This window comes from Magnolia sinica, chromosome 5, assembly GCF_029962835.1.
Source record: "Magnolia sinica isolate HGM2019 chromosome 5, MsV1, whole genome shotgun sequence".
NCBI classification, from domain to species: domain Eukaryota; kingdom Viridiplantae; phylum Streptophyta; class Magnoliopsida; order Magnoliales; family Magnoliaceae; genus Magnolia; species Magnolia sinica.
This window is the reverse complement of record NC_080577.1, coordinates 114,819,178-114,963,356: the sequence shown is the minus strand read 5'-3', so window position 1 is coordinate 114,963,356 and position 144,179 is coordinate 114,819,178. Positions and strand designations below refer to the sequence as shown.

Here is a 144,179-nt window from a genome sequence, read left to right as displayed (position 1 = left end):
ATGGTCAATAACCACTGTTTTGTATGGTATGGTCCACCTGAGATTTTGGATGGCTCATTCCCTAAAATGATCTAATGACGTGGATATTGAATACAAACATCAAGGTGGGCCCCATGGCAAGGGCTGCACCGTAATCCAAAAACAAACTTATATTAGGCATCCTATCTCTATTATTCCCTGTGGTGTGACCCACCTGACTTTTGGATCAGGCTGATTTTTTGTTTCAAGGCTTATCGTTGAGGATCTAACAAAATGAACGGAGTGGATGTCCCACATACAACATGGCGTTGTTTTACCCACTGTGAAAAATAGTGCTATAGATGATTTGTGACCTCCCAATCCCTAACTCCATCTCACGGCTGTCCAAGTCCATTGTGTACGTTGATTTGGAGAATATTTAATATAAATGGCCTGATTAGGCTGATGTGAGAAAGCAATAGTTTCATTGGCCCAAAATTTAAAAATAATGGTTAAATTAGGCAAATAAACATTACTCATATTAAAGATAAACCGTCCAAAATAACCAGTATGGAGATCAATGTTCCATTTAAGCCAATGTCAAAAATGAAAAGCCGTAGTTGTGGACAACTAAATATTAATAATCGACCAATCAAGCTATCATTTTACTAATAAATTCTAAGTAAGCTAAAATTACAATATTTGGGTTTGAGTTATCATGCATTGTGTTATAATGTTATGGTATTGAACGGAACTTTTCCATGTTTTGTTGGATCCAAGGAAGCTATATTATAAAGACTATATTTCAAACCCTTTTTTTTTGGGGACATTTTTGTATTAGATGGATCTCCATTGGAGCACAAGTGAACTGTATGGGACACTTACAATCCGAAACAATAATCACGACCGTCCATCTCTTCCTGGACCGTCTTGTTGAAGTGAGGCTAATCAGATAATCATAAATATCAAAAGCATAATCAATGCCATTCATCCACTTTTATGTATGTGTAGTACATCAATGCCATTCACCCACTTTTAGTACATCAATGCCATTCATCCACTTTTCTAGCTCATTTTAGGGCATGAGCCTAACAATCAAGTAGATTCAAATCTTGGGTCCTTACTCTTACTCCGGTGGTAGACTCTTAGGAGTTTCAACACCAGTTGAGGGTTCGAGTACCCATAGGTGGTGAAATTCCACTACGGCGTGAGTGTGTGGTGGTGTGTGTGCGTGTGTAATTTTATTATTATTATTATTTTTTTTAAAGTAGATTCAAATCTTAGAATTGAATGCCCACCGTTGAAAATTCCTAGGGCCCATCATTAGGTAGTATAGACATGGATGAAGGGAGAACATAAATCTCAACTTGATGAGAAAACTTCCCGAAGAAGTTTTCAATGGTAGGCATTCAATCCCCATGTTTTCTGTAGTGTGGTCCACTCAAGCTTTGACTCTGCCTCATTCTTAAGCTCATGCCCTAAAATGATATGAAAAAAGAATGGATGACATGGATAAGACATATATATCATGTTTTGGTTTAGATAGAATAGACCTAAAGACTATACTTAAGATTTAGATGATCAGACTAATTCGATAGGTTTCTAAGGGTGTCTAATTAACTTTGTATAATTTTTTATTTTTTATTTTTAAATGCAACATCCACATTTTCGTGTCCAATTCCATATAGGTCCCTTTAATTAGGTTGATATTGGACATAAACAGCCTAGGCCCATATGAATATTATAGTAGAATGGTCTGATTAGATAGATTTTAAAGAAGATCCACATTTTTGTTAGGAACGCGAATTGAAAATCACTAGGTAATAGATTAAAATAGTTCTAACAAGAAATTTCACAAGGACTTTTGAAATCCCAAGTGGCAAAAAATACGGGTTGTTACAAAATCAGTTAAAGTAGGTTGAAAATTGTTAAAGCATATTGATGCATGTTGAAGTCTGCTGAAGTCCATCTACATCTGCTGAAGTGTCTCCAAGTCCATGTAAGTCTCTTTAATTAGGTTGATATTGGATATAATTAGCTTAGGCCTATAAACATATTAGAGTAGAATGATCTGATTAGATATATTTTAAATAAGAATAATATAATTCCATTGATTTTTTTAACACACACACCGCATCACATTGATACTTGAACCCATGATCTCAATGTTGAAATATATTTGGCTACCATTGAGCCATGAAGTTGGACCCATTGATATTGTAAATGAACTGTCCAAACCAATTCTGTTAAAGATTGACGGTACATTTGAGGGTAGATTGCATGTGATTTTTGAAGTGGCATGTTCAATGTCCATTTATTCTATTGGGTATATGTTTTAGTCTCTCTATCATGTGCAATCACTTGTGTTTTTCTTAACACTTAATCTAATTATTTATCACAATATCAATCTAACGATACATTTATATTCGATATTAACGAAACCATAAAGTTATTTTTTAAAAAAATTAGGCCAATTAAATTGTGGGTCTTTATTATGAGTTGTTCACGCTCATCATCTTTATCAGAAGTGGAATAAAATCCTTGATTTTTAATACCAACCTCATCTAACTATTTATCTAAATATCAATTGAATTCAACCATTCAAATTTAGTATCAACCTAATGGCACATTCATCTTCAATATCACTCTTATTAAGGACTTTGTTGAACTTTAATAAGATTTATAATCATTTAAGTAAAAGTTAATGGACTTGAACACACTTCTACCATCTTCGACGAAAAGTCTACCAAAATTCTTCAAAGTATAATGAATTCTCATTCTTTTTAGACCTTCGAGTCCTGCATAAGTAGAAGACAAATGAGACCCTAGCTAAAGTAGGTGACCCTCCGATGTTAAAGTTAAGCTGGAAATTTGGGTCTACTAGTAATAAGGGGTTTTAGGTGAGAGATTTTGTATACCTTTCACTGTAGATGGAGTACTTATTTATAACATTTTGGGGGCGCTGACGTATATGACAATGACTTTTGGATGATAATTGTGTATTATGGAAGATATCTTCCTACGGACGTAAAGTTGGTGCTAAGGCCAAGGTCAATATCCAAAGCCGACTTCTAAAGTTGGTAACCGAGGCGGCCGAGTTCTTTGGTCAAGGTTGATACCAAGGTCGAAGTCGGAGTCATTTTTCAGCCCCCAAGCAATCTAGAGCCTTCGAGTCTATTCATGTAGTCAGTCCATTTTTACCTGTAACAAAATCCATCCATGTCCTTTAATTTCATCAAAGTCAAAGTTTATTGAAGTGAGTTGAAGTCCCTCTAAGCTTAATAAAGTGTGTCCATGTCTATCGATAAAGATAGATTTCTATCAAACTTTGTCGAAGTCCATTTAAATACAGTTAATTAGGTGAATATTTTAATTTGAATGGCTTGATTAGACTAATATAATAAAATAATGGTTTGATTAAGGAACACAATTTGATTAGGTAAATATTAAAGATCCATGGTCTAATCTACTCAGATTAAAGATAAACTATCTAAATGGCCTGGTCTTGAAATTGACAAGTCCATTTAAGCCAATATCAAAGATGAAAAGTTATAATTATTGTTGATCAGATATTAATAATCCTCCAATCAAGCCATCATTTTACCATTAAGCTCTATATAAGCCACATGTACAACTTTATAATGCATGTGTTATTATGGCATGTAATCAGAGCTGGCCTCACCCATGATGGTGTGGCCCACCTTGATGTATTTATTCTATATCCATGTAATCAGAGCTGGCCTCACCCATGATGGTGGTGTGGCCCACCTTTATTCATCTGTTTTGTCACATTATTTTAGGACATGAGCCAAAAAAATAAACAACATCCAAATCTCAGTGGACCGTTGTATAGGAAATAGTGGTGATTGAATGCCTTACCATTAAATACTTACTATGGCCCATTGTAATGTTTCCCTAATGTTTATTTTCCATCCAGGCTGAAACCAATTATCAGCTTGATCTAAAACTTTTGTGGCCCATTAATGGTCAATCACCACTGTTTCCTATGGTATGGTCCACCTGAGAATTGGATCTGCTTCATTTTTTGGCTCATGATCTAAAACGGATGGATGGTGGGTGTGGATATAGAATAAATAAATCAAAGTGGGCCCCACGGCAAGGGCCGCGACTAATCCGCTCCAATCTTTTCCAAGTTTTGTAAGAGTATATTCCAATTTTTGTTAGTGGGAGTTGCATGTACAAGCTTTGTACTGGATGGTTCTCAATTGCAGCACAAATGAGTTGTATGGTACACTGACAATCCCAAACATCAATCACGACCGCCCATCTGGCATACCCATCTCTTCGTGGGCTTTCTTGTCGAAGTGAGCCTAATCATGTAATCGTAAATGTCAAAATGACAACAGTCCATTTTTCAACCACCGATCTGACTTTTGGGTTGGTTGACAAGTAGCGAATGGTGGGGTCTGCTTGATGTATTGTCCAGTTGATGATTGGAGTTGTGGGATGGCTGATATGGACCGTCTTCAGAAGCCATTTATAAATCAACGGTTCAAATTTACCTGACATGTAGTATTTTTGAGTTGGCAGACCATGAAGAGTGGGATGGACATCATGAACGGTTCGGATCTAACACTGGATTCCCACGTGTCAAATACAATTCGCTTGCATGAGGTCCTTGCAAGGGGTATATGGGGGTCCTTGCACTATATACTCGGGTCTTCCCTCCTGAAATGATGGGCCCATGGATTCGTAATCCAGACCATGGGCTTGTTGCATCCCACCGCAGAAGGGCGACGTCCTAAACATGTCATAGATAGACCTGGGACTTTTCTCTGTTGAATTTGGACCATTGGTACTGTGTATTTGTAGGCCAAAACATGAAAGGTGAGGATGGTTGGGTAAGGAGACTTTGGGGGCGAGGTCCACCCATCAAGTAATTTAAACCGTACGATTAATGTGGATATATTCCTTTAGGCATCCAAACTGTCCATCTACTGGCTGCCAAAACGGATGGTCAGGATTGTGCGATTGATATGCTCTTTTCTGCATGACCATCCACACCATAAGGCATTGTAAGAATCACTAACGAGAGGGCCCACCTACTACTGCTGGTCTGAGGAAAAAAAAGATAACTTTTCCGCTCAATGAAAGGCGTGGGCCCACTCTTTCCTGAAAGTGTTGCCATCCATCCGACGTACAGAATGTCCTCACGACACTTTTAATCTTTCATGTGCCTCTGATTGAGTGGTGACCCAAACACCACCTAGCTACGTGGCGTCAGGACACTGTGGGATCCAGCGTAATGTATATGTTTTATCCAAGCCGTCCATCCGTTTAACAGGATCATTTTAGACTATAAGAAAAAATTTGAAGCATATCCCAGACTCAATGGGACCACACCACAGGAAAAAGTGGGGATTGAATGCCTACCGTTGAAAACTTCCTGGTGGCCATGAAAGTTTTGGATCGAGCTGATTTTTTTTCCCTTCATCCATGTCTGTGTGATCTTACGAACAGGTTAGATGAAAAATAAACATCATTTTGGGGCCTAGGAAGATTTCAACGGTGGACTCCACTATCTCAACTTTTTCCTGTTTGGTGGTCCACTTGAGCTTTGGACATGCTTCAATTTTGGGTGCTTATTCTAAAATGAGCTGCAAATACGGATGGACGGCATGGATATGACATATACATCATGGTGGGCTCAACAGATTCCTCATCACTTAGCTACGTGGCGTCAGGGTCACCACACAATCCACGTCCGGTCTTACCAGTGCTACGTGGCACATTTGATATGCACCGAATTTCCGGAGATAGACGCGGAAAAAGTAACACTATCTTCCTATAGTACACGTGGCAGAATCATAGATAGTCTATCCGATGGGCCCTTACGTGTATGGCATATTTTTCAAGATATCATATTAGATGATCCTAGCCATCTTAACAGTGGCCTTCAAATTCAAAGGTTGCAATGAAAAATAATTAACGGTCAACATTAATTGTTGGAGAGCAAAGAAAAATAATGTATATGAGTGTAACATCCCGTCCAATCGGTACAGTGTTCTGGGGCGTCCACGTTGGATTCTCCGCAGGACCGAGCGTTTAAAACATTCGTGGCGGGGGTACCATAGGCTAATTAACCTAGGATTAGCTCGTTTGAATAAACCGGACAGGCCATTGCAAGACCAAGTGCAGGCCGCCAAGCTAGATGGCCATTTACACTGAGCAAAAGTCTGTGTGGGCTGTACCGCGACGCCGAAAGGTCAGAAAAATCTAAAAATTTAGGGAACCATAGGGCTCACTGGGCTTGTGGACCATCGCGGACCGCGGACCCAGCAAACACTCAAAAGTGGGATCTGGCACTGGCTAAATGCACCCCACCCATGCCAGGACCAAATCTGGAGCTTGCAAATGGAACCAAGATTCCAAGTTATCCGACCATTGGATCTCTTCCATATTTACCGTGGAGGTCTAGTGGATTTTCCTACACCCGTCCACCAACTCTGGGACCCAATCGTGGGTCGGTGACCGTCGATCACAAATCGGACCCGTACGATCAAACCCCTGGTCCGATCGTCCTCAAATTTTGCATGGCCCTTCATCGGGCCATGAAACACCCATCCTAGAAATTTCATAGCCTGAGGACCACCAGAATTACTCAAATCACTAGAATGGACCCCACAGGGCCGTTTAAAGATCAAAACCGTTGACTCAAACTCCACAATCATTCATCCGTTTGTTCCCAAATTTTACGCGGGCCCTAATCAGGCCATAGGGCACCTACCCACCGAATTTGGTGGCTAAAGGAGTGTTAGGGCCACTTCAACTCTAAAAGGGGGACCTTGTAGGCTATTTTGGGAATTTGAGGGGACTTAAGGCCAAAGGACCCAAGTCTAGGGAATAAACCCTTATCTCTCATAACTTTCTCCCATTTACTACAACCACCAAGAGAGAAGGAGAGTAAAGGAGAGTAAAGAAGAGAAATAGAGAAAAAGGAAATTCAAGGTGGACCCTAGATCAAGGTGGGGCCCCAAGTGAGCAAGCCCTTCCAACTCCCTACCTCTCTTGCAAGGAGAAAACTCCTTTCCTTAGCTTCAACAACCGTCTGTGGGTTGCCTAGGTGAGGTTTTCACCCATCCTTCTTGAAATTCATGTAGTAATGTGGATTTGGCTTGGAATTCTAACATGCAATAGCTTGATTTAGGTATTCCTACCGATCTACCAGAAAGCCCTCTTTCCTAGGGCGTTTTTCGAATCTCCAACGAGCCATAGGTGCGGACTATTACTCCTAGGTGGCCTAGCACCAATTTTAATATGAGTTTAATGATTATGATTGCTTGGTTGATGCATTTAGAGAGTGTAGAGGAAACCTAGAAATTTATGTCTATTTTAATGGTATGGATTAGTATGTTTTATTTGATTTCCTCACATGATGCTATTCTTGCTTCTCACATGATTTGTTGAAACTTGATTATCGCTTGTGGATGACATGTTGGATTGCTCATATGATGATGCCTTATAGTGTATGTGCCTTATCAATTTTCATATTGTTATTTCTATGAGTTGTAGGAAGTGAGCAACTTTCTCACCAACACACATAACACATGCATCATTGCTCATAAACTGGGTTAGCTTACTTATTAGATGAATCTGAATTATATGATTGAGGTGTGAGAACATGATTATGATTTTTGCTAATTGATAGTTCTGTCCGTTGACGTGTTGTGAACTACCATCCAAACCCTAGGGTTGGTCAAGAAAACAAGGAGAGTTAAGGCGGTCTCGTTGGTAGGAATGCCTTGAGGCTAATCCCATGGATCTGTGCAAGAGCGTGTGGGTGACTGTAGTTAGACTACATGGGTTGTTTATACCCGATGTCGTTCCGCCATGCCCTTGCCTGGGCTCGTGCGGTCTAGCCTACTATCTAACCAACCTTGATTGTTATCCCTATTTGCTCACACCTGTATGGAACTTGGGACACCTTACAACCGTTGTAGCTCATCGATAACCCACTTGAAATCGGTCCACAGCCTCGTGAGCCGGGCATGGTGGAATGAGACACCGTGTCCGAGTTGTCGGCCTACGCTGGGGTACCGCGCCTCCCCGTAGTGACCGCGAGCGATCCCTTTTCTCTTGGCACTCCTCATGTGCTTGAAGTTGAGGATGAGGAACCTGACGGGATCACGGACCGCGGGGCCTCGGCCTCACGCATTGGGGGGTCTTGGTCTCGCAACCAGTTTAGGGCGTTGATACGTAGGGTGTACCAGAATCCCCAATTTGCTGGATGAATGGACCTAACTAATAACTCGGCTAACACGAGCGCATTTCATCGCATTAGTTAGTTTGCGACTCGGCAGTCGAGGTCGCACTGAGGGAGTGTTGGCATTGGCGATCGTTAGATGTTGTCGCACGAGGGAGCGTTGTGGTGAGGGCATGCATCATATCATCCTGCATGCATGCACATTAACAAGACTAGATAGATGTTTATGATTGATTGCTTTTCATTAAATTCTTATTATAATTGATGCTTATTACAACTTATGGCTAATAGCACCCACTGAGTTGATTACTCACTCTCACTCTGGGACGGTGTTTTAAAACACCAACCAGACCCTTTCGTAGATGCAGGTGACTTGGGATTGGAGGAGCCTAGCGAGGCGTGCCTGGACGAGAAGGTAGAGCTGTCATACTTCCACCTGATGGAGGGTTCGCCGCCTGCTTGAGGGGAGGGATAGGATGGCTGGGCAATGGGCTCAGTCTCATGCTTTTGGACATCATATTATTTTGTTGTTTTGATTGGGCAACGCCTTGTGCGACCCATTTATTTTTGGACTTATATATATATATATATATATATATATATCGACCTCTTTCATTTCAGCAGACTTGCATGTTCATGTTCATGTTCAGAGAATTTCAGGCTGCGCAACTTAAACAGACTAAATGCAAATTAATGAAAATCTGTTAATAGTGACTCTCAGAAACTCAGGAATCGAGCGGATGCGCGACCCCCGATTTCCAGGGCGTTACAATGATCATCTAATAGGCTCGACTCTATTAAAAAAGCCATCCACAGTGGGGTACATCAGTCAACGTGCCACACGTGTCGAGAGATGACCCTACCATATTCAAAATTTCTCCCCTAGTTTTGTCTCAATCATGAATTTTTTCGGTGCCGGCCGTGAAACATCTGGTACCATACTTGCCTTTTTCGTCACGTGGGATCTCCGGTTAGTCGATCCAGACCGTCCATGAACTTCAACCCCATTGTTCATGTGGTAAGATACTAAAAACATACCGATTGAGACGATCCTATCAACACAATTAATGTCCTGTAGAACGTACGGTCGTGATCAGCACGTAAGAAATTGAATTGATCGGCCCCACCTTTAGGTGCGTCCAATTCATGTTTCTGTGGCATGGGGACATGACACGACCTTTGGTTTTCTCAATCAATCAGAAATCCTTTGCGAATCTAACCCTACCTTATTTGCATGGCGATGCTCTCTCGTTCAACCTCCAAATACTGTAGGTTCACATGCACAGATGGAATATGATCCTGACCTGAGTATATGTGCAAGTGGGACTCATGTTTTCATGATCCGAACCGTTTTTCTGATGGGTCCCACCGTGGATGGACCATGCCCTAAGATCTTCTCAATGCAATTATCCTACCCTTTCATTTCAGGTCTGAAAATGGACGATTAAGAAGAGAAATAGAGAAAAGTTCGGGACCCATGATTTGATGCAACAGATTGCGTAGGATGTGGTCCATGCATTTAGAGTGGGTTACATCACATCAACGGTCTTGATCACTAGACCATGGGCCCCACTTGTGCAAACTGAAAACCTGAGTGTACTGCGCATATGCGACGGTCGAGGATCATATAATTCCTAAACCCGAGGTTATGCAAAGAACCCTCGGGATACGGTTCGAACAACTAGTCCCACTCCGAGTAATCCAAGCCGTTAATGTAGTGGGCCCAAATTTGGACAGGCTGTCCTCAAAATCCTTAAAGACCAGAACGTCTCATCCATCCAATCTATATCATTTTTTACTCAGTTGAATGTCGACAATTGCTGAATTCCCTTGCTTAACCGTTACCTTTATTTAAATATATCCCATCAGAGAAGATTTTTGCTCCATAATCCATCCAATCAACAGTCTTGATCATAGGCCCACCTGAAAAACTGAGGACCAAATGAAACAAAAAAGTATCCTCGGGCCGAGGTTCATGTACCGCTATTGTATGGTGTGCACTGTTTTATGGTCATGAACATGAAGAGACATGTCTCATTCCTTTGTCCCCACGTAAATTGAAAATTTCAGTCTTTAAATGAAATTTTGTCTCGATTGACTCTCAGTCGTCCAATCTCTAGCCAGACCACTGCACATGCCCTTTCACTAAATGTCGACACCTAAGCTTTGCAAATCCCACACGCCTGTACAACAAAGCTCACGTACACACCACACATGTGCCAGAATGGTATGATAGGTCTGCGATCCAACCCATCCATCCGAACCACACCACTACATTGATGCACTAGCCAAAGAATCAGTTTGATCTACGGTTCATACGGGCCACAGATTGCAAAAAAAAATGTACGGCTATTAAAAACTCCGCTGAAGTTTTCTAACCCAATATTGGGCCCACATGCTGATTAAACAGCATTGTGGCGTTTACAAGAGCTTTAATTGTTTTAATTTACGTAAAAATCCAAGCTTTTGGGGTCCACTGTGTATGTAAAGTCCACTCCGTACATCAGTTTCTACCCTTGATTGTAGTGTCTGGGGAAAAGTTCAACGAGATCCACGGCTCAGGTGGGCCACACCACAGGACAAAATGGTGATGGAATGACAACCATAGGTTTGCTTGTGGGACAAGCATGGTTTGTATTTAAGCATTATTCAACTGTTTTACGTGGTGTAAAAATCCAAGTTTTTGGGGTCCGCTGCGTATGTAATGTCCACTCCGTACATCAGTTTTTATCCTTGATTGTAGTGTCTGGGAAAAAAAATCAGCGACATCCACAGCTCAGGTGGGCCACACAGGAAAAAAATGGGGATGGAATGCCAACCAAGTTTTATATTGTTTTCATTTTCATGACCCACAAGAGATTTGTATCCCTCTGATATTTGTACGTAAGGTTAAAATGATGGACCTCACATGATAGACGGAGTAGATTTATATATAAACACGGTGGGCCCACATAGGTTGGCTGCCTAACGCAGCTGCGTAAAACAGTCGATGTACCTGATTCCGGTCGCCTCCGTCGTGCCACGGTATCTAGAATCCCACCCCATAAGAAACTTCTCACATATAAATGGTTGTAGATAGGAAAACCGTACAACTAGCTGCCTCTGGGGTCCACCTTATTGTGTGCATGGAATCCAACCCGTCCATCATGTTTTCCCTACCCTGACAATGGGATTCACCTAAAGTCAGGTCGATCCAACCATTGGTGTCACATGCCCTGATGGACGGATTAGAATTGGACCATTCATTGGATGTCCATTTTTTATGATGGAGCGACTCGGATGAACGGGCTAGATTCAATAAACAAACCATCGTAGGTCCCACATGCAACTAATTGCATGGTTTTCACTACTTACTATCATATCCTTACCAAGGAATACTAACTGAAGATAGGGATGGATCGTCCAGTGGGCCCCACATGTACAATTCATGGTACGAGAGTCAGCCCTTAGAGTTGGAATCAGACTCTCAAAGTCGACAGCGTACACGCATGTGGTCGCGTATGACCAGTAGCATTTGGAGTCTTGAATATGATAGATGTACTGACGTTGTAGTTTTGTTCCAATCGGTGTTCTTAACCGTTGGATAGGAACAGGCCAGAAGATGGGCGGTGGTCCTTTCCTACTCAAATTATGCGGTTCTGATTATCTTACCGAGAAAAAGTCCTTCCAAACCGGACTGCCCGCATGTCCGTGATTTTAAGACTGGGACTGTCCCATTCAACTCGTCAAAGTTGACTCGGACTCAGTAGCCCGTGATCTGGTTTGATACGCTGAGTCTCCTCTAACTCGGGCGAGTCAGGCCGATTCAGCACCTGCTCGGACTTAGGAGTTGGTCCGAATCTTTTGAAAAAAACAAACCAAAAAAAAAAATCCTTGTGGATTTTACCTTAACCATGCAGGGCACACCTTGATGGATTTGTTGTATATCCTTGCCGTACATCTTTTTTCTTTTTTTTTTTCAATCTCAATTTAAGATGAGACACCAAACCTTAAGAAGATCCAAATCTCAAGTGGGCCACACCATTAGAAAAAGTGATGAATGACCATTAAAAACTTTTTCTGGGCCACAAAAGTTATGGATCAAGCTGATCTTTGTATTTTCCTTCATCCAGTTCTTCTTGAGATTACCAACAGTTGGATGGCAAATAAACATTATGAAAACCTTATAATGGGCCTTTTGAAATTTTTAACAGTTAGGCACTCAATCACTACTGTTTCCTGTGGTGTGGTTCACCTGAGATCTAGAGCTGCTTAATTCTTGAGACCACATCTAAAATGGGCTGGAGAAATGGGTGTTGCCCGGGTAACACCTAATCCTCTTCCATAGACTTTTAGCCGCAGCTAAAACGCATGGCTTTGTCAGACCCAATCCAGTTTTACACCACCGAGTGGCCCCTTACTAGGATAGACTCTGGCTGCTTCAACCCGAACTTGGATGAGTCATGAATTGACTCGAGGTTAGATGAGTTCGTGGTAGGGCTGCTAAGCTTAATTTAACTTATCCGTACTCTTCTCAAACGTACCATGGGAGCTTGGATTGTTTATTGATCCTTTGAAAGCGAGCTTGTGGATCAAGTTGAGGTGAGCTTACCTTAAGTGGAGATGAGCTTGCTCCTAATCCAACCTAACCCCAGTTGGCTCAATCCAGCCCCAATCCTCAAATATAAAATTTGAAATCTCAAATCTCAAATTTAGAATTTTTTTAAAAAAATATACTTTTAAACAATTACATTTTAAAAAATAATCAAAGAGTAAATTTAAATAAAGGCACAGTTGGAGAGAAAAAGAGGGAGAGCTCACTTGAGTGGCCAAGTGCGAGGTGTATGGGATGTAAACTCGAGCTTTAAGTCGAGCCAAGTTCGAATCAAGCCGAGTCAAGCTTCACTCCGCTTGACCTCAACTCAACTCGTTTTCAAAATTAGTAGGTCATATAAGGCTGTATTCAATCAAGCCCAGTCAAACCAAGCTATATAAGTCGGTGAATCCATGCTTTTCTATTGGCGAGCCTTAGTTTTGATAATCCCAATCAAAAAATACTATATCACCCAAATTGGCCGTTAGATCCTTTTTATTTTCACCATTCATTTGAACGACACAGGTCAATGGCTAGATTTGCGGGTCCAGAGTGCTTTTTTCTTCTGTGGATATTATCCACGGTGGGACAGACCGGATGGACGGTGTAATATCACTGTTGGTACAACCCCATGTGCCTGATGGAGTGAGGGTGAACCATGTTTTGTTCGTCGCGCGACGGATCAGAGGGGCACGAGGAAATGGGACCTGGAAAATGCTCCACCCCTGAAAGCTTGCACTTTTACGTCCATCATGCGCCTACTAAAGGCATCAAAATGCATGAAAGCATCTTCATCTCTTAAACCTTTTTGTACGGCGCGAATTTATATGTGGGGCCCACCCATGATTAAGATATATGGATCGATGGAGGGGAACAGTTCCCATGTACTGCACGTGGATGATCACAGCCAATTAGATATCGGTCTGCAAGATGGATGGCACGATCATTTCCTTCTCGCCGTCCATTTTGCATGCTGCTAATTGCATGGCTGTGATTGTCTAATCTTAGTTAATTTTTGGGCCATACGTGGATGCAATCTACGGTGGATTCCTCTTATCCAACGGTCTTTGTTGCTCGTAGATGGACCCAATTAGATCCCACGTAGAATTCATGCTGTGCATCGTGTGGTCCGCGTCGCATAGATGATCAGTCTGCCCAGACCTACATGTTCAATCTGGACGGTTGAAAACCATCCATTGTATTGGTAAATACAGGGCCTGCCTGATGGACGGCTAGGATGTCTCAAACAAATGCTTGTGGGCTTAGCAAAGCTCTTATCTCGTATGGTCCTCTTGGTGAATGCACCGGATTATTCGTGTATGGTAAAATGCCGTCTATCAGATCACGGTGGTCCCCAAAATGTGTTGGACCTGACCTGAAATTGTTTACTGTCAAATCCAAACTCGACATGGATTGAATGATGAGGCGCCCTCGTGTCATGGAAGTGGTGGACCCCACCATTCAAAATTCATACTTCTATCTTATTGTGGGCCATACCATCCAATCATAGTCAGATAAGAACTTAATGGGGATCATTCGACTTACTTCGACTCACTTCCTCACCAAGCACTCAATAAGAGTAAACATGGCGTACGTGTAATGATCTGAACCGTTCCTCTACAGCATTCTAGCGTGGATAAGCCATAGTTTGAAACCGCAACAGTCAGATGATCGTAGCCGTCCATGGGAGTATTTATTCCCTTTTGACATCAACCGTTGGTTGGACTTCTTTTCTTTCTTTCTTTCTTTCTTTTTTTTTTCCCTCCATGTGCGGTCCTCAATAGTCTTCCAATCAGCTGCTAGGATAATCAGACCAGTGTATTTTTTGAATCATACCCTATCCATGATATGGCCCAAGTAATGAAAGGTCAGGATCACAGGAGATTTCGTGACAATGTATACCAACTGTCAAGTGCGTATGGATCGCCGCCAACCAAGAACGGACATCTGGGGCTCATTTCTCCACAAACTCCTTCTATTCCCATACAGTACACTGCTATCAGAATTATCAATTTACACTGGCGGAGTATGGCCATCCATACTCTTTCACAAGTCAATGTTCACATGGCATGAATGAACCTTCCATCTAACTTGTCCAAATCATAAGACCCACTTCAGATAAGGTAAACAACGAATCTGATTAAATGGAAAAAATCCAAACATCCACTTAAAGGGCATATTTTATCCGAAGTATGTGGACCGTTGAACTTCAATTTGAAGACTGCAAGTTGGGCGATCAGAATGACTAATCCACTGTACCGTCGATTTCGACGGTTTGTATCGACGCGCTTACATATTAAGAGAAAAACTTCAATACTCTGGCTGGGTATATTCATCCATACGCAGGAACACAGCCACTGAGACGTGGTGTGCCGGTACCAATCCAAACCGTTCGCGGTTGAAGTGAAATTACTGAACAGTCAACTAATATGAGGTTAAGATCGCCCAATCGCTTTGATTTTGAAATATTCGGAATATAAAGTGAGGCCATGATTTGGACGGTCTGGATTGTGGTACGCTCTGCTAGGTGGACAGTTGCACGTGCACCGTATGAATGGTTACCACGTCAGCGCAGCCCCAAGAGGCGGAACCTCAATGGGCGGAGCAACCCCAGGCCCGGCCCGTTGACAGCCCTACTCATCTGTCCATAGAACACTTGGAAAGGGTGGTGTAATGACCGTCCATATAATTGCCTCTACTGCAGATAGGAATTTTTTAAAAAATACTCATACATCGGATAACCGTAGCCATCCGATCAGTGGCACTAAAACCAACGGATGAAGATAAAAGATCAGCGGTAACAAATTTAGAACAATAAAGTGGAGGAAAGTAATGGATAGGATTTTCTGATAGATGTGATTCTTGACATATAAGCCGTCCATAATAGAGTAGACTAGATGGACAGTTCCGATGGATGCATCACCGTACAATCCATGATGGATCAAACATCATAGAGGAATTCACGATATGCCCACGTCTCAACCATTCCATCTCCTGAAACTAATTGGAGGGAGAGAAACTTTGATACTCTGGCGGAGTGCAAAGATAGATGATACACGGGCAGTAAGGAATTGCATACGTGGCAAATAAGTAATTGTAATTAAACTGTCCATGTGATGGATTCCACCTTGGATGTATCATGAACTTAGAAACGTACTTATTTGAGTATTTGAATATCGGATTGGTGGGCTTTTGTTGGACGGTTGAAAATAAAAATATCCAACGGCTCTATTTCCATTCAACAAGTTGCCAAGAATCAAAGGTTGGAATTGCTGAACCAATCTGATTTTGGGATTATGACTTATAGACTTTGGGCTACACAATTTACGCAGTAACAAAATGAGTTTAATTTTTGCCACTTTTACAGTCTCTGAGTACCTGAGTATAAAGCGTATTACTCCTTCAGAGTATCAAATAACCTCCTGTCTGGAGCCCTTTCTCCTTCGTACGTGGCGAGGAGCAGTATGTCTCATGGGCCCCACATGAGGAGGGAATCTGGATATTGTCACGAACGAGACCACGTGCATGTGCTTCGCACCAGCCCAACACACATGTGTGGGTGGCGATCTTTTACGACAAAGCCCACGCATTCTCACGGCTCGCATTTATTTCTCGTCATCTTACCGCACGTTGAGCCGTCCATATCTTCAGATTCACCAGAAGGAGAGCTGATAATACAGGCAACTGTACTACAGCTCGTGGTACGGACCATCCTTCGTGCCAGCATTCCACTTGTATAGGAAATCAGTACCATGAAAATAGTAGGCCCTTCCATTAAGATTACTCTTCTAGAGAATCAAGAAGATAATCTCACTAGGTGGGACACATCTATATTGACTTAAACGGTTGGCTGACCATTGATTCCACTTATGTGGTCCTCTTTGATCATGAAGATAGTTGATTTTCATGGTGAGACGTACTGTTTCAATGGTCTACAAGCTATACACGTGTGGCATGTAGGCAGGGAAATATGGTACGTTACAACTACTTGTAGAACCACGCCTGTATTTTTTTTTTTTTTACACACCCACAAGCACCCCCACACACTCGCTGGTGGAATTTCACCACCTATGGGTACTCGAACCCTTGACCGGGAGTTGAAACTCCCGACAGTCTACCACCAGGGCATGAGTAAGGACCCAGAACCATGCCTGTATGCTACAGTAACATTTCCGCATTAGCGGTTTCAGTTTTTAAAGGTGGAGCCCATTGATATATGAGGATGGTCCATACACCAAAAATCTCCCAGATGAAAAAAAATCCAAATGATCAACCCACAAAAATTTTATAGCTGGGACCTTTCAGTCATGAGGACTTTTGGTTCGTAGACTATCCAGAATAGGCGCATCACTTCAACGGTTTAGATCAAATCTCGGAGCCCACTTGGAGAAAATGAAACGCGAATGTATCTTTTAAACAATGATCGGGGCCAAGAGATGATACGTACGTTCTGGTTTCCAGTTTGTATGGGGTCCATGTTTCATTAATCCAAAACGTTGATATGATGGGACCCATCTGTAAATGGCCCATTAAACAAAAGGCCCCCTGGATCGGAGGATCGCACTTATAAAAGCTTTGGCCTTTTATTTATTGAATGGGAACCGTTGCTTTATTTCCTTACGGGAGTTTGTGGTCCATGGACCATTCATAGTGGGTTCCATATTATCAACGGTTCAGATCATTAAACACTGGGCTCACCGACTGAAAATTCCAGCTGTATTCCGTACAATGATAGGCCCGAGCATTGGATAGTACCTCAGCCGAAACGCATCTGCGAATGACGAAGATGCCCTCCGTTAATATACACGCCCTTTGGGCGAGCCAAGGTCATTGTCATCAGGCAGGGGGCATTTTGGTCAAAGTAGCTTAAGTATATTGTAAGACGTGGCCCACTTGGAAGAAGAGTCGTCAACGGTCCAAATTCGACAAAGAAAAAAGTGTGGACTGATTGGGTGGTGAGAGGTGTCTCATCAGCCTGATGTTTGGGGTATGGCCCTTCAAAATCTGGGCCTTCGAACTTGATTGCGTGCTTATCTGCCACGTGTGTCGATGTTGCGTTATCATCTTAAGAGGAATTATGATACTCGAGCCCATAATCCCATGCATGTTTCCTCCGGGGTTGATTTCGTACAAGAGGGGTCCTTTTTTCAGCAATCCAAACATTTGATACGGTGGGCTCTACCGTGGATGGATGACTCCCCAAATTCCGTATTATGAAACAATTTTAGCCCCTGGATCTGTCTTCTGCAAACAGACGGTTAGGAAGAAAACAATGCAATGCTCCGCAGTCAAAGGGAAAAAAAAAAAAAAAACGTTCTTTTCGGTAGTACCCTATTCACCTTGGTTCCTATCAACTGGACTTTCTCGACCATCAATCTGTGGCCCCACATCTACAAACCAAAGGCTTTAGTGTACTCTGAATATAGTCTTCAAACAGACGTGGTGCTGTCAACGGGCCGGGCCTGGAGTAGGACTCAGCCTTGAACTGCTTCGGGCCGGCTGATTTCAAATTCTGAGTTTTCAGGGCCAAGCCCGGCCCATTGACACCCTAGCCCGACGGCCAAAGCACCGTATTTTCCATAGCCTACGCTACCATCTAACTTGCGGACATCGTACAATATTTCATGTCTTATTAAGGAACAAAATAACTGGCCACGTAAGCCCACCATGTTCTTAAATCCACGCCGTCCATCAGGTTCCATCTCGATGATAGATGCTGGAACAGATCAGCCAGATACACGTATCAGGTGGGCCACACCAGATGGAACCATAGGGATGTGGTGCCAACCACAGGTCTGAGTATGAGGTGACCATTGTGTCTAACTTTCATAAAATCCGTTCATCAAGTGAAACTCAGCAGTCCACACCGCACGATTGTTCCCTTATTGTGGCCCATCTAGATTATCATCTAGATGATATTTTTAAATCTACAGTGAAAATTAGAGTTCTCACCTGATGGACGGAGTGGATTTCACATATACGCATGGTGGGATTCACAGAGCTTGGATTCCGGTGTGCTAAATACAACGTTGTTGCCATTCGCGATTCCTACGTAATGGTATATGTTGTCAAAAACGACAAAAATGTCCAAAATACCCCGAATTATAGGGAATTACGACGGACTGCGGCCATAGCTCCATGCCTTCTTGTCAGTTGTGGTGTCTCATCCGCCGTACATGTGGCATTCACATTAGGCATCTAGGACCGTCCAACTCATTACCCCCACGTGTGGATGCATCATAGTTCCGAGGTGGTACCAATAGAACAATCTTAACCATCTCGTTTATCTTTATTTATTTTCGAGCAATGGTTTTCTTTTAATTTATAACCGTCCACTTTGCACCCATTAACGGATGGTTATGATCATAGAATCATTTTCTTTGGTGATTGAAGATTACTATTTACAGTTTAAACGGTCTGGATCGAAGTGAATATGTGCAACATGTACAATAAACGAGACACCACAAGTTAAAAGAATGGTGGTCAAGCTGTCACCGTCGGTTTTCTCACAACTAAAGCTGTCACGGGAGACGCGGATTCCCTGCGAAAGCCTTTCGGAGGAAGTTCCTGCGTTGGGAACTCAGATGGGCCCGCTGTGATGTTTGTGAGAAATCCTCCCCTTCCATTAGTTTTTTGAGTTCATTTAAGCATATGATGCTAAAAATGAACAGTATCTAAAGCTCAAGTGAGCCCTGGGAAAAGAAAATGTGGTTAGGAAAACTCTAACCGTTGAAACCTACCTGGGTTCGACAGTGATGTTTACATGTCATCCATACTGTTAATAACTTCATTCCTACTAGGATGAACTAAATAACAAATACTAGCATCATTCAATACTTCTGTGGCCCACGAATATTTCAACTGTGGACGTTCAATTATCACGTTTTCGGCACACTTGAGCTTTGAAAACAGTTAATTTTTGGCAACATGTCTTAAAATAAACTCAAAAAACGGATGGACGGGTAGGATTTCTTACAAACATCACAGTGGGCCCCACCTGGGTTGCCAGCGCAGGAACTTTCTGCAAAGTCTTTCGTAGGAAATCCGCGTCGGTCACGGGATTTCGTTTTCCAGATTCATCTTTTCCTTTCTAATACGACAGAATCAATAGTTCCCGAAGTCGATCCAACGTATTCGCAGTTCTGAAGTCCAACACGTTGGACCACATGTTAAGGTCTATCCAGCTAATAATTTCTACCTGTTCAGTATATGTGAGATCCAAGCCTTTTAATAGTTTGGCCTCACAATGAGGATCACCTATCGAAAAAATCAGCCATATTTACTAATCAGGTGGAACACATTATACAAAATAATATATAGCCATTGATAAATACAAAAATTCAACTCTGGTGCATTGGATGAGTGGTTATGCCTTATTTTTGCATAAGGTGATCCTCGTGATGAAGTTAACCTATAGACGGGTTGGATGCTGGCCCACCGTTATGTATAAATAGTATCCAATCCGTCCAATAGTGTCTCTATAGCATAGATATTGGATGCCCAAAAAATCAGGCTAATCCAATGATCAGGTGGGCCACAACACTAAAAAAAAATCTTAAAATTTATGTGATGGGCGACCTGATGGTTGGATTGATTTGATTTTTCAAGTTTACCATTTTGAAATTGGAATGACTGTGTTGAACGGGGTAGATAACAGATACGGATTATGGTAATCTTACTCATTTGCAACTTGCTACTTATGAGATAAGGTCAATTTCTATAAGATAGAAGTGCTAATATAACATATGCGGGAATTTGCAACTCATTGATAAACTAGAGGGAGGCGCATACAATAATCACATAAGAGAGGAGGTATTTACAATTGTTAGAAACTTGAGGGGAGCCATTTACAATTAGCTCTTTTTAAAAGTCTTCAACACATGGCGTGTAAACCGCTCCCTTCTCTGCTACATTTGTTGCGTGTAGAATTCAAGTGGAATAGAAGAAATAAGATCATTTGTAAGATATTACCATTTGTAAGAGATTGAAAAGGATGTTGCCTTTATGATTAAAGCGACTTGAAAGGAATGGAGATAGGCCTTTGGAATTTTGCGCCACTGTACCTCTTTAATTGAAAGGAAAAATTTATAAGACCAACCATGCTTACGTGACATTGTTGAAAAATTTAGGAATTATATATATATATATATATATAGAGAGAGAGAGAGAGAGAGAGTACAATAGAAATAAATATGTTGAGATGGATGATTGGAAATACAAGGATAGAACTATAAGGCGTGTTTGATTTTCTGGCGTAGTGGTAAATAGTGTAGAAAAGTAATAATTATCCCCATACATTTATAACGTACCTGATTTGGCGGCTTACTTTTTGACACAAAGACCAAGAATAATCCAAAATATGTGTGGGTCCCACTGTGATGCATTTCGCTTATCCACACCGTTCATCCATTGTTCCAATTGAATTTATAGTATGAGTAAAAAATTGAGGCATATCCAATACTCAAGTGGACCACGTCATACAAAAAAGGGAATCGAATACTTATCGTTAAAAACTTTGTAGGGCCCCTGTTTCTTTTGGCGTGAGCCAGTTGAGTGTTGGATCTGCTTTATTTTTTGTCTCATGCTTCAAAATATTATAATAAAATAGATAGATGGAATAGATACATCATATGCATTACCTTGCAGTTCAAAATTTAAAATTATCTCTTTTCAACTAATTTGAAACTTACAAATTCTCGTGAATTTTAAAACACGGTGAAATTGTAATAATTACTACTTACCGTGTACTTCCCATTGCTTTGAGAAAACAAACGGGCCCTAAAAATAAATGCACTTGAGGTAATTGGAAACTTAGGAAAAGAACCAATAGGTAATTAGATGAGAGAAAGTAAAGTTACATGGTTTGTTCATGTGCAACGGTGTGGGTTAAAAGGAGTGGGGAAGTACAAGTTAAAGGCTCTAAAGAGATAATATATAAGAATGTCAAAAGAATATAGATGGCAGTAAGAAAAGACCTTAGATGACTTATGATCCATTGAAGTCATAGCTCTTTATAGAGGAGAATGGTATAATAGGATTAATTCATGTAACCAACCTCAATTAATTGGGAATAGGCTTAAATGATAATGATCCTATTTGTTTCTAAGATTCATTTTGCATTACTCATTGCCAGGATTCAATACTGCAATCATTAAGCAAGGAAGAAATCAAAAGTGGAAATGAAAAAATCCCATGGAGTTCTAAAAGCATTGCAAAGGAAAAGAAAACATGTGAAAACGGTTTTTGTGCTAGGTGATTCTTTGGTAGGCCAGTTTGCCACAAAGGACACTTTTCTATATCATCCCCCTCTTAATTTTACTGCATTTTCAATCAGAAAAGCTTCTTTCAAAAGGGCTTCTACTCGTACAGTAAATGTCCGGTAGAAGATATGATTTCTTGGAATTGAGGTTTATTTGTTTTTAAGTAGATATGTTACGAAAAACCAAAATAAAAGGTTTAATAAAAGGTTAGGATTATTTTAGAGAGGTTATTGTAATGGATGATTACCTCTTTAGTGCAATACCTGGGTGCACCTTATGAAAGTAGGCAACAATGCATAGATTTCCACCACAAAGAGGAAATATATATAGAAATTCACTTATTTTAAAGAAATTAAGGGTCCATTTGGATACCACCAAATTAGTTACTTTTTCTACTTATAACAGTAGATAAGTAACTTATTTGAGATAAGTTTGGTTTATGATCAATTATAAATAACTTTTTCACTTAAAGTTACTTAAGCACTTCAACTTAATAAGTAGAAACCAAGATAAGCTAGCTTTAGGTGTAAGTAGCTTATGTTAACTTATACGATCCAAATGCCCCCTAAATGTTATAATTGCTTATGAAATGGTCCAAAAAAGAAAATGTTTTTGTTCATGCAATTAGCACATGTGCAGTGGGTCTAAATTTTACTATTAGCATATATATGCTTGGTAGCATTGGAAGTATAGTCTTAGCCAAGCTTATCTAATCAAGACTTTGTTCATGCAAAATTTTTTTTTTTTTTTTTTTTAAAAAAAATTATAGATTTTTTATTTTTTATTTTTACTCATACACCCACGGACATAGTAGTGGGATTTCACCACTTACGGGTATCCAACCCAAGACCTTATATTGAAACTTCACCACCTATGGGTATCAAACCCAAGAGCTTAGTGTTGAAACTCCTCAGAGTCTACCACTGAGGTAAGGACTCGAACTTGACTTTGCTTATGCATTTGTCACATGCTAGGACTTACATTATAGAAGAAAAACAAAGGCACCTTAGCCTTTGTTTATTTTATTTTAGGAGAGGTCTTCTTTCTATCTAGCAATATGCTATAATGCAACTATAATATGATAGTGTATACATTTACCGTGCCACATCTGATTATGCACCACAAGTGTTGCTATTCATCTTTAATTAGCATTGTCACATTTAATCTTCAAATGCTCTGCATGCCGTATGTGCCACATATGCCATGTTTTACATGTGCCAAATGTGCCATACATACTACTATACATTAAAATTCCTACACATGCCACATGTGCCATTGTAAATTCTGAGTACTCCAAATGTATCACATATGCTATCTTATATTTTCAAACACTATATATGTTTCATGTGTACCAAGTTAGAAGTATGCCCTTGCATCACATGTGGAGTACATTCTTCCTTATCCCCTGTGCTTAACACACAACGACAATTTGAGTTAACCCAATTTAATTAACATATTCATCTTAATTTGTCCCAATAAGCTTGACAGAGTTAGCTTGACCATACGAGAAATTTTCTTGCTTTGATGCCGGCCCTTAGAGAGCTTTTTTGCTACTCTAAGTTCGACTTTATTTTTTTTAGTATTTGTCCTAATTATTTAGAATCCAATTTAAAAAGAATATACATAGTTATTAGGAAATGTAAGACTTCTCTCAGGTCAATAGTTTGGATTATCTAATTGTTGAATTATTTAAATTGCTCGCTTCCATAGTAATTGTAATTGGTTCATATATGTAAGGGATTGTATACTTGGACCATGCTACTATATATAATATTTCAAACATGGACTCTTGCAACATGGAGACTTACGGAGGATGAGTAATTGTGACGGGATTCATGTACTCCAGTTCTCATTATCATAAATATAGGTATTGGTTCACTCACCTTTACATAACAAATAAATTATTTTTCCATCTTAGATTTCTAAGGTGTAAGGTCGTGGAAGATTCAAGTACAATGTCGTCACTAACGCAAGATAGAAAAGTAGCTTTCCATTCTGACATGCATATTAAATTTAGTTCCGAAATCTTCATTATTGACGTATAGATCAATTCAATATTCTACGGTTCTAATTTTACAAGAAGATCCACTTAACTAATATAATTATGCAAGTTTTATAAGGTCAAATATTAATTTTTGCTACTCAATATTTTCAACAATCTATTGGGTGTTGTATCATTTACCATTTATCACTAATACCGCCCAAATCGCACCTTATTGAACCGCTTTGGACTGATACATGTATATTTTTCATGGAAGACACTAGCATATGTATTAGGCAATATGTACCCGCTTTAGATGATACTTTAAAACTATTCCAATACATTAGTGGATATTGCATGTGCATTGCATGTGTAGAGAGGAAGTCGTTTGCAAGGCATGGGTTGTGAAAAGGTATCTTTGATATGGCGTATGCTACAGTACTTGACCCTTCGAGTAAAGATTAAATTATTTCAACCCTTTAATCACGAGTCATTTCTTTTGAAATGAAACCATCTCCTTCAAATGTTCTTTTGTGACAATCTATAAGATCCTCCAATCTTGAAGATTGTTTTGATTATCAGCCATACACTATGTGGCCCACCATATAAACAAGGTAGATCTTTCCAAATTGGTCCAAATCCGCAGGATATAAAGTAGAAGATAACAATATGTTAGGTTGTATCTATAAAAATCAACTCCTTAGATTATTTTAAGCTGAGTGTGTAATATCTCTGCCATCCTACTCATGAAATAAGAGGATCTGGCAAGATCTCAACCGTAGATGAAAAGAATGTGGCTGAGTCCCCGTTAAATACATAAATAACCTTTCATTTAGCTGAAAAATGCGTCCTTTTGTCCTCAAATAATGCAAAGTTCTGGCCATATAGAAACTAGCCGGACACAAGGCACCTTGGTCCACGTTTGGTAACCTGCACACGTGCCAGACATTTGAGCCGTACAAAAGGTGGGCATTGCTGTCGAAGATGCCCCACTGAAAATTCCCACCCGTCCGCTCTGAACGTGGAGACATTCATAAGTTTTCTTAAACTGTCCATCCATTTCTTTCGTACAGTGTGGCCCACCTGATGAACGGATGGGCTTGAATTTTGTGCCAGTTCAACTTCATACTGATACCCAACTTAGGAACGGCTCAGATCTCCAACGCAAGTGCTGAATTGGAACGTGTTCCGGGTGTAAAGGTGCGCGTGGGCAGACTGCATGTGGGGCCAGGAAATCTCCACTGAGGTGCGTCTGTCCCCTCTTTCCGTCAGTTAGTTTTTTCGTATTCGTTATTCCAATATTGCCCTTTATTCCATATTCCAATATTCTCCCCTTTATTTTTAAGCAAGGGCATTTTTGGAACTTCTGGGTCTAAATGTCAAAAAGTGTTACAACTTACAAGTGATCGGATCCAGTGCCTTTGGATGCATGGTAGCTACTGCGCCTCCATGTCATTATTGCACACATGGCGTATATAAAGTAGATCTAAACCGTTCATTTGACAGGTCAAATAGTATATGTATCAGAAACCAAAAATCACACTAATTTTACTATCCTGAAGCTATATTGACAAAATTAATCTATGGTTAACATTCAATGAGAAAATATCCATTTATTTGATGGCTAGGATAGTCCAACCAATCCAAATTTTTTATTATTGACCATTCATGGGTGGGGCCCACTGGTTTCCTGGTTCGGATCATTATATAAAAGTGCTAATCATTTGGTTCGGATCGTTAGATCATGCTATAGACAATCCTACTGCGTGTTAATTCAAGGTATAGTAGTGCTGCTGGTTGCACTGGGACATTTAGATATCCAGTCAGCTGATCTGGACCGTCCACTTGGTGCAGTAAAAAATTCACTGGCTACCATGTAAAAAGGACACTGATGAGAGGTACATCCGGAAGTCGGCCTTCATTCTCCTGACCGCCTACTTTCCAAGACATGGATGGGATGGATACTGTCTGCTAGAAGTAATTCGTTGGAACCATCATCAATCCACAATGGGGCCCAACAAACTGACGGCTCAAATTGTTGATTGGACCTATTTTTCCGTAGATTTAACCGTTCATTTAATGAGCTATTAATCGGACGGTCAGAATGGTTCAATTGGTGTGATTCTTGCATAGTAGTTTCAATGGGCCCCAATTCAGGTAACCTTTCTTCTTTCAAAATAACTCCCATCACCACCACACGGGGATCCATTGGATGGTCAAGATCATCCATCATGTGGCCCCTGCTGAGATGGGCCCATAGTCCAAAACTCATTCCACTCGGACGATACTAATAACCCTTTGATCAGTGGTCATCAATTGAATGGTCAGGATGATCGAATCCATGTAGTTTTTAGAACGTGGGCCATCCAAGTTGGGGGCATCTTAGACTGTCCTGATGAACCAATGGTGTAGATTTGAAAGTAATGGGCGTCTATGGAGAATGTCTACAAATGACCCCAAAATCAGCCCATTAAAAACAAACCCCACAAAATCACCACGCAGGACCCGAATTTTGGCGATCCAAACCGTTAATATGGTGGGATCCAAGGTAGATGGGAGATACCAACCAAAAAGCAAAAGAAGTCCTCCTTCGAATCATCCTAACCATCTGATCAGCCCCCCATTCAATCTGGATAACCGCTTATAGTCATCCATCATCAAGTTAATGCACAGCCCTTCCAAAGATCAGATCCGCAACAAGAACGGTCTACATTACATTAGGTGGGCCCCACCTGCACCATTGCTTGTTTGATCTCATTAACAGCATTATTAAGTATGAGAGATGCTCCGGTGCTTTCAGACAGCACTACAGTTCTCCCAGTTAGTCCAATCATTTCCTGAATTACAAATGCAAACGACACACCAATAAGACAAATATTAAAATACGTCCAATCAACAATCTGATACATCTATTTGTTAGGGACTATCATGGATTGCTTATGATTCCAAAGAATAAATTCTATCAGACAATCATAACCATCCCATCCATGGCATTGAAAACAGATGGCTTCAGAAAATAAGGCGAAATCAAAGATGGTTTGGACCATCTAATCACTTTGATTTTTTGTCCCACAGCCCATCGAAACTATTCTGGACTTAATGAACAGTTCATATAGTTCAAATATTGTACTAATATGTCAAATATGAACCACATGATCAATGGTATTAATATAAATGGTTAAGATCACTCACACAAAATAGGTCTAATCAACAATTTGATCAATCTATTTGTTAGTTTCCATCATGGATTGCTTATAATTCAAAAAATTCACTTTTATTAGGCAATTGTAACCATTCCATCCATGGCCTAGAAAACAGATGGCTGTAGAAAATAGCACCAAATAAAAATTAGTTTGAACCATCCAATCAGTATAATGTTTATCTAGAAGCCCACGGAATGTACTATAAACTTAATGGACAGTTCAGATTGATCGATTAAACTGTCAAAGTAAATAAATTCAAGTAGGAGCACTATAACTTATAGTGCTCTGAGAGCACTGTAGCATTTCTCTTTAAGTTTCTCAACACCCGTTGGAACTTTTAAAACTTCTTACCATACCCCCTCTCTCTCTCTCTCTCTCTCTCTCTCTCTCCATACAAAATCCAAAATCTCTCCATCACCAAAAACAAACACTCCCCACAATCTCAATTCAGCAAAAGAAGAAAATTCAAAAAAATAAAAGAAAAATGATAAAATTCACAGACCTGTATTGTGTTCTAAGTGCAGTAGTACCACTGTACGTGACCATGTTCTTAGCTTATGCATCTGTGAAATACTGGCATATCTTCACACCAGATCAATGCTCAGGAATCAATCGCTTCGTCGCCATCTTCGCCGTCCCACTCCTCTCCTTCGAGTTCATCTCCCGTATCAACCCATATAAGATGGACCTCCTCTTCATAGCTGCCGACGCCGTCTCCAAGCTCCTTGTCCTGTTCGTCCTGTTCGCGTGGTCTAAGTTCTCCCGCCGAGGGACTATCGATTGGGTGATCACCGCCTTCTCCCTCTCTACTCTCCCCAACACGCTCGTGATGGGAATTCCGCTTCTCAAATCCATGTACGGTGACGACAAGGAAGGACTCATGATCCAAACCGTCGTCATGCAGTGTATAATCTGGTATACTCTGCTTCTGTTCTTGTTTGAGTACAGAGCTGCTCGGATTCTGATAATGCAGAAGTTGGAAAGAAGCGAAGAGAAGGCAGGAATTCAAAAGGTTGTTGGGGGAGAGGAGGAGATGGTGCGTGTGATTGTGACTAGGCCGACGGTGGCAGTGGGGGTGAGTTTGGAGACATCGGATCCGGACTCGCAGAAGCTGCAGAGTGATAGCAAGGTGGGGCCTGGTTCAGCACGATTCAAGCCGGCAGAGGAAGACGGTAAAGAGCTTCACCTGTTCATTTGGCGATGCGGGTGCTGCAATTCCGAAGGCAAGATACGGAATAGAAAAAAAGAAAGAGAGAGAGTAGATTACTGGGTCTTTTTAAGAATGATTGCCGATGAGACGAGATATTTGGATTTTGATCCATTGTTTTTCTGTTTTGCATGAACTTGAGATCTAGGGAGAGAGAGAGAGAGAGGAGCCTTTTCATGGAGAGAGATCTGAAAATTTCCTTCTGTTTTTTGTTGTTTTTGCGTGAATTCGAAAAATGGGTCTTTCATAAAACAGATTTTCACAGAGAGATTTGAATTTAGCTTTGTTCTTTTGCTCTATTTTTCTTGAATTTGAGGTTGGGAGTCTGGAATTTCAGGTCCTCGGGGAGAGAGATGGATTTCGATGTGATCTTTAGTCTTTCTTCAGGAACTGAAAGTAGGTATTTTGAATTATAGTTTTTTTTTTTTTTTTTTCTTCCGACAGATTTGAATTTTAGATGTGTTGCTCTTTCCATGTGAATTTGAAAATGGGTGTTTGGGATTAGGTGCTTTTATGGAAACAGAGTTCAGTTTTGATACGTTCTTTTACTCTTTTTGCACGAAAACAAAGATGGAAGCTTGGAATTACAGGTTCTTCTAGAGGGGGGTTTAAATTTCGATCTGTTCTTTTGCTCTTTCTTCACGAATTTAGACATGGGTGTCTGGAATTACAGGTTTTTGTGGAGAGTGGTTTGAGTTGGGATGCATTCTTTCACTCTCTTCCTATGAATTTTAAAATGGGTGTTTGGAATTACAGGATTTTGTGAGCAGTCAATGCAAGTATGCAGCAGAGAAGAGGATACTGCTGCAGAAAAGGCAGAGAGCAATGAGAAAATAGAAGGCCGGAAGCCAAACGCGAATCCATCTTCAGTTTCATCGAAGATGATGAGGCAGATTCTGAATATGGTCTGGTATAAGCTTGTCAGGAACCCAAATTCATATGCAAGCTTGTTGGGTTTGAGCTGGGCTCTTGTATCTTGCAGGTGATTTTCAAAGGCCTTAAATTTCAAATTTCTTTCAATCTCTATCTCTTGAATCTGATTTTCTTCTAACATCTTTCTTACTGTAGATGGGGTGTTAAGAAGCCCCAAATCATGGAAAATTCCGTCACGATCTTGTCAAATGCAGGTCTTGGGATGGCCATGTTCAGTCTAGGTAAGATCATTGATATGCTCATCATGATTTTCAGTCTATGTTTTTCAAGTGTTTTGAATTAACTTGGACTGCCTTTGAATTTTTTGAATTTTCAGGATTGTTCATGGCCTTGCAGCCAAGAATCATAGCCTGTGGGACTAAACTCGCTGCATACGGAATGGTTGCGAGGTTCCTTGCCGGCCCGGCTGTCATGGCAATCGCATCCGTTGGGGTTGGGCTCAGAGGCACAATCCTTAGAGTGTCCATTGTTCAAGTGGGTCCATTGCATTTTCAGCTCAATCTTCAAAACACACACAAACACATTTTCAGCCTCTTATATATAATATCATAACATGCAATTTCTTCCATTTTCAGGCTGCTCTACCACAAGGGATTGTGCCGTTTGTATTTGCAAGGGAATATAATCTGCATCCAGATGTACTAAGCACAGCGTAAGTCATATAGATCTAACCATTTTTTTAAAAAAAAAAAAAATCCAATTTCGAGTCTTAGAATTCGCCATGAACACAAACTCAATATTTCCCTCTGTTTGTTTAAATCTAAATGTCTAAGGAATTTGCAAATCCTCCCTCCATTAGTGAACTGTGCAAACATTCAATAGATGGGTCAGCTCTTGGATGAACCATAGCCCAAAATCACCCAAGATGGATGGTTTCTAGTGGCCTGATCAGTCCAATTTTGGACACCCATATTTGCATACTTCAGGAGAAATTACATTCATCGATGATGCTTGATTGTATGTTTTTTGTTTGATTTCAACAGCCTCTAATCCCCCATTTTCCTCTATTGATCTTTGCAGTGTTATCTTTGGAATGATTGTGTCATTGCCCATCACAATCATGTATTACATCGTATTGGGTCTCTGATCGAATTGGCCGGCATGACAATGTCCCGATCACGGGCCACCGGAGTTCTGATGGACCCAATGAAGCGTCATGATTTAAGTACAGATGTTAATCTGGGTGGGCCATTAAGACTCTGGTGACATTCTCAAGAGTGCTCATCAAGCTGATTGCAAGAGGGAAGATGGTTGAATGCTGGCATGAGCTGAAATGCCATGGTAGCATGAGATTTTAGTACCAACGTTGATCTAGGTGGGCCATGGCAACTGTTGCTTTTGAGAATTTTGTTCTCTTAAGGAATTTTAACAGCAAAAGATCAATGAAAAGATGAGTATTATTTATATCTCTATATATATTTTTTCTTCTTTTTGGGTTCTCTCTATGTAGACAAAAGAAAGCAGAATGATGATTTGTTCCTTGATGCCATCTTCTTATAATTCGGTTTGAGGTGGATTAGGATTGGAATTGCATGATCTACACCGTTGATCTAATGGTCTTAGCTGTGGATCGACAGCGGTTTTAAAATATCTGATATTGGAGGACCATGGATATCCAATCTCAGGCTCTTCTTTTCCCATTGGAATTTGGATGTGGACTGTTTGTGTATTTTTACCGTAATAGTTGTTTAAAGGTCACTCATTGAACGGCTGGGATTGTCTGGCTAATGAGATATTGAGCTGATGGCCAGTAAATGGTGGGTCCATCAGATCAACGGTCTGAACCATCGAGGCATGGAGGGCCATTTCTGTAGACGAAAAAATCTCCAATCTTGCATACTGCCATCATTGATCAGGACTGTCCATTTCTTTTATACTACTTAGTAGGTCATGATTCACAAATCCAATCAATCAAACAATCCTAACCGTCGATCAATTCCATGTAGAAATGGACAGTTGAGATCAATAAAAGAAAAATAGGTACAACCATCATCTTGAAACATCTACTCGTTAGGCCCATTGTGTATTGCCTGTGAATCCAAACAATCACTCTGGTAAGATGATGCTAACCATCCAATCTATGGCCCATAAAAGCAAGCAATCCTAATAAAACATGGCATCCTAGGCTGAGAATGGCGGCCCAGCGAACCAACGAACGAACGAAGAACAGAGATCATTGAGCCATCAATAATTAGAGTGTCCCAGTTATAATTTAAACCCTGTTAATGGCTTGGTTTTGTTCATCTCCTTTTATGATCTTGTAATCAGTTTTGTAAAGGTGGAATATCTCAATTGTTTCAGTGCAATCTGACTATAAAATGGAAGGAGAAAATGCATGACTAAAAGATGATTGAACTTTAATATTGATTAATGATTTTTATAGCAACATTCATAGCAGTTATTAGTCTTCTCGATCATAAAAAGTAGGTAGTTATTGAAGTATAGATTATATAAAAGTAGGTAGTTATTGAAGTACAGATTATATAAAAATACACTTATAATTACTTCTGATGTCATGTCATCTTACCCACCCGTCGTGTCACTTCCTTAGAACATGTAACATACACAAATAGTAGGCCCTACCATGAAGATCACCTGGCGCAAAAAGATCATGTTGGTCCGTTCATTAGGCAGGTCGCACCAAAGGAACCAATAGACAACTTACTGTATGAGTTAATACATAGGTGTGGCCCACCTAATAAGTGAATCAACCTAATTTCTGAGATGGGTGGCCTTACTAATCAAAACTTACCATCTGCATGGTGAAGATAATAAAAAGAAAATATAGAAAGACGAGAGAAGTAGAACACAGGTATCTCAGATACAAGCAACTAGTTGCATATGAAAGTTGTGCAGCTAGTGGAACGTGGGACCCACATTGAGTATGGTATCTAGCCTATACCAGAAGGGGTTGAATTCAGATGTCTTTGGATGGTTGTCCATTGTTTTTTCCTTCTGTACGAGTTGGATGTCATACACACATTACAGTGGGCCCCACACAAGCAACACATTACAAAAACTTTCCATGGTGTGAGACAGGCTTTTATTATAGTAGAAGAGAAGATGACGGGGTGCTGTAACCGTTGCAACGGCTATCACTGAAACCATAGTCATTCAAAGGTTGTAACTGAGACCAGAAAGATGTGGACAGCTCTCTTTACTCCCAACATCAGAAGACAGAACTGGAAAGAGATGGGACCAGTTGGCTCTGAATTTGGAACTGTTAATTAAGAGTCTGTCTAAAAAAGGTAGATTTTTTTTTTCTTCTTCTTCTTTTCTCTTTTTTCCCAAAATTCACTATATAAACCGTCTCTACCATCGGATCGCTGAAAATAGCAATGACTTTCTGATCCTGACCATTGAATTAATGGACATTTTTACTGAGACCCGAATCAAGCTTTCAATTAATTACCAGACAAAACAAGATACTGATGGAATCAACAGGTAAGCATTGATGAAAGCAGAGACAGGACATTCGAACCAGACCGTCGGCATCGTTTATGCACCATAAACGCGTTTCAGCATATGGTTTAGACATGGGATTATTCCATTCCATGTATGGACTGGGAAACTTTGGAATGCTGGCTTTTCAAAATTCCCCAACATGGGTAGGCCCAGCACCAACAAGTCGGCAAATGAATTACTCGAGTGGGCCGCACCATGTTTGAGAATTCTGAAAAAATATCAGAAGTTTTGTGGTTTAAATGCCTATGCAGAAAAGCTTTAGTTGGACAAATGCATCTAGAATAGCTTATCTGGATAAAACTTTGTAAGATTTTAAAGCCCCTTTGATGGCTCAAATGATAATGACCTTTCTATGATTGAGTACACTTCTAAATGCAGAATTTTGGGCGTGTTTGGTTGCAGATTATGAAATTTTTGCACCAAATTAGACTTACTAATTATGAAATTTCATGATATTTAGTGTTTAAGAAGAAGATTTTTAGATGCAATTCCAGAGAAGGATCCTCTTAGTAGAGTAACTCTTAATATAGGAATAGATCCTACCTTCCATCTGACAACATGTGGCATGTGTGGTATCAGAACCATTCATTGGGAGGACACCAATCCATGGCCAAAAATCAAGCCATCTGATTATTGGACACTACCTTAGGACCATGCAAATGAATGGGCCATATGTTGCACTGTGTCATATGTATGGGGATAGAAGTGGAAGATATCTGCAAAATGGTGATTTCAGTAATTTCATCATGTTGGGGGACAGTGCTTAAGGAAGAAATAAAGGGTCCTGATCATTTGCAGCATGTACAAATGGTACAGAATCCATACAACCATTGTTCAGTGATAAAAACCATTGATGGTATGGGCTCCACATTAACTGTCCATTTGTGGACCACTGATTGAAGGGCTAGAATCCTTCCAGTTTGGAAGATTTTCAAGGCAACCCCTTCAGACACTGGGACCAATCAGATCAACTCCTCAGTCAGATAACCTGGTCCCAAGGACACTACCAAAGGATGATGCGTCCCGAGAAGGATAAGCGGTGCTATAGCCTTCGAAATGGGTCATGTTCGTTGATCCAAACCGTTGATATTGACAAGATACAAAGCTGATGATGGCTGTCTCAAACATCCAACTTTCAACCAATGGCCCATAAAACACAACTGTTAATGACATATTCCATTTTCAATGAAAAAGAGCTAAATGATCAAAGGGTTGAAATATTCCAATCTTGAGTAGTTTTAATTGGCATCTCCCATCCATGGGGAGGCCAATCAATATAAACCGTTTGGATCCTCAAAACATGACCCTGGATTGAGAGCTTCGATTGCAACATATCCTGTAACTATACATTCAGACAACTGTAGAAAACCAATACACATTCATATACAGAGAAAAATATTTTTTTATTATTATTGCCCAGAAAAGAATAATGTAATTACAAGAATTATATTTCAGTATAAGAGAAATCCGAACCTGCTCGCGACCATACAAGCAGATCATCGTATGTCGACCCATGGATGTCCCAAGTTGAGAATTTCAAAGAATCCACCCCATTCAGCTTTCTGCAACATCACGTCCTTTTGTTCCTTGGATGCATGTGATGGGCTTTAAGCCTGGTTTTATCCAATTGTGTGCAAGTTGAGATGATCCTTTGATTGAATTCTAAAACACTAATGACTTCTCGCCTTTGTGGATTGTGAATATGGATCGGTCCAACATTCGTCGTCTCTAACAGCTGCTTCCCATCTTTTCTTGAAAATCTCCTGTTCAACGAAAGACTGCCTCCTTACCTGCACATGAGTTCACTACTAATCACACCATTCATTATTATCATCATCATAGTCTTGTTCCAGCTAAGTGTGGCTCAAGTTGATGCACTTTCTGATCTCAATAACCATCCAAAGTCAGTGGGGCCCACCATAAAATTGACATGGCCCCGTGTTACACTAAATGAATGATCATAACCATTTTCGCTCTTACTGCCCACTTTTCATGCCATTAGTTGAATGGCTGTGATCATTCAATGGTGGTTAATTTTGGGCATGCGCAATCTAGAGTGGACCCCACATCCAACGGACATTGTTGATCAATGGTGGACCCAGCTGGGATCCACAGTCCACATATAATTGACACTGTAATAAGGAAAGTTGGATCAAAACATATGTAACAATTGCAATGGACCAGTACGGTCTTGGCGCATTTACCAACCAGGCCTCGACTTTAAACAGAGCCACAGAACCACGCATTGACTTAAAACAAACCATAGAACTGGGCCTAGGACTCTGGGCATGATCTGGACCTTGGCGGGTCAGGTTCTAGGGACTGATGATCAGCCAGAAGAAAAGAAGGCCGAACTTGAATGATTCCTGGTGGTTTGAAAATAAAAATTTCAAATGTCGGGTCACATTCAACACTTACCGCAAACCTAGCATCTTCTTGGGCCTGCATGTTCAATTACAAAGAAATCAGTTCATGTGATGAATCATGGAAGACAAATCAAGGAAAGCTGGATTTTTTTTTAAAATGTACCGATGCTCGGAAACTGCTTTTTGACCGAGATGGATGGGTGAGCACTTCCGCATTCAACTGTATGGATGAGAAAACAGCACTGGTGAGTAACTCAAATTAATTAGGTGTGTAGATGCTCGAGGACATGTGTCCCACCACAGATGGTCCATGCTAATAGAAAAATCTTCTTGATTGGACAATCACAACCTTTTGATTCATGTCCTACAAATAGATGGTTGAGAAATATGGAAGCAGTCCACACCCCAACTGGAAAAAAAAAAAAAAATGGTCGCTAGGAATAGGATCTACTGATCTGGGAGATTTTTGGGGCATTGCCCGTCCACTGAGGGATGCAACAGATATATGGTCTGTACATACCACCATAAATCCATATAAAAAAACCTGCATATACCATGTAAAGCCTCGGATTGCATTATAACACATACCACCATAAGTCCATATTACTCATCCACATGTAGCAGGTAGCCTGATTTTCCAGCCACAACACATACAAGATGAGACCCACCTGATGAATGGCCAGGAATGTCGAGTACATACGACATTGGCACATGTGGGTTGCCATAGTAGCACTACCAGTCATAAACTCAATGCATACATGAACTTCAGATTTGCTACAAAAACTAGTTTACCTTGTTTTTGTTTGAGCCCCCGAGCGTAGCGATGCCTTTATGAACAATGTATTCACTGTCCACAACTCCGACATTCTTGCTTCGATCACCCTGTCATAGAAGTGCTTAGATATCAGCTTTTTTCCCCTTCTAATTAGTAGATTAAGATGTAGTTGTAGTATGAAATTTCAGGATTGCAGCCTTGCCTGTGCACAGTAACCAAGCCTCATGTCCAGGCCCCATGCATGGATTAAATCATTCTGCCAAACAAATCAGAAAAAAAAGGCTTGCGAGAGTGATGGAACAGAGGGATGATAAATAAAATCAAATCAAACATTTAAGGATGTGTTTGGATGCATGATTGAACATGGTTTTCAATTGAGGTTTTTGAGTGAGACTTCCCTCGAGATGAAAACCAATATGGCTCGCCCCAGACTGTTCTGTTTTAGTCCTGCTTTCAGTTCTATTTCAGTCCAGTGACTAGCTGCCCGGTGAAACCGAATCAACTCAGTTTGGATTATACTTAGAACCATGCTATCGAATCAAATTGCGATCATTGTTCCCAAAAAGTACAAGTGACCGAAATGTAGTTATCGTCCTTAGCATTCATATGGAGTAGAAAAGGAATGAATTTGCAGTTAGAGGGCTTCTTCTCCGTTATGAATACTAGGAACTATTGTTACAATGTGTTCACTGCTTTTCCTCTTGAATGACCTAAATGTTGGCAATTCAATTCAGTTGTGCATCCAAACACAGCCTAATGAAAATTCAGAACTAGGGTCTTATCATATACATAGAAAAGATTTGCATGATATGCCGCACCTGGACCATATACCATGCGCAACGCCAGGCTGCTTTCGAAAACACAGGTGCCATCATTTCTACCCACCTGCACCACGTGTTTTCTTTAGTTTATGCAGATATAACAACTAAGGAGGGTTATTTTTTTTTCTTTCTTTCTTTTTTCTTTTCTTTTTTTTCACCGCCGACAGAAAAGAAACCAAAAAAAAAAGAAGAGGACATCTCCCTTTGGAACAGGACTCATGAGTAGCTCATATCCATGCATCAATGTGCCACAGTCCTGGATGCACAGCCAACACTTGGGTCTGTACAAGTCTGCGAAAAGGGTCATTTTTACAATTTGAAATGGAGAATCTTTGATTCAAGTGTTCGAATTTCCTGATTTGATGTAGTTGATGTGGCAATGCCACATGAAGACTCCAGCCACATGTGTAGCTCACCATGAAATATCATGATATTTGGTAAAACCAAATGCATCCTAAAGGAGGGTCCTTACTCATGGACCAATGGTAGATTCACAAGAGTTTCAACTTAGAAGTCATGGATACAAGAACTTTTTGTGGTGTGGGTGTGAGTGGGTGTGTGTGTGTTTTTTTTAAAGCATCCTAAAGGAGAACCTTTATAATACGCAACATGGATGTAATTTATGGTACATATATTCTTAAACGAGAAACGGTCCAGTGATTCTAGTTGCATAGGTCACTTGGATGGTCCAATTGATAGATCTGAACTGTCTATTAAGTCCAGAACACATCTGATGGACCACCATGTAAAAATCACACTGATCAGATTAACTAATCCTTCCTTGTTTTGGCCTTATTTTCTATAGCCGTCCTTTTTTCCAAGTTATGGATGGGATGGCTACAATTGCCTACAAAAAGTGATTACATTTAGAATCATAACCAATCAATGATAGGCCTTAACAAATAGACAGACCAATTTGTTGATTAACCTATTTTTGTGTTAACAATCTTGACCATCCATATTAAAGGCCTTTGATGAATGGTTAATATTTGTTGGGTTAGTGTGATGTTCGCATGGTGGTCAATGAAATGTGTGTTGGATCTAATGAAAGGTCTGGATTCAATGAATTAGACTGCGTCCCAATGCAACTAGGAGAATTAGAACTTAAAGTGCTTTGAGAGCATCAGAGCATTTCTCTTCTTAAATAATCTCATTAGATTACAAAAAGAAAAGATGGGAAAAATAAGAACAAAATGTGAAAGAACGGACTGACAAATGCAACTAAAATGAAAGAATCAAGAGTGGCTAGTCTTACCCTGTGCATGGAGGAGCCGTACTATTCCCATAACACCTTGCACCTCCACTATACTTGTAAATTCTCCTGTAAATTCAATAGAGAAAATCCTACAATATTAACTCCAGTCTACAAGTAGGTATCTGCAATACATTCGTGTTTATCTTATTTGAGCTTATTATATAAGAGATGTGCTCCAGTGGAGCCAGACCACCTTAAGGTTACAGTGGTACCATGAAGACGTGGGACCCACGTGGTGCATGTATGAAATCCAACCCATCCATTAAATGGTTCCCCTCAGTTTACTCCCAGGGCCTGAAAGTCAGCTTGATCAAAAACTCTAGTGGGTGTTCCCTCTCAACTTGTTCCCTATGGTGCGGCCCACCTGAATTCCTGCTGGGCTGATTTTTGGGGCCTGGGAGTAAGGTGAGGCGACTCATCTAATGGACAAGTCAGATGTTGTGAATACATCACCTGGGCCACCCTTCTGCCCGGTTTGATCATTATAAAACACTTGGTCAAAAGAGAGGACCTTTTTTTTTTTTCTATTTGATGAGGGAATCTACAGGTGTGCCCCACATTTTGGTAACTACGCAATTGATGTAGGGGCCCCTGGCATGATTGGACCAGAACCCAACATCTCCCCATATATGATCCTTGCCATCTGATGAAAATGGACAACCATGACTGATTGTCTTTGTGACTCAATCAAACGCTTAGGATCATGCAAGTAGCGAGACACTTTGGATATCTCTGCCATGAGGCCCACCATATGAACTATTTGGATAACAGAATATGTCGCAAAGGTTCAAGCTCTAACTAAATTCCAGCCACAGTTAATTGAGGCAGAAGTATGTTTGGAATCCTGAAAAGATTTTAAGAGAGAATAACCTGTGCACTCTTGTTCTCCTTGAACAGACAGTGATTTGATGATGCACCCATGATTTAGCAGGTCCAACGCTGGCTGTGATATCTCTAGCCCTTCCTCTTGAACAATTGATATATAACTGCAAGAATTCCAAAAAAAAAAAAAAAGGAAGACTGAGCTTGAATACAGGACCTAACAATGAAATCACCAAACCATAGAAACTTTATTTTATAACTGATTGGATGATCTATCTTGCTCATGGTTTTTGACTCCGTAACCGGGATTGATTCGTTCAGCCTCGAGTCGAGCTGCAACGCACCGGAGTCAGGGTTACTCAGGCATGACTCATGGTATCGAACTGGATCAGGTTTACTGAATCCGAGTCAACTTGGATGTAAGAATAGATAAAGAAAGACTACTTGTGAGAGTACACAGGCCAGGACCATCATAGATTATAAGACATCGAATGGATGGGACCATGGCCTAAACATCAAGGCAATCAACTGTGGTAGCCATCCATTCACTGGCTGAAAATGGAAGGGTAACTCAAATGAACAGCATGCCACATCCAATAGGCAAAACCCACAACGATCAAATAGTCAGAATTGCATGACAACTCTGATATCTAGGCTATGGACCACCAATGTGGGAACCCACCGGATCAAAAGCACTGACACTAGGCATGTTTGTTAGAATGGTGGAGATCACAAATACTTGCAAAGATGCATTGCAGAACATACATACCGTCGTGGATTAAAATTTTCGACTCCAAGATCCTCATCCCATAGGAAAATGTAGTCATATTCCGCAACTATGTCCGGATGTAAGAAACGCTTGGCGAACCACCTGTCTTGTCATAATAATGAATTATAACAAATTCACCCATGCAGGCAGTAAATATACTTGGAAGAATAGCAATTCAAATGCACGAGAGACGCCATTTATGCACCATGGTCCAAAAATCAGGCTGTCTACAAATTCCAACTGCTAGAGCAAAATAGGGCCCAAAAATGGTGGTCATATTTTTTGTTGAATATGTAACTTGGGATTGTCCAACTGGCCTACTTTCGGGACCATGGACTGTACATCATCTAGCCTGTTCAATGAGTGGTCGGATATAAACACCCACCATCTCCTCATGGGAACTCGTGTGTAAAAAGTTGTGCGCGATTAGCATTCATCTTCGATTACAACTGTGTAACAAACAATTTAGGTGAGTTTCTTCCTTGTATAGGCCCTCTAGGGCCGGGGTGCAGTTGCTAGATTGGGAGCCAAATTCATAGAAGGGGTCAGATCCTCTCTTAGCAATGGTAAATGATTTGCTTCTAGGAGGATATGTTTAGGTGAGGGACCACTTCTCGTTGAATTTCCAAGGTTTGCTAGACAAGCTCCGGAAGTGAACATTCCTATTGTTCGTTGCTTCTCTTTTTTAGGTGATGACATGGTTTGGCTTTCACCCTATTGAAGGAATTTATTGGATGACAAAAGTAAATGATTTTATTCAGCTTTTGGCACGTCTTCAGGATATCCGTCCTAATCAAGGTGAGAGGGATGAGATGGTTTGGAAAGAGGATAAGTCAGTTCGCTTCTCTATTTGGTCATTCTATAGGATGGTTAGAAAGCTTCCGGTGGGTGCTTGTTGTGGTCACATATTGTTCATTTAGTCTATGGCTCCCCCACCAAGGTTGTGGTTTTTGCCTAATTGGTGGGTAGGAACAGGGTGCTTACTATCGATAATCTTTAAACGAGGTTGATGGTTATTCTCAACATCTGTGTATTGTGCATTCAAAATGTGGAGTAGGTAAATCATTTGTTCATTCATTGTCCATTTGCTCGAAAGGTGTGGGAGAGATTTTTCTTCCTTTTCAAGGTGTCTTGGGTGATGCCAGGGTCCATAAAGAGCTTTTTTTAAAAGCATGGCATGGAGGAAGGGGCGTCAGGAAAAAAAAGGAAGAGTGGTTTGGAGGTTAGCCATGTTGGCAATTATTGGGTCTTTAGGGAGAATGGAACAATAGGTGCTTCTGGAATCAACGTAGGTCAGCGCTGGATGTCTTTGGAAAGGCAAAACTAGAAACCTTGGATTGGGCTTCTTGTTTAAAGGGTTTCAACATGTGTAATTCTTCTGTTGGGCTTTAGCTTTTGTATCCACTGTTGAGGCCATTTGGAGCTCTTCTTTAATTAAAAATAAAAAAATCATTACCTTTCAAAAGGAAAAAGAAAAAATCTGTTTACCATTTGGTTTGATTGGCTACAGCTCTCACTCCATGGTAGATCGTTCCATTCATCCACAACGCCATCATAATGGAAAAGCATTATGGTGAAATTACTGGAGCAGAACTGCAATTTGGTATGGAAACAAAACAATCAAATGCAAGTTTCTTTAACAGAAGAGACAGATCATAAAAAAATGTAGCTGAACTAAGTATAAGGGCATAATGGTTTGAAGATATGAGCTTTGCCAAGTGCACATGCATGTGTGATAAGGCCCATCTGATCAGTGTATCAACTTGATTCTTAAGCTAGGGTATCAATATAGTGGTTCCATTCGGATGGATGGATGGATAGGATCTTGGGCCTATTGTGCCATGCTGTCATGTGTGATGTTGTACATGAGCTTTATTGCATATGCTTGTACTCTTAGAGAAAAGCTCTTGAAGCGTTATATACCTTTTCAACAATCTCATTCACATTTTCTTTTTGTTTTATTCCAACTGCAATGGCCAGTAAGTTATTTAAAGCTTTCACATTCCCCTGATTCAAAATATCAGAAATCAATATGAAATGCAGGAAAACTAACATGGTAATACATGTGAGGTGATTTGCCGCATATTTGCTAATGCAGCACATGTGCATGATCCTGGCTCTTCAAGTATGAGGACTGTGAACATGACCTGGCCTAAAAAATCAAGGCCCTTCCTCACATGCATGACACATGTTTGTTGCAAATAGAGGATTTGTTACCTTCTTTTCTAACCATCTTCTCATACATCCATGGCCCACCTGATCAATGGAACTGAAATCTGTAATCTAATTAGGATTTTGCCTAATTGGTATACTTTTGGCTGAATGCCCATTCAAGGTGGGGCGCACCAGAAGAGCAGTCAGGATTTTGTACATGTGTACTGTATATGCCAATGGAGGTTGTTTGTGACAACTGCACGTGATGACTAACTGCTCGAAGAGTCCATTTAACAAGACATTAGCAGACCATTTCTTTCTTTTTTTTAATGCCATCCATAGATGACAAAAAGCAACACAGGTATCTAATAATCCGTATCTAACAATGAAGGAAATTCAATTTTGCTTGCATCGCCAATTGAAATTTGCATTTGTTTCACATACCTTTTTCTTTGGGAAACCCCATAATGGTCGCATCTCTAAGTTGGAGGTCTCACGGATGATACCTTTTGGTAACGAATCAGTCCCATGAGGCCGACATCGGTCCTGAAACAACAGATGAATGCGAACTATAGTAAACAATACTAACATTTCATTCATGAGAAAATGCAACAAAATTGAGCCCCTACGAAAGTGCTGTACCTTGCATCTATTATCAGATTGAGGAATTGGCAACGGATCAACCTCGATCATTTCCCATTTTGATATTCTCTGCACGATGGATCCTAAAACGCTTTGAATGTGAGATGTGTTTCCAAGATATTGAAATACTAGGAATATTAATTACTTAAATAAAGGACAACATCATGTGTGCCAAGTTGCGAATTTGCATCCAGACAAGTCTCTGATTGTTGGATGGCCAAAATGTAATAGAGTGTCTCCCGATTGTTTCATAGAAACATAGACAGTAAGGCTTAGATGTGAGAGAATGGTTTTAAGACTTGACAATTCAGTCCAACGCACTCACTCCTGACACGAGTCGTGACTTGGCAGGGCCTCCAATTTTTTCAATGCTGATTCATGGTGCCGAACTATATTGGACTCGACCGAGTCTGCGTCGACTTGGATGAGTTGAATCCAAATCAGACTAGTCATAAACCAATTGTAATAACTAATATGTAGAGCGAGTGCTGAGAAAACACTATCCATTAAAACAAGTACATTGCTTAGGAAGCATTCGTTCATTTCAAAAGCCAATTTCCAGCAACCTATGTAAGAAGGTTTGCTTTCGATAATTTCTTGTACCTTATTATAATGCAAATTCTTATCTAGGGCACAAGCGAGTCAATCCATTATCAACAAAACCATCGGATAAGAGAAATCCACCGTTGGTTAGACATGACTTCAAAATAACCACAATTGAAAAATGACTAGTAAACAAATAAGGGCATGCAAACAGACATACCATCCACTTTTTTCAGGCACTTATTTTAACAGCTATGATCATCAAATGAGAGTGAAATTGGGGCCATGTGCATTCCATGGTGGACCACCTCTCCCATCTAATGGTTAACCATGATCATAGATGACCCACATAAATTTGCATCGTAATCTAATATGAAGAAATTCAAATTAGACCATAGCTCCAGAGCAGTATGAAAATGCCAACATTTTGGATCTTCTAAGTTCCCCAATTGTGACATCCTTTGTCCATTTCTGACAAACATGTTATGTCCATGATTTGCAGTCATGAACCTTTAAATCCACCAAATGCAGAAAGTGAAAATCCTCATAATAATGGAAATGAGATATAGAATCCCACTCAAAAAGTACAATTCAACAGTAAAATGGTAAGCTATGATAGCAAGACACATACATAACAGATACTAACCAACTAGAAATTAATACCTCATTATAGTCGGTTGCAACGAAAGTGTTCCCAATGAAGAAAACTAGACCAAGTAAAACAGCGGCTGGAAGAACATTGCAGAGGCATGATTTCTTGTTTGTCGAATCCGCCATTGTTGGAAACTGTGAGGGGAATCAAGAAAATGTAGGTCTGAGTGGACTAAATATCTATAAAATCTTTTGGCATGGGAATGCAATCACATCCATACCAAACAATAAACCCGGCCAAATCGTTCTTGATAGCATATCTTGATAGGTCAGTGTGCTTAAAAAAATCAAAACTTGGGTGAACATATGTAATGTGTGGAGTGTGGACATTGCATATGTTATGCGTTTGAGAAGTGTGCATATGAATATGGTGACTGGACCCCGTGAGTGAGATGCAAAGGGGCCTTTGCAGCACATACACCAAACATGCAAACGTGTGCTAGATCCATGCCACTGATCATGTACGTACACGCGAGTTTGAAGATGTGCAAATGCATCTAAAAGCACATTAGCCTAAGAAAATTGAGTATGGTGAGTTCATCTCTGATGTAGAGCGGGTCACAGACAATTTCATGGCCAAGATGGACCAGAGGAGGCCCGATCGGAGGGGGAAGTGATCCGGACCGTCAGAACCTTAAAACAGGCATATCTTGCAAGCTGGAATGAGTTATTCAACATACCATATATGATTTTGAGGTAGGAGAAGCTACTTTAGGCCATCAGCCCTGCTACGCCGGGTTGCCCATGCCGAATTTGCGAAATTCCATCAGATCGACGGTCAAAAATCCTTTTTATTTCCGTTTTTACTATTTATAGTAATTTTTAGTTTGATCATAACTTTTGATCCATTGAGTTTTAGGAGTCGTGCCCAACATGAAAAGGGCTTAGAAAAATTGGGGGAAATAACGTGGTTAGGCCAAATTGGACGCTTACTATTTTTGGCCCAAAACCATGAAGTCTAATAGAAATCATGACCATCTATAAAATAGTAAGTTTACTATTTATAGTCAGTCACAATTTTTGAGAGTTTGAGTTGGAGTTTATTCTGAAACTTCTTCCTAGGTTTGATATCACTATTTAAAGGATTGTAAATTTGTTTTTATCATCAATCAAGTTATTTTCAATTTTTATTAGAATTTATTTCTTTCCCTCGTGGATTCGAGGGAGTCCAGAGAAACTCCATGGATTCAAAGTAGTTATCATTGAGGGAGACTGTGCTCGACCTCTTCACATCCATCCTTGTGTTGATCTCAAGCCAAAATGAAGCACTAGAGAATGTTGCATTTGGATGCACAAAAGAATTAGACTTTGAACAGTCTTTCTAAAGAAGGGTAACAACCGCATTTTAGTGAGGCTTGCTATAATTTATACAAAGGAAGAGCCCTCAAATTGCTGTTACATTTTATTTTTTTCAAGCTGACATTAATGCTAATGAAGCTGATAAAATTTTATTATTTCGCCCTACTAGACTGATTATTGCAATTCAATTGGATGGTGAATCCAAACATGCCATAAAGAAATAAAGCTATCACTTGAACACCACAATCCATTTCATTTAGGTGTCAATATCAAAGCATCTTCATTGAACTAATAGGATGAATGTTCTCTGTATTGCATGAGAGACAAAAAAACACCCACAAGCAAAGAGGTGCAGTGGAATTCCAACCAACATACTGTTAGAGATGCGCGCTACAAATCTTTGTTACCTGACATATGTAAAGCATGGTTTAAAGATTCAGACTGATTCATTTGGCCCTGAATCAAGTTGAAACTCGGCCGATTCGTGCTGAGCCACCCCTTATTTTCAGTTCTGATCGTACTGTCGAACCGGACCAGGTCCGACTGAATCTGAGTCATCTTGGACGAGTTGCATGGGACTTGTCCGAGTCTTAAAACCTCAGTGGAAAGGGTCTAATTGTTGGCTATATGTTCATTTACCAGTACATGACCCACAACAGAGCAAAAAACAAAAAAAAAACAAAAAAAATTGTTTTGGTCCTTGGCTCTGCCAAGCAATCATAAAATTCCTCATAAATGGTCTGAATCACAGACAGGTGGGCCCCACAACCAAAGAAAAAAAATTGGTTTGCTCTTTCATCTGCCAAGCAATCATAGAACACCTCTGGATCACAGGAAGGTGGGCCCCACAACAGGACTAAAAAAGCTGTTTTGCTCTTTGCTCTGGCAAGCAATCATACAATACTACATATAACTTATTAGAGAAATTGAAATGGACCATGTGCATCAAGAGTCAATATACCTTATTAGAGAAATTGAAATGGGCCATGTGCATCAAGAGTCAATATACCTTATTGGAGAAATTGAAATGGGCCATGTGCATCAAGAGTCAATGGCAAGCAATCATACAAAACTACATACCTTATTAGAGAAATTGAAATGAGCCATATGCATCAAGAGTCAAAACCACATGCATGATCACATGTACATGTGCAAAGATACAAGACACTCATCAGGTGGGCTCCTACCATGCAGGTGCCCTGGCAGAAAAGTCGGGAAACTCCAACAGCCAGAAGAGAACTAAAGAGTGTCCGCCATATTTAGAACATGCTACAGCTCACCTGGTGATTGACTTGCCCAATTCTTATGCTGGGACATCTGACATATGGGCCTGCCCGATGAGCGGCTCGCACCTTGAACATGCAGGCCATGTCGGCACATACGCATGGCGGTCGTGTATAAGAATTCAATTAAAATAAAATTCATCCTTATTGCTATCTTCTCTCAACACAATCAAAATCAGAAACTAAAGCAACCCAGATCAAGCAATTCAATCCCCATCATTGAAGTCAACCACCAATACAAATTCCTTCGAATCAAATAAAAACATATCAAAAAAGAAAAGCCCAAGTAAATATGATTTGATATAAACACTAGAAATCACTATTTAAACACACCCTTTTCCTTGTACTTCTAGTAACACAACAATACAGTAGCATGACAGTATTGACCAAAAGTGGATAAAAGGGGTGTTAGTATCAAACATGGTGGGTGTAAAATCAATTCTCTATGACTTAAACGATTAAAGACTAGAGAGAGAGAGAATAAGATACATACACAATCTGTAATCTTCATCTTCCATGAAATTTCTACAAAATAACCAAAGAAAAAGAAGATTTCTCCCTGTTAATGAAAAACCAACATGAAATGAGAAAGACCCATGAGAGACATGTATATGAAGAGGAGAAAGAAAAAAACAGACATACCTTTGAAATTTTAAGAGGAGAGAGGAAGTCCAAGAGGGTAATTATAGATAACGAGAGAGACAGAAAGATGGCTTTGGTTTTGGAAATTGCTATATGAGTCAAATGAAGAGAGAGAGAGAGAGAGAGAGAGAGAGAGAGAGAGAGAGAGAGAATCCGAATTACAAGCGATCTGGATTCGTGGGAGGGGCCTTTGCTGTCAGGAGTGGGACCGTCTCTGTAATATAATTTCTAAGGAGGGGTGTCTTTGCTATAAGTAGTGGGACCCATCTCTGTAATTTGATACTCTGTCATCGTATCACCCTTGATACGCAGGCACCCAGAAATTGTGTATCTAGCATAAATTAACTCAACGTATGTAGAAGTCACTGTTTTTAAGTCACAGCCTCATAATCAGAATTTTTTGGACAATCCTAACCATTGGTTAGTGGACATTTCTTTGTTGAAAACAGGACTATTGGATGCTTTTCAGTTTCAACCGTCCAATCCATGCTGCGAATCCGATGATCACGTTATCTTATTTTTTTTTGTTCATGAAATATCTATATTGGGGACCCATATATTTAGAGCGTTTAATTGGAATTATTTGTATGCCACGTGTGCAACTTTAGAGTAATTTCCAAGTGCCTGCGTATCATCCATCACACTTTGGCAGAGTATCAACGTTCTTCTCATTTCTAAGAAGATTCTATATGTCGTATAACATCCCGTTCCATACGCGGTTTTCAATTCTGATAGGTGGGGCCAGTGATTCTGTAATCGAGACCGTTGGGTCGTGAATCTCACCCGTGGATGGACTATGACGCGAATACATATTTCATTGCACACCTTAGCCTTTCTATTTCTGTGCTACAAATAGACGGTCGAGAAGAGAAATTAACAACCGTCCAAATTCAAATGAAAGCTCATCTGGGGCTTTTTGGGACATGGCTCACCAATGGATAGATTATTCGCTTGATTAACGGACCGTGTACCCCTCTTTACAGAATTGGTAACCAGATAGATTTTTAGGACAAGGTCCATCAATGGTGGGATGAATTAGACCAACGGTCTGGATTTTCTCAACCAGGGCGCACCTGTCAAAACTTAGAACGCGCGTCAACGGTTAGAAAATCCAAGGTCGCGCGTCTTGTAATCCTCGTAATTTAAAGCGCCACAAGGATACTCGGGGCCTGGAATTTCCCCATTCCCATAATGCCCCTGATTGGTTAATCTGTTGTGTGGTTTGAGATTCATAGTGGGCCCCACAGTGCGTGATCCGGGACGTTCATCAGGTGGGTCCATCTGACCCTTGAAATGGACCAAAAATGAGTCGAGCTAAAACTTAGCTGGGATGGACGTGGATGCTTTTGACATGTAACAAAGGTCATTTATTATGACCATCCATTTCTACTATACACGTGTGGCATGCATGATGAGTAGACCAGCTTGTTCTTTAATCCGGGGCATATCCAAAGTGGTCTCCACCTGATGAATGGCCCTGATCTCACACATATTTCCCACGTTGATACATCTTCCACATACCCCCTCTCAATCTCAACGGCGCGTTGCCATTTTCCAAGTGATCGCGACCCACACTCCGACCGTCTAATTCGTGGAGCGGATGGATGGGTTAGATTCCAATAATAACACTGAACGAAAGATCTTGACCGTTGAATTTGTAACAGTGGGTTGTTTTTTGACTGTCAATTTGATTGCTACCAGTTAGATGGTTGGGATTATCGGGATCAGTATAATCATCAGGATAGCCGTGATTGACTGTGGGTCCTAAATATCTGCACCCCGTGGATTGACGTACACGACTATACGGTGGAAGAGTGACCTTCATCAAGGAAAATGGTGGTGATTCCAACCGTCCAGAAAGAAGAATCATACCGAAGTCGTTAATGGTTTAATGGCCAAGATTCAACTAGCGGAAGTGCAGAAAAATGATGGATATGATCATTTTAATCATTCGATTTCCGAGGCATTATCTTTACATGTACATCCGACTAGTTGGACTGTCCTGATTCATACATCTTCCCACCACATGTATATATAGAAGCGGATTCTTCCACATTACCGTACTCCCACTTCTACCATATCATTTCCGCCAGTAAGAAAGGGTACTTGAGTCGATAACGAATTAACGGGCGAACCCTTCCTCCTCTTCCTTTTCAGAGGTCAGGGGTGTTTTCGTCATTTCACCTGAATGTAGCGTGGCATTTCCGTAATTGCGTACCTACTCGTGGCGAGATTCCTACGCGGCGTCTCCGATTTCCACGCGCTAGTGGGATTTTCCTTGCCACATATAGCGGTAGCGGATTAGGTGTTACCCGGGTGGGTGTTACCCTTACCACGGGGCCCACCTTGATGATTTTTTGTATATCCAAGCCGTCCATCTGTTTCTACAGACCATTTTATTATACCAGCCCAAAAAATAAGTCAGATACATTCTTAGGTGGACCACACCACTGGAAAGGAAACAGTAGTTAGTGATTGCCCCACCACTAAATATTCTAAAGGGCACGTCGTAAGATTTTTATAATGTTTACTTTCCATCCAACCTATTGATAATGTCAATAAGACCTGGATGAAGGTAAAATGCAAATATAAGATTGATCCAAAACTTCTTTGGCCCATAAAAGGCTTTTAATGTTCATTCGTCACTATTTCTAGTGGTGTGGTCCATCTGATATTTTTATCTTTTTAAGGTTTGGTACATTTTCTAAAATGAGATGAAAAAACAGATGTATGGCGTTGATATACAACAAATACATCAATGTGGGCCCCACACGGTTATGGTAACACCCACTAAGCTGTTAGCCGGGTAACAGCTAATCCGCCCCCAGCTGGGGATGGATGAAAGTAGAGCTGACCACAGTGATAGTTCACCACAGTTTTTAAACTTGAGGAATCTTTCCATCATACACGTGGCATACATCTGTTGAAATCTGATCCGTCCAAAACCATAGAAAGCATTGAAATAACTCAAGGACCGCAACTCCTGTGAATTAAGCAATCGTAACCAATAAATTCAGAACCATGACCTTTCATTGTACCTGTCCCACCAATGGGATGGTGTGATTTTGCTCCATCCAAAATGGGACCCACGATTTGATCGACCTGCATGTATGCCAGGTGTACGGTGGATGAAACACCATGACTTCATATATAATGATCAACTTTCCCATCACTTACAGGAAGCGGATTGGCTGGTGTACCACGGACCAGCTACATAACGGGTGTAGGTACGTGTCGTGTGAAGACGATCGCTGACGCTCCTCGAGCTCCGTCAAAGGAGATCAAAGTTACATGGGCCCAAAATTAATGTATTTATTATATCCACACCGTTCATCCATTTTTCGAGATCATTTTAGAGCATTATCAAAAAACCGAATCATATCCGAACATCAAATGGACCACACCACAAATAGCAGCGGAGATAATGATTTTCACCGTTAAAAAATTCTTAGGGCCCACCATAACGTTTATATTCCATCCAATATGTTCATAAGGTCACAGAGACCTGGATGAATAGGAAAAATAAAATAAAATTCTTATTGATCCAAACCTTCTGTTACCCAAAAGGGTTTCAATGGTAGACGTTCAATCCCTCACTGCATTTTACAGTGTTGTCCAATTGATCCTTAGATATGTCTTATTTTTCGTTTTAAACCTTAATACGAGCTCTCAAAATGGGTGGACAGTTTGGATATAACACATAACTCATGATGGGACCCACAGAATTTGCTGACGTCAATACATCAGCTATATATAGCTGGTGTGTGTGGTACACCAGCCAATCCGTTTCCTTACTTACAACACACGCCACCCTTTACGCTTCTCAGTCCTTTTTGGGTGATTGGGTAAGAATGAGTTGTGACGTTTTAAAACCGCTTTTAAATGTGTTTGATATAAGCGCCCTGTCTATCCACAAGCATGTACACGTGCCAATATGTAGCACGTGTGTGGGAACTTAGATGGGCCACAAAGCTCACACATTTTCACTTCTCAGGTGGGCCACAATGTACAGAGTAAACTCACGGCTAAAACAATATTTTCTAGCCTTCCATATGTTTTGTATGCTGTGGCCCACTTGAGCTTGCAATGACTTGATTTTCAAAGATGTACAGTCTAGCCCACCTGTTGGAAAGATCTGATCATACACACGTGTACATTTTGGCACACGTGCATCCTTTGGATATGCAGAGCTGCCACACGCGCGTAGCAAACCTTTATAGGTTTCGTGACTACAACGGAATGATAGGAAACGGATTGGCTATTCCCCCTACCACCAGCCACATGGCTGGTGGTCGGTGCTCTGTGGGCTCCACCATAATGTATGTGTTTCATCCATTCCATTAATCGATTTTTACAGATACTTTTAGGGCTTCGTACAAAAAATTAGAGGGGTATAAATCTCAGGTGGACCACACCACAGGAAAACAAAAGCGATTGGATATTCACCATTAAAATCCTCCTAAGGCCCACTGTACTGTTTATTTGACATCTAATCTGTTGATTATGTCATACAGGCCTAGATGAAGGTAAAAAACAAATATAAGCTTGATCCAAAACTTTTATAATCCCCAAAAGGTTTTTAATGGTTGACACTCATTCAACATTGTTTCTTGTAATGTGGTACGGTTGAGATTTTTATATACCCGATTTTTGGTCTTATACTATAAAATGATCTCGAAAAATAGATGGACGCCATGGATGAAATACATACATCATTGTGGGGCCCACAGAGCACCGACCACAGCCATTGGCTGGTGGCAGGGGAGTAGCCAATCCATTCCCGGAATGATAATGGTCCAACGGATTGCATTTTACAATAAGATTTGGTTGGATAGCGGATTAGGTATTACCCGGTGTTACCCTAACCGTGGGGCCCACCTTAATTAATGTTTTATATATCCATGCTGTCCATCTGTTTTTATAGATCATTTTAAGGCGGTATCCCAAAAATTAAGTAGATATAAATATCTAATAGACCACACTACAGGAAACAGTAGTGATTGAAAGCCACCATTAAAACAATCTAGGGCCTACCGTAATGTTGGCCCACAGTAAGTTTCGAATGGTTAATCACTACCGTTTCCTGTGGTGTGGTCCACCTGAGATTCTTATATGCTTAAGTTTTAGATTAATGTCCTGAAATGAGATTTTAAAAATGATGTACAGCGTGGATATACAAAAAAAATTCATCAAGGTGGGCCCCATACGGTCAGGATAATTGTTGATACACATGCACACTCGAATATTGTACACGTCAGATAGTCGTAACGGAAAATATAATATCTATCTCAACATCTTGAATACAGATATTTACGTACGCGGATTAGATAGTCGCGAGTCGGCTACTGAAGTGACGTCACCAAGTTCTGTGGGCTCCACTATAATGTATGTGTTATATCCACACCGTCCATCCATTTTGAGATATCATTTTAGGGCATGATCTAAAGAATGAGTCAGATAAAAATCTGTAATATACCCCACCATGGAAAACAGTGGGGAGAGTGATTCATACCATTGAAACTATCCTAAAGCCCGCTATAATGCTTATTTGAAATCCAATCTGTTCACAAGTTAAAAAAGACATTAAATAAGGGAAAACACAAATATCAGCTTGATCTAAAACTTTCATGACCTTTAAGAAGTTTTTAGTAGTGGGCGTCATTGTCCCACTGTTTTCTGTGCTAGGTCCGGTGGAGCTTGGGATTTAACTCATTCTTTGGATATTGTCACGAAATGATCCCTACAAATGGGTGGAAGGTGTGGATAAAAAAACATACATCATGTTTGGGCCCACGTAACTTGGTCAGGTCACTTCAGCAGCGAGTCTCGAAAGCTTTGATGCTTTGGCCGTGTATGACCATCCACACAACTGTTACAAGACATGACTTAGCCTGATTTTATGAAAGGACATCTATAAGTTGGGGCCTACTTTCCTACGCATGTTATGTGACGCACGTGTGGTATTTCGGAACACGTGGGATTGTGGAAGAGTGGAGGTGTATGGGGCGGAAGCGGATTGCGTAGTAACTCACTGCGCTTCGCCTAGTGAGTAAACTCTGTGAGGTCCACCATGATTTATGTATTTTATCCTCTCCGTCCATCCATTCTACCATATAATTTTAGATCTTAAAATGGACAATGAGAAATACTAATGTTCAAATGGACCACACCACATGAAACATTTGAATTGAACATCTACCGTTGAAAAATTCTCTGGGGCCACAGAAGTTTTGGATCAAGCTTATATTTGTATATTCCCTTCATCCATGTCTTTGTGATCTCATGAACAGGTTAGATGACAAATAAACATCACTGTGGGGCCTAGAAATGTTTCTACGGTGGAAATCATTATCCTCACTGTTTCCAGTGGTATGATCCACTTGATATTTTTATATGCTTCAATTTTTATCTTAACCCCTTAAATTAGATGTACAAACGGATGGTTGGTATACATTCAAGGTGGGTACAATTGAGTTTACTCAGTACGATAAGAGCCTGCCGAGCCGATTACATACATTCAAGGTGGGCCCAACTGAGTTTACTCAGTACGATAAGAGCCTACTGAGCCGATTTCGTATGGGCGGTGCGAATTAACCATTCTTTTCAAATGGTGGTGATTCAGCCACTTACACGTGAAACATCTCTACAGCTATCCAGACTGTCCAATTTTTGGGCAGACAATGGATGGATCGTATCGAAAAAAAATCACTCCATTCGAGCAATCCTAGCCAACCAATTTTGTGCCTATCAAATAAACGGCTAAAATTGAAATAGAGAATAATCCTCGTCACCAATTTTTTGAATGGTAATAAACTAGCAGTCTAGCCTGTTGCCTCACGTCAAGCACCCTGTTTCCGTACACACAGAACACATATTCGTGATCTGTACAGTTCCTACGTTGAGCTGGTGGGCCATGCCCTAAAATCAATCCGGTTTTAACTACGTAGCCACCTGATTAGAGTACTTTTCAATATTGAATATAGACCGTTGGTCGGACCTTTTTTCTTTTTCTTTTTTTGTAGCTGTCCAGTTGTAAAAGTCAAAACAGAAATCCCCCAATCCCTGACCACTATCATGGGATTGGCATCAGTTTTGTATTACGTGGCATCCATTGCATGGCCCAACAGATGTTCGGTCCAAATTGATAACAAATGTTCCACGTGTATAGAGACAGGGTGGTTCGTAATTAACCTAGATACAAGTGAGCGTACCGGATCTCTCGTCAAATCACACGTGTATACGATCAGACTAGCTATTCAGATTATCGTGACCGTACATATTCCATTCTTCTAAAATCAGATGAATCTGATCATCAGGTGCCTAAAATATATCGACTAAATCTGAACCATTGACCTCGTGTTGATACTCCTGAGAGTCTACCACCGAGGCAAGGACTCGAACGGTTCTGATTTTTTTCGCATGGAATATATGTTTTGTCGGGATCGCCTGATGAACGGTTCTGATTAGAATTTCATAAATGATATTCCCAACCCCACTTTTTTTAATGCGTCCACCCTTTTCTTATGCTGTTTTTACCTCTTCCGGACCCTTCTTTACAAAAGCAGATCCAAAGAAGGAATGGCAGCGTAAGTATGGTGAAATTGGGGTGCAAATATCATCTTAGAAAATCTTAGATACTCTGGTAGGCTACGATGGATGATGCACATGCACATAGAAATTGCATACGTGGCGTTGAATTAATTCAAATTAAATTGCCTAATCTGTGGGTCCCAACTTAGATGTATTGTGAAATTAGAATTACTTCATCTGATTATCTAATTATCGGATTGGTGGATATCTATTGGACCGTTGAAATGAAAATATCCAATGGTTCTATTGCGCCAAACAAGTGTCCACAGGTCAGAAATTAATATTATTCAATCAATTTGATTTTGCAGCTATGATTCACAGACAATAGGTTCTGCAATTTAGACGGTTTAATTTGAGTTTGTATGATGTAACAGATACAATGTCTAAGTGAGTATCAAGAATCTTACTTTGCCAAAGTATCGATTTATGCCGTCATTTCAGAAAAAATGGTTTATTAATGCCATTGAGAGACTATTTGACGTCATCGAGCACTGTTTGAAGGTCAATGGATGTCCAATCCCATTGAGAATTTTTTAATTATTTCCAGTTTGTTGCTGGATATATTGGTTGTTATTTCGATGTCATTGATTAGATCTTAAGTTCAATACCATCAAAAAAAGTTCAATGCAATCAAGAAAATTTTATTTTATATGTTTTGCCTCTAGGCAATTTTAATGTTATTTCTACCTATTTAAGTGTAATCGGAATGAGAGGTATTTAAGGTTTTCTAATTTGTTCTAAAGTATAACTGGGATTTATTCGAGATTGTTTGCATAAAATAATATTCTCTCCTCTAGTATTTTCTACTTTTATAATAATTACTTATCATTTTGTGCTGTAATTTTTTTTTTTTTTTTTTGTAAGTATTTTTTATGTCAAATTCAAAGAGTTTGCGAATTGTTGCTTTAGATTACTTCACTTTATCATACTACGTATGCTTTTGCGGTCTCCCAACATAATATACTTATGTTGTCACATGTATGTGTCCATCCAAACAGTCCCATTAATGGGTCACACTATGAGTTGGCATATTGAAAATTTCATAGTCATAAACTATAAAATATGCCTAGACCATGACTTTTTTTCTTCTTTCTTTCTTTTAAGTCACCCCACACACTCACGCTAGTGGAATATCACCACCAATGGATACTCGAGCCCTTGACCGGGTGTTGAAACTCCTATCCACCACCTGGGCAAGAGTGAGGATCCTAAACCATGACTTGATTGTACAGTCCATGGACGGTCCACATTACGAAATTCTCAAATTGGATGATCCTAGCCATACAATATATCGCCTCCGATCAGTTCAATGTGGACCAATCAAATAAATGAAAATGTCCTGTCGAATTTTTGGGAATGACCCATCGATTTTGAGGCCTATCATATCAATGGTCTAGATCAATAATCAAGCAGTGGGGCCCACTTGTACGAATTGAAAACCCGAGGATAAGGGTGGGCACGTCCTGGCCAGCATAGACCCCAAAACTGCTCCCATCACCATTAGTATTAAAGTATACAAACGTCGTTTACATGAGCAGCCATCAGAAATCATGTACAACTCGCAACATGCTAAGTTTCCATGCTACACTATTTTTTTCCCACTAATACATCACACTTGTAGAATATCCAAGCCATGTAAAAGGTGGGCCCCATTATTAATATTATTTATACAAAAATGGATCTATCCAAACATCATATGGGCCACACCGTTGATTAATGAACGCCTATGATCTGACCCAATCTAATGGTTTCATCCACACGTTGCCACGTGTTGAGTCTTTCAGCCTGGTTTTTTAAACTGATGATCTTCATGATGGGGTCCACTTCTTGAACGGATTGGATGGACTACAAACTTGACATGTAAGAGGAAAAAATGGTGTAACATGGAAGCCGAGCATGGGATGGATTGTATGTGCACATTCCTTCTTCATCTTAGAATCGCGATTTGTCGATTTTATAGGGCCGACTACCTTCGTAACGTCGTCCGCACACCTAATAAAATATCTACTTTTCCATTTTCAGTTTGAAAAATGAGGCACACTCTTAATGATCCAGACCATTGATACGATAGCCCCGTAATTTGTTGGCACTCGGTTTGTTTTTAGTTATGTATGGTATGGGCGATCATATCAAAATTAATAATACGACTCGATTCAAACTGAATAACTTACTCCAGGCATTAAGATAAGTAAAAAATTCTAATGCTATTTAATATGATCAAGACCTAAGAAGATCAACTACCTATTCAGTCATCTACAGTATAGTTATAAAATAACCAGGTGTTTAACGAGAATAGAGTTATACATTAACTTTCATATGTGATGAATTTTCATAAAAGAAAACTGTTAAATAAAAAGAAAATACTTACCTTGGAGATCCAACTAAAAGACATAAAATTGAATTACAACTAAAGATCACCGCTAATCTTATGATAAAGCCTTTTTTTTTTCTCTTATTCTTTTTTTTTTATGCACGCACACACCCCCCACAGACTCAAGCTAGTGGAATTTCACCACTTATAATATAGCTTAGTTATAGCATGGAAATACAAATTTGATTAGTCTATTATGACTTTTCTTCTTTATTTTTTCGGGAAGTTGAATCGTTGTCATATTTGTCTTTTAAATTGTTTCTTAAGTTAATTTTTAGATTCTTTCTTATCCTCTTGACATGCGCCAGCAGTATTTTCGTGAAAAATGCTTCAAAGATTTGAAAGATTTTTTATATATTATATAATGTTTTTTGCAACAACACGTGTCATTTTATAATCACCAATTTCAAAACGATTGCAACACAATTCATAGACTATTCAAAGAAAAAACATTATCATAGCCATTACGATCTTAACTCTTGATTAGGGGCAGAAAAAAAAGGCTTAGATGACTAGGATCATCCAGTCTGAACTTCCCGTGATATGATACATCCACTAAAGGCACAATCAATTCAACGGTCCGGATAACTGAGCCGTGGGCCCCACATCTTTGCCCAAAGCTTCCTAGATTGGCACACGTTTTTACTATTCCGAGAATATTGCAAATGTATTGGGTGGGCTAATATCCACTTAATTCAACTAAGAAAATGATTAAAGTATGGTTTCGAAACGTACGCGCATTCTGTGTGCTTCGATTCTACCCGAGATTTGTTTATTCCACACGCGTGGAACTGTGCCCATCCACACGCAGGCACAAATGTCAATATGGAATACATGTACGAGATCTGATCGTTCTTTATAGTTGGAAATATAGTTTAGATCTTTATTTTCAAAATCAGGTAGTTTATCTTTTCATATGGGCCATAATTTAAAATGTAAATTGACGGTCAAAACTTTTTTCCTGACTGTCAGTTTATTTTGATTGTTGTGGCTCACTAGAGCTGTTAAATACAATGGAATTTTGGATAAAAGATCTAAAGCATATATTCCATCTTCTTGAGAGATATGATTAAGGACAAGTATTAAATTTTGGCACGTGTGACTTCCATGGATGGGTGGGTTCTATACTCCTAAATGTGAGTGTGGTTAGTGGGCAGCTTCGGTGGAGACGTTTGCTCGAATACAACGCGACTTATAACAATAAGAAACGTCAGGACCCTAGCCTTTGGATTTGAGATTTCTTCAAACCATCTGAACCGTTTATTTGAAAGGTCTTTCCTTGTATTTCCAAAAATTCTTAATAGAATTGGATTTAGGGTTTGGATTCTCGAAAAAAATCTTATATTGAAACGCCGTAGCGAGAGTTACCCTGACCGTAGCGAGAGCTACCCTGACCGTGGGCCCACCTTGATATATATTGTATATCCATGCCGTCCATTAGTTTTTAAAACTCATTTTAAAGTATTATCCCAAAATAAAACAGATCCAAATCTCAAGTGGACCATACCACAGGAAACAATGGCGATTGAATGCCCACCATGAAAAGCTTCGAGGGCCCACCATTAATTTTTATTTTCCATCCAACCTGTTGTTAAGGTCACACAGACCTGGATGATGGGAAAACACAAATATTCGCTTGATCCAAAACTTTTATGGCTCCGAGAATTTATTAATTGTGGAAATTCAATATTTTATTTGTGGTCCACTAGAGATTTGGATCTGCTTCATTTTTCGAAAAAATTTCTAAAATAATCTGTAAAAAAATTATGGACGGAATGGATATGAATCACATACATCAATGTGGGCCCCACGGTCACAGAAACACCCACTACGGTTTTTCCCGGGTAACCCAATCCGCTCCCGACGTAACCGTATGTTTAAAGATGATAACATCAGGTGAAGTTTCACATACATTTTCCTGCTGACATGTCACTCGTGCATAACATCAGTGCCGTACAAAAGAAAGGCCACGCCATCAACATTTCCTGAGCCGAAAATCAGGACGGTGCACTCATCAGGCGGGCCGCTACACTATTGAAATCAATGGACATCTTTGGATCAAGATATGAGTGTGGCCTACCAAATGACTGGGGCATTACGGTTTTTGTGATAAAAGATCTTCATAGGGTGGCACACCTTTCATACGGCTTGGATGTTTTACTAAAGGGTAGCGGATTAGCTGGTGTACCACACACCACCAACCTAGCTGATTTGGGTACGTGTCGTGCGACGACGAGCGCTTACGCTCCTCAGAGCCCCGGTTCAAAGGATATCAAAGTTACATGGGCCCCACAATTATGTATTTTTTATATCCACACCGTTCATCCATTTTTAGAGATAAATTTAGAGAATGAGACAAAAAATCAATCATATCCAAAGCTGAAATGGACCACGCCACAAAGAGAAACGGGTAGAATGATTCTCACCATTAAAATATTCGTAGGGCCCACCATAACGTTTATTTTCCATCCAATCTGTTCATAATGTCACAGAGAAAAGACAAATATCATATTGATCAAAATTTTCTGTGACCTCCAAAAGGGTTTCAATGGTAGACCTTCAATCCCTCACTTCTTTTTACTGAGTGGTTCACTTGATATTTATATCTGTCTAATTTTTCCGCTTGAACATTAACACGAGCTCTCGAAGTGGACGGACGGTTTGGATATAATTCATACCTCATGATGGGACCCACAGAACTTGGTAACGTAAACACATCAGCCAGGCCGGTGGTGTGTGGTATAACAGCCAATCCGCTTCACTGCAAGAGACACGTTGGCGCATGAAATTCGGAAACGGATTGGCTACTCCCCCTGACAACAACTCCGTGGCTAATGGTCGGTGCTCTGTGAGTCCCACCATGATGTATGTGTTTCATCCATTCCGTTCAGCCATTTTTGCAGATCATTTTATTTCTTGATCCCAAAAATGAGGGGGATATAAATCTCGGGTGGACCACACCACATGAAAACAATAGTGATTGGATATCAACCATTAAAATCCTCCTATGGCCCACTATACTGTTTATTTGACATCCAATCTGTTGATTAGGTCATACAGGCCCAGATGAAGAGAAAAAATAAATATCAGCTTGATCCAAAACTTTTATGGCCCCCAAAATGTTTTTAATGGTCGACCATCATTCAACACTGTTTCCTGTAATGGGGTCCACTTGAGATTTGGATATACCTCATTTTTGGATTTATAACGTGAAATGATCTGTAAAAAAAGATGGATGGCATGGATGAAACACATGCATCATGGTGTGGCCCACATAGCACCGAACATCAGCCAGTGGCTGGTGTCAGGGGGAGTAGCCAATCCGTTCCCATGAAATTCACAATTAAAGTAATGCATGTGAATTTTCCAAAAAGAAGGTCTATCGGTCAACGTTACATAGAGAATGCACAGAAGAGCCTTAGAAAGTGGGCCATGACGTGGACACATCTCTAATCGTTTGTAGAAATTGTATTATTCAATCCTCCTTCGGATTAGTCGTTTATGAGGTAGGAGATTCATCTCTATCGCTTTCCATCTTTTCCCAGTGGAAGGTTGCTATTGCGTGCAGGACAAACCACTAAGCATCTTTCCCACGACAGCAGATTAGGTGCGGGACGGCCTCACCCAACACGGTGCGTTCCTTACCGTTGGCCCCACCTTGATCTATATATTCTATATTCAAGCCGTCCATCCCTTTTTCCATATAATTTTAATACAGGAGCCCAAAAATAAAGAAGATTTAATTCTCAGGTGGACCATACCATAGGAAACCGTGGTGATTGATAATTAAGGGGCCACATAAATTTTGGATCGAGTTGATATTTATTTATTTATTTTTCCCTTATCTAGGTTTATGTGACCAAAACATTACGTTGGGCCCTAGGAAGTTTTTAACGGTAGGCATTCAATCACCACTTTTTCCCAAAGCATTGTCCACCTGGAGATTTGAATCTTCTTCATTTTTGGACTCATCCCTAAAATGATTTTGGCCATTCGAATGAACGCCGCTTGGGTATGTATAGAATACATGCATCAAGGTGGGTCCCACCCTAAGGGCAGCAATGTCAGGGCCTCACCTAATCCTCTCCCCTTTGACACGTAATCTACCCATCAATCTCTATCGTTAATCCCACTCCACGCGAAAAAGTGCCACTTGCATCTGTGCATTTGGATGAGCACCGGCAGCATGGCCCATGTGTAGAAGATCCAATCCGTTCATCAAGCCGCCCTAATACATATCATCCTAAGAATTCGGGCAATCTGCTCATCAGGTGGGCTACGTGCTTTGAATGTGTGGAGCATTAAATGTCACAATCACAGAGGGGCCCACCTGACGAATGGATGGAATTTCACACCTGCTGGTCACCGTGAGTGTGCATATTCACATCAGCAAGCATCTCTATCTTATCTCTATCACGTGGGAAAATGAAATGATAAAATCAAATTGACTAGTACAAAACATGTTCGTCTCCCAAACTCATTTAAGTTGTGGCAACTCATCTACCACACAAATAGTCCACATGCATGCGAATCCTGACCATCCAAATCACATACCCCATCATGTATGGATTCGATCCTGAAAAAAAAATATTGATAGGGCAATCTTAACCATCCGATCGGCGGTCATCAACTAAGTGGCTGAAAATATAATGGTTATCAGTCCAGATTCAATGGATGACACCAAATGGCTAATATCATCCACTCACTAGCATGCAAACCAATTGTACGGTGGATGATTAATTGCCACAATTGATGAACAGTTTGAAAAGAAAACTGAGAGCCATCCAATTTTAATAGTCAAAAGTTGCACCAATATTGGATAGGATCGTGGAAAAGTCGAGATAGACGGTCCACAAAAGGTGTGGCCCACCAGATGGATGGTACTGTTGGCTGCTTTCGTTGACTCTAATTAAAGAATGAAATAAACTCGCCGACCTGATTATAGAATATTTCTCTTGCTTCTTCAGATTTCACAAGACTGGACTCGGCCAACTCAATGCAAAACTCGTTTGAGTTGAGTAATATTTCTTCTAGTCAACCAACTGAGTTATAGAACTAGGGTCACTCGTTGAGTTCTTGGGCCCAAACCCACCCAACTAAGACAAACGTTGAGTTCTCAGGTTCGAGCCCAACTCATGGTCTGGGAGGGGCCAGCTTTTCAGGCCCATGGGCTACGGTGTATGCATGTTTGGGTCAGGTCGAGCTTAGATCCATGGTTTAGGGCCTGAGGCAGGGCTCGGGTCAAGGTTTTACTTCAAGGGCGAGTTTCGACAAGTCCATCCATCCGTGGTGGGGACCAACAGAACAACGGTCTAGATCACTGAGCCATGGGCCCTGCATGTTGATACGGGAAACTTAAAGACGATGCCCCACCAAGGAATGATATATGTGCGTACGCATGCATGCATTCCTATAGCATTCCAAAACATTGCCTTGTCAATCAACACAAAAAGAAGTGAAGAAAAAAAGAAGCAGAGATCTTATTTATTTATTTTTGTTAAATGTTTCAGATTAATGAGGTAAGATTGAAGACTAAACACAGTTCAAAGAATTTCTGTTGTGAGGATACAAGCAATGTTCTGTATCGTAGGCACCGTATTATGCAAGAGAGAGAGAGAGAGAGAGAGAGAGAGAGAGAGAGAGAGAGAGAGAGAAGATACATGGTAAGACTTGCAAGCATTTGGATTCATGGAGACAGACGATTGTGGTTAATTAAAAGCTTCTCCCAAACCAATTTCACCTGCTCCTCGAACATCCTATTGACCGCCTCATTTCCTGGCACCTTCCCATCCTGAAAACCCAGCAGCAACTGTTACAAAACCACTCATGTTGTGGGAGAGGTGTGCAGAAACCTGAAAACTCGGCTGACTCGATGTCCAGGCCGAGTTAGGCTACTACAGTGTTTCCCAATGACAAACTCGAAACTTGTCCGAGTCAGCGAGTATTAGAATTATGGTTATTTGGACATTTGAGCAGTGCATATATAAGATGACCTGGTACAAAAGATCAGGAAGTGCCACTCATCAGATGGGATACATCTCTACACTGGAAGTAAAACCGTCCACTCCTGCACTGCCCGCCTAATTAGTGGACTAGCTTGATTTTTGAGCTAGGCCATCTAGGCCATTCCAAAAACCAAGTCCCGAAACCTGAAAGAAAACTACTCAGAGTGACCAAATAAGCAGGAAGAAAAACTAAGTGCCTGTTTGGGTGTCCCTTAAAAAATGAGTTCATCTCATTTTAGTTAGTTACATAATCATGATTAATTAAAATGAGATGAACTCATTCTTATATAGACACCCTCTTTTGTACCTTTGAGATCATAAGAAAAAGGATCCAGGCAATGAAAAAGATTTCTGTAATTTAAGATTTATTAGCTTGAAGTGATTTCAGTAAGAATTCCAAGCAAGTGCAGTATCCCTCTCACCTTGAGCTGCTTGGTTATTTCAGTCATCTTCACAACAACTTCCTTGACGACTACCCTTTTTTTGGAATTCGTGAAATCATTGCGATCTGCATATCTCAATTTCAATGTCATTGTTGGACCTTTGAAAACCTTATATTTGTCGTGCCAAACTGCACCAACCAAGAACCTGTCTCCAATACATTCCTTTCCTGGAGGCCAGCTCAGCCCCCCCTTAACAGTTGGATCTATGTTTGCAGATTCTATTAGCTCTTTTATAGGTAGATCCATGTCATCCTGACAAAGAAAAATGCATATGGTTGGTCTTCAGAAAGTAATTAAAATACAATCATTGTTTCAATTCCACACAGCTGCAGATAACTCACAGGCAGTTGTCCAAAAGTCTCCCTGGTAAACAGCATCAGCCTCAGGTCAAAATCCTTATAGAGGCATAATGTATCTGCGATGAAATGCCGCTTTGTAATTGATTCAACCTGTAACAAGTGACAGACCGAATATCAATCTAAGAATCCAGAAATTTGTATCTGATTCCTCTTTATGTAAGAGATTTGTTTCACCTAGGAATTCTGTTTCATGCTAATTGCAGACAACCCTACGTTCACTAATTACACAAGCATATGGGAATCCTACCTGTATTTCAGCAGGGCCCATCAGATCAACTGTCTGTATTTCCCAACCTCCTTAGTCCCAACCAAGGTCCCCAGTTGAGAACTAAGTACTCGTGAATTCCATACACAATCCTTAGGGTTGAGAACCATAAAACCCTCACAAAAGTCAGATTCTAAGATTCCAACCCATTTATCAGAAAGGAGCTACATGATCTTTGGCCTGAATATATGTGCAGTGTACTGGGATTTTTTGGCCCAGGGCATGTGCAATCATTGTGACTGATGAATGAGGATGGATCCATTTTTGGACACATTTTGGTCCCCAGCAAGCAATCATCATACACAGATTAACCCTGATCATGTATATCATGGAGCAATCTGTGGTTTTTATTGTTCTTTTGCATACTTCGAATTATTTCCCGAGTGCAACACGCATGCATTTTACTAGTAGTATCTAGTTACAAATATTAATTAGAGGAAGGCATAATACTCGCCTTATGAATCTCAAGTTTTCCACCATCTTTTGTTGCAGAACATTTGCATGAAAGAGTCACTCCATGTTGGTCAAGTACCTTCATTAAATAATTTAAAAAAAACAAAAAAACTTTGATCATTACAATTTACTCTATTCAATGGAAATTGGTAAGAAAGAGTTAGTAGTTACAGAGGCTAAAATAATACCTTCACATGATAATACTCTTTCTCTGCTGCATTACCAAATTCAGTCCTTGGGACAACCTGATCTTCAACAGCTTGCATATATTCAACAGGAACATTTGTATAAAATGTTTTCCTCACATTACCTGTAGCATTATTCTTAATACCTAATACTTTTTTCAGAACGGCGCTCTTGCTAACAGTGGGCCTTCAGTATCACAAAGATGTAGGCTTACATTAGAAATGCAAAAAATATTTGACCGTCAATCCATTTTTAATTACAGATGCTTTTTTTCTTTTTTCTTTTTTTCCATAGTAGTAAATGAAAAAAAAAAAAAAAAACTCTCATGTAAACATTGTATGGAGCTGAAAATACACCCTTTCCAAGCAAAGACTTATGACCTTCAGAAAAGAGGTTAAATTAGTTTATCAGAAAAAACAACTGGAAATGGTGAAACGAAACCTTATCATAGTTAGGATATGGTAAACAGAAAAGAAAATGTTTACCACCACATAAACAAACAAGCTTCTAACCAAAGGGGACATCCTCATGGTCAACCCCTATAAGTTTTATTTCCAAATTATAGCATTTATATCTGACTATGAAATTCACTCTACAATGATCATAACATGAAAAATCTATAACCAGGAAAATCAGACACAGAGAGTCCTATTCATACCCATGAAAGAAAACTTTGCCGATTCGAGCTACAAATGAAGCTTTTATTTCGCCAGAACTCTGGGATTGCATCTTATTCATAACATTTTGAAAAGAAGTGCGTAGGTAATGCTGTATATTCTCTGCTATAGACAGCCATGGGCTGTGTGTGGAGTTTGGGGATGTTTCATTTACATCTGCAAAACCAAGACAATAATTACCCTCTTAACTGTATTTTTCTCTATAAGAATCAACCAAAAATGAAGAAATGTCTCTAAAGCTTGTTGGAATATTTAGTTGAATTAAATAGACTATTAAAAATCGAGAACCAAAAAAGGAAAATAAATTTTGAGAAAGAAGAACTTATTGAATGAGTCGAGGCGTGACTGAGTCACTCGGCTTGAAATCGAATTTGCTCCCCTTGGACAGCGTCCCAAGTGCAACAGGTTCCCAGAGCAATCGACCTCCAGGATACAACGACTATGACCCGGTCCCAGCGGTGCACTCACTGTACACGGGCTCGAACCACTTGCAGTTTAATCCGAAAGTGCTGAGTTGACTCAGCGATGAACTCAGTAGAAAATGCTTAAAACCGAATATCAGAGAGCGTTTTATAAGAGAAGAATTTTTCGTGTATTAAAACCGGAATCGGTAGTCTTTATATAGACTCCGAAGTGGTGCATAAGCACCCTTTACAAAAGGTTAGGTCCGTTGGGTTTAAACCCAACAGGTGCGACCAACCGGAAGGGACGCATCTCTCTGGTTTAAAACGAAAAGGCGCAAGTGCGAGTACCCATACACACACCCACGCGAGTATACACACACCGCACCCGCACCCGCGCCCACGGACTCGGACTCGGCTCGGCTCGGCTCAGGCGGCGCGTGTGTGGTCAATGGCATAGATTAGAGCTATTGGCATAGCCCCCCCACAGGACCAAATTCACATGCCCCCTGAAAGGGGCTCAAGCCCTAAGCAAAAATACTATCTTATATACAAGATAGTTTACCTTTTCAAATCCGATGTGGGACAAAACCCACAACACAAAAATACTACAACTTTTCAAAATTGGAGGGAAATTACCGAAAATTTGAAAATTCAAATTTTAATGCTATTTTAAAACAAAATACAACAAAGCTTCCTAGTAGAAACCTCTTGATGAATGTTCACGCACTAAGGCCCGTGTTTTTTTCTTCTTTCCAGGTTCAAAGATCTCGCGAGGAATCCGTTCCATCCGAACCGATGTGGGAAAATCATCATCATCTGTCAAACCAACTGCCAAAAGTTTAGAAATAAGGTCTTCTGCATCAACAGAGTATCCGCCTTTATCAGAATGTTGCCCTGCCTTTCCCCCAGACTCTGCATTTCCCTCAGATTGAGGAGTGGGTGATTGATTCTCCATGTCCCTTAAGCTCCTCTTATGTGGAGGAATGTGTGCTGTCTAAGGATATATCCGATGCCAAAGAAACACAATTTAATATTTCCTCCAAAAATGAGCATCTTCAATCAATAATAAAGATAATGAAGATTAAAGCACAAAATTTATGGGCTTAACATAGATAACTCAGAAATAATTCAGACGACACATATAAAATAAAACAAGTGCTTGGCTCCCTGAAAGATCAACTTAGAGTAAGATCCCATTTCCAAGTCTTATTTGATTTAAAATCAATGGTTTCCGCATACGTACAATCTTAAATTGAAATTCGTGTGGTTTTTGTACTCATTTGTTAATTTGAACTTCTGAAAAGAAAAACAAAAGGAAGAGAAAAGGGTGGGGTGGGTCAGAATCCCCTTCTCTTGCTCCTATGATTGATTAAATTTCATCAATTAATTTTCCCATATTCTTTAAAATTTTATGATTGCTCCTGTGAGTCTATTAAGAATCCAAGAATCAAGAAACCAAAATGAATTGCACTACCTAAAAGGTTTATTGAATTTCATCAATTAATTTTTCCCATATTCTTTAAAATTTTATCAGTGATCCTATGATTCTATTAAGAATCCAAAAATCAAGAAGCCAAATGACCCTAGAATTACACTACCTAAAAGATTTATTGAATTTCATCATTTAAATTTTCCCATATGCTTTAAAATTTAATCATTGCTCCTATGATTCTATTAAGAGTTCAAAAATCAAGATACCAATCTACCCTGGAATTAAAAGAAAAGGTAAGAAAACCTCAACAAAAAACTAGAAATTCATTGAGAAAGAAGGAAAACGCACTTCAACTGAACTACCAGCACATTGCTCCACAGGAGTGGAAATACCAAATTTTGTTTCTTTTTTTTTCCCCCCCTTCTGCAGGATTCTTAAAAATTCCATGAAAAATCCAAATATCAAGAAATGCATTCAAAGGAAGAAAATGCAAGAAAATTTCCACCAAGAAAAAAGATCATTGAATATCGCAATCCCATTTTCAATTTTAATAATTACTCCTTTGGTTGTTTTCTAACACGTTTGAAAGAGGAAAATGCAAGAAAAATTCCACTAAAATAAATGAGAAATCGAAATTCAATCTCTCACACCATGAACTTGACTTCCATTCATGAATTGATAAAAATGGAAAAAAAAAAGGAGAAAATCACTGGATTGTATGGAGATTTCCTTCATTATTCTTTCGATTATACAAAAAGTTCTTTGTATATCGAAATCTTGATTCTGCAATAGATTCTTCCAACAATGCAATTATTGGGAAAAGAAAATTCAAGAGAAGGAGAAGAAGATCAATAAGTCCTGTGATCTACCTTCGAAGGAGAGTGAAGGCTAAGAAAATGCGCACCCAGCTCACTTTAGCGCAGAGAGAGAGAGAGAGAGAGAGAGAGAGAGAGGAGTTTCTGCTGTAGAGTGTGGATTCCCGGGCTTTTGTAGCTTTCAAAGGATGGTGGAAATGACAGATTTGCCCATCCTTCGAAAAGAAGGGTTATAACTTATAATCCTCTTGCTGTCGCTACGCGGGTTTTCAGTTTGTATAAGTGGGCCAATGGATCAGTGATCCAGACCTTTGATTTACATGGAATTAACCGTGGTGGACCATGGCTTAGATATATCTCCTCTAGGATAATCCTGTCCTGACGATTTTCAGATATATACTGCTAAGAAGAGTACGGAATGGCTTTTAGAATCTTCTGATTTGAAAATATGACCCATCCACAGAGGGGACCAAGAGATCAACGGTCCGGATCAATGAATGAACGATAACAGCTGTTTAAGTATGGTGTGCATATCCTTGGGCGCATGACCGATAATTATTTTTGCCTGTCTTTTTAATACTCTGGCAGATTGTGATGGATGATACACAGGCACCTAGAACTTGCTTAAAAATTACATGTTGGGGCATAAATTCAGATTGAACTGTCAAAAACGAAAAAATGCTATTTATATGTGCTTTAGCCCAAAAAAGGTAGGCTTATGTGATTATATGATTATCTGTTTGGTGGATGTTTATTGGACGGTTAAAAATGAAATTCAGATTATCAAATAAGGGCACGGATTCAGTGAGTCAGGTCGGGACCTGACTGTCTTCCGTAAGGTCTTCACTGTGGGGCCGACATGGATGTATGTATTATATGTCTACGCCGTCCATAAGTTTTTCTAGATCATTTTAAGGCACGATCTAAAAGATGAAGCAGATCCAAATTTCAAGTAGGCCACACCACATGCAACAGTAATCATTGAACCCCATCATTAAAAACTTCCCAGGGCCCACTGTAATATTTATTTTTCATCCAGCCTGTTGGGAAGGTCACAGAGACCTGGATGAAGGGAAAACACAAATATTAAATTAATCTAAAACTTTTGTGGCCGTCAAAAAGTTTTTAATGGTTAATCATCGCTGTTTCCTGTGGTGTGGTCCACCTGAGATTTTGATCTGCTTCAGTTTTGGGGCTATTTATGATATGGAAAAAATGGATGGACGGCGTGGATATACAAAAAATACATCTAAGGTGAGCCCCACTGGAAAGAACTGACGGAACTGGTTCATGTTCCGACCCGACTGAGGTGGGGTAGATCAGAATCCCCTCTCTTGTTATCCACACACCCACAAACGCCACCTAAAAGATTTATTGAATTTCATCAATTAATTTTCCCATTTTCTTTAAAATTTTATCAGTGCTCCTATGATTCTCTTAGGAGTCCAAAAATCAAGAAACCAAACTACCCTAGAATTACACTACTAAAAGGTTTATTGAATTTCATCATTTAATGTTCCCATTTTCTTAAAATTTTATCATTGCTCCTATGATTCCATTAAGGGTCCAAAAATCAAGAAACCAATCTATCCTGAAATTAAAAGAAAAAGTAAGAAAACCTCAACTGAAAACAAGAAATTCATCGAGCAAGAACTGTACATGAAGGAAAATGCACGTCAACTGAATAAGATTCCCTGGAATTTTGCTGCTTCTTTTTTCCCCCTTTTCCGGGATTCTTAAAAATTCCATGAAAAATCCAAATATCAAGAAATGCATTCGAAGGAAGAAAATGCAAGAAATTTTCCACTAAGAAAAAAAAAATCATTGAATATGGAGAAAATCGAAATCGAAATTCAATCTGTCACACCATGAATTCGACTTCCATTCAAGAACTGACTCAGATGTAACAAAAAAACAAATGGAGAAAATCACCTGATTGTAAGGAGATTTCCTCCATTATTCTTTCGATTATACAAAAATTCCTTTGTATATCGAAATATTGATTTTGATTCTGCGATAGATTCTTCCAACAATGCAATTAATGGAAATAGAAAATTCAAGAGAAGAAGAAGAAGAAGAAGAAGAAGAAGAAGATCAATAAGTCCTGTGATCTACCTTCGAAGAAGGGTGAAGGCTAAGAAAATGCGCACCCAGCTTACTTTAGCAGAGAGAGAGAGAGAGAGTGTGTGTGCGCGCCTGTGTGAGAGAGAGAGTGAGAGTTTATGCCGCAGAATGCGGATTCCCGGGCTTTTGTAGCTTTCATAGGATGATGGAAATGACAGATTTGCCCATCCTTTGAAAAAGAAAGGCTATAATCCTCGGGTGTGGATACGCGGGTTTTCAGTTTGTATAAGTGGGCCAACGGCTCAGTGATCCAGACCTTTGATTTCTGTCCTTACGTTTGTCAGATATATAGGCTAAGAAGAGTACGGAATGACAGCTAGAATCTTCTGATTTTAAAACATGACCCATCCACAGAGCGGACCAAGAGATCAACGGTCCGGATTAATGAATCATAGCCTCAGGCGGAGGACCGATAATTCCTCTTGCCTGTCCCCCGCAGGGAGAGAGTTTTGATACTCTGGCAGAGGGTGATGCATGATACGCAGGCACTTAGAAATTACTTAAAAATTGCATAAGTAGCATCTAAAGTCAAATCGAACCTTAAAAAATAATAATAATAACAAATAAATAAAATCATCTCACTAGCTGATTGGTGGATGTTCATTGGACGGTTAAAATGAAATATATTCAGCATTCCTATGCGTGCCTGCGTATCAAGCGTCAAACTCGGCCAGATGTATGTGTTGTACATCCATTACAGCATGGACCCTAAGATGAAGCAGATCCAAATATCAGATGGACCACACCGCAGCTAATACAGTTCCTACAGCATGATTTAGCAGCAGAGATCCATTACAGCATCAACAACCAGCATATCCACTCCGTCCATCAGTGTTGCCAGCTCATTTAAATGCATGGACCCAAAAATGAAGAAGATCCACATCTCAGGTGGACTGCACCAGTGGTGATTGAACTCCCACAATGAAAAGCTTCCTATTTGTCATCCAACCGGTTGATCTACAGATATGAACTTGATCCAAAACTTTTGTGACCCACAAGAAGTTTTTATTAGTGTGGTGTGGCCCACCCGGATCTTCTTATTTAAATAAGCTGGCAACACTGATGGACGGAGTGGATGTGCAAAATATACACGTCTTGGGCTGAAAAGCTCGGTGAGCCCCACCATGATGTATGTGTTTCATCCACACCGTCCGTTCATTTTGCCAGCTTATTTCAGGGCATGATCCCAAAAAAGAGAGAGATCCAAAGTTCAAGTGGACCACACCATATAAAACAGTGGGGATTGAATGCCCACCATTGAAACCATTTTGGGTCAGTGAAGTTTTGGATCAAGTAAACATATCGGTTAGGGTTTAACCCCACTGCTTACTGTGATGTGGTCCACTTAACCTTTGGATCTGCTTTATTTTTGGGCTCATGTCCTAAAATAATCTGGCAAAAATGAATGGACAGCCTAGATAAAAACACATACATCATGGTGGGGCCCACATCGAATCCTAGTCCATGAAGTTGTGTGCCCTGAAATCCAAGCCTGCTGTCTCTCTCTCTCTTAACATGAGCTCTGTACTAGCTTTTTCCACATTTGATATTATGAAGAATAACATGATACGTCACCCGTCTCATTCTTCAGTAATTCAGAGCATAGGCCTGCTGGGCTCCTCCATTAATGGACTATGCATTGAGAAATCCCTTGACGGGGCAATCTTACGGGTCGTTTGGATGCTTATAAAGTCTTTAAGTAAGAATTTGTTTACAATAATCAGATTATAAGGGAGTGTTTGGATGGATATATCTGCATGTAATTAGATTGCATGCTGTAATCTAATTATAGCTTTTAGCTGTAATTGAAACATGAGACAGGTGAAGGGATTTTAGACGATGGCTATAATTTATGAAAAATTTCAAAGTAGGGAGAGTTGTGAATCATTTTCCAATGCCAACAAGGACTCGAAACGAAAGAAGATGAAGAAGAAAAAGAAGAAAAAAAAGACAAACCTCTCACTCTGGAATGTTACGAAACCTTAGTGCCTTTTTGAATTAGTGGGCCTATTTCTATGGCCCACATTTTGCTATGTGGAGTTATGCACGAACTACATCCAATCTTATCGAAGAAAACATATCGTTATCTCACACCAAGGATGACATCCCATTGTCTCTGTATCCCTTCGGATCATATATATTATTTGCCCCTTTTGATGATGCATATTAGGATTAGAGATAGCCTCAACCTCAACACTCCAAGAGCGGTCAACCAAAAATGAGAACCTCAGGTTCAAGGCCATCCAAAAAAGGAGAATATTATTATTGCATCAACTATCATACAAAAATTAGATAGCCTTTGAGAATCAATAGATAAATAGGTCTCATTTAAAATCACAATAGAAAGTAGATTATAGGAAGAGTTGGAAAATATGATAACCATTGATAAAGATACGATGTATAGTATCCATGCATTCCTTGAGGACCCATCATACTTACAAGTTCCTTAATAGTGTGGGTTCTAGTAAGAGAAATGTATAGGACCAACTGCATTTTTAGCTTGTATAAGTGGGCCAATGGTCAGTGATCCAATGGACCTTGGCCCACATATATCCCCAGTAAGACAATCCAGTAACTGTGATTGTCAGAAGCATATATGCAGCTGAGAAGAGTACTAATGGTACCCGCATATAGCTGGAAAAAAAAGGTATAAGATGGTCGCTAGAATCTTCTGATTTGAAAGCGTGGCCCATCCACAGAGGGGAGCAAGAGATCAACGGTCCGGATCAATGAACCATATGCTTCAGTTGTTAAAACTTAAGTGGCGTGCATGTCCTCGGGCGGAGGACCAATAATACCTCTTGCCTAGATCATGGAGAGTAAGGTTTTCATACTCTGGCAGTGTGAAGGATGATACGCAGGCACTTATATCTATTGGCTTCCACAGTGGCAATTGGACACAGATGGGCTGCTCATGGCCCAATAACTAAAGTCCATTTCCTTCGGCCTAGCCCATTTATGAACTTCAATAGTCCATTTACGGGCTACAATTGTCACATCCAGCAAGATTTTGGGCACGGTCCATCCGTGCAAAGATCAACAGATCAACGGACTAGATCACTGATTGGGCCGCATTTTTTTTTTTCTTGTTTTCAGATCAGAGAAATGAGATTGAAGAACATACACAATTCAAAATCAGGATACAAGCCTGGCATCAGCACGTATTTTACATAGAGAAACAGAAGACGGCAAGACTTACAAGCAATGGGTTCACATGGATGAACAATCATGGTTTAAAAGCTGGTCCCACAAAAATTTCAACGTCTCCTGGAGCATCTCATCTACCGCCCCACTTTCCGCCCCCCCATCCTGAAAACCACGGCAACAGTCAGAAAACCACTCATCAGATGGGCCACACGTCTACTGTAGTGCTCACACATCTCTGAATGACCGAAATATCAGAAAGAAAATTCTAGGGCCTGTTTGGATTACCCATCAGAGTTCTCTTTGGATAGTCTAATCTAAAAGAAGATCTGTCCAGCTAAGGTTTATCTAAGTATGGATAGAGATGTATTTACTGCCATGGATAGTTCTCCCATGTACATGGTTGCACTTGGAGTTACTATCATTCATATCATGCATCTAGACCATCCATTAAGTCCAGCACCTTCCTCTTCCATTACTGGGAAAAAGTCGCAGCAATTGGATGGCCCTATACATACACGACTGGACCTTTCTTCCACGAGCGATCTTGAACCTTCATTTTTACATGCCGCTGATTGGATGGATCATCCAATCAGTGTGATTTCTTCAAGGCAGCTTATGAAGAGTGAACTGGAACTAATGAATGGTCCAGATAAGTGGCATGGATGCCAAGCAGTCCAAATGCAACCATGAGCATGGAAACCACTAGATCATTACTCGATGTAATACACAAATGAGTAGCAACTTTGGACACATGCATAGCACATATGCCACATGAGCCACCGGAACTGTTCCATTCCATGAGAGTAGAGAAAAGGGGTGCATGCGACAAAAGAGACAAAAGAGAGAGCAATTATCTCTTCCTGAAACCAAACAAGGAAGATTACTGGAATTCTAGATGCATCAGTTTCAGGGGATTTCAATAAGTTTTCCAGATAAGCATGGTATAGTTGTCCCGAAGATAAGACAAACAAACTCACCCTCAACTGCCTAGCTATTTCAGTCATCTTCACAATAACTTCCTTTGTAACTTGCACCGTTGAGCTCTTGAAATCGAAGCGGTCTGCATCTCTCAACTTCACTGTCATTGTTGGACCTTTAAAAACTTTAAATTTGGTGTGCCAAACTGCGGATACAGAGAACCTGTCTCCAAAAGACTCCTTTCCTGGAGGCCAGCTAAGCCCCCCCTTCGCATTTGGATCTATTTTTGCAGACTTTATTAGCTCTCTTACAGCTCGATCCACATCATCCTGAGAAAAGAAAGAAATTGCATAGGGTTGGCCGCAGAAAGTGGGTGGCCTGTATGGACGCACCCTTTGAAGGGGTGTTTGAGGCCAACATGCCATTTTGATCCAAACAACAACTGATAGTGTGCATTTGGATGCACTTTGCAAACCCATCTCATCTCACATTCAACGAAATAGGTGCTAAAACACCAAGCAAAAACCAATGAGATTGGTTTTTACAAAGTCCATCGAAAAAGCAGGCTTGAAACCCCCTTTTGAGGAAGTGCGTCCAAACATGAATGCCAAAATCAATTAAAATCTGGTCATGTTTCAGTTCAACAGGTATATAATATATGGCTGGAGAGAACTCACATGCAGTTTTCCAAAAGTCTTTCTGGTTGCCAGCATCAGCCTCAGGTCAAAATCCTTATCGAGGCACAATATATCGGCAATTAAGTGCCGTGCTGTGATTGATTCAACCTGTAAAATGAGACAACGAATTTCAATCTATAACCATCTAGGAATTTTTGGAGTCAGTTTCTCTGTGTAAGATCTGTTTCTTCTGATCTTTTCGGTAAATCTTTATTTATCAATCTGCGAAAATAAAAGGGAACGGTGATATGATTGAGGTGCATATGCCACAGAACTGTCAATGTGCCTGTGCATGTACATTTGTGTATGTTCCCAAACCTCCAAATTTGTCTGAGTGAATAAATTGTCTGTTCATTTGTTTTGTGTGGGAGCGTGTCCTCATACTTGTCTATCAGTTTTTGCACAAGTGACAGAGTGGAATGACAGAACAGGATTCATGTAGCTGACCCCAAGTAGTTGGGACAAGGCTTAGATGAAGATGATGATGATGAGAAAATGAAAGGGAACCACAATGGCAAAGATTTCTCAAATTGAGAGATTTTGTGTGGCATGGGCCATCTGTGGTGGAAGTTCCCAACAAACCAGTTGACTGGATAACCGAGCCATGGGCCTCATTTCAATACTGAAGGATAGGCGAGGAATGGCTAAGACGGTTGGCAGAGAACGATAGTGGCGATGGATTCAAAGAGATGCCAGAAGCCCTCCTATTGTTCGAGCCAAAGGTCGTGCAGGTAGCAAAAGTGGGAGATCCTTTACAGATTGTGGCTGAGGAAGGGGCAGTAAATGCACAGAATTTGGACAGGTCAGTAGTCGGTACCAAATGAAGATCTTGCGGTAAAAAGTAGAGGGAAGGTCACTACGGCCTGGGGAATGAAACTGGATCAAGGAGGTAATGGGGCAGGTCGGACGGCTAGTTGGAGTCAATTTGTGCAAAATGGTGGAGTTTCAAAATGGACAAGTTCAGACAGGGGCTAAAGGAATGAGGAAGCTGGAATTTTGATGTGCTCAATCAACTATGATGTGAAAGCTTCTCCTAGAAATGAAGATGGGCAAAAAGGTCAGTAAGGACTCTTTCCATAATTGTCTATTTGCCAGTCATCGATTGAAGGGTCTGTATTTCCCATTTGGAGATCTTTCGCATGGGGCATCCAAGCATTGCTTGGTTCCAACTGTCAGGAAGCACATGTCATCAATCTTGATTGTTAGGGTAGTGCATGTTGGGAATGCCAAATATATATATTTTTTTAAAAAAATCACGGTGTACGGGCATCAAGTGTGCCACACATGCACCTTCGAATTTGAATAGATGGATTTTTTATTTTATTTTTTTCTAACCATACAGTTTTCTCATACAAGCATGATTTGCCTGATTAGCAGACCAATAATATTTTTTGGTCCACTCCATATTCAGTGTAGACTACCTCGTGAATGAGTTTGACCTTTGACAGTGGGCCATCCTATGGTGGGACCACATGTTTGTGTATGATATTAATATATGATAAGCATCATATAATGTACCATGTGGGTTTTGATAGAATGTGGGACTTGCCTCACAGCTACCATGCAAGGCTTCCACCATCGATCGACCTTTGGTTATTCAATAAGTAGTACACGTGGACATGCCATATAAAAAAAGGAAAAAATAAAAAAGGTTTTATACTCATGCGTGTGGGCTTAGAAAACATAATTACATGTGGACCCCTAACTTGGACAAGATTTGATGGGGTTACAAGTGAGCATGCATCATACATGTAGAGTAACCTTGACCCTAAATCATGGAGCAATACATGATTTTACTATTCTTTGCCACTTTGAATGATCTCCCACATCCAATGCAAGTGAATTTTACTAGTATGGTAGTATCCAGTTACAAATATTAATTAGAGGGATGCATAATACTTGCCTTATGAAGTTCAAGTTTTCCACCATCTTCTGTTGGAGAACATTTGCATGAAATAGTTGCTCCTAATTTGTCAAGCACCTACATGAAATGACAAAAAACTGAGCATTATAACTTCCTCTATTAAATGGCAATAGGTAACAAAGGAGTGAGTAGCCATAGAGGCTAAAATAATACCTTCACATTGTAATGCTCTTTCCTCGATACATTACCAAATCTCGTCTTTGGTACAAGCATACGTTCAACAGCTTCCACATATACATCAGGAACATTTGTACAAAATGTTTTTTTCACTTTATTCTGAGAAGAATTCTCAGCAACTAAACTCTTCCAAATGGTGTCTAAGCTAATGGAAGGGCTTCTGCATACATAAATGTAGGCTTACAATTTACATTAGAAGTGCAAAAGATACCAGATTTTCATTCCATTTTGATTAAAATGTTTTTGTCTTTAATTTTCACTAATACATTCTTACTCATTTTCTTATAAAAGACAATTGTTCAATTGGATGTGCTATATGGTGCAGAGTGTGGGCCGTTTAGAAGGCACAATGAGTAGAGATCGAGTGTTGCAAAGTTGAGTATGTTGGAATCAATTAGTGGGGAGAATCAAAATGATTTAATTAAGAATGAGGTGATCTAGAGTAGCCCAAGAGTAGTACTAATACTCAGCTTGTGTCTGGCACCCTAGATTCTAAAAATTCTATTTGGCAATGTGAATTTGAAATCTATTTGAATTTTGTGGTATATCCGCATAAATCTTTAAGGAGATCGAGTAAATCATCAACAAAGCGGTTAATATATGCCACAACATAGATAATTATTGCAATAAGCCCATCGAAATATACACTTTGAAAAAAAGAAAGAAAAGAGACGTAATTTTGAACTTTAGGTGGGCTATAAAAGTGGGCTCACTAAATTTTATACCTAAAGCAAAATCCCATATATGTAAGACAAAACATATAGACTCCAATTTTGGATGGTCGAAACACACACACACAATGAAAATTACAAAACATACGTGCACGCACATTAATAAAGAAAAATGATAGGGAGTCAAAAATATAAAATATTTTTACAGTTATACAGACCCAAATATGTGAAATTAACAAAACTAAAATGTGAAATTAACAAAACTAAAAGATGAAAAGAACGTAACGCTCTCTATCTCGAATAATGTTTACCAGAAACTCCAATCTCGGTTCAACAAGCAATTCGACGAAGCATAGTGTTGACTCTCCATATTCTATGAGATACCTTAATGCTCGCCACCTATACGGTTATCTATGTTTGTAATGTCCCTCGGACACTGCATAATATGTTGTCAGAGGCTACTCTCATCATTTTTGTTAGCATGATGCGTATCCATGAAGGTATTGAGTTTGCCTTGCATCCCTATCAATATAGCCTAGGTCGCTTCAATAGACGAGGTTAAGTGGTTGATCTTCTGCATCATTTGAGGTTTAGTTGTGGCCTTCTTTTTCTTCTTTTACGGTCTTGATTAAGATGGCCCAACTTGCGGAGTATTAGTCATTCTAAATATTGGTGATGTTGCAAGTTGCGTACCTGCATCAGAGAAATCAGACTATGCTGGCACATTGGGGTTAGCTTCATATATGTTTGAGTCGAATGCCCCCCATGTGGGATTATTAGGAATTTCAATCGATTCATTATACGCCATTGATTTGTTGCCAGTAGCATGGTCAATCCCGGCAATTATTTCCATATTATCATATTGAGGAAATGGGTTGTTCTGAAACTCCTTCCCTCTAGAGTGCATTTGTGGCCATTAAAATACAAATATATATTAACATTGCCACAACCCGAAAGATTTTGTGTGAAAAATAATTTCCCATTACGTTACCTCGATGTAAGCATCCCATACTTGTGGTTCAACAGTAACACACTTTCGAGTGTCGTCCCATCCAAATCCACTTAATTCTAGCATGAATTTCAACTTATTATAGTTCTTTTTTAATATCTTTATTTGGTTTTTGCAATACTTGGGTATAAGCTTGATGCCCAACTTCTCATATATTGAACTAATTAGTGTAGCATATGTCGATGTTTAAATTGATTGTTGTCATGGCGATAGCTAAGGGAGGTATGTTCAAATAACACATCTATCATACAATTATCCATTGCTAGATTCCATTTTATTGATTTCCCATGAGACGACAAAGCTTCATTTGATGTTGACATTCCTGACTAAAAAAGTACTTGAACATGTAAAATAAGACGACAAAGCTTCATTTGACAGCTGTCATGGCTTCCTTAAGCATCAACATCCCTAGACATTCCATATGGTTCATTTTTTTGCTCCACTAAAACCCAGTCTCTTCCTTTTATTTACCTATTATTTGGTTCTCCTGTTACAAGTCCATTCAAGCATTAAGAGTATGAACTATTCTTGTATGACACTTTACATACATGTCTCTTGTGGGTCTTTTCTCTTGGCTCAGTGGTAGACACTGTGTGTCTCATATCTGAGGTCAAGGGTTCAAGAACCCATGCATACATGGGGTGGTAGTGTGTGTGTGTGTGTGTTTCTCACCTTTCAAAAAAACAAACATACATGTCTCTTGTAAATTGTAATGAATATATAGGTAATTCTCCAACATATGTTGCTCAAATGTTCATGGTCAGATTCACAAACATTTGCCACTCCGCTGTCTTTATGCAGTTCACCCCGGTAGAAAATTTCAAGTTCTGTAATGTCTAATGCATCTACTGACCAAGTTGGGACAGCATTAACCATAGAAGTAGGAAAATTTGTACAGAAAAAAAAAAAAAAAAAAAAAAGAACCATAGAGAGAGAGAGACAGAGAGAGAGAGAGAGAGAGAGAGAGAGAGATTTGAATGGTCCATATTCAAAGTGACTTCCAACAGAAATAACTGAAACATACTGGACCTATCTAGCAAGATCATAGTACTAAAATGAAAGGAAAAAAATGGGAAAAGAAAAGAAAAGAAAAACAACTCTGATGTAAACATAGTATGCAGCTGAAAATCACACCATTTCTAAGCAAAGATTCATTTCAGAAAATAGGATAAATGAGTTGATCGGAAAAAAAAAAGGAAACAGGAAATGGCAAAAGTGGACCAAACGGCTATTCTATTAAGGTCCAGGGTTATGGGAACCAGAAACGCAATTTTACCAACACAGAAACAAACAAGGCTCCCAGAAATAATGGTCAACCCCTGTAGTTACTTCTATTGCGAAATTATGGCAATTAATGTCATATAAGAAACAGGCAAACGATGAACAAATTCCCACAAGAAAAGAAATCACTCTATAATGAAAAAAATAAATCTATAATCATTAAAATACAACACAAGAAAGTCTTATTCTTACCCATGAAAGTAGACTTTACCTATTCGAGCTACAAATGAAGGCTTCACTTCTCCGAACTTTTGGGATCCCATCTCATTCATCACATCTTGAAAAGATGTGTGTAGGTCCTGCTGTATCTTCTCTGCTATAAACAGCCATGGGCTCTTTGTAGAGCTTGGTGACGTCTTGTTCACATCTGGGAAACCAAGACGATATTTACCCTCTTAACTATATTCTTCTCAATGACATAGAGAATCAACCATAAATGAAGAAATGTCTACTAAGTTTCTAGTATAAACCTCTTGATGGATGGTCATGCACTAAAACCTTCGGTCTTTCCCTCTTTTTGCACTCGAAGGTCTCGCAAGAAACCGACTCCAGCCGAACCAAAGTGGGGAAACAACCATCATCTGTCAAACCAACTGCCCATATTTTAGAAATAAAGTGCTCCATGTGAGCAGGGTTTCTACCTCTATCAGAAGGCTGCCATTTCCTTTTCCCAGACTTTGAGTTTCTCTCAAATTGATCAGGTGATGGATCCTCCACATCTTTTAAGCTCCTCTTACGTGAAGGGATGTGTGCCATGCAAGTATCACTGATGCCAAAGAAAAAGTTGAATATTTCCACCCAAAAAAAAAAACATTTCCCATCAATAAAAAGAGATCATGAAGATGAGCACAAAATTCACGAGCTTAACATAGATTGAAAAATAAATCAGACCACAAAGGCGCACCTATAAAAACAGTAAGTACTCAATTATGTCACAAACTGACTTAGATTAAGAGCCCATTTTCAAGTCTGGTTTGATTTATTGATGCTTAGTGCATGCAATAAAATATTGATGGTTCCATGAGCAAACAATCTTAAATTAAAATTGGTGTGATTTTTGCACTAACTAGTTAATTCAAACCTCTAGAAAAAGAAAAAACAAAAGAAAGAGAACAAGTTGGGTCAAAATTTCCATCTCTTGCTAATTACTCAAGAAACAAAGCTAGCCATGAAAATAAAATAAAAAAGCAAGAAAAAATACACTAAATAAAAGATTTATTGAATTTCATCATTTAATTTCCCCATATTCTCTAGACTTTTAAGATAGCTCCTATGATTCTACAAAGACTCCAAAAATCAAGAAACAATAGTCCCACCCTGGATTTTATTTTTTTTTAATGCAAGAAAACCTCAACTAAAAACAAGAAATTCATTGAGAAAGAAGTGTACATTTGTACATGAAGGAAAATGCACTTCAACTGAAACAAGAAGTCAATCAAATATAGTTGACTCCCAGAACTGTTTACTCAATCCAGAATAAGAGTAATTTGGTCATTACAGAGAGTTAAAATACTTGTAGAAGAACCCATTCAGGCCGGCAAAGAGCTGGATTGGTGTGCCAGGCTCCTTGGTAGGGTATGTGATGGGCTAGGCACAAGCAGATTTCACGCCCGTGGATTCGGATTCAGCCTGCTTTTTATGCCCACCAAATAAACTGGCCAGGGCAAATCCAGATTCAACACCTTCTATTGAAACCATTCACGGCTGAATCAGGCCGAGCTGGGGCCTTAATTTCACGCCTGATAAACAAATGGGTCAGACAACCATCTAAGGGATCATTTGGATGCCTGTAAATAGGGCAAGTTGTAAATGATTTATAGGAAAATCATTTACATTCTGCATTTGGATGACCTTTTTTGCCTGTAAATCATGATTTACAGCATTTACTCCCATCTCATTTACAGGCAAAACGTTGTATTTCATTTACAGGCTCTCCATTTACAGCCTAACAGATATATTTTCAAAGATTGGCTCTCCATTTACAGGCCTCAAACAATTTACAGGCTATCCAAAAACAGACAATCATTTACCTGTAAATCATTTACAGCTTACAGCCAAACAGGACAGGCCGTAACTGGTTTACACCTGTAAATCATTTACCACTTAAACCATTTACAAGCACCCAAATGACGCCTAAAAAATTCCAGGCTCAAAAGATAAATGAGGGCACATTGCTTTTTTTCTTTTCTTCTTCTTCTTCTTCTTCTTCTTCTTCTTCTTTTGACATTCTTTGAGATTTATGCAAAAAATTCAAATATCTAGAAACAAAGCTACCATTTCATTACAATGCATGCGAATAAAGAAAATGCAAGAAAATTTCCACTAAGACCAAAATCCTTCAGTTGTACAAGAAAATTACATATATCAATCACAAAGATAGCTGCTCATTACAATGCATTTGAAGAAAGAAACAGCAAGAAATTTCGACTAAAACAAAAACCATCCAATCTCGCAATTTCATTTTTCAATTTATAACTATTCCTTTAGTTCTACAAAGAATCCAAAATATCAGCAAACAAAGGTACAGCTACTCACTATAATGCATTTGAAGAAAGAAATGCAAGAAATTTCCATTAAAAAAATTCATCGAATCCTGAAATTTCATTTTCAATTTTGTATTCCTTCAACTATACAAAATTTCAAAAATCAATAATGCAGCTATTCATTGCAATTGTGGCCGTCCATCAGATTCTATGAAAAAACGATAAAATTGTAAATTCGACAAGAAAAAAATGAGAAATAAAAATTTAATCTTTCATTAAATTTGTAAATTCGAATCAAATGTAATAATTTAATAAAAATAGAGAAAATCGCCAGATCGGACGGAAATTTCCTCCATCATTCCTTAGATTCTACACAAAATTCTTCGGATATCGAAATCTCGATTTTGATTCTGCTATGGATTCTTTCGACAATGCAATCGATGCGGAAAGAAAATTCAAGAAAAAAAAGACTCAAAAGCTTAGAAGAAGAAAAGCAAGAACGAGCTTCGCGATTTACCCTTGAAGGAGGATGAAGGATGAGAAAATGCGCACCCGGCTCACTTTAGAGAGAGGGATTCTGCTGCTGACTGTGGAGCGTGGAGTGCCGGGCTTTTGTAGGTTGAAATGACAGATTTGCCCATCATCTTTTACTCACAAAATCCTCGATCGAGGTTTTTCAGTTCGATGCAAGTGGGCCCACGGATCACTGATCTAGACCTTTGTTTATCTGGATCACCGTTGTTCTCGTGCTTTCTTATATTTGTAACACGATTTGTAATCACCTTTTACAGGCACTCCATCCATCATCCCAAGGATTATGTAGGACCCACCATGCGGTAATTAGTTTTACGATATTTTTCCAACGGTACATCCCACATTTCACCCACTGAATTTTATGAATGCTCCCAAACTTTAATGTTTAAGCGTAAGTCATTGCCTTTTTTTTTTAGAAGAAAATACCCCTTCAATACAGACTCATCTCAAGTGACCTTTTCTTCTCTTCTATCATGCGAAAACCTATTTTTTGGATTATTTTTTTTTTCTCTTCATACAGCAATAGCCTTTTACCTAAAATTTATTTTTAAAAATTTTTCATCCCTTTCAATCGGTAATACTCATCCACTTAAAACTTATTTTTTGATATTTTTTCTCTTCTTCATATAAGAATATCATTCCACCAAATTATTACTTATTTGTATTATTTTAGTTTGTTGAAAAATGATGAAAATAGTTCCTTCATTCAATAAAGCACGTATTACAAATTTATTTGAACAAATTATCCTAAACGCCAAATTGAAAAAACAAGTTATGAGCCACATAAAAGTTTTAGATCAAGCTTGTATTTGTGTTTTCCATTCATCCATGTCTATATGAACTTATGAACAGGTTAGATAACAAAAAAAACATCATTGTGAGGCCTAGTAAGGTGTCAATGGTACAAATCATTATCCTTACTATTGCCTGTGGTATGATCCACTTGTTCTTTGGATATGCTTCGATTTTATGTTAGGCTTAGTCAATTTCATGTTAGGCTCGTTAAATTTCATGTAAGGCTTGCTTAATTTCATTCGAAGCTTGGTCAATTTCATGGTAGGCTCGTTAAATTTCATATGAGGCTCGCTCAATTTCATTCGAAGCTCGGTTAATTTCATGTTTGGCAAAGTCAAATTCACGTGAGGCCAGTTAAATTTCATGTGAAGCTCGATCAATTTCATTTAAGGCTTTATGGGGCCCATCATGATTTATATGTTTTATCCATTCCGTTCATCCATTTTGACGTATCATTTTAGGGCTTGATCCCAAAAATGAGAAGAATATAAATCTCAAGTGGACCACACCACTGGAAAACAATAGTGATTAGATATCCACCATTAAAATCCTCCCAAGGCACACTGTACTATTTATTTAACATCCAATCTGTTAATTAGGTCATACCGGCCTAGATGAAGGGGAAAAACAAAGATCACATTGATCCAAAACTTTTAGGGCCCCCAAAAAGTTTTTAATGATCAACATTCATTCAACATTATTTCCTGTAATGTGGTTCACTTGAGATTGGGATATACATCATTTTTGGTTTCATACCTTAAAATGATCTAGAAAAATAGATGGACGGCATGGATGAAACACATATATCATGATGGGGCCCATAGAGCACCAACCACCAGCCTTTGGCCGGTGGTAGGGGGAGTAGCCAATGCCTTAATGGCTAGATGGGCAGGAAGATGGGTCGATTGGGTTGGACATGCAGGGTTGGAAGGGCATTTTTCATCCGCCCATACTATAGTTATACAACAATAGTGGTTTACTTGCGGAAAGTAAAGTTTGGGTGGTTCTGAAAAGCGAATAAGTAAAAGGTAAGATACACAGTAAGAAAAATCTCTAATTTTATCAACATTGTTCAAATATTTTGCCTGCTCATTTTAAGACATGAGCTCAAAATTAAAGCACATTCATCATGTCCACGTGACCTTATGAACATCTCCGAAAAAAAAAAGAAAAAAAAAAAAAGACCGTGGTGGGCCCAATAAGGTTCCAATAGTGCATCATTGCTTTTCTCTCACTCCGTGCATCCACATATTGACAATTGTGGGGATCATTGTCATCACTGCTTCCTTGGTTTGGTCCACTTGATCCTCAAATATGCCTTTTTTTAATTCATGTTTTAAAATGATCTTTCAACATGGATTGATAGATGGATAAAACACACACATAAACACACACACACACACACACACACTCACATGGTACATATCACATGAAATGGTGGGGACTAAACGCCCGGTGGTAACAGAAGTTTTGTACAAGATGATATTTTGATCCTGTATTTCTTTTTCTTTTTTTTTCAGGCACACACACCCCCACACACTCAGTGGAATTTCACCACCTGTGGATACTTCAACCCTTGACCGGGTGTTGAAACTCCTGAGAATCTACCACCGGATGTTGAAACTCCTTAAGAGTCATTATTTCCTTTGAGTAGTAATAATCATACGATGACATGCAACTTAAACAAGAAAGAAAAACTTTGTTACTCTGGCAGAGCGTGATGGATAATACACAGGCACTTACAAACTGTAAACGTGGCATCCAAGCTGGTCAAATTAAACTGTCCAACTCATTGGTTCCAGCTGTATTTAAAGGACAAAAAATTGTGAAAATTATCCAATTTCAACAAACAAGTGTCCCCGAATCATAAGTTTAAGATCAGCTAACCAATCTGATTTTGTGGGAATGTGAACTGTCCAAATTTGGTCTCACGGTTCAATTTATATTAATATGCCACGTGTACAATTTATGAGCGCCAGCGTATAAAGGCGTCACTCTTACCAGACTAGCCAACAGCACGTCAAATGCGCGGGCTGGGGAACTTCCCGCGACAGGAAGCTAGGTGGGGCCCACCGTGATGTTTACTGGAAATCCACCCCGTCCATCCGTTTTTTCAGATCATGTTGGTACGTGGGCCCAGAAATTAAGTAAATCAAAAACTCAAGTGTGCCGCACTACAAGGAAAACTTGGTAGGTAAATGCCTACCGTTGAAATGTCCCTGGCGTCGACCGTGATGTTTATATGCCATCCATACCGTTCATGAGGTCATTACTACTGGGATGAACTGAAAACACACAAGAAATGAGAATGATACAAAACTTTTGTGGCCTCACGATTGTTTCAACGGTGGAAGTTCAATCCTCTTTCGTGCGACCCACTTGAATTCTGGATTTGCGTCATTTTTGGTCCTATGTTCTAAAATGATCTTTAAAAACAGATGGACGGTTAGATTCCTCAAAAACATCACGTTGGGCCCCACCCAACTTACCGTCCCAGGAAGTTCCAGCGAAAGGCTTTTGGCAGGCAATCCGCGTCCGGCCTCTGGGTGCGTACCTTACAGTCCATCGACTACGTTCCCAGTCTCGTCTCCACACGATTTTCCTTATCAACTTCCCTCGCTTCCTTTTCCACACGTTTTTCTCTCCTCTCTCTTCTCTGCAACTCTCGCCATGAAAAGCAACCTTTCCATTTCTCATTCGATCCAATCCTCCCTCTCTCATCGCCAAATCCACGAGGTTTGCACTCAAACACTGAAATTTACGACAACCCAAATGTACACTTCTCTCTATCTCTGGCATTACACTGAATTCTGGTGTAGAGTTTCTCCTATCCATGTTACACAGCATTGTGCTACTGTACAAGTGGGGCCCATTTTTCAGTGATCCAACCGTTGATATGATGGGATTCATTCACCTTGAATGGCCCATATTTGGCTCTTTCTTTTTTTTCCAGTAGAATGTGAACTGTTTCTTCATAACCGTCTGTTTGTTGGGCCAGCAATTGAAGGGTTTAAAATTCTTCCCATCTGGGATATTCGGTTATCCATGGTGGTGGGGTCCAGAAATTAGAAAAACCCAAATGCCCATTTCTCTCCATCTCTGGTAGTTACGCCGAGTTCCGGTGTAGTCTCTTCTATCCATGTTGCGAGCATTGAGCTATTAGAAAACTGGTGCCCATTTTTCAGTGATCCAACCGCTGATATGTTAGGATTCACCTTGGATGGCCCACATCAGCCCCCTTTCTTTAGTTGGATGTGAACTGTTTCTTCCTGACCGTCTATTTGTAGGGCCACCAATTGAAGGGTTTAACATTCTTCCCATCTGGGATATTTTCAGGGCATGGGCTATCCAGTGGTGGGGTCCACAAATAAACGTTTTGGATCACTGAGCCACGGGGTCCACTCGTACGAAGTGAATGCCCAAGTGATACTGTGAAAACATTCGGCATGAGCATTGTGCAATTCCTCTTTAAGCATATGAACTGCATTTTCATTGTTTGTTTGTTGAATTGTTTTTAATGTGAAATTTCAGTTCCTTCCAATATTGGTTTTTCTAAGAGATGTGATAAGATTAAACCAGGAGAATGCTAATTCCAGATGGACCATCTTCAAGCACCAAAATGAATGGACGCTACGTGCTAATGGGGCACACGTGTGTGCGATCCGGGACGTTCGTTTCAACACATCCCATCCAAGAAATTAGGATGGCCCACTCATCAGGTGAGTGACACCTGATCATTGGATGCCAACTGTCGGTTATTGTTTTTTTTCTTATAACTTCCTGTTTCATCACACATGTGTGGCCCACTCGATAAACAGCCGAGTTTTGGGCTAAGAAAAAAAAACACTGTGGGGACCATGAGCGTCCCTGATCTGGCTGGCATGTTTGGTGGTTGAAGATGCTGAGTGTCTGGAATTAGCGTTCCTCTAGCAGATTGAATATGGTTGTGATGAGTTTAGACAGAATTTCCTTTTTTGGGAGAATCAGTAATGCATTTTGCTTTTGATTTAATCTGATTATGTCCAGTTGATGGTTAGAGTGATTACTTTTTATCAGTTCATCCAATGTGATTGGAAATCCAGGGTGGGCAGTGGATCACCATCAAACAGTGGGACCCAGCGTGGATGGAACATAGTAAACTTAGACAATTCTATCTGTCGATTGATGGCCATCAAATTTGCAATTAAATGGAAAGTGGTCAGGGGTCCAATTTCAATCCGTGAAATCAAATAGTCGAGTCATAAAATCTGTCTGATTTTTGGGCCATGCTCCATGCCTTCATCCACAATAGGGGTCCTTTTGGACAGTCTATATTGATGTGTGTGTGAATGTGACGTTGTTGATTGTAATCAACCTATGTAATAGACTATTAGATGGTACTTGATTGTAATCAACCTATGTAATAGACTATTAGATGGCACTTGATTGTAATCAACCTATGTAATAGACTATTAGATGGCACTTGATTGTCAGTCCTTAGTCTGGATAAAGGAGGGTTGCATCGGGTTGGCATCCAGTGTCCAACTTATGCAAAAACTTCCAACATGAATCGCAGAGGCTTCTCTGAAAAGGTTGATGCTTGTTTTAATGGTCTCCAACTCCACCCAAATAAGGTCTCCTTCTCTTACTGGTACCATGGAAGGTGAATCTAATCATACCTTTGACTGTTTCTCACAATGCCTCTGACACAAGAGTTACTAGAGTTACCCATGGAAGATCCATTTCTGTTGAACTTCCACCAACCCAAAGGATGGGGAACTTACTGCCAATCTTCTTCAAGTCCTTGTTTTTATCTGGAATGATTACACCCAATTCCTATCAAGTTCAATGGCCGACACTCCATTAACCCGAACTCAATAACTCATAAGAAGAAGCTTTGTTTTCTCCTTCACCCACAACAAAGGTGACAGGAGATAATAAAGGATCTTCTTCTTCTTCTTCATGCATATCAATCTAAAAGGCATTCTCCAGAAGGACAGGGAGGGAGGGAGAATTATCAATCTTATTAATAGCATATTTCAATCTCATAATCCCATAAATTCCTCCTAAAAGACAAACTCCAAAAGACCCTTCCCATCCAAATCTCAAAAGACTCCTAAATGAACTCTACATCTTTACATTGTGCAGCAAAGATCAGGAAGACTTTGCATCAGATATAAACTCAACCATGATATCTAGGGGCACACCCATGTCTCTGTTTCACATTCTTTGATTCTGCGCTACCCTTCCAATCTTAATGTTCTAAGCAAATAGTTTCATTTTAGCATTAAAGAGTACAGACTGAGAAATCAAACTGGTTTTATGCAGTTTCAACTATTAACGGCAAGTTTCTCTTGCGTTCAGGTTGCATTTGGAAAAGACAGTTTAATATGGCATCTGTTGCAAGTTCATCCTGTTTCTCTCTTGATGAAAGTATCGTTGGATGTCTTGAACCACTCCCTACAATCAGCAAAAGGATGCTCAGAAGTGCCGTCCAATGCCATCGTAATCTGGTCAAGGTGTCATTGTGGTCCAATCACAGTCTCTCAAGGATGACCCCTTCGACAAGAACTTGTAGAAAGCGTTCTCAATCGGACTGTAGAGCATCATGTCTCATCTCAGGCGGGAGACGGAAGATTGTTGCAGCGAGGAGTGTTGATGTTGGCATCAGCAATTCTGAGGTAGTTGCCTCACAGGGTCCTAAAAGTAGGGGTGCACACGGGTCAGTTCGGTCCGGTTCTGGGGTGAAACTGGAACCGAACCGTTCCTAACGGTTCTAGGATTTTCGGAACCGGAACCGAACCGTTAGCACCCTAGAACCGAACCGGAACCGGACCATGAAAACCGGTTCGGTTCCGGATCGGTTCCACGGTTCCGAGCTTTTTAAAATCCAGCCCAATTGTGACCTTGCTTGATTGAATTGGTGATTCTTAATATCTTCCTATTCAGGCGATCCTATCCATCCGATTAAAATGGACAATTACAACCAATGATCACCACTCAACAGGGCCCAACTGACAGTTAGGATGATCTAGTGGAGAAGACTCTTGAGTTGTCTCCCATCCATTGTGGGCCTACCATATTAATGATTTGGATCCCAAAGAGGTGGGCTCATATGCACAGCTTATTGCACCTAACAAATGCTCAGTCTAACACTGAATATTTCCTCCTAAAATGTTGTCATCCTTGCAAAGCTTCCAGTTTTGTATGCTAATATGATTATGGAGTTTTTGGCTGCTTATAATCATGTTGAAGGTTTTTGTATTTCCACAGGTTGAGGTGGAAGCAGGATTTTCAACATCGACCTTATCGAATGTTGCAAGGCATTGGAGGCAGTTGCAGGTTATGGCAGCAGCTGGCTTAGTAGCATGCACAATTTGGGCCGTCCCATCAGCGGATGCAGTTGATGCGCTCAAGACATGTACCTGTCTATTGAAGGAATGCAAGTTCGTTCAGAAATCAACTTCTCTTTTTATTTGGAAATCTTTATGAACAGAGCTCATTCAGTGCCTCTGGAGATGGTAGTCATTGTGCCTCCATGTCATTGGCATGTATGGACAATATCACAGTGGTTCATACATCAGGTCCAATGGGGAATGGGCCATAGACCAAAAATTACACTATTTTGATGATCCCAACACTACAATTGATAGTATACAAATGGACACCAAAAAACAACAACGACCCACATTCGGTGAGGAAAAGTTCATTTATTAGATGGTTAGGTCAGTCAGATGAAGGCAACCTTTGTTTGGTAGCTAATCATTGATGGAGCCTGTGAGATGCATGGATCAAATTGTCATACATGCACCATGTACGTAGTACAGATGTGGAAGCATGAAAATTCCATGCCTCTGGAGAGGGCAAGGTATCTAAAAACTGTTACGTAATGGTATCGGTGGCCGTAACGGCCATTATGGGAAAAAAAAAATAGCCCATAAAGGCCCCATATTGTCCTGTATCAGTCCGTCTCGGGCCAATATGGGTTGATACAGCCATATAGTTCATTGAGAATGCCCTGTCATGCACCGGTTTTGGATGATACTTTAAACCTTCATTACATGCACCAAAGGCTATGTAATTTCCTTGGGAAATAAGTTCCCTCTTTACCCACATCTCATATTCGTCTTAGGAATCCTGCTAAGACCACTTGCAAGCGTAGGATCTCGAATCTCGCTCTCCCGGCATGTGCCCATGTAGTGCATATGTGCGGGATCCAGAGAACCCTTCCATGAGTGTGCCAGGGCCTGGAAATCAGGCTGGTTCAGTCATCGGATGGGCCCACACATACATCAAATGTGGATTGTTGGTCGATTCTTTTTAAACGACTGGCCTAAATAATGACCTACTGGCTTGATTTCCCCGCCACATCACTTGTGTGGGCCGACCTGATGAATGGGTTGGGCCTCACGTGCCGCATTGGCGCATTTGTGAAGAGTAGGATTCAAGATCCTACTATTACAATTTGCCTTCACATTTCTCTCATTGTGGGGTAAACGGAACGCTGATCTCTTTTTCAGGGTGGAACTGGCCAAGTGCATCTCCAATCCCTCTTGTGCAGCCAACATTGCATGTCTGCAGACGTGTAACAACCGACCCGACGAGACCGAATGTCAGGTTGGTCGAACGTCTTCTCAATAAATCATGAAGCCCCCTCCTCTACTCAATAGAAACTAATTACGATTTCAATCCATCTCTTAGGCCTTTTACTCTTGCAGATTAAATGCGGGGATCTGTTTGAGAACAGCGTTGTTGATGAATTCAACGAGTGTGCCGTCTCTCGAAAGAAATGCGTTCCTCAGAAGTCGGACGTTGGAGACTTCCCAATCCCGGATCCATCAGCACTCGTTAAGAGCTTTAACATTGCAGATTTCGCAGGGAAGTGGTATATAACGAGAGGCTTGAATCCAACATTTGATGCCTTTGATTGTCAGTTGCATGAGTTTCATGTGGAGTCCGGCAAACTAGTGGGGAATCTAACATGGAGGGTGCGGACTCCTGATACCGGATTCTTCACTCGATCGGCGATGCAGAAATTTGCTCAGGATCCAATGCAGCCTGGGATTCTCTACAATCATGACAATGAGTATCTCCACTATCAAGATGACTGGTATATGTCCTCTCACCACCCTTGTATGCATGCATCCATCTACACCTATGTATTCATGCAAGTAATATCCATTGTGTAGTATTCATATGATTGTGTTGTGTTGTTTTCAAAGTCTATCATCCACTTTACCATCTTGAAAGGAAGTTCAGAGTGTTCAATCGAGAATTTTCTCTGTACGATGAACCATACATCCGCATTGTGTTTTTGTGATTCACACCATTAATGTGGTGGGCCCCATGGTGGCTGGGAGAAGTACCAAAAGACTCCCAATTGGATGATCCTAACCCAAGGTGTTCCAAAACAGTAATGTGGCTGTTATGGCCACCACCGTTGCTGTTATGATACGGGCCGTAACGGCTGCTTTTTATTTTTTGAAAAAACTGTTATTGGACTGTTACGGGGCCGTTACGGTCGTTTCGACCCCGTAACGCGTAATGTTTATGACCATTACCATTACGTAACGGCCGTTACATAACCAATTTTGAATACCTTGTCCTAACCATCAATTGGGCTCCTGTTACATGTGGACCATTGGTTAGAATTGTCCTTTCCTATCATATGGCTAGGATCTATGGACTGATGACTTATCCGAGTCGACTCAAACTCGATTGAGTCTATCCATTTTTACACCACTAGTCAGCAATGAAAAAATGGGTCATTGCGACTCGACTAAGGACTGAGCAAGTCAGTCCAAGCCACAGAGTCTTGCAAGCATGCAAGGATCATCTGATAGGGTATTAGGAATCATGGTACTGTCTTGGGAAAAAAAAAGAAGAAAAATTGCTACTTTCAATCGTAGCATTTTCTTGGCCCAATGAACTCCACATTTTGGTGATCCAACCATTCATATGGTGGGCGGTACCCCAGAAAGCTCTTCCACAGGTTCGACGATGGATCTAACCATCGAACTGGGGCCCCACCTAAAGTTGACCATTTCCTTGGATGGCTAGTTTCATCCAACAGGAGAGATGAGATATTAGGCATGATAGGGCCCATTACATCCACGCCTTCTGCAACCAAGAGGTGGGCCCCACCTGCGCCATTGGCAGTTGATAGAAAACCATCATTCTCTTTGATCAAGCACCATACAAGTCCTTGTCATATCTACTTACATAAAGGTGTTCATTACACCAGCTTGTGTGAAAAACGCACCGATGAGTATTTACAACTTCTGTAGGTATATTCTGTCATCGAAGATAGAGAACAAGGCCGATGATTACGTATTCGTATACTACCGTGGAAGGAATGATGCATGGGATGGGTATGGCGGCTCCGTCTTGTACACAAGAAGTGCAGTCTTGCCTGAGAGCATAGTTCCTGAGCTAGAGAAGGCAGCAAAGAGCGTTGGCCGAGACTTCAGCGAGTTCATCAAGACAGACAACACTTGCGGGCCCGAACCTCCCCTTGTAGAAAGGCTGGAGAAGACAGTGGAGGAAGGAGAGCGGACTATCATAAGAGAGGTCGAACAGATCGAAGAGGAGGTCAAGGAGGTGGGGAAGACTGAGGCGACATTGATCCAGCGGCTGGCGGATGGGTTTAAGGAACTTCTGATGGATAGAGACAATTTCTTGAGAGAATTGAGTGAGGAAGAAATGAAGGTTTTGAAGGGACTGAAAATGGAGGCGGCCGAAGTGGAGAAGGTGTTTGGGCAGGCGCTGCCAATAAGAAAGTTAAGATAGCTAGATTAAGATGTTCTTTGGATTGACTCCATTGTAAGAATCTTCTTGTTGCACTGAACATTGTGTTAGGAAAGGCTTTTTGGCCTGAAATCTGTGCTTTATGCATGTTCATGTACTGGTACTTGGCTTCCACCATGACAAACTCCATTTGAATTTCCTCAGGATGGAGGATTTCTACTTGGGGGTCTTCTCACAGGTCTCTTTGAGAAATAAGTGGTTGTTGCTATTGTATATGTGCCATTAATTGCATGGGGAAACCTGCAATGTGTGGCCGTGTTTGAATAAAAAACAGCAATTTTATTTATTTATTTATTTTTCATTTGGTTAGTAACCGATGAGATGCCTTTTATTGATCCAGATCAATCCATTGAAGATGACCCGACACTTGAAATGTGATGGTTGGATATTTTTTATCAAGAGCAAATGACCCCAATCCGTTACAACTCCAGATTCCAAGCATTTGTAACCTTCCCTCACATTGCGGTTTCTTTCCTTTCAAGTTGAGTCTGAAATTTGTTTGGGAAGCTAGAAATGGTTGGAAATAAAATAGATTTCTACCAATATAGTGTCATCTTGGTTGTACTATAGAAAGTGTAAGTAGAAATTGACCATCATTAATATGATTTCCTTCATAAAATGGGTGGATTAATTTCATCGTAAAAAGCTAATCCATGGGCATTTTTACAATATTGATAGATGAAATGCCTCTCCATTGACCTTCCAACATTTCCATGAAAATCAACCGATTCATGTCTATAATTTTCCCCACCCATGGAATTCCATGTGGGTTTTCGGTAATCACGTTCTGAATCCTTCTATCCAAACATTAAGTGCAATTTATTTCAAACTCTTGCTTTATATTCCACTAATGATTTCAATCCAATTTGATAGTGCATGCAAATGCACCAATTGAAGTGGTTCGCCAACAAATTCAATCATCATGCTTGGTCGAGGCCGTGCATGAAGACCCAACACCACACTTACCTCATTGGTTAAATTCTTCAATGAATTGCATATAGAATGCTATGTATTGTGTATGTGGTTTGGTGGTTAGTGTAAGTGCACGTGCACACTTCCCTTTTCTCCTGCGGTATACTATATGCTTTATTATAATAAAATATTATGTGTTAGGGCAAGCAAGCCTAACACAACATCTCTCCCAAACTCTCCTTCTTCTTCTCTCTCAATATTTTCCTCTCTTTTTCACATTATCATCATTAAATCTTTTTCTACTTGGTATCAGAGCATATATCCAGGCATTCCACATCCAACACATTGAGAGGCAACACGTCACCTTGCTGACGTCAGCAGCAATACGGCTGACGTCAGCGTTGTACAGACACATGGACTCCGTTTAAGCTAAAAGTTTAGGGGTTTGATAGATCTTGATTTTAGAAGATTTGTCATTATTTTTTCAGAATTTACTGGATCTCCTTTCATGGTATTTTGGGTGAAATAGAGAAATTCGAAAATCAATCCCATCTTTCATTTTTCTTTGATCTACCTCAAATCGGTAAGCTTTTTTTTGGTTTCTTTGCTTAAGATGGACCGAAATCTTCCTCCCAAGCTACCTATGGTGGATTTTTTTACTTAAGATTACTGTTTAAGAGGTTTTTAACCTCAAACAGACGTGCGGCTGGGCCGTTTTCACTCGATTAGGGCTTTTTTAATTGCGTTTCTTGGTATTTTTGGATGATTGATATTTGTTTGATGTTTATCTCTTATTATCTTGAAGGATTGAGTGAGATAGAGTTGTTTGAATCAATCTTACTTGGCGTAGGGACTCTCTTGGCATAGATTTATCTCTCTTGGACTCGGGTCCTCATCTCTTGGCATAGGGTCTCTTGAATCCAACCCCTTACAGATTACCTCCACTAAGTTGAATGGTGACAACTATCTTCAATGGGCACGATCTGTAAAAGTATTTTTAGGAGCCAGTGACAAATTTTGGTAGATTTTGGATGATCCCCCAAGCTCTACAGATGTTACTTACAAGTCTTGGATAAAAGAGAATTATCAAGTTATTGCATGACTGTTGAATAGTATGGATTCCTCGATTAGTCACTCAGGATGTTTTTATCCTCGACTAAGGCATTTGGGATACGCTTCATGACATGTTCTTGGAATTTCAGAATTTTTCACGGGTATTCCAACTTATTCAAGAAATTGGTCGGTTCCAACAAAACTCAAGATCCTTAAAAGATTACTATTCGACGCTTCGGAGTATGTGGGATGAGTTGAATATGTATCAACCTCTTCCTTCTAAATGTAAAGAGGATCATGAACATGCTCATAAGCAGCGGGATGATACTCGTATCATGCAGTTCCTATCTGGGTTGAGTTCTGATTATCTTCATGCTCGAGATCAGGTTGTTATGTAGGATCCTCTTCCCTCATTGACGACAGTCTATGCCATGTGTCAGCGTGCTACTGTCTCTACTCTTCATTCTCATTCATTTGTGCCACCCGAGCGTTCGACACATCTTGCTTGCGATCAGTCTTCTCTTGGTCTTCCGGTACCATCCTTGAGTTTAGGGCGCATTTCTGGTTTTGGTGGTCGTGGTAGAGGCCGAGAGGGAGATCGCAGTCGTGGCGGCCGTAGTCTTCGTGGTCGTGGCGGAGGTGGATGAGGACGTGATGATTCTCGCATTTGTTTACATTGCGGTGGAACTAATCACACTGTTGATTATTGCTGGCAGATACATGGTCGTCCTACGTATGCCGCTGCTTCTGTTGCATCCACGGTTGCTTCTGAGACACAGTCTTCCACCCCGATAACTGAGCAGTCTACTTCAGGGGAGTCTCTTATCATTTCTTGAGCTGCATATGATGCCCTTATGTGGCTTCATATTCGTGATATTCGTGTGCCTTCTCATACAGCTTCGGCCCAGTCAGGTACTGTCCTTCTTGTGTTATCCTCTCCTATCTCCTGGGTCATCGACTCTGGAGCTTCCTCCCATATGACTAGTAAGTTTCAATTATTTTCTTCTTATTCTTCTTCTCCTCCCACTCAGTATGTCACAGTCGCAGATGGAACCCAATCTTCCATCTCTGTAATTAGTTCCATCCCTGTCTCTTCTTCCTTGTCTTTGTCATCAGTCTTGCATGTGCCTCATTTTCCATTAAACTTATTGTCTGTTAACTCTCTTACTAAATCACTCAATTGTTCCATTACCTTCTTCCCTTCTTATTGTTTGTTTCAGGACCTACAGACGAAGAGAGTGATTGGTGGGGGGCATGAGAGAGTAGGCGTTTATCTTCTCAATGATACACCCGTTGCTGCTTCTAGTTCTCTTTCTCTAGATCAAAAGTCCATGACTCAGTGACATTGCCGCTTAGGCCACCCACCCATAGCTAAATTAAAACTTTTGTTTCTCTCCTTATCTGTTACTAAATCATTATGCTGTGATATTTGTGAATTGTCTAAACATCATCGCGCTACGTTTCCTTCAAGCTCTTATGGGAGGAAATCTCAACCTTTTCATCCACTCAGATGTCTGGGAACCAGCTCCAGTTACCTTGACTTTTGGATTTAGATATTTTGTTACCTTTATTGATGATTATTCACGCATGACTTGAATTTATCTTTTGAAATCTAAAAGTAAAGTGTTTGATGCGTTTAAAGTGTTTTATCATGAAGTGTGCACTCAATTTCATTATTTCATCAAATCCTTCCATTCTGATAATTTTGGGGGGGGGGGGGGAATACATGTCTACTGCCTTTCTATCCTTCTTGCAGGAATGTGGTATTGTGTCTCGGACGTCATGTACTCGCACACCTCAACAAATTGGTATTGCAGAATGAAAGAATCGTCATCTTCTTGACGTTGCTCGCACCCTTCTGCTTGGTATGCATCTACCTAAACATTTTTGGGGTGATGCTATCTTAACTGCTACTTTTCTTATTAATCCTATACCCTCACGTATCCTGTCTTACAAATCTTCATTTACTATATTGTATCCTCATGATAATCTATTTCCTCTACTACCTAAAGCTTTTGGTTGTACATGCTTTGTTCAAATTTTGAATGAGAGTAATGATAAACTTAGCCCCAAGGCAATTAAATGTGTCTTTGTAGGGTATCCTCAGAGTCAGAAAGGGTATAAATGCTTTGACTCTTTGACTCGCAAGAAATATGTCTCTGCCGATGTAACTTTTTTTGAGGATATTTCCTTTTTCTCCGCTCCCGGCCGTTCCCTTTGTGATCCTTTTGCAAGTCAGGGAGAGTATGACTCTTATCCTCTTTCTACTAGTGATCATGGGAAAACTCCTCTTCCCTCTATTTAGCATCCTTTTGGTGATATGGGTGAGTCTAAGCCTCTATAGGTGTATCATCGTCGAGATAAATCTTCACACGCTCAACCATCCACCCTTCCGCTCACTTTAGATGTTGGCTCAGGTGACTCTCCTACCTCGAGTTTAGATCTTCTCATTGCCTTACGCAAAGAGTCACGATCTTGTACTCAACACTCTATTAATAATTTCGTTTCATATGATCATCTTTCACTGTCTTTTCAGTCGTTTGCAGCTTCCCTTTCATCACAGACTATTCCTAGATCTCTCTCACATGCTCTTCAGAGTCCTGATTGGATGAAGGAGATGATAGAAGAAATATCTGCTCTTGAGAAGAATCATACTTGGGACCTTGTGCCACTTCCTTTAGGCTATAAACTTGTTGGCTGTCGATGGATTTATACGATCAAGTTTCTTCCAGACGGCTCAATTGATCACTATAAAGCCCGTCTTGTTGCTAAGGGTTACACACAGACTCATGATGTGGATTACTTCGAGACATTCTCTCTGGTGGCTAAGCTTAATTCGATTCGCGTTGTGCTCTCCTTAGCCATTAATTTATCATGACCCTTGTTTCAGCTTGATGTTAAGAATGCATTTCTCCATGGGGATCTTGCAGAGGAAGTTTACATGCATCGACCTCCTGGCTTTGTTGTTTCTCACAACCCTGCACTTGTCTACCGATTGAAGAAGGCTTTTTATGGACTCAAACAATCCCCATGTGTATGGTTCGAAAAATTTAGTCAGGCTCCCTTGGGGTTTGGTTTTGTTCGTAGTCATGCCGATCATTCTCTCTTTATATGTCAACGATCGACGGGCATCATGGTTCTCATTGTCTATATGAATGATATTGTTCTGTCCAGTAGTGATTCTGCTGGAATGAGGGAGGTTAAAGATTTTTTGAATACCAAGTTTGAGATCAAGGATCTTGGTCCTCTTCGCTATTTCCTCGGAATTAAAGTTGCTCGCTTATCATCCAGATTGGTCTTGTCACAACGAAAATATGCGTTCGATTTTCTCATGGAGACCGGCATGTTAGGGTGCAAGCCTGCTACCACTCCTATGGATACTTCACAGAAGCTTCGACCAGATGATGGTGCTCTCCTTACTGATCTCGAGATGTATCAACGACTTGTAGGCCGACTTATTTACCTGACTATTACTCGCCCAGATCTCTCATTTGCGGTGGGGGTTGTTAGCCAATTCATGCAAGCTCCCCGTACTTCTCATCTCACGGCTATCTACTGTATACTTCGGTATTTAAAATCAGCCTTGGGTCTTGGCCTCCACTTTCAGTTCCATGGTCATCTTCATCTGTCTGGATATTCCAATGCTGATTGTGCAAGTAGTACTTTTGATTGCCGCTCTACATTTGGCTTCTGTACCTTCCTAGGTGGCAATCTTATAACCTGAAAGAGCAAAAAGCAGCCAGTTGTTGTCCAGTCCCTGGCTGAAGCAGAATATCGTGCTATGGCTTATGCTTGTGTGAACTCGTGTGGCTTCGCAACCTTCTTGAAGAACTTGGCTATCGTCCTTAGGATCCTGTTCCTCTTCACTGTGACAACCAAACGGCCATCCATATTGCTCGTAACCCATTTTTTCACGAGCGAACCAAACATATTGAGGTCGACTGTCACTTTATTCGGGAGAAAGTCGCTTATAAGGAAATCGTCACTCCTTTTGTTCGATTTGGGGATCAACTTGCTAATGTTCTTATAAGCTCCTTGAGTCGAGATGTTCTTTATCGTGTTCGTGACAAGTTGGGCATGATCAACATCTATGCTCCAACTTGAGGGAGAGTATAGAATGTTATGTATTGTGTATGTGGTTTGATGGTTAGTGTAAGTGCATGTGCACACTTCCCTTTTCTCCTGCGGTGTACTATATGCTTTATTATAATAAAGAGAAATTTACGACTGTACGACCCATTTATGGCCCATTTACGAGACCAAGCCTACCTTATTTTACCTTGTAAAAATAAGCCCTAGCTGTACGGATGGCTTGCCAAAGGTCGAAAATGCCCCTGCTTTTTCCTTCAAGCGGATCGGTGGTGCTCGAAGACAAGCGCTGACACTCCTTGAACTCCGAGTTGTACGAACGGTTCAAAAGATATCAAAGTTACATGGGCCCCACAGTTATGTATTTATTATATCCACAACGTTCATCCATACTTCGAGATCATTTGGGAGCATTATCAAAAAAATAAAAAATCATATCCAAAGATCAACTGGACCACACCACAAAGAGCAACGGGAAAATTGATTTTCACCATTAAAAATTTTGTAGGGCCCACCATAACATTTATTTTCCATCCAATCTATTCATAAGGTCACAAAGACCTAGATGAAGAGGAAAAACAAATTTCATAACAATCCAAAACTTCTGTGACCCCTAAAAGGGTTTCAATGGTAGACGTTCAATCCTCCACAGCCTTTTACAATGTGGTCCACTTGATAGCTAGATCTGTCTTATTTTTTGTCTCAAGCCTTTATACGAGTTCATCGAATATATGGACGGTTTGGATATAACACATACCTCATAATAGGACCCACAAAAAGTGGTGGGGATTATAACAGTAAAAAATAAAATAAAAATAAATAAATAGGCCAGGAACTTATGGCTATGGTGTTTTCTATAGCTACGGATTATAACCGTAGCCATAGCCGTAGCCTTCGCCGTTTCGATATGTCCTTTTATATGTATCAAAGGTCTTTCGATTAATCGAAAAAGGTCCAGAACTGTCCAGCGAGTTTGCCTAAAAAATCCTGCAATTTTCGATACCTATCGAAGAGTATTCGTGATATGACCAATAGCTACGGATTATAACCGTAGCCATAACTGTAGTCTGTGCCAGTTTATGAAATTTATTATTTATTTATTTATTATTTTTTTACATGGATAAATTTATTCTACCTACAATTTTCTCTAATACATATTTATATAAATATGTATATATAAGCATATAAAAAATATTTTCTCTCTTTTTTACATTTATTTCTTTATTCATTTAACAAGAATATCTTCTAAACCAAAATTAGTTACTTGACGTACCCTATATGATTTTGGGGTAGGTGAAGCTACTTTAGCCAACCAACCTAGTTATTTTTCAAGATTCCATAAGATCTATGGTCGAAAATCCACTGCAATCAGTTCACGGTCAATTTCATTCATTTCATTTACTTCGCGATCAATTCCATGCATTTCACGGTCAATCCCAGCGATTCCGTTTTGATTCACGGTCATTTCCATGCATTTCACGGTCAATTCCCTTCACTTGACGGTCATTTCCATGCATTTCACTTTTAATCGCTTCACTTCACGGTCATTTCCATGCATACCACAGTCATTCCCGCCTATTTCGTGTTGATTCACGGTCATTTTGGCGCATTTCACGGTCATGCCCCTTCACTTCACGATCATTTCGGCGCATTTCACGGTCCAATCACCTCACTTCACGGTCATTTCCATTCATATCATGGTCATTTCTACCTATTCCGTGTTGATACACGGTCATTTCGATGCATTTCACGGTCATGCCCCTTCACTTCACGGTCATTTCTGCGCATTTCACAGTCCAATCGCTTCACTTCACAGTCATTTCCATGCATATCACGGTCATTCCCGCCTATTCTGTGTTGATTCACGGTCCTTTTGACGCATTTCACGGTCATTTCAGTGCATTTCGCGGTCTAATCACCTCACTTCACTGTCATTTTCATGCATATCACGGTCATTCCCGCCTATTCCGAGTTGATTCACGGTCATTTCGGCACATTTTACGATCATGCCCCTTCACTTCACGGTCATTTTCGCGCATTTTGCGGTACAATCGCCTCACTTCACGGTCATTTCCATCCATATCACAGTCATTCCCGCCTATTCCGTGTTGATTCACGGTCATTTCGGCGCATTTCACGGTCATTTTCGCGCATTTCACGGTCCAATCGCTTCACTTCATGGTCATTTCCATGCATATCATGGTCATTCCCGCCTATTCCATGTTGATTCACGATCATTTCGACACATTTTACGGTCATGCCCCTTTACTTCACGGTCATTTCCGCGCATTTCACGGTCCAATCGCTTCACTTCACGGTCATTTCCATGCATACCACGGTCATTCCCGCCTATTCCGTGTTGATTCACGGTCCTTTCGGCGCATTTCACGGTCATGCCCCTTCACTTCACGGACATTTTCGCGCATTTCACGGTACAATCGCCTCACTTCATGGTCATTTTCATGCATATCACGGTCATTCCCGCCCATTCCGTGTTGATTCACGGTCCTTTCGACGCATTTCACAGTCATGCCCCTTCACTTCGCAATCATTTTCATGCATATCACGGTCATTCCCGCTTATTCTATGTTGATTCACGGTCATTTCGGCGCATTTCATGGTCATGCTCCTTCACTTCACGGACATTTTCGCGCATTTCACGGTCCAATTGCCTCACTTCACGGTCATTTCCATGCATACCACGGTCATTCCCGCCTATTCTGTGTTGATACATGGTCATTTCAACGCATTTCACAGTCATGCCCCTTCACTTCACGGACATTTTTGCGCATTTCACGGTCCAATTGCCTCACTTCACGGTCATTTTCATGCATACCATGGTCATTCCCGCCTATTCCGCGTTGATTCACGATCATTTCGACGCATTTCATGGTCATGCCCCTTCAATTCACGGTCATTTCCGCGCATGTCACGGTCCAATCGCCTCACTTCACGGTCATTTTCATGCATACCACGGTCATTTCCGCCTATTCTGTGTTGATTCACGGTCATTTCGGCACATTTCATGGTCATGCCCCTTACTTCACAGTCATTTCCGCGCATTTCACGGTCCAATCGCCTCACTTCACGGTCATTTCCATGCATACCACGGTCATTCCCACCTATTCCGTGTTGATTCACGGTCATTTTGGCGTATTTCAAGGTCATGCCCCTTCACTTCACGGACATTTCCGCGCATTTCATGATCCAATCGCCTCACTTCACGGTCATTTCCATGCATACCACGGTCATTCCTGCCTATTCCGTGTTGATTTACGGTCATTTCGGCGCATTTCACGGTAATGCCCCTTCACTTCACGGACATTTCCGCGCATTTCACGGTCCAATCGCCTCACTTCACGGTCATTTCCATACATACCACGGTCATTCCCGCCTATTCCGTGTTAATTCACGGTCATTTCGGCGCATTTCACGGTCATGCCCCTTCACTTCACGGTCATTTTCGCACACTTCATGATCCATTCGCTTCACTTTATGGTCATTTCCATGCATATCATGGTCATTCCCGCCTATTCCGTGTTGATTCACTGTCATTTCAGTGCATTTCACGGTAATGCCCCTTCACTTTACGGTCATTTCCGCGCATTTCACGGTCCATTCGCCTCACTTCACGGTCATTTCCATGCATACCACGGTTGTTCCTGCCTATTTCGTGTTAATTCACGGTCATTTCGCGGTCCAATCTCTTCACTTCACGGTCATTTCCATGTATTTCACGGTCATTCCAAACAATTCCGTGTTGATTCACGGTCATTTCCATGCATTTCACGGTCAATTTGTCCAATTCCTAATTCAAAGACCGTTCGATATCTTAAAAGCACGATGGAACTCATCGATCATCATTTTCCAATATCATCTGGTGGAGGATCTGAAGTGGAGGAGGTGGGTTACCATCTTCCAACCGAGAATCTCTATTTGCATGAAGGGGGAGGAGACGATAGTGATTTAGAGGGTATATTATTCCACCAATCAAGAGTCTTGATTTTCGTGAAGGGGCAGAAGGAAATGGTAATGTACTGGAGGGTATGTTACTCCATCGATTCAAAGATAAAGGGTCGCCATCATGTTCTGGTGAAGGATTCCAGGTGGAGGAGTTGGGCCACCATCTGCCTAGCAAGGAACCCGGTTTACATACAGATAGGGGTGCAGGAGATGTTAATGGACGAGAGAGTACGACAAGGTAGGATTAGATATATCGAAAAAGGTCTACAAATCTCTAAAGAACTTATGTTCATTTACACGATTTGAGGTCTTCATATCGATCCGCAGTGGGGGTGGATAACATGGAGTGTGTACCGACATGGGTGTGTATTAACAAGCTAACCTTTAAATTATTTTTTTTTTAAAAAGGAGTAAAAATTACCCTTCGATATATCGAACAGTACAAGATATATCGACATTTGTTGCATTTCGATATATCGAATGTCAGACGATATATCGAAATTAATCCAAAACTGTCTAGAGACGAAATGATGTTTTAAAACAATTTTTCAATTATATCGAGATAGTTTCGATAAATCGAAGGAAGAAATTTCGATATCAATCGAAAGACACTCGATTATAAAAACAGAATCCACTGAATTTTTGTAAGGAAAAAATAAAACTACGCTTCGATGTTATCGAACTCTAATCGATGACATCAGGCTTAAGTTTTCGATAACATCGAACTCTTGTCGATGCTATCGAACTAAGTCATCATTACAACGGAACGATACATAGCCTTGAAATCGATGTCATATGTCGATATATTGACTATATTTCGATTTATCGAAAATGGTCAGAAAATATCCAGAGACAAAATATTTTTTTAAAAGGAATTATCGGTGATATCGAGAACATTTCGATATATCGAAGAGACGATATATCAACTAAATTTCGATATATTGAAAATGTTCCTCAATTGTCCATAGACACACTGCTCTTCTGAAACGAATTATCGATAATATCGATACTCCGTCGATATATCGATTAAACTTCGATTTGTATGTGCATATATATATATATATATATTTCATAATCTCCTGGTGAAAGGAGTGGATGAGAACAATGTACAATCTCAGATTATAGATGAAATTGTTTCCACTTTAGTTTACCTTGTGTAGTATTACATTATGTGTGTTGGATTAATTATGTCTTCATCATAACCGCACCAAAAGTGCAGCTTTTTACAGGTTATGAACTTTTCTATCTGTTTTTTATTTGCATTTGTATGAATATTTTCGAAACTTGATATGATTGATATGCTTGAGATGCGATATAAGTTATCAAAATTATGACTTAATGGTGTTGCATGTTTTTGAGATGTGATTTGTTCCCTGCTTAGAAGAAGTCATGTATATGATTTGTTCCCTGTTCACTCTATTGGAGTTGTTTGCTTGAAATAGAGTTCGGTGCTAATTTTGATTGTTGATGGTGGCCGAATGTATCCTTTGATTTCCTTGTTGCAATGTTTTTCTGCTTATTTCACAAGAATAACAGTGGGAACAAACTGTTTTATTTTTTCCTGATTTAATTATACTAACAAGATTCTAAAACCACCTTTGAGTTCCCTGGTTTTCATCTGATCCACACACAAACAGTATAGAAGCAACTAAAGAGAATGGATTTCTCTATGAGTACCTCTATACACAGCCACACGCCCAATTTTGCACGTATGTGGGACATACAAGCTGTTCACTAAGACTGTATAGATGATGATGATCATCATCATCTAAACTTTATCCCAATTAATTGAGGTCGGCTACTCTAATCATGTTCTACTATTCTACTCTATCAAGGACCATGTCCTCGGACACCAGAGATAATCATGTTCTATCCGATGTTAATATGGAAATATCATATTCTTTTCTATTCAGTAGCAATTTGTCGATTTTACTTGTAGAAACAGCATTACAGCCCAAAAGGGGGGAGTGTATAGTCTTTTCTTAACATGTATCACCAACATACAAATCCTTCTTGCATTTGGATTGAACATGATATGCGCCGAAATGACCGTGAATCAACACGGAATAGGTGGGAATAACTGTGATATGCATGGAAATGACCGTGAAGTGAGGCGAATGGACCGTGAAATGCGCGGAAATGACCGTGAAGTGAAGGGGTATGACCGTGTATCAACACGGAATAGGCAGGAATGACCATGATATGCATGGAACTGACCGTGAAGTGAAGCGAATAGACCGTGAAATGCGTGAAAATGACCGTGAAGTGAAGGGGCATGACCGTGTATCAACACGGAATAGGCGAGAATGACCGTGATATGCATGGAACTGACCGTGAAGTGAAGCAAATGGACCGTGAAATGCGCGAAAATGACCGTGAAGTGAAGGGGCATGACCGTGTATCAACACAAAATAGGCGAGAATGACCATGATATGTATGGAACTGACCGTGAAGTGAAGCGATTGAATCGCGAAATGCGTAGAAATGACCATGAAGTGAAGGGGCATGACTGTGAAATGCACCGAAATGACCGTGAATCAACACGGAATAGGCAGGAATGGTCGTGATATGCATGGAAATGACCATGAAGTGAGACAATTGTACCGCAAAATGCACGGAAATGACCGTGAAGTGAAGGGGCATGACCCTGAAATACGTCAAAAAGACCGTGAATCAACACGGAATAGGTGGGAATGACCGTGATATGCATGGAAATGACCGTGATATACATGGAAATGACCGTGAAGTGAAGCAATTGGACCGTGAAATGCGCAGAAATGACCGTGAAGTGAAGGGGCATGACCGTGAAATGCCCCGAAACGACCGTGAATCAACACAAAATAGGCGGGAATGACTGTGATATGAATGGAAATGACCATGAAGTGAGGTGATTGGACCGTGAAATGCGCCGAAATGACCGTGAAGTGAAGGGGCATGATCGTGAAATGCGTCAAAATGACCATGAATTAACACGGAATAGGCGGGAATGACCGTGCTATGCGTGGAAATGACCGTGAAGTGAAGCGATTGACCGTGAAATGCATGGAAATGACCGTGAAGTGAAGGGAAATGACCGTGAAGTGAAGGAATTGATCACGAAGTAAATGAAATGAATGAAGTTAACCGCGAACTGATTGAAATTGACCGCAAAGTGAATGAAATGGATTTTCGACCATAGATTTAATGGAATCTTGAAAAATAACCAGGTTGGTTGACTAAAGTAGCTTCTCCTACCCCAAAATCATATAGGGTACGTCAAGTAACTAATTTTGGTTTAGAAGATATTCTTGTTAAATGAATAAAGAAATAATTTAAAAAAAAAGAGAGAAATTTTTTTTATATGCTTATATATACATATTTATATAAATATGTATTAGAGAAAATTGTAGGTAGAATAAATTTATTCATGTAAAAAAATAAAAAAAATTTCATAAACGGGCACAGACTACGGTTATAATCCGTAGCTATTGGTCATGTCACGAATATTCTTCAACATGTATCGAAAATTGTAGGATTTTTGAGGCAGACTTGCTAGACAGTTCTGTACTTTTTTCAATTAATCAAAAGACCTTCGATACATATCAAAAGACATATCGAAAGACATGTCGAAAGACTTTCAATACATATAAAAGGATATATTGAAACGGCGGGGGCTACGGCTATGGCTACGGTTATAATCGGTAGCTATAGAAAACACCGTTTCCATAAGTTCCTGGCCTATTTATTTATTATTATTTTATATTTTACTGTTGTAATCTCCACTGCTTTTTGTGGGTCCTATTACGAGGTATGTGTTATATCCAAACCGTCCATATATTCCACGAACTCATATTAAGGCTTGAGATGAAAAATAAGACAGATCTAGCTGTCAAGTGGACCACACTGTAAAAGGCTGTGGAGGATTGAACGTCTACCATTGAAACCCTTTTAGGAGTCACGGAAGTTTTGGATTATTATGAAATTTGTTTTTCCTCTTCATCCAGGTCTTTGTGAGCTTATGAATAGATTGGATGGAAAATAAATGTTATGGTGGGCCCTACAAAATTTTTAACGGTGAAAATCAATTTTCCCGTTGCTCTTTGGGGTGTGGTCCAGTTGATCTTTGGATATGATTTTATTTTTTTTGGATAATGCTCCCAAATGATCTCGAAATATGGATGAACGTTGTGGATATAATAAATACGTAACTGTGGGCCCATGTAACTTTGATATCTTTTGTACCGTTCGTACAACTCGGAGTTCGAGTAGTGTCAGCGCTCGTCTTCCAGCGCCACCGATCCGCTTGAAGGAAAAAGTAGGGGGCATTTTCGACCTTTGACAAGTCATCCGTACAGCTGGGGCTTATTTTTACAAGGTAAAATAAGGTGGGCTTGGTCTCGTAAATGGGCCATAAATGGGTCGTACAGTCACAAATTTCTCTATAATAAAAAATTATATGTTAGGATAAGCCAGCCTAACACAACCTCTCTCCCAAACTCACCTTCTTCTCTCTCAATATTTTCCTCTTCTTCACATTATCATCGTCAAATCTTTCTGAACTTTGCAATGCTAATTTTCACCTTGAACTTTCAATAGCCCAAATGCCCCTTCATCATTAACAGTAGCAAATCCTTTTATTTTTCTTTTCTTCTTTTTCTTTTTGGTAGTTTGGATACTTCCAAGACGGTATGGTTTACAAGGTAAGACAAGACACTAAGGTTTACAAGGGAATCAACCCTATATCATGTCTGTGTCAGCTCAATAACAAGCCAGAGACAGTAGCAAATCCTTTACTACATCCCATTTTGGAATTCTACTTCTTTTTTGTAAGAATCCCAAAAATGCCACCCTCTTCGTGGATCATCGTTACTCAGCCAGTCTACAAATATCAACCAAGTTCAATTAAATGAAATGATGTTTATTATTAGAGAGCTTCGTTAAGCCCACATACCCATCATAGGTATTACCCACAAACAATATCCAAGCCGTCCGTCCATAACGAAGGTCTGACCCTTCAGAGACAGACTGATGGGTAAGAGAACTTTAGCCAAGTTTTTCTCATAAATTGTGACCCACCTGATGAGCAGACCCATCTGATTCTTGGGTGAGACCATCTATATAGTAGTATCCCTATGATGAACGGATTGGATCTTGTAACAATGTGGCCTGCACATAACCTGCCTTGTACATGCATGTCGGCTTTAAATGCTCATTATCATAAATTGAAATCTAGTCACTTGAGCAATCATCATATCTTGGCCATCAAAGAAAAAGGGCCACTGTGGTGCACTGGGAACAATGAGCAAAATTGCTACTCCCATAATTGGAAACCATTCAAGAGGTAGGCTAGACTGGATGGGCCATGGGCATAAAACCACTCCCTAACTGTGATCCTAACCATTCAATGGAGTTGAATGTAAATGATTGGTCATTTTTTTGCTCCTCGAATGGTTAGGATGGCGCATATAGAGCAGCATTCTTCCCAATGCCTATTCACAGCGGTGCATGCCCTGCCCAATCAAGAGAATTCAGCCCTGCCTAGGCGCACCATTCTCTCACTTAAAAAAAGAAAAGAGAAAGGGAAAGCAAAGCAAAAATCCAAGAATAATGGCCGATGTGCAGCAACACATTCAAATAGGATAACAAAAAATAAAATAAAAAGGAAAAAAGTCCTAGCTCCTTCTATCAAGACATGGAACACAAAATGAAAAAAAGGTGAAAAGGTATTACAAGTATACAGAGGAAAAATGCAAATAAAAGGTTTTCCGCACACCAGTAGAGAGAAAAGAATGCACTTCTAAAAGAGTTCCCTTTATCTTTATATATATATATATATATATATATATATATATATAGGGAGAGGCCTACACCCCACAGACATCATTTTCTGCTCATGGGAAAGCACCAACACATCTGAAAAAGAAAACACATGCGAAAAAATGAGTAAAATCTCAGAAGCTTGCAAATCAAAATAGCCAACAGACAGTAGGAAACAATACAAACAGCGAAATCCAGACTCTTGCCAGTGAACTTGTGCCAATCATAGTTCTAAAACACACCGAGTTGGCCCTGACTTGGGGAGACTTGTCAAGTTGACTCGCTAACTCGGTCAACTTGACATGATTCACCATGACCCGAGCCGGGTCACTCACCTTTTACCTTTAATAGAGTTGAAAATGGGCAGTGTGAGAATCAAAACCATGACCTCTGGGAATTAAGCACAGAGTCTCAACCAGTAAGCTAAGTGGTAGCTACTGCTTGATTTCTTTTTCTTTTAAGGGCCCGTTTGGTTGGCAGTCTCAAAATGATTTTTTTGGAAAAAAAAAAAGTAGTATCTGTAAAAATGATATTTTGTAGTTTCATTTTCTGAAAATTGATTTTATCTGGAAATGATGTTCGGTTGACACTCTTATTTTACTATTTATTCTAAATGGTGTTTGGTTGTTAGTACCCAAATAATCAACCAGGACTGTCCATTGACTCACCCACACCATGGATTTCAAATGGTTCCAAAGAAACATATATATATATATATATATATATATATATATATATATATATATATATATATATATATATATATATGATGACTCATTTACTCCAGCTGTATAATAAGTGGCTTTTCAAAGTGACGTAGAAAACAAATATGGTTAGTGGCACTTTCATTCTTATAAAGTGAAGATGATTTATGGATAAGATTGTGTGATGGGTGTGATATTTAATATATGTGGCATTCATAACATGGCCCACTAGACGAATGGTCCAGATTGTTATGTAAAGGGTTCATGTGTGCTGTGGAAAGATCTCTACCATATTCCCGTTTGTGGGCTCTATGTGATCTCCACTACTACCAGTGTAACAGTGCTATTTGGCTGTGCATCACCACAACCCAAACAGAAGCGCTCAACATGACACGCACAATCTCGACCATCCAAATTCACAAGCCTGCTCAAGGTCCAAAAGTCTCAATGTCACTGAAACCAAGGATGAGAGGACGAAAGATTGCGAGAGAGTAGAAATCTTAAAACTATTGATCTTGGATGGGCCATAGCTCTGAAAACTATGGTTAGTGGACAATCCTGAACACTGTTATGACATTAGCCAATTGATGGCAGATCTGTGTTCATCTCTGGCCCATGTGGGGTTAGCAAAGCTCGGATCTAGAGGGAGACTGAGAGAGGGAGAGACGAGATCCTCGAGAGAATTCTGAAAGGGAAAGAGAGTTGTAAAAGAAGGGTAAAATCTTTATTTTCGGAAGTTGTGGGTGCGGCAATGGGCAGAAAAAAAAAATGTGTGTTTTAGATGGCAACCGAATAGTCCCTAATACTTATACAACGTAACCATTTTATATTATTACTTTAAAAAAAAATTATAATTATCGATTTGAGTTGGGTTGACACCTTTCAAAATAAAAATTAAAAAGACGGAGGAAAAAAAAAAAAGAAAAGAAGAAGAAGAGTCAGGTCAAGTCTTCAAGTCAAGCCTATCCAGATGAACATCAAGTCAAGTCGAGTTTTCGGGTTTTTAAACTATGGTGGCGAGTGCCAACACATGAGAAATCTGAGCTGCTGTTCATTAGGCAGGGCCCCAAATGTGCATGTAACATGGCCGAAAAGTGAGAGGCTGGCCCATTAAGCTGTTGGGTTACACATATGTTGAAGGTGGACTGCTGTACACATGCTAGCCACCTTAACCACTGATCAGACTGACTTTTGGGCCAGGGCATCTCCATAGTGGGGCCAGCTAGAGGAGCAGCTTGCACCACGTTGGTGTTTTTGAGCCATGAGTGAAGTGGCAAATGCACTTGAGTTGGTACCCTTTGAAGCTGCTAAACAATATTAACAGAAGGGAGAGGCAAACCCACCGTTGTTTCAGAATTGCGAGCATTATCTTGCCTGTGATTATTATTGTATGATGACTCAGTTGGCATGACAGGAACCTTTGCTGCGCCTATCTGCTTCTCCTCCCTCACTTTGTTAAAGATGTGAGTGTAACCATCCGCCGATGAAGGGTTGGTCTCATCCCAATCACCAAATTTTGGTACCGCCGCACCTTTCTCGGGCTGCAATGTCAAAAACAACACCATAATCTCTATCCAAACAAAGTTATAATATGAGGGGCATCATATGATGCCTGATTGAAAGAAACGGTACATTGTATTCAGCCCAGTGAAGGTAACAGTAGGACCCACTTTCGGTAATCTAAGCCATTCATCTAATTGCCCCTGTCACAGGGTGGCTGTGCCCCAAATACCACCTTGGATGATCCTGACAAACCAATAGGTAGTTTACAAATGAACAGATTACAAATAATGGTCCACACTTAATGTGGGGCCCAGTTGGATGGTTTGGATCATCTGATGGGTTGGATTTGTGGGCATCTCCAATTTGTTGGGCTGAGCAAATAGCTCGATTAAACGCCACACGTTCCCCCGCAGATTTATATGCATGTAACATGTATACATGCGCATTGAAGAAGAGTGCTAAATAAATTGAGAAAAATGCATACAGTTTCATCGCCTCGAGCAGCATTTCTCAGTCTGGATCTTCCCGGGGTGTTTGGAGCTAACCCTTGGCTGCCTTCGGATGCCCCCTTCCTTTCCCATGACGGAGACGATACCCCACCTTTGCTTGCGACCTTCGCCTGATAAGTCGGGTGAAGGGGTGAGTGCTCGATGCTGCGGTCTGATCCACCACTTATTCTATTACCCTTCTTGGGGTCGCTGGAATTTACTCCACGGTCTCCATGTCGTAGATGAGACGAGTCACTGCTGCCTCTCCGGGCTCCTGGGTCATGACGAGCAGCTGGGGAGTCGGTCTGTCGCCTGAGCTCAGCATCTTCCTTGCTTGATCGCCTCTCGTGCTTTGGCTTTGACGCCTCTGGTGGTGGGACCCCAGGATCAGATGCAGCTCTGAGCGGCACTGGGGTTGCATCATCGGTAAATGCATCTGGGTTCTCTTGAGGATCATTTGGATTAATCAACTTCCCTCCGGTTTTTCCCTTCCGGGCCTTGTCAAAGTAGGCAGTGTAAGGGACATTCTCTTCACTTTCCCAGTTGCCAAATTTAGGTACATGGGATCGTTGCTGCAGGAAAACCAAAATGAGTTTTGTAACTTCAATAGAGCACTAGTAAAGTGTTAGATAATATTTTCTAATTTCAAGAAAAGAAATTCAGAATTTCCATTTTGATGGTATGGGAGAGTGCTACTACAAACTGCTCGTTTTCAGTGATCGAACTCTTCCGACCAATGGATGCCACATCTCAAGCAACAAATCACCATGGTTAAATGTTTATGCAGAGTTTGTTATGCACACACATACCTCTCTGCACTCACCCAGAACACAGACAAACATCACAACCCGGCATGTATGTGGGATGTCTCAGCCATGCACTAAGATAGCCCCACCGTGTATAATTGGCCCACTTCAAAAGCCATGATATCAAGTCAAGGTCTGACTAAAACCAATCCCTCTATTATATAAACCCCCTACCAGTGCTAAATAAACTTGTCTATAGTTCTCTTTGCTTGCACCCAAACAGTCTATCCAGTGGTAAATAAACGTGTATAACTGGCCCACTTCAAAAGCCATGACAAGACAGTCTATCCAGAATACAACTTTGCTTGCACCCAAACAGCCCACTCCTATAGGTACCAAGCCTCACTCCGTTCTTCCCTTCAGATCCACCCACAAGTTTTGCCAAATCTTCTTGGCCCTCTTAACAAACTGCGACAAAAGTCTAGGAGAATGATCTTGCATATGAGTTACAACTTACAAGGTCCTAATGCATCTGGACATGCAGTGTCCTGATGATCCGGTCTGCACAATTCAGTGATCCAGACTGTTGACCTGATGGACCCAGCCATGGATGGGGGATGCCGTAACATTTTCCAAGGATTAAAGATCCCGAATCATCAATTAGTAGCTTGCAAATAGATGGCTAAGAAACAATATATATCTTGGAAAAAAATAAAGATTGGATGACTAGGTCTTCATACCTTGGGCACAGTGGGTCCCTTTTCACTGCTGAATGTGGATCCTTGCCCTACCTTCTTTCCTAACCTTCTATTTGCTAGCCCACAATTGAAGGGTTATGATTTTCCTCTCAGGGATATTTTTCATGCATAGGCCATTGTCAGTGCAACCAATCATATCAATGTTTTGGATCAATGAAACATGGGTTACACTAGCGCAAACAGAAAACCCAAGAGAACTGTAGATATTTTTGGGCCGAGCATTCCTCAAAAAGAAGAGGTGAAAAAGGGTCCCTACCTATTTCCCCAAAGGGAAGGAAAAAGGAACTTCAAAGATGGCATGCTTCTGTAAAGCTGCAAAGACATGTCAGACCTGTAAAGTGTGATCTCTTTTTCTTTAAAATTTTATTTTAACATCAATTTGATGTCATTCGCACCTTGAACCAACCAATATCTATTAGTGGGATTATCCGCGGACATGGCCTAGAAAGTTCATGAGAGAGAGAAAAAGGATAGCAACAGTATAGATCACATTGTCATTTGTCTAACAGTAAATTTAGAGTCGTTCAAGCAATGCGAAATCTTCGAAAGGAGTGGCAAAAAAGGAGAAGGAAAACTTTCAAACATATAAGCACTCAAATGTTCCATGAGAAATAAAATCCAAAGAATTATAACCACTGCATCAGAATATTTAACCCACTATACAGCAATTAGAGCTGTCAACGAGCCAGACCTGGGGTTGGCTTCGACCCGGACTTTGAACTGCTCGGGCTGGGCCTGCCTGGCCGGGCCTATTCAAAATTTTGATTCACTTGGCTAGGACCCAGTCTGTTGACAGCCCCTAACAGCGATTCACCACACACCACATTCCAAGAGAATCTATGAAAGACCATGATTAGTCTTGCTCGCATAGGAGAAGTAAACTTTTGACGGTTTCGAATATGAAGTATGGATACATGAAATGGTTAGCAGTTAGAACCTATTGAAAAGAATTAAGAAATGGGATTTTCATGTCTTCCCAGAAAGAACTCACAAGGACAGTTTCAGAAGCAACAAACTAAACAGGCCTGGCGCTATCCCGTAGAAACATTTGTTACAGAGCCATGAAACTAAAAGCTTATGTTGAGGACGAAGAGAGAGAGAGAGGGAGGGAGAACACATATTCATTCACAAGCTAAGAATACAAAGTTTTCTTTTTTCCTTTTTTTTAACGAGACAATGTTTCCTGGGAGACAACATTTCTAACAAATTGTGGGAATGGAAAAGTTGTTTCTTGAAAAACTTTACTCCTAATTTATTGTTTGGCAAAATGGAATTTTTCATGGAAATTTTACTTGAGGATGGGGCGCTTGAACAGGTGGCACATTGACATTGACACACGTGGTACTTGAAGATGGGTGGTGGCAGATAATGTGCGGCCCTTTAATATTGATGGTGGCGAATGTTGCACACGTGTGACATTGGCACATGTGGCTAGCGTGCAGGGCACTTAGTAGAGAGATGGGTCGTTTCCTGTCCTTCTCCTCAATTTCTTGGTAATTACATTCCTTACTCATGGGCAAAGAAATTCAAAAAAAATAAATAATAATAAAATATGAGCGTTCTCCAAGAAAAGGGAGGAAGATGGAGATGGCATTTCCAGGAAATTTACGCCAACAACCAAAAAAGGAAGAAATGGAAATAGTGTTTGAGCAGTCTACGTTTCAGCAAATCCAAACAGAGCTGACTCCCCTCAATGAGAAATCAACTAACACGAATATGAAGAATTCCAAACAACAAAGAAACCCAGGTGTATGGAAATTACAGAAGCTTGATGATCGTCAAAGAACCAAAAACCAAAATAAAAAAGAAAACTATAGTTCATTGCACACCAAACAAACTTAAAAACGCCTGAATGCCATAAAACACCATAAAAGCATGTTCTTACAATCTAGAAACAGAAACCACGGATCCTAATACTCATCAATTTTCTCAACCCAGCAAGGAAAAGCAAGCTAATAATATGAACCAACAAAACACATCTTGGCATTCCAAACCCAAACAGTAAATCAGGATTAAAAATCCCAAAACAAAGGGCCAAAAGTTCCTGGAGAACTTCAACTTTCAACAGTAAAATATCGTAAAACCAAATTAACTGCCACTGTTCTCAACCTAAGGGGCTGTTTGGATGCACGCAAAGCATGTACTAGCCATACTATCCTGCATTGACAGCATGTATGCAGTTTGTCAAGCACCCATTTGCACACAAAAAGAGGAAACTGAGGACAACATGTACAGCCAATATGATTATCATTAAAAGGATCATCTATCCTTGCTCAAAGGCTTGCATAGACCTTACATGCTAAAAGTCTTGTATGGTGCATACAGGAACATAATGTTCCATGAACCAAAGTTCTACATGTACTACCATCCTTGTTTATGCACCCACATGTGCCGCCACCAATCTTAAAGCACCTCACATGTGCCGACAATTAGTGTGCACTTGTGAAATAATCCTTTGTGTGTTGCCAACCATCTTAAATTCCCCACATATTCCACAACTTCCATGTCCCAAGTGATTGACAAACAGGGTACAATACTGGTAGTGGTAGTCCTGCATAGCATGTGCAATGTGCAGGACAGCATTTTTGATACACGACTTTGCGTGCATCCAAACAGCCCCAATATGATCAACAGAAAACAAACACCATACACACAAACCAAGCTTTAAAAAATCCAACCCAGATGTTCAAAACTTCAATATTCACAGTTTTTCTCATTCCAACATCAAAAGGCAACCAAAACAACCCCAAAGGAGAAAATTCTGACTCCAAAACATCATTCCTTACAGAAATTTCAAAAAGATAACTCTATAGAACTCCGATACAAATTCATATACCAATCTTCTCATTTTATTATCTCCTCCAAACATCAAAACTCCAATTGCATAATTGTGCAAAGCAACCAATCTTCTCAAATTTCAGCACTCCAACAAACCGGAAAAGACCCCAGAAACATGTCATCAAGATTACTTCCCTCAATGAATGAAGAGATGAGGATTATAAATTAATAAACTGTTTTTAAACTACTAAATAAATAAAAGATATATTTTAAACACACCACATCAAAAACCTGTTGAGAGCACATTCTGATGCTATGGAATTTTGATACAAAACAGTCAAAATCATAAATTTCAATATAGTCCCCATGTGATACCAATATTTGAAATCATACCTCCCAAAGAATTTATCATGATACATTCTAGATATGATGTGTTACAATCCAAACATATATTTTGAACAACATACCAAAAATCAAAAGGAAAAAAAAAAAAAAGAAGAAGCCCAAAACACTTGATCTTCAGGGTTTTCCTCATTTTAAACATAAAATAGAGTAAAAAGAAACCCAAGGAAGACAGCTCCAAAAACATCGTTCCTCACAAATGCTAGGAAAAAAGGGGAAAAAACCTACAAAAGTCCAACTCAAATGCTTGAAATCCTCTCATCGCCAAAATTTTCACATTTCAACATAAATCAAACCTGAAAGAACCTTATTACCAGAATTAGTAAAAGCAACTCTACAAAATCCAACCTTACGCACAAACTTGCTACAAAACTCAACCCAACTGCCTAAAAACGCCTCTAAAAAGAAAAGGCCAGTAGATCCAAATGCTTCATTCCCTACTAAAATTTCGAAACAAAACCTCCAAAAATTCAATCTCTCCAGCAAAACCCAGCAACTAAACTCCATTGAATGCCCATCAGTCTCATCGATAGAAAATAAAGAACTGTCTAAACCCAGCAACAAATCCAGCCCAAGTGCCCAATGGGCAAGAAAACACGATTCCAAAAATATCATTCCTTGCCAAAACTAAGAGAAGAAAATTCTAGAATATACAGAAACATCATTCCTTAGCAGAATTGTCTAAAAAATCCAACTAAGAAAAAAAAAATGCCAATCTTCTCAAATTACAGGTTAAACCATTCATTGCCAAAAGCTCCAACCCCTCATTAAAAAAAATAATAATAATAACAATAAAATCCAATCCATTTGCAGTTCAAATTAATTGAATTAAGAAGAAAAAAAAAAGCGTATCCCGAAACATTATTTCCTACCAAAACTAGAGAAAGAATCTCTAAAAATCCAACCTTTCACACAAAACACACAAACAAAACCCCCAGGTGCCCAAAACACCCCTAATTTTCTTAAATTGAATAAATATCCAAATAACCCAAATCCAAAAACACCATATCCTACCAAAACCAGAGGTAATCCGTCTCAATGCCTCCCAGAAAACCCAACCAAATCCCCAAAAGACACATATTTTCTAAATCTGTTGCATTCCAAGAAAACCCAACTCCAAAATAATCATTCCTTGCCAAAAACAGAATAAAAACTACAAAAATTTCCCAATAAAGCCCAACCCAAATGCCCAAAAAACCCTTTCTTTCTTCAAACTTATTAAATCCAAGAAAAAGAAAATTCCAGAAGAAGGGAAAAAAAACCCACCCACCCACCCCTAATTTCTCAAATTTATTGAATTCCAAGAAAACGCACATCCAAAAACACAATTCCAAACCAAAAATAGAACTAAAAGCACTACAATTTCTCTAGAAAACCATATCTGCACCCAAAAGAAAAAAGCCAACAAAACCAAAATGCCAAAAATCCCATTTTTCTGAAATTTAATGAATTCCAATAAAACTCAAATCCCAAAACACAATTCCTACCCCAAAAAAAAAAAGAAAAAAAAGAAGAAGAATAAGAAGAAAGAAAAAAAAAAAGAACTCTAAAAATTCCTACTCTGCATCGAAACCCACCAAGAGAAACCAACCCAAATTCCGAAAAACCCCATGCAATTCATCGAAATTCCACAAATTCAAAAGCACCATTCCTTGCCGAAAATACAAGTAGAAAAAGCAGAACTCACCGCCATTTCGATGCACCGATCTCCGGAAAAGAGAAAACTGGAGGGACCTCTCCTAATCCAGCAAAAGATTCAGTACATGAAAGATCAGAGCTCGTTTTGGACAGAGAGAGAGGAATCCATTGACCGGAGCCACCGGTACGTTTGACTTCTCGAAGTCCTGTCTACTTATCGTATGTCGTACTCATGTACGTATTCTAAGCCAGTTGGCGTATGTCATTCTCCCAGTCATTAGATTCGACTTAAAATGACGTAAAACCAAATTTGTATTTGTACATGCTTCAGTGATCTAAGCCGTTGATATATGATCAGACCTGCAATCGACATTTGGATATAAGTAGATTTGGGACTCGGATTCGGCAGTGACCCCTCCATTACTGGTCATTCGAGGCAAAAAGCTACTTAGACCCACCATTATATATATGTTTTATCCACACCGTCCATTCTCTGTATCATTTTATGGCATGAGCTCAAAACCGTGGCCCATTCAAATCCCCATAGACCACACCATAAGGCACACTAGTAGTTGAACGCTTCTACCACAAAAGCTTTGGATCACGCTGATATTTGTATTTTTATTTGAGGAGTAGAGGTGTACAAGTGTTGAATCCAGCTCTACACGTCTGACCACCATCAGACCCTAGCTTGAACTTGGTTCAACTCCTTCTTCAAGCTTGACTAGCTAACTTGGCTTGGTTCAGTCAGCAGCTTGGGCCCGTTTGAGGGAGTTCGAGCCAAGATCGAGCCGAGTTCACCCGTGTAGCATCTTCATGGACACATGGGCTGCATCTTCAAATTCTTATTGTATGTAAAACACTAGCAACAATTTTATAAGTATTTCATCAAATACCTTGTATGTAACATCAAAATCAATATATATATATATATATTTGTTTCATAAACATACTTTTCCTGCCACAAGTGGCACTACGTTGAGTCATTTCGTCAAACACTTGATAAGCAACATCAATATCAAAGTAACCGAGTTGCCAAATTGGTCCGATTCGAGTTGGGTACGATTCGAGTCGAGTCGAGCTTGAACTTAGTTCGAAATTCTTTCAAACTCAAAAAATCAGCTCGACTCAACTCGAACTCAGTTTCACCGGGTTGAATCAAGTTTTTTTGGAGTTGAGTTTAGTGAGCTAACTGAGCTAACTTAGTTCGTGTACAACCTTATCAAGGAGGCATGTGTGATTTAGTCAACAGGTTAGATTGCAAATAAATATCTAAGGTGGATATATATCTTTTATTATTGGTTGGCATTCAATCACCAATATTTCAATCACCAATATTTCTCATGGTATGGTCTATTTGAGATTAATATGTGCCTCATTAAGCTCATGTCCTAGAATGATCTAAGAGTACGGATGGGTAGCTAGAATAAAACACATGTACTACTGGTTTTCCAACACTGATTAACGCTGAAGCTCAATAGTGGCGATGTCACCATGAAGCAGAGTACATCAAATTGCATTCCATGGTAATCATTTTAGCTTGTCAAATACACAACAATACCAAGCAAAGATGATTTCTCTTGAGAGCTTGTATTTGAAATGCATTGCATTCTAAATCACAAATCAATCATTGTAGTTTATCAAACAGAGCAATGTGAATGGGAGAAGACTTCCATTAGGAATTTATATTTGAAATGCATTGGATTTTAAATAACAAATCAAAGTGATTCGATGATGATGCAGATGGAACAACTTCATGCTATGACATCCACCTTATCCATTAGAAATTTGGATTCTCTACTTGTCACGAAACAGAAAAATTCTACTTATTGCAATTTAATTAGACCACATCATCACATAATGCATTTAATGCAGCAGTGCTGATAATGTACCTAGACCATTGAGGATGCAAGAAAGTTTTTACTTAGGTGTGCCATCTTGTGTTCGAACCCAAGCTTAAAAGTCCAGCTAATTCAATATGTAAGTTGGATACATTAAAAAATAAAAAAATAAAAAAAATAAAAATAAAGTTGTTGACATTGAACTCCCATCATTAAAATCATCTAAACTTTTGGTAGGAAATGTTGGTTTATAAATATGTCATCCAATCTATTCATTTGACATGCTCCACCGAGATAAATGGCCACTAACACTGGTAGGTCACCCCCAATAAATTTATAAGATTTAGGTAGGATTGCATCTAACGTAGTCAAGCCTTTAAGTGTTCGACCAAATCTACATGGGGGCCACCGTAATGTATTTGTTTATCCATGTTGTCCATTCCTTTTCTCCGATCATGTTAAGGCATGTGCCTGAAAATAAGGTAGTTCCAATAAGTGGACCACACCAAATAATAAGCTTGGGTTACATTAAATGCAAAAGTCATCTCATTGCATGGTCTAATTAGCAGATTTACAATGTGGCACCTTGATTTTGTGGACATGGAGTACTATTCAATCCAACCGACGGTTCAAATGAAATACACCTGAGTTATGTTGGGATGTATATACCAAGGCCAAAATTCCCAATGCCATCAACCGACAGACGGTTCGAATGAAACACACGTGTGCAATGTTGGGAGGTATATACCAATGCTGAAATTCCCATGGCATCTGTGCCCACTTACCTGAATTTCCCCAAAAGAAATCCTTCTGAGAGTGACGCCTCAACGTTTCTTTAGAACGAAAAACAAGTTTAAGTTGTGTGGTTGGATGTACTTTCTCAAACCCATTCCTCACTCCACAATAGGATTTTTTAAAAAAAAAAACCAGGCTGAAATGATGATTAGGTGTGTGACTTCATGGAAAAACAAAAGTTTCAAATTCAAGTAGTTGCTCACATGGCAGTTAAATCGGTTGATTTTTAGGGCAATCCTACTGGATAGGTTAGATACTCTATTGTGTATTAAACTTATGAAATTACGACAATGTATAAAAGAAAATGGACCCACACACATGGCATACATGTATTAGATCAGGACCATTCACTTAAATGGTCAAATGATTTAAGGGCCACAAAAAAGGAGGGATTACATGGTTTGGACAATTTTAATCATTTGATCAAATGACTATAAACATGCAAATGGTGTAATTATTGAATCCTTTTTATCAACGCCATCCATCCATTTTTAATATAAGGCTCAATGGACCACACCACAGTAAGCAGCTATGATAGAGAACCCCACCATTGAAACCTTTAAAGGACCCACCTTAATATTTATTTGCCATCCGACCTATTCATAAGGGCACATAAACTTGGATGCATGGAAAACACAAATATCAGGTTGATCAAAACTTCCACCACTTCCAATAAGTTTTTAATGGAAGCACTCAATCCCCATTGTGTGGTCCATTTGAACCTTGGATTTACCTCATTTTTGGGTTCACACCCTAAAATAATCTAGCAAAATGGATGGGCAGTGGGATAAAACCTATACATCATAGAAGCCCCCACAAAGCCATGCTTGGACCGCTTGGGAGAAAGGATCATCTGATTAATGTGAGTTTTAGCCCATGATCTACCCAAATTCAGACCATGATCTGGACAACTCAATGTTCCCATTCATCTCTAACACATATAAGGGGAGCAACATTTGGCCAATTTTACCCTTTGGTCATGGGAGAAGCCTAATCTTTTCAAAGATGAGATGTGTGTCGCCCTTTAATCGAGGGTATTTTTGTTATTTCATTTATTTCATATGAGTCATATGCCTTGATAGTATTATTAGATCATAATTATAAATTATAAAGAATAATCTAGAGAACCGGGATATGTTATAATTGTTGTCTTAAAGACAAATTTACCTAGGGCACATTAGAATTGTTGTCTTAAAGACAAATTTATCCAGGGCACATGGAGTGTGTGTACTGACATGGGCGTGTACTAACAAGCTAACCCAAAAAAAAAAAAAAAACAAGGTGCACTTGCGATCTCAACCACATGAACTCAAGATTGCTCATATTGATTTGTCCAAAGAATTCTTACAGAGAAAACAATAGGAAAAAATAAAAAAAGATTTAGAAATTTCCATAGTGATTTTTCAAAGGAGATGAAAATCTTTTTATAAATAAAAGTAGCCATTAGAGCTAGAGGCACATGCATGTAGCGTATTAAATGATGTCAGTGCATACCAACTCATTAAATATCATGTCGGTGCATGACCAATTTTCTATCCATATATGTGTGTTACCAACACATTATCCATGTAGAGAAAACAAAAAGTGTCCAATAAAAAACATACCGAACCATGCTCCATGCGTGTATGAAGTTACACCGAGGGTATAGCCGTATTTTCCATTACAAATAATTAGTTAAATATTTTAATATAAAATCTTAATTTTTCTAGTTACTTTTCAATGTAAGACTAAACCCAATAAAAGAAATATCAAAATCTTTAAATCAAGTAAAAACACTTTTTCTTTTTTTAAAAAAAATCTAATTTTCGCTATATGACTAAGCTAAATTACAAGATTACCTCGGGCCCATTCGAGTACTAGTTTGATTAGTCAATGGGAACACCTTAATTAGAAATTATGGATTTCTCTAAACCTACTCTTGATTCATAGGTCTATAGCCATACATATACAATGTATCAATTTTTCCAAGGTATTAGACATTGCATATGGGGTTCTTTTGCAATCATCCAAACCATTCATACAATAGAGGTTCCTATCAGTGGCCCACTAAAGTCGTCTATCCATATCTACAAGAAAAGAGTTAAATCATCAAGGGTTTTAAATATCTTGTTCTAGCATTCTCTCTTTTTGTTTTTGTTTTTCGTAGCATCCATCTTCGGTGGTGAGGCTGATTATATGATCTGTTTGGAACATGGTTCTAAAATTCTTCGAGGCTTGAAAAGAGTTAAATCTTTATAAGAGTTAGTGTATATGTATATTCAGTGGTCTTATGGACTATCATATCATCTATTTTCCATATAAATAAATAGCAAGTGGGAGGATAACCCCAGCACCCACTATGATATATGAGTTTTATCTAAACCGTCCATCTATTTTTCCAGGTCATTTTAAATCATGAGCATGAAAATGAGACAGATTTAAATCTCAGGTAGACTACACAACAAGAAATAAAAAATTGGTAATTGAATGCCCACCATTAAAAACCTCCTAAGGTATGTTTATTTGACATCCAACCTGTTGATTAGGTCACACGGCCCTGAATGAAGGGAACAAACAATATCAGCTTCATCCAAAACTTTTGTGACCCCAAGATGTTTTTAACTGTGGCCAATCAACCAACATTGTTTCATGTGGTGTGTTCTACATTATATTTGGATGTGACTCTTTTTTCTTTTTTCTTTTTTATCATGCCCTGAAATGATCTGGAAAAGTGGATGAATGGCGTGGATTTCACATATACATCATGGTTGGGCCCACAGAGCACCATTCAGTGGATACTGCATACTCATGGCATTATTAGGCAATCTGCGTCCACTACAAATGGATCAAATGGGCAACGTCTTCCATAAGAGAAGATGCTCTTGACTGGTTGCTATTGATTTTTTCCCATTTTAGTAATCCTTTATGCTAATCAAAGTTATTTTAAATATGAGTTTTTAACACAGAGCACCTTCTCCCGTTGCTACATTCCAAATATATCCTTCCATTTTGACTATTTCCAAAACACACCCTACAATTTCCACCAACCACCGTGCCATTAAATTTTTGGACGCGGATTAGATACTGAGGCAGCGAAGTGATGTAACCAAGTTCTGTGGGCCCCACTATGATGTATGTGTTGTATCCACACCGTCCATCCATTTTGATATATCATTTTAGGGCATTAACCAAAGAATGAGGCAGATAAAAACCTGTAGTGGACCCACCACAGAAAACAGTGGGGAGAGTGATTCCCACCGTTGAAACTATCCTAATGCCCACCATAATGTTTATTTGAAATCCAACCTGTTCAAAAGTTTAAAAAGACATGAAATAAGGGAAAACACAAATATCAGCTTGATCTAAAACTTCTTTGGCCTTTAGAAGTTTTGAATGGTGGGCTTCACTGTCCCCACTGTTTTCTGTGCTGGGGTCCAATGCAAATTTGGATTTAACTCATTCTTTAGATATTGCTCTAAAATGATCTCTCCAAATAGATGGAAGGTGGGGATACAAAACATACATCATGGTGGGGCCCACGGAACTTGGTGATGTCACTTCAGCCGCGAGTCTGGCTACTCGACCTGGCAGTAGCTAATCCGCGCCGTAAATTTTTAGGACAAACAAGTACTAACTTTTGTAAAATTAGTAATACTTTTTTACAAATGACAACTTTTATCCCTTAAAGCACCGAAGCCGTTTGCCTAATGCGTAAACTCTGAGATTTATCTCTTTTATCCGTGCCTTTCATATGTTTTATCATATTATTTTGTGGACCACAACATAGGAAACAGTGAGGCTAATTGCGTCCTACCCCACCGCCCACGGACAAGCAGAGCTGTGTGGGGACCCATTGGGATGTATCTGTATGTCAATGCTGTCCATCACTTTTCTTGTGTCATTTTAAATTAGGGTTGTAAAAATTAGGCAGCTCCAACACTTAAGTGGACCACACCAAATACTAAACTTAGTTGCATTAAATGCACAAAACATTAAATGCAACAGTCATATGTGGCTTGTTTCAATTTAGCGTTGGAACTACCTTATTTTTGGACTTCTACCTTCAAATTATTTTAAAATTATTTGAGAAAATGGATAGACTACATGGATAAACAAATACATCACAGTGACCCCACATAGATCTACCCATTTGTAGTTGGAGGCGGCCGAGGTAGGACGCATTCCATGTCCGGAAACAGTGTGAATTGGACGTGTACTGTTGAAAACTTCTCGGAGCTCACCGTGGCCTTAGGAAGGTTTCAATGGTGGACATCATTGTTCCCACTGTTTCCTGTGGTGTGTTCCACTTGAGCTTTGGATACCCATCAATTTTAGTATCACACCAAAATAGATGATATGTAGAAACAGATGTACGGTGTAGATAAGAACATACATCCATGGTGGGCCCCACAGAGTTTACTCATTATCCAATCTTCTCCCTCAAAAGCATGTAACCTAAGCTTCTTTTTTCCTGCCGTAACATTTTTATCTTCTCTCAAGGCTACTAAATCTCTCAAACCACGTTACGAAAGGTTCGGATCTCACCTTAGCTCAACCATGCGATGGTTCAGATCGTCTGGCATTGATGGCCCCATGTTTAAAGTAATTTTGAATCTTGTGTCACTGATGGGCCCATCTAATCAACAGTTCGGATCTCCCGAAAATCAACTGTCATTGCAATGATCTTGAGAAGCACCCATAATTAAAGCAAAGAAGTCGATTTCTAGTAAAAGATAGAAAGGTACTTCTAAATGGTCGGTAGCCAATGGACGCAGATTGCCCACTCTAGCTACAGGTAGCTATTCGGAACGTTGGTAATCCATGGGCCCCACACATATCCATCATTTTATTAAATAAGCTAAAAATGATTAAAGGAGTAAGACCAAAATCTCTGATGGACGCCATCCATTAAAAACTTATGGAGGGCCACAAAGGTTTCGGATCAAGCTAATATTTTTATTTCCCGTTTATCAAGATCTGTGTGGCCTAATTAATAGGTTCAATAACAAATAAACATTACAGTGGGGCTTATAAATTTTTTAATGGTGAATCGTTCAATCACCACTGTTTTTCTGCAGTGTGGTCCACCTGAGACTTGGATCTGCCTTATTTTTAAGTCCTTTGACTAAAATGATATGGAAAAACAAAAGAATACATGAATAAAACACATGCATGATGGCCCCACAAAGTCGCATGAGTAGTAGCCACCTTGCTACTGTCAGCTTCAGTAGTCAATCCATGTGTGTCCTTAGCTAACTACGTCTTCATATGTGACAATGTATGTAAATCACATGAAAGTAGTTACTTATCATACGGGGAAAGAGGAGGGAGCTATACCTCTTTAAATATTTATTACCCTATCATATTAGAAATTTTTAATACTCAATTTTGTAGTTGAGTCGGTCCGAGTCTTTGTTCAAACAGACTGACTGACGTTGAGTCAGAATTTCTGGGTTTTAAACCATGTTGGATTATTAAAACACTGGGTTAGATCGTCTACTCGTCACAAGCAGAAATTTTTTACTTATGGTAATATGATTGGTTCATGTCGTCATTGACATAATGAGGAGGTGAACTAATCACATTACAATAAGTAGTGTCGGTGCCCGTAATAAATGTGGATCAATCACGTTGCAACAAGTAGAAATTTTCTGTTTACAGCAAGGAGAGGAAGTACACCATGAAATATGATCCAAAGTCAACAACATGTGAGGTGCGGCCATACCAAATATCTCGTGTATGCACAGTATATTCCGGTTTTCATTGTGTATTAAGTAGGAGCATGGTGTCGCAGTCCTGGCTGTTGGTCACTTTTGCCCCACCGTAGACTAGGGCCTCAAATTTCTTTCATGGTAAGAGTCCTTGGCCACTACTCACAGACCTTTCTTTCAACCAAGCGCACAGGCCGTTGTTGACTTTCTCTTCTTAGCCATTTATTTGCAAGCAACAAATTGGACGGTTAGGATTGTCCTATCTAGGGGATTGTTGTGTATAGACCATCCATGATTTGCACTAGCAAATCAATGGTATGAATCACTGAACCATGGACTTCGTTAGTACAAATTGAGATTAGTAGGGAACAACCCAATGCATAGGCCCACGTGTGAGTCCTGTTTGGGCTAGTATGGTTGGAAATCGGGTAAAGAAAGAGGGGTTAGGTTGGTTCGGATTTAGGATCGGATTGCTCTGGATAGACCACGATCCGATGTACGATCATATCTGAGTGGTCCTACTTGATCCGCACCGATCTGGGCCTTCAGATTGGGTCAGATTCTACCCAGCTCTAGTTGGGAAGCAGATTAGTCGTTACCCGTGTAAACCTTAATGAGTGTTATTATAACCATGTGTGGCCCACCTTGATTTATTTGTTGTATATCCACACTGTCCATCTGTGTTTTCATCTTATTTTAGCTAGCTATTCCAAAACTTAAGAAGATCCAAACTTCAGGTGGACTATACCATTATAAACAGTGATGAATGATCATTAAAAACATTTTATAAGCCACAAAAGTTTTAGATCAAGCTGATCTTTGTATTATCCCTTCATCTATATCTTCTTTACATTATCAATAGATTGGATTGCAAATAAACATTGAGAAAACCTTACGATGGGCCCTTTGGAAATTTTAATGGTGAAGCACTCAATCAACACCGTTTCCTATAATGTGGTCCACCTGAGATTTGGATCTGCATAATTCTTTTAATTCCTTCTTAAAATGGTCTGGAGAAACAGATGGACGCTGTGGATATACAACATATCATCAAGGTAGGCCCCACGATAAGGGTATGGGTAACACCCAATCCTCTCACGTATGGTTGAACCACTCTCGTACTTCGTGGGGGCACCATGACGTGGGGTGAAATCCATTCAATCTGTCATGTTTACTATGTAATCGAAGAAAAATCAAATCCATCTCAAACGCAAGTTGACTCTACTAGCACGAGAAATGAAAAGTAACATCTAAAACCTTTTAGTTCACACGCTCTTGCTCGGTTGAGGATTGGGTTTGTAATTTTTTTTTTTTTAAATAATCTCTTGATTCTAGTAAGGCTCACCTAATGAATATGTTGGATGGAAGATACACAACATGGTGGCCCCACACATAATTTTATAATTTGTGTTGCCTTTCTCGCACATACCACATTGGCCCTACATGCGCTTATCTACAAGGTTGAAGAAAACAATTGCTGAGCGCACCTGATGCAGTTTGGCTAGTGACCAGCCGGCTAGTTGGTGTTAAAAGTTTTAAAGGCCCCACCATGATGTATGTGTTTTATCTATGATGTTTATTTATTTATTTTTTTGGCTCATTTTAAGTCATGATCCCAAAAAATGTGATAGATTCAAATTTTAGGTGGACCACACTATAGAAAACAGTGAGGATTGAAAGCTTACTTTCTTTTTAGTGGTCACAAAAGTTTTGGATCAAATTGATATTTGTTTTCACTTCATCTAGGTCTGTGTCACCTTATCAATAGGTTGGATGCCAAGTAAACATTATAATAGGTTTAGGAAGTTTTTTAATAGTGGATGTTCAATCGATATCATTTCCTCTTATGTGGTTCACCGGAGACTTGGATTTTCCTCATTTTTAAGCTCATGCCCTAAAATGAGTTGAAAAATGAATGGATAATATGGATAAAACACATACATCATGGTGAAGCTCTAGAGCTTTTGCTGTTGGGATATAGAGTATGGAAAACTATTTAGATAAAATAAAATTAAAATTAAAATAAGAAAATAGAAAACTTATTGATTCGTAGAAGTCAAGGCGTGGCGTGAGTCATTAGGCTTGAAATCGAATTTGCTCCCCTTGAACAACGTCCCAAGTGCAACAAGTTTCCAAAGCAATCAACTTTCAGGATACAACAACTATGACCCCGTCCCAGCGGTACACTCACTGTACACGGGCTCAAACCACTTGTAGTCTTAACTTGAAATAGAAAATACATAAACACATTTTTTTAAGAGAAAACATGATTTTATAATACATCTTAAAATCAAAATGTAAAAGTCTATTTATAGACTTTGAGAAGACACCGTTGAGGGTGTAAGGACACCCTTTAAAAAAGAATTGTGACTATTGGGTTTAAACTCTATTGGTGCGACCCTTAGGCTTAGAAAGACATAATTTCTAAAAACAAAATATTAAAGAATGTAACCTTTTGGACTGATATAAAAAGACACATCCGTAAGGCAGGTACACACCTATAGCCACGGCCCATCCCAACGGATATTTTGAAACATCAATTATTTTAAAATAATTTAAAATACAACATTTATACCAACTAGCTTGTTGGTGTTGGGGTCACTAACCAAACTGTGCCCTAAGCACACTCGGTGAATGAGTTGAATGGAAGCTACACACCATGGTGGGCTCACAGACAAAACATGTGTTGCCTCCCATGGACAACTATAATTGATTAAAAGAAGAGAAAAGAAATGAAATTTAACAAATTGTAAGCTAGGTGTTTGAATTTGAGAGATTTTAAAAGTAGCTGAAAGGAAGAAAAACAAAAGGTAAAAAACAAAAAGAAATGAATAGATGCTGTGTATATAAAAATCACTTCTTCCTTACTTTAAAATTATTATTTTTTTTTTAAAGAAAAATTTTAAAAAGAGAGGAATGGCCTGCAATGTAGGCAAGGCATTGTTGGAATAAGAGATGACTTTCTAGCATAGCATGTTAATAATTTTGCTGCATGAAATAAATATAGGCCTCGTTTTGCACCATGAATTCAGAATATATAGATTCAAAATCATTGGATTTGGAGAACCTTGGATTCGCAATTCTTTAGTTGTGTTTGGCATCCTAGATTCACAATCATATGTAATCTAAAAATATCTCTAATTAGTGCATGATGTTTGACCCAATGATTACAATAAACTCATTAAAATATATACTTTGACAAAAAATGATAAAATTTCAAGCTTCAGATAAGCCACAAGCACAAGATCACAATTGATCGTGACTAACTAATATTTTTTAGTTATTAATTTATGTGGGCAATGTTTGCACTAGTCATATTATCCTATTGATGTAAATTTAGTGATGTAGTTGATAACATGATTGTTTCAAGATATATGAGCCACATGTAAAATAGATTAGTGGCCTAATGACACATATATTACACATGTAACTCTCTTATTTCTAAAAAAGAGTACAATGTGTAAAGAGCACATATAAATGAACAACATAGATAAAATGGCCATGAATTTGGTAGATTTTGGGAAATCCTATTATATCTCCTACTCAAATGGGAAGATGAAGTACTAGAATTAATACAATAGGAAGCATGGATTTGGAATCCCCTGCATTCAGAAACCCCTGAATTTGAAATACTTCTATTGTGTTTGGCCCCATGGATGGGAATCAACTTTAATCCAAAAGTAGCTATGCATGGTACAATCACGAGGGTTTGAATTTAATTACTAAATCAACTTTAATATCCTCAATTAGTAATGCATGTAATGTTTAACACAATAGTTGTAATAAGCCCGCTGAAATATACGCTTTGCCCAAAAATGATTAAATTCCAAGTCTTGGATGATCCTAAGCACAAGATCATGTCCCATTGACTAACCAACAATTTTTAGCCATTGATTTACATGGGCAATGTTTGGACGGTGTTAATCATCATATTAAAGTAGTTATAGTGATGCAATAAATAATCTAATTGTTTCTTGATATAATTAGTGGGCCATGTGCCTAGCTAATAGCATAACAGTGCCGTGACACACATGTTACATATGCAACTATTGAAATGATTTTAGGTGTAATCCAAGTTCTCACTGTAGATTTGAAACCCCCCCGTTGCTTTATGTTGCCAAACAAATGAGGGATTTTTTTACTCTTTTTTTTTTTTCTTTGCACAAGCACACATACTCACGTCGTAGTGGGGTTTCACAACCTATGGATGCTCGAACCCTTAATCAAGTATTGAAATTCCCTCAAATCCCCCCAAATCCATGGTGCCAATCGTCCCCTATCTCTCGTTGATTCTATACTTTAGATTAAATTTATATCCCACCTAATGAAATCGCAATATCAGTTGCTTTTCCAGCCATTATACCAAAATATTTTTGATGGTCTGTATTATTGAATGATACTCATACTTTTCCTATATTGTATTTTTGTTGTATCCGAAATGCTAATAATAGTTTGGACCACCAAACTACGTGGGCATGGCCTAGTTGTCAGAATTTAAAACGTGAGTATACCACGCAAATACGAGTATTGTGCAAATTTTATTTATTTATTTTTGAAATTTTTTTGGTTCTTCTGTACGTAACCATTCCACGAGACATCAGGAAGTCTATAGTCATTAGGCATGTGCCGGTCAAATGGGTCAAGTGTAAGTTGAGGCAATGCGTCACCATGACTCTCGGCTGTCTATCATAAAAGTGGAGCACATGGATGAGATCTGGACCGTTCATCTGGTGGATGGAAAAGTTGATGGGGCACTAACCAAATAAATTTCTTGATCTAAGATTCTATCTAATTGTTGGACTATTTTATTATCTCTTTTACCCTTGCCTTTCATATGTTTTATCATATTATTTCAGTGCATAAACTTAAAGTTATAGCATTTTCAATACTCAAGTGTACCACAACATAGGAAACAGTGAGGCTAATTGCGTCGTACCCGGCCGGCCACGGACAAGCAGAGCTGTGTGGGGACCCATTGGGATGTATCTATATATTAATGTTGTCCATCACTTTTCTCATGTCATTTTAAATTAGGGTTGTAAAAATTAGGCAGATCCAACACTCAAATGGACCACACCAAATAGTAAACTTAGTTGCATTAAATGCACAGAACCGTTAAATGCAAGTCGTATGTGGCTTGTTCCAATTTAGAGTTGGATCTACCTTATTTTAGGACTTCTACCGTCAAATTATTTTAAAATTATTAGAGAAAATGGATAGACTACATGGATAAACAAATACATCACAATGACCCCACACAGATCTGCCCATTCATAGTTGGAGGCGGCCGAGGTAGGAAGCATTCCTTGTCCGGAAACAGTGTGAATTGGACGTGTACTGTTGAAAACTTCTCAGGGCTTACCGTGGCCCTAGGAAGGTTTCAATGGTGGACATCATTGTTGGCACTGTTTCCTGTGGTGTGTTTCACTTGAGCTTTGGATACCCATCAATTTTAGTATCAGACCAAAATAGATGATATGTAGAAACAGATGCACGGTGTAGATAAGAACATACATCCATGGTGGGTCCCACAGAGTCTACTCATTATCCAATCTTCTCCCTCAAAAGCATGTAACCTAAACTTCTTTTTTCCTGCCGTAACATTTTTATCTTCTCTCAAGGCTACTAAATCTCTCAATCCACGTTACGAAAGGTTCGGATCTCACCTTAGCTCAACCATGCGATGGTTCAGATCGTCTGGCATTGATGGCCCCATGTTTAAAGTAATTTTGAATCTTTTGTCACTGATGGGCCCATCTAATCAACAGTTCGGATCTCCCGAAAATCAACTGTCATTGCAATGATCTTGAGAAGCACCCATAATTAAAGCAAAGAAGTCGATTTCTAGTAAAAGATAGAAAGGTACTTCTAAATGGTCGGTAGCCAATGGACGCAGATTGCCCACTCTAGCTACAGGTAGCTATTCGCAACGTTGGTAATCCATGGGCCCCACACATATCCATCATTTTATAGAATAAGCTAAAAATGATTAAATGAGTAAGACCAAAATCTCTGATGGACGCCTTCCATTAAAAACTTATGGAGGGCCACAAAAGTTTCGGATCAAGCTGATATTTTTATTTCCCGTTGATCAAGATTTATGTGGCCTAATTAATAGGTTCAATAACAAATAAACATTACAGGGGGACTCATAAATTTTTTAATGGTGAATCGTTCATTCACCACTGTTTTTCTGCAGTGTGGTCCACCTGAGACTTGGATCTGCCTTATTTTTAAGTCCTTTGACTAAAATGATATGGAAAAACAAAAGAATACATGAATAAAACACATACATGATAGCCCCACATAGTCGCATTAGTAGCCACCTTGCTACTGTCAGCTTCAGTAGTCAATCCATGTGTGTCCTTAGCTAACTACGTCTTCATATGTGACAATGTATGTAAATCACATGAAAGTAGTTACTTAACATAAGGTGAAAGAGGAGGGTGCTATACCTCTTTAAATATTTATTACCCTATCGTATTAGAAATTTTTAATACTCAATTTTGTAGTTGAGTCGGTCCAAGTCTTTGTTCAAACAGACTGACTGACGTTGAGTCAGAATTTCTGGGTTTTAAACCATGTTGGATTATTAAAACACTGGGTTAGATCGTCTACTCGTCACAAGCAGAAATATTTTACTTATTGTAATATGATTGGTTCATGTCATCATTGACATAATAATGAGGTGAGCTAATCACATTACAATAAGTAGTGTCGGTGCCCATAATAAATGTGGATCAATCACATTGCAACAAGTAGAAATTTTCTGTTTACAGCAAGGAGAGGAAGTACACCATGAAATACGATCCAAAGTCGACAACATGTGAGGTGCGGCCATAACAAATCTCTCGTGTATGCACAGTATATTTGGGTTTTCATTGTGTATAAGTAGGAGCATGGTGTCGCAGTCCTGGCTGTTGGTCACTTTTGCCCCACCTTAGACTAGGGCCTCAAATTTCTTTCATGGTAAGAGTCCTTGGCCACTACTCACAGACCTTTCTTTCAACCAAACGCACAGGCCGTTGTTGACTTTCTCTTCTTAGCCATTTATTTGCAAGCAACAAATTGGACGGTTAGGATTGTCCTATCTAGGGGATTGTTGTGTATAGACCATCCATGATTTGCACTAGCAAATCAATGGTATGAATCACTGAACCATGGACTTCGTTAGTACAAATTGAGATTAGTAGGGAACAACCCAATGCATAGGCCCACGTGTGAGTTCTGTTTGGGCTAGCATGGTTGGAAATCGGGTAGAGAAAGAGGGGTTAGGTTGGTTCGGATTTAGGATCGGATTGGTCTGGATTGACCACGATCCGATGTACGATCATATCTGAGTGGTCCTACTCGATCCGCACTGATCCGGGCCTTCGGATCGGGTCAGATTCTACCCAGCTCTAGTTGGGAAGCAGATTAGTCGTTACCCGTGTAAACCTTAATGAGTGTTATTATAACCATGTGTGGCCCACCTTGATTTATTTGTTGTATATCCACACTGTCCATCTGTGTTTTCATCTTATTTTAGCTAGCTATTCCAAAACTTAAGAAGATCCAAACTTCAAGTGGACTATACCATTATAAACCGTGATGAATGATCATTAAAAACATTTTATAAGCCACAAAAGTTTTGGATCAAGCTGATCTTTGTCTTATCCCTTCATCTATATCTTCTTTACATTATCAATAGATTGGATTGCAAATAAACATTGAGAAAACCTTACGATGGGCCCTTTGGAAATTTTAATGGTGAAGCACTCAATCAACACCGTTTCCTATAATGTGGTCCACCTGAGATTTGGATCTGCATAATTCTTTTAATTCCTTCTTAAAATGGTCTAGAGAAACGGATGGACAGTGTGGATATACAACATATCATCAAGGTAGGCCCCACGATAAGGGTATGGGTAACACCCAATCCTCTCACGTATGGTTGAACCACTCTCGTACCCCGTGGGGGCACCATGACGTGGGGTGAAATCCATTCAATCTGTCATGTTTACTATGTAATCGAAGAAAAATCAAATCCATCTCAAACGCAAGTTGACTATACTAGCACGAAAAATGAAAAGTAACATCTAAAACCTTTTAGTTCACACGCTCTTGCTCGGTTGAGGATTGGGTTTGTAGTTTCTTTTAAAAAAATAAAAATAAAAAAAATCTCTTGATTCTAGTAAGGCACACCTAATGAATATGTTGGATGGAAGATACACAACATGGTGGCCCCACACATAATTTTATAATTTGTGTTGCCTTTCTCGCACATACCACATTGGCCCTACATGCGCTTATTGACGAGGTTGAAGAAAACAATTGCTGAGCGCACCTGATGCAGTTTGGCTAGTGACCAGCCGGCTAGTTGGTGTTAAAAGTTTTAAAGGCCCCACCATGATGTATGTGTTTTATCTATGATGTTTATTTATTTATTTTTTTGGCTCATTTTAAGTCATGATCCCAAAAAATGAGGTAGATTCAAATTTTAGGTGGACCACACTATAGAAAACAGTGAGGATTGAAAGCTTACCTTCTTTTTAGTGGTTACAAAAGTTTTGGATCAAGTTGATATTTGTTTTCACTTCATCCATGTCTCTGTGACCTTATCAATAGGTTAGATGTCAAGTAAACATTATAATAGGTTTTAAGAAGTTTTTTAATGGTGGACGTTCAATCGATATCATTTCTTGTCATGTGATCCACCAGAGATTTGGATTTTCCTCATTTTTAAGCTTATCTCCTAAAATGAGTTGAAAAATGTATGGATAATATAGATAAAATACATACATCATGGTGAAGCTTCAGAGCTTTTGCTGTTGGGAAATAGAGTTCGGAAAACTATTTAGATATATTAAAATTAAAATTAAAATAAAAAAATAGAAAACTTATTGATTTATAGAAGTCGAGGCGTGGCGTGAGTTACTTGGCTTGAAATTGAATTTGCTCTCCTTGGACAACGTCCTAAGTGCAATAGGTTTCCAAACCAATCAATCTCTAGGGTACAACGACTATGACCCCGTCCCAGCTGTACACTACTGTACACGGGCTCAAACCACTTGTAGTCTTAACTTGAAATAGAAAATACATAAACACATTTTTTTAAGAGAAAACCTAATTTTCTAATACATCTTAAAATCAAAATGTAGAAGTCTATTTATAGACTTTGAGAAGACACCCTTGAGAGTGTAGAGACACCATTTCAAAAGGGATTGTGACTATTGTGTTTAAACCCAATTGGTGTGACGCTTAGGCTTAGAAAGACATAACTTTTTAAAACAAAATATGAAAGGATGCAACCTTTTGAACTGATGTGAAAAGACACATCTGTAGGGCACGTGCGCATCTATGGCCACGGCCCATCTAAATGGATATTTTGAAACACTAATTGTTTTAAAATAATTTACAATGCAACATTTATACCAACTAGCTTGTTGGTGTTGGGGTCACTAACCAAACTGCGCCCTAACGCACTCGATCGGTGAATGAGTTGGATGGAAGCTAAACACCATGGTGGGCTCACAGACAAATCTTGTGTTGCCTCCCATAGAACAAAACAACTGTAATTGATTAAAAGAAGAGAAAAGAAATGAAATTTAACAAGTTGCAAGCTAGGTGTTTGAATTTGAGAGATTTTAAAAGTAGCTGGAAGGAAGAAAAACAAAAGGAAAAAAACAAAAAGAAATGGATAGAGGCTGTGTATATAAAAATCACTTCTTCCTTACTTTAAAAAAATAAAAATAAAAATAAAAAATAAAAAAGAGAGGAATAGCCCGCAACGTAGGCAAGGCATAGTTGGAATGAGAGATGACTTTCTAGCATAGCATGTTAATAATTTTGTTGCATGAAATAAATATAGGCCTCGTTTTGCACCGTGAATTTAGAATATATAGATTTAAAATCATTGGATTTGGAGAACCTTGGATTTGCAACTCTTTAGATGTGTTTGGCATCCTAGATTCACAATCATCTATAATCTAAAAATATCTCTAATTAGTGCATGATGTTTGATCCAATTATTACAATAAACTCATTAAAATATATACTTTGGCAAAAAATGATAAATTTCTAGCTTCAAAAGAGCCACAAGCACAAGATCACAATTAATCGTGACTAACTAATATTTTTTAGTTATTAATTTATGTGGGCGATGTTTGCACTAGTCATATTATCCTATCGATGTAAATTTAGTGTAGTTGATAACGTGATTGTTTCAAGATATACGAGCCACGTGTAAAATAGATCAGTGGCCTAATGACACATATATTACACATGTAACTCTCTTATTTCTAAAAAAGAGTACAATGTGTAAAGAGCACATATAAATGGACAACATAGATAAAATGGCCATGAATTTGGTAGATTTTGGGAAATCCTGTTACATCTCCTACTCAAATGGGAAGATAAAGTACTTGAATTAATACAATGGGAAGCATGGATTTGGAAACCCCTGCATTCAGAAACCCCTGGATTTGAAACCCCCTGAATTTGAAATCCTTCTATTGTGTTCGGCACCATGGATGGGAATCAACTTTAATCCAAAAGTAGCTATGCATGGTACATTCACCCAAAAGTAGCTATGCATGGTACATTCACCGGGGTTTGAATTTGATTACTAAATCATCTTTAATATCCCTAATTAGTGTTGCATGTAATGTTTAAAATAATAGTTGTAATAAGCCCGCTTTGCCCGAAAATCATTAAATTCCAAGTCTTGGATGGGCCCAAGTACAAGATCATGTCCCATTGACTAACCAACAATTTTTAGCCATTGATTTACATGGGCAATGTTTGGATGGTGCTAATCATCATATTAAAGTAGTTATAGTGATGCAATAAATAATCTAATTGTTTCTTGATGTAATTAGTGGGCCATGTGCCTAGCTAATAGAATAACAGTATAGTGACACACATTTTACACATGTAACTATTGAAATGATTTTAGGTGTAATCCAAGCTCTCATTGTGGATTTGAAACCCCGGTTACTTTATGCTGCTAGACAAACAGAGTTTTTTCACTTCTTTTTTTTTATTTTTTTGCACAAGCACACGTACTCACGTTGTAGTGGGTTTTCACAACCTATGGATGCTCGAACCCTTGACCCGGTGTTGAAATTCCCTCAAATCCCCTCAAATCCATGGTGCCATTCGTCCCCTAACTCTCGTTGATTCTAAACTTTAGATGAAATTTATATTCCACTTAATGAAACGCAATATCAGGTGCTTTTCCAGCCATCATACCAAAATATTTTTGATGGTCTGTAATATTGAATGATACTCATTCTTTTCCTATATTGTATTTTTGTTATATCCGAAATGCTAATAATAGTTTGGACCACCAAGCTACGTGGGCATGGCCTAGTTGTCAGAATTTAAAATGTGAGTATACCACGCAAATACGAGTATTGTGCAAATTTTATTTATTTATTTATTTTTGAAATTTTTTTGGTTCTTCCGTCTGTAACCCTTCCACAAGACATCAGGAAGTCTATGGTCATTAGGCATGTGCCGGTCAAATGGGTCAAGTGTAAGTTGAGGCAGTGCGTCACCATGACTCTCGGCCGTCTATCATATAAGTGGAGCACATGGATGAGATCTGGACCGTTCATCTGGTGGATGGAAAAGTTGATGGGCCACTAACCAAATAAATTTCTTGATCTAAGATTCTATCTAATTGTTGGACGATTTTATTATAAAATGCATGTGATTTGGATAGAGTATTTTGTGTCCCACTAAATAAAAGGTTAGGATTTTTCCATCACTATGTTGCGTTGGTTGTGGTCCATTTACTTTTGGACATATTGAATGAGCAGTTCGGATCTAGTCATACATGCACCACCTGTACAGTAAATGAGTGAAGGGAAGTTGGATTAGCACTGTCCATCTATTAAAATTCAATAGTTTATCAGGACCGTCCATCCAGTGGACTCAATAGTGGATGGACTGCAGTTCAAAGACTACGCAGATCAAACAATCCTGGCATCCAAGCATGGTAGTGGTCCAAAGTTGGTGGGAGAAAGAATGGGTAGGATGATCTGGTTGGTGTGGTGTATGAACTCTTGGCCATCCATGGTAAAAAGAATTAGATGGACGGTCCTGAACTACATACCCATTGGCTATGTACGTAGTCTGAGGTAGGTTGCATGGGAGAACCTATACAATACGATGTATTGTATTCTTTTTCAGAGTTAAAAATAGCCCTCTTACCGCCGTTGGTGTATGGCCCACGAGCCTCTTTAAATACTTAGTTCTTTCTTTCAGAGTTAAAAATAGCCCTGTCACCGCCGTTGATAGTGCTTTGTGGGCCCCACTATGATATATATGTTTTATCCAATCCGTCCATCTTTTTTTCCAGGTCATTTTAAAGCATGAGCACAAAAATGAGACAGATTTAAATCTCAGGTAGACTACACAAGAAAAATTGGCGATTCAATGCCTACCATTAAAAACTTCCTAAGGTATGTTTATTTGACATCCAACCTGTTGATTGGGTCACACCGCCCTGAATGAAGGGAAAAAACCAATATCAGCTTCATTCAAAATTTTTGTGACCCCAAGATGTTTTTAACGGTGGCCGATCAATCAACATTGTTTCATGTGGTGTGGTCTACATTATATTTGGATGTGGCTAAAATTTTTTTTAGCATGCCCTGAAATGATCTGGAAAAGTGGATGAATGGCGTGGATTTCACATATATATCATGATGGAGCCCACAAAGCACCATTCAGTGGATACTGCATACTCACACCATTAGTAGACAATCTGGGTCCAATACAAATGGATCAAACGGGCAACCTCTTCCAAAAGAGAAGATGCTCTTGACTAGTTGCTATTGATTTTTTCTATTTTAATAATCCTTTATACTAATCAAAGCTATTTTAAATATGAGTTTTTAATATGTAGCACCTTCTCCTGTTGCCACATTCCAAATATATCCTTCCATTTTGACTATTTCCAAATCACACCTTACAATTTCCACCACGCACCATGCCATTGAAATCTTAGGACAAGCGAAAAGAAACTTTTGTGAAGTGAGTGATGCTTTTTCATAAATGACAGCTTTTATCCCTTAAAGCATGCGGTTTGCCTAATGTGTAAATTCTGTGGGGCCTGTGATTTATGTCTTTTATCCACACCGTCCATCTGTTTTACCATATTATTTTAGTGCATAAACTTAAAGTTGTAGCATTTTCAATACCCAAGGGTACCACGACACAGGAAACAGTGAGGCTAATTGTGTCTTAGGCCGCCCACCACGGACAGGCAGAGCTGTGTGGGGACCACACAAATAGTAAGCTTGGTTGCATTAGATGCTCAAAGCATTAAAGGAAAGTTGCATTAAATGCAACAGTCATCTATGGCGTGCTCAAGCGTTGGATCTACCTTATTTATGGACTTTTACTTTAAAATTATTTTAAAATTGTTTAAGAAAATGAATAGACTGCGTAGATAAACAAATACATCAAAACTGACCCCACAGAGATCTACCCATTCTTAGTTGGAGGCGGGCAAGATAGGATGCATTCCATGTCCGGAAACAGTGTGAATTGGACGTGGCCCTAAGAAGGTTTCAATGGTCACATCATTGCTCCCACTGTTTCATGTGGTGTGGTCCACTTGAGCTTTGGATACCCATCAATTTTAGTATCATGCCAAAAAAAAATTTAAAAACAAAGATCTGTAGAAACAGATGTACGGTGTAGATAAGAATATACATCCATGGTGGGCCCCACAGAGTTTACTCATTATCCAATCCTCTTCCTCAAAAGCATGTAACAAGCTTCTTTTTCCCTGCCCTAACATTTTTATCTTTTCTCTCAAGGCCACTAAATCTCTCAAACCACGTTATGAAAGGTTCGGATCTCACCTTAGCTCAACCATGCGATGGTTCAGATCATCTGGCATTGATGGCGCCCATGTTTAAAGTAATTTTGAATCTTGTGTCACTGATGGGCCCATCTAATCAACAGTTTGGATCTCCCGAAAATCAACGGTCGTTGCAATGATCTTCAGAAGCACCCATCATTAAAGCAAAGAAGTCAATTTCTAGCAAGAAGATAGAAAGGTACTTCTAAATGGTCGGTGGCCAATGGACGCAGATAGCCTACTTTAGCTACCGGTAGCTATTCGCAACGTTGGTAATCCATGGGCCCCACACATATCCATCATTTTATGGAATAAGCTAAAAATCACTAAATGAGTAAGGCCAAAATCTCATATGGACGCCTTCCATTAAAAACTTATGGAGGGCCACAAAAGTTTTGGATCAAGCTGATATTTTAATTTCCCGTAGATCAAGATCTATGTGGCCTAATCAATAGGATTGATAACAAACAAACATTACGGTGGGGCTTATAAATTTTTTAATGGTGAGCGTTCAATCACCGCTGTTTCCTGCAGTGTGGTCCACCTGGGACTTGGATCTGCCTTATTTTTTAGCCCATTTGCTAAAATGATATGGAAAAACAAAAGAATGATACGGATAAAACACATACACCATGATGGCCCACAAAGCACATGAGTAGTAGCCACCTTGCCACTGTCAGCTTCAGTAGTCAATCCATGTATGTCCTTAGCTAACTACGTCTTCGCATATAACAATGTATGTAAATCACATGAAAGGGGTTACTTAACATACAGTGAAAGAGGAGGGTGCTATACGACCAAACCTCTTTAAATATTTATTACCCTATCTTATTAGAAATTTTTAATACTCAATTTTGTGGTTGAGCCGGTCTGAGTCTTCATTCAAAGAGACCGATGGGCGTTAAATCAGAATTTTTAAGTTTTTAACCATGTTGGACTATTAAAACACTAGGCTAGATCATCTATTTGCCGCAGGCAAAAAAATTTTACATATTATTTTATTATTTTATGATTGGTCCATGTCATCATTGACGTAATGATGAGGTGAACTAATCATGTTACAATAAGCAGTGTTAGTGTCCGCAATGAACGTGGATCAATCACATTGTAACAAGTAAAAACTTTTTGTTTGCAGCAAGGAGAGACTAGAACGTGAAACAACCCAAAGTCAACAACACGTGAGGTGCAGCCATACCAAATCTCTCGTGTATGCACAGTGTATTCCGGTTTTCATTGTGTATAAGTAGGACCATGGTGTCGCAGTCCTGGCCGTTGGTCACTTTTGCCCCACCTTAGACCAGGGCCTCAAATTTCTTTCATGGTAGAGTCCTTGGCCACTACTCACAGACCTTTCTTTCAACTGAGCGGGCGGACCGTTGTTGACTTTCTCTTCCTAGCCATTTATTTGCAGGGGACAAATTGGACGGTTAGGATTGTCCTATCTAAGAGATTGTTGTGTATAGACCATCCATGATTTGCACTAGCAAACCAATGGTATGGATTACTCAACCATGGGCTTCATTAGTACAAATTGAGATTAGTAAGGGACAACGAACCGCACGGGCGCACGTGTGAGTTCTGTTTTGGCTGGTTGGGAAGCGGATTAGTCGTTACCTGATAAACCTTAATGAGTGTTACTATAACCGTGTGTGGCCCACTTTGATGTATTTGTTGTATATTCACACCGTCCATCTGTGTTTTCATCTTATTTTAGCTAGCTATTCCAAAATTTAAGAAGATCCAAACCTCAGGTGGACCATACCATTTTAAACAGTGATGAATGATCATTAAAAATATTTTGTAAGCCACAAAAGTTTTGGATCAAGCTGATCTTTGTATTATCCCTTCATCTATGTCTTCTTTACATTATCAACAAGTTGGATTGCAAATAAACATTGAAAAAACCTTATGATGGGCCCTTTGGAAATTGTAATGGCGAAGCACTCAATCAACACTGTTTCCTATAATGTGGTCCACCTAAGATTTGGATCTGCATAATTCTTGTAATTCCTTACTAAAATGGTCTAGAGAAACAGATGGACGGTGTGGATATACAATATATTATCAAGGTAGGCCCCATGATAAGGGTATGGGTAATACCCAATCCTCTCACGTATGGTTGAACCAGTCTCGTACTTTGTGAGGGCACCGTGACGTGGGGTGAAATCCATTCAATCTGTCATGCTTACTATGTAATTGAAGAAAAATCAAATCCATCTCAAACGCAGGTTGACCATACCAGCACGGAAAATGAAAAGAAACATCTAAAACCTTTTAGTTCACACGCTCTTGCTCGGATGAGGTTTGGGATCGTAGTTATTATTATTTTAAAAAAAATAAAAAAATTATCTCTTCATTCTAGTAATGCACACCTAATGAATAGGTTAGATGGAAGATACACAACATTGTGGCCCCACACATAATTTTATAATTTGTGTTGCCTACCTCACACACACCACATTGGCGCTACACACGCTTATGGACGAGGTTGAAGAAAACAATTGGGGAGCAGAGGGTGCACCTGACGCGGTTTGGGTAGTGACCAGCCTGCTAGTTGGTGTCAAAAGTTTTGTAGGCCTCACCATGATGTATGTGTTTTATCCATGTTGTCTATTCATTTTTTTCCACTCATTTTAAGGTATGATTCTAAAAAAAGGAATGAAGTAGATTTAAATTTTAGGTGGACTACACTATAGAAAACAGTGATGATTGAACTCTTACTTTTGAAAACTTTTTAGTGGTCACAAAAGTTTTGGATCAAGTTGATATGTGTTTTCCCTTCATTCAGGTCTGTGTGACCTTATCATTTGGATGGATGGCAAGTTTTTAATGGTGAATGTTCAATCAACACTGTTTCCTATTATGTGGTCCACTTAATATTTGGATTTTTTTTCATTTTTAAGTTCATGCCCTAAGATAAGTTGAAAATTGAATGGTTAATGCAGATAAAACACACAACATCATGGTGAGGCTCTAGATCGCTTTTACACCTACTAGCTTGTTGGTGTTGGGGTTACTAACCAAACTGTGTCATGAGTGCACTCAGTGAATGAGTTGGATGGAAGCTACACACCATGGTAGGCTCACATGCAAAACTTCCGTTGCCTTCCACAAGACAAATAGATTGAAAGAAGAGAAAGAAATGAAATGTAGCAAGTTGTAAGCTAGATGTTTGAAATCGAGAGATTTTAAAAGTAGCCGAAAGGAAGAAAAACAAAAGGAAAAAACAAAAAGAAATGGATAGAGGCTGTGTATATAAAAATCACTTCTTCCTTACTTTAAAAATAATAAAATAAAATAAAAATAAAAAGGAGAGGAAAGGCCCACAACATAGGCAAGGCATCGTTGGAATGAGAGATGACTTTCCAGCATGGCATGTTAATAATTTTGTTGTTTTTTTTTTTTTCTCTTTTTCATTTTTTAACACATGCACACCCCCATAATGGGATTTGACCACCAATGGGTACTCAAACCCTTGAACTGGTGTTGAAACTCCTGAAAGTCAACTAAACATAGGCCTCATTTTGCACCATGAATTTGAAATATATAGATTTTATATACTTGGATTTGGAGAACCTTGGATTCGCAATTCTTTAGTTGTGTTAGGCATCCTGGGTTCACAATCATATGTAATCCTAACATATCTTTAATTAGTGCATGATGTTTAACCCAATGACTATAATAAACTCGTTAAAATATACACTTTGGCGAAAAATCAATAAATTCCAAGCCTCGGTTGAGCCATGAGCATAAGATCATAATTGAGGGACTAACTAATTTTTTTAATTATTGATTTATGTGGGCAATGTTTGC

General features: G+C 39.5%; 6 protein-coding genes, 1 long non-coding RNA gene and 1 pseudogene across 16 annotated transcripts; 2 read left to right on the top strand and 6 right to left on the bottom strand.

Moving 5' to 3' along the window:
- The first annotated feature begins 27,564 nt into the window (after positions 1-27,564).
- On the top strand, positions 27,565-30,823 carry LOC131246856 (probable auxin efflux carrier component 1d). Of its 2 annotated transcripts, none has more exons than XM_058247303.1 (6): positions 27,565-28,371; positions 29,163-29,388; positions 29,475-29,560; positions 29,656-29,813; positions 29,915-29,991; positions 30,360-30,823. In XM_058247303.1, exons 1-6 carry the CDS (start codon positions 27,684-27,686, stop codon positions 30,424-30,426), a joined length of 1,302 nt encoding a protein of 433 aa, XP_058103286.1. In that variant the 5' UTR covers positions 27,565-27,683; the 3' UTR covers positions 30,427-30,823. The 2 variants fall into 2 exon arrangements, with proteins under 2 accessions (XP_058103286.1, XP_058103285.1); XM_058247302.1 differs by having other exon boundaries at positions 27,565-28,422.
- A 3,365-nt stretch (positions 30,824-34,188) lies between these two features.
- Positions 34,189-46,814, bottom strand: LOC131246854 (uncharacterized; annotated as a pseudogene).
- Positions 45,601-46,669, bottom strand: LOC131246855 (uncharacterized). Its single transcript, XR_009171523.1, has 2 exons — positions 45,863-46,669; positions 45,601-45,814 (listed from the first exon to the last, which is right to left on the bottom strand). It is a non-coding gene; the product is annotated as an uncharacterized LOC131246855 (long non-coding RNA).
- A 15,429-nt stretch (positions 46,815-62,243) lies between the features above and the next one.
- LOC131247434 (uncharacterized) lies at positions 62,244-64,043 on the bottom strand. The gene is made up of 3 exons (XM_058247728.1): positions 63,577-64,043; positions 63,215-63,487; positions 62,244-62,578 (listed from the first exon to the last, which is right to left on the bottom strand). The coding sequence occupies exons 1-3, from the start codon at positions 63,610-63,612 to the stop codon at positions 62,474-62,476; spliced, it is 414 nt and encodes a 137-aa protein (XP_058103711.1). The 5' UTR covers positions 63,613-64,043; the 3' UTR covers positions 62,244-62,473.
- Positions 64,044-64,170: 127 nt separating this feature from the next.
- On the bottom strand, positions 64,171-66,658 carry LOC131247433 (uncharacterized). The gene is made up of 4 exons (XM_058247727.1): positions 66,285-66,658; positions 65,157-65,331; positions 64,501-64,684; positions 64,171-64,391 (listed from the first exon to the last, which is right to left on the bottom strand). Exons 1-4 carry the CDS (start codon positions 66,532-66,534, stop codon positions 64,287-64,289), a joined length of 714 nt encoding a protein of 237 aa, XP_058103710.1. The 5' UTR covers positions 66,535-66,658; the 3' UTR covers positions 64,171-64,286.
- A 6,398-nt stretch (positions 66,659-73,056) lies between these two features.
- On the bottom strand, positions 73,057-83,000 carry LOC131246853 (uncharacterized). Of its 3 annotated transcripts, none has more exons than XM_058247300.1 (8): positions 82,766-83,000; positions 80,225-80,537; positions 79,947-80,121; positions 76,770-76,953; positions 76,596-76,673; positions 74,693-74,800; positions 74,075-74,344; positions 73,057-73,259 (listed from the first exon to the last, which is right to left on the bottom strand). In XM_058247300.1, exons 2-8 carry the CDS (start codon positions 80,508-80,510, stop codon positions 73,161-73,163), a joined length of 1,200 nt encoding a protein of 399 aa, XP_058103283.1. In that variant the 5' UTR covers positions 80,511-80,537; positions 82,766-83,000; the 3' UTR covers positions 73,057-73,160. The 3 variants fall into 3 exon arrangements, with proteins under 3 accessions (XP_058103283.1, XP_058103284.1, XP_058103282.1); XM_058247301.1 differs by having other exon boundaries at positions 80,225-80,520; positions 82,790-83,000; XM_058247299.1 differs by having other exon boundaries at positions 80,225-80,520; positions 82,755-82,998.
- Positions 83,001-86,144: 3,144 nt separating this feature from the next.
- LOC131246851 (violaxanthin de-epoxidase, chloroplastic) lies at positions 86,145-93,638 on the top strand. Of its 7 annotated transcripts, none has more exons than XM_058247297.1 (7): positions 86,145-86,302; positions 87,163-87,285; positions 88,910-89,226; positions 89,801-89,991; positions 91,066-91,162; positions 91,264-91,655; positions 92,833-93,638. In XM_058247297.1, the coding sequence occupies exons 2-7, from the start codon at positions 87,186-87,188 to the stop codon at positions 93,332-93,334; spliced, it is 1,599 nt and encodes a 532-aa protein (XP_058103280.1). In that variant the 5' UTR covers positions 86,145-86,302; positions 87,163-87,185; the 3' UTR covers positions 93,335-93,638. The 7 variants fall into 7 exon arrangements, with proteins under 7 accessions (XP_058103280.1, XP_058103278.1, XP_058103274.1 ...); XM_058247291.1 differs by having other exon boundaries at positions 86,148-86,340; positions 87,146-87,285; XM_058247293.1 differs by having other exon boundaries at positions 86,149-86,302; positions 87,146-87,285.
- Positions 93,639-108,965: 15,327 nt separating this feature from the next.
- On the bottom strand, positions 108,966-118,390 carry LOC131246850 (RPM1-interacting protein 4-like). The gene is made up of 4 exons (XM_058247290.1): positions 118,232-118,390; positions 111,857-112,432; positions 111,213-111,410; positions 108,966-109,261 (listed from the first exon to the last, which is right to left on the bottom strand). Exons 1-4 carry the CDS (start codon positions 118,235-118,237, stop codon positions 109,229-109,231), a joined length of 813 nt encoding a protein of 270 aa, XP_058103273.1. The 5' UTR covers positions 118,238-118,390; the 3' UTR covers positions 108,966-109,228.
- Between the last annotated feature and the right edge of the window lie 25,789 nt (positions 118,391-144,179).

Coding starts and splice junctions, on each gene's coding strand:
- LOC131246856 (XM_058247302.1), top strand. CDS start 27,684: ATGATAAAATTCACAGACCTGTATTGTGTTCTAAGTGCAGTAGTACCA. Junction 29,814..29,914: donor TTAGAGTGTCCATTGTTCAA/GTGGGTCCATTG, acceptor TTCCATTTTCAG/GCTGCTCTACCACAAGGGAT. Junction 29,992..30,359: donor CCAGATGTACTAAGCACAGC/GTAAGTCATATA, acceptor TGATCTTTGCAG/TGTTATCTTTGGAATGATTG.
- LOC131247434 (XM_058247728.1), bottom strand. CDS start 63,612: ATGCTGTTTACCAGGGAGACTTTTGGACAACTGCCT. Junction 63,488..63,576: donor AGACTTTTGGACAACTGCCT/GTGAGTTATCTG, acceptor TTTCTTTGTCAG/GATGACATGGATCTACCTAT. Junction 62,579..63,214: donor AAATAACCAAGCAGCTCAAG/GTGAGAGGGATA, acceptor CTGGGTTTTCAG/GATGGGAAGGTGCCAGGAAA.
- LOC131247433 (XM_058247727.1), bottom strand. CDS start 66,534: ATGGAGAATCAATCACCCACTCCTCAATCTGAGGGAAATGCAGAGTCT. Junction 64,685..65,156: donor GGCAAAGTTTTCTTTCATGG/GTATGAATAGGA, acceptor GTGATACTGAAG/GCCCACTGTTAGCAAGAGCG. Junction 64,392..64,500: donor AAGAGTATTATCATGTGAAG/GTATTATTTTAG, acceptor TATTTAATGAAG/GTACTTGACCAACATGGAGT.
- LOC131246853 (XM_058247300.1), bottom strand. CDS start 80,510: ATGGCACACATCCCTTCACGTAAGAGGAGCTTAAAAGATGTGGAGGAT. Junction 76,674..76,769: donor AAGAGCATTACAATGTGAAG/GTATTATTTTAG, acceptor CATTTCATGTAG/GTGCTTGACAAATTAGGAGC. Junction 73,260..74,074: donor AAATAGCTAGGCAGTTGAGG/GTGAGTTTGTTT, acceptor CGTGGTTTTCAG/GATGGGGGGGCGGAAAGTGG.
- LOC131246851 (XM_058247291.1), top strand. CDS start 86,237: ATGAAAAGCAACCTTTCCATTTCTCATTCGATCCAATCCTCCCTCTCT. Junction 86,341..87,145: donor AAATTTACGACAACCCAAAT/GTACACTTCTCT, acceptor AGATTAAACCAG/GAGAATGCTAATTCCAGATG. Junction 91,163..91,263: donor CCGACGAGACCGAATGTCAG/GTTGGTCGAACG, acceptor TTACTCTTGCAG/ATTAAATGCGGGGATCTGTT.
- LOC131246850 (XM_058247290.1), bottom strand. Junction 111,411..111,856: donor CTGCTCGAGGCGATGAAACT/GTATGCATTTTT, acceptor TTGACATTGCAG/CCCGAGAAAGGTGCGGCGGT. Junction 109,262..111,212: donor CTCGCAATTCTGAAACAACG/GTGGGTTTGCCT, acceptor TTTCTTTTTCAG/ATGTGTTGGTGCTTTCCCAT.